This window comes from Gopherus flavomarginatus, chromosome 5, assembly GCF_025201925.1.
Source record: "Gopherus flavomarginatus isolate rGopFla2 chromosome 5, rGopFla2.mat.asm, whole genome shotgun sequence".
NCBI classification, from domain to species: Eukaryota; Metazoa; Chordata; order Testudines; family Testudinidae; genus Gopherus; species Gopherus flavomarginatus.
Window position 1 is genome coordinate 36,636,077 of NC_066621.1, and position 144,179 is coordinate 36,780,255.

At 46.1% G+C, this 144,179-nt stretch overlaps 2 protein-coding genes and 1 pseudogene across 2 annotated transcripts; all 3 read left to right on the forward strand.

Annotated features, from left to right (window-relative positions):
* The first annotated feature begins 6,444 nt into the window (after window positions 1–6,444).
* LOC127051484 (B-lymphocyte antigen CD20-like) lies at window positions 6,445–15,406 on the forward strand (annotated as a pseudogene).
* A 23,221-nt stretch (window positions 15,407–38,627) lies between these two features.
* LOC127052580 (membrane-spanning 4-domains subfamily A member 15-like) lies at window positions 38,628–47,677 on the forward strand. Its single transcript, XM_050956403.1, has 6 exons — window positions 38,628–39,009; window positions 40,573–40,692; window positions 42,694–42,750; window positions 43,876–44,007; window positions 45,239–45,349; window positions 45,690–47,677. Exons 1-6 carry the CDS (start codon window positions 38,746–38,748, stop codon window positions 45,825–45,827), a joined length of 822 nt encoding a protein of 273 aa, XP_050812360.1. The 5' UTR covers window positions 38,628–38,745; the 3' UTR covers window positions 45,828–47,677.
* A 24,940-nt stretch (window positions 47,678–72,617) lies between these two features.
* Window positions 72,618–116,338, forward strand: LOC127052582 (membrane-spanning 4-domains subfamily A member 15-like). Its single transcript, XM_050956411.1, has 8 exons — window positions 72,618–72,649; window positions 84,429–84,543; window positions 91,761–92,043; window positions 95,866–95,985; window positions 97,794–97,850; window positions 109,788–109,901; window positions 110,940–111,053; window positions 115,961–116,338. The coding sequence occupies exons 3-8, from the start codon at window positions 91,774–91,776 to the stop codon at window positions 116,087–116,089; spliced, it is 804 nt and encodes a 267-aa protein (XP_050812368.1). The 5' UTR covers window positions 72,618–72,649; window positions 84,429–84,543; window positions 91,761–91,773; the 3' UTR covers window positions 116,090–116,338.
* Window positions 116,339–144,179: the final 27,841 nt, after the last annotated feature.

Below are 144,179 nucleotides of genomic sequence, written 5' to 3' on the forward strand. Positions count from 1 at the left end.
AGCTTGGCTTAACAGTGAAATCCTTGCTGACCTTAAACGCAAAAAAGAAGCTTACAAGAAGTGGAAGCTTGGACATATGACCAGGGAGGAGTATAAAAATATTGCTCAGGCATGCAGGACTGAAATCAGGAAGGCCAAGTCACACTTGGAATGGCAGCTAGCAAGAGATGTTAAGAGTAACAAGAAGGGTTTCTTCAGGTATCAGAGCGGTAGCCGTGTTAGTCTGGATCAGTAAAAGCAGCAAAGAGTCCTGTGGCACCTTATAGACTAACAGACGTATTGGAGCATGAGCTTTCGTGGGTGAATATCTACTTCGTTGGATGCATGCAAGTGCAGAACAATCTGCACTTTCCGCTGCGGAGTGTGTGTGCTGGGGGAGGGTAGCTAGCCTCACTTTCACACCCCATGACTAGCCTCCTTCCTTCTCCCTTGCATTGCACCGGGGTGAGGCTGGATATAAACCCCCCATCAGGTCCCTTGCATTGCACTGGGGTGAGACTACACCCCCACATCAGCTTCCTTGTATTGCACCAGGCCCGGGGGCAGGAATATACTCCCTTGCATTGCATCACATGGGGGGGATAGGGAGTACACCCCCTATCAGTTCCCGGACACTGCACTGGGGTGAGAGTCAGGTTTCTTCAAGTATGTTAGCAAGAAGAAGAAAGTCAAGGAAAGTGTGGCCCCTCACTGAATGAGGAAGGCAACCTAGTGATAGAGGATGTGGAAAAAGCTAATGTACTCAATGATTTTTTTGCCTCTGTCTTCACAAACAAGGTCAGCTCCCAGACTGCTGCACTGAGCAGCACAGTATGGGGAGAAGGTGACCAGCCCTCTTTGGAGAAAGAAGTGATTCAGGACTATTTAGAAAGACTGGACGAGCACAAGTCCATGGGGCCGGATGCGCTGCATCCGAGGCTGCTAAAGGAGATGGCGGATGTGATTGCAGAGACATTGGCCGTTATCTTTGAAAACTCATGGCAAATGGGGGAGGTTCTGGATGACTGGAAAAAGGCTAATGTAGTGCCCATCTTTAAAAAAAGGGAAGGAGGAGGATCCAGGGAACTACAGGCCAGTCAGCCTCACCTCAGTCCCTAGAAAAATCATGGAGCAGGTCCTCAAGGAATCAATTCTGAAGAACTTAGAGGAGAGAAAAGTGATCAGGAATGGTCAGCATGGACTCACCAAGGGCAAGTCATGCCTGACTAACCTAATTGCCTTCTAGGAGATAACTGGGTCTGTGGATGAGGGGAAAGCAGTGGATGTGTTATTCCTTGACTTTAGCAAAGCCTTTGATATGGTCTCCCACAGTATTCTTACCAGCAAGTTACAGAAGCATGGGCTGGATGAATGGACTATAAGGTGGATAGAAAGCTGGCTAGATTGTCGGGCTCAACAGGTAGTGATCAACGGCTCCATGTCTAGTTGGCAGCTGGTTTCAAGCAGAGTGCCCCAAGGGTCAGTCCTGGGGCCGGTTTTGTTCAATATCTTCATTAATGATCTGGAGGATGGCGTGGACTGCACTCTCAGCAAGTTTGCAGATGACACTAAATTGGGAGGAGTGGTAGATACGCTGGAGGGTAGGGATAGGATACAGAGGGACTTAGATAAATTAGAGGATTGGGCCAAAAGAACCTGATGAGGTTCAACAAGGACAAGTGCAGAGCCCTGCACTTAGGACAGAAGAATCCCATTTACTGTAACAAACTAGGGACCGAATGGCTAGGAAGCAGTTCTGCAGAAAAGGACCTGGGAGTTATAGTGGACAAGAAGCTGGATATGAGTCAACAGTGTGCCCTTGTTACCAAGAAGGTTAATGGCATTTTGGGCTGTATAAGTAGGGGCACTGCCAGCAGATCGAGGGACGTGATCATTCCCCTCTATTCGACATTGGTGTGTCCTCATCTGGAGCATTGTGTCCAGTTTTGGGCCCCACACTACAAGAAGGATGTGGAAAAATTGGAAAGAGTCCAGTGGAGGACAACAAAAATGATTAGGGGGCTAGAACACATGACCTATGAGGAGAGGCTGAGGGAACTGGGATTGTTTAGTCTGCAGAAGAGAAGAATGATGGGGGATTTGATAGCTGCTTTCAACTACCTGAAAGGGGGTTCCAAAGAGGATGGATCTAGACTGTTCTCAGTGGTACCAGATGGCAGAACAAGGAGTAATGGTCTCAAGTTGCAGTGGGGGAGGTTTAGGTTGGATATTAGGAAAAACTTTTTCACTAGGAGGGTGGTGAAGCACTGGAATGGGTTACCTAGGGAGGTGATGGAATCTCCTTCCTTAGAGGTTTTTAAGGTCAGGCTTGCCAAAGCCCTGGCTGGGATGATTTAGTTGGGAATTAGTCCTGCTTTGAGCAGGGGGTTGGACTAGATGACCTCCTGAGGTCCCTTCCAACACTGATATTCTATGATTCTATTATTCCAAGAACAAACTTTTATGATTTCTTGAGCAATGGAGGGTTCCACTCAATGGTGGAAGTCCAGCTGATTTCAGCAGGAGCAGGATGGAGCCATGAACATGCTTGTTACATTGGCAAGTTACACTTTGTAGAGTTGGGCCTGGCTGACCACATTATGCCTCTTCGTACCATGTGTGCTTACTCAGGGAGCAAAGCTTTCTGCCCTCGAATAATGCATGCCCTGAAAATGGAGTTGCTTCCCTTTCCAAGCTGTGGCTGCTCCCCTTTCCAAAGTACGAGTGGGGAGAGAGGCAGAGGTGAATGTAGGGCTTTGTAGAAGGGGCAGGCTCTGAAGCTCTGGGGGAATGGGAGGTGTGGAGTGGCAGCAGGATTGATTTTCTGTTTGCTATATAAACTCACTCCCTTGACTCTTTTCTTCTGTGGATCCTGATGAATTTCCCCCTCCCCATGCTGTGTGGCAGGAGTTCTTATTGCCTGTGCCTTGCCTGGCTCCTTCGGGCACCACGGATACTAAAGTTCTGGGAGACAGAAGGACTCCTAGGACGTATGCTTCCCCATGGGAACTCAATCAACAGAGGACACCACAAGTCAGATGACTGCTACTCATGCCCCTCGCCCACATTAGCTAGCTCCGTTTAGTGGAATAGGGGAGATGCACAAAACTGATGGGGGGACAAGAGTGGTTTCGGTCTCTTCTCCCTTTATTTTGTAATCTCAGCTTTTTAAAATATTTCATGGACTCTCCTGACCAGAGAGAACAGTAGATTCTATTAAGGCTGGTAAGAACAAAGAAATACCATTGGCTACTTCCTCTCTGCTTGTGTTGAATGCTGCTCAGGAAGGAAAACATCTCTACTCTCAGTGCGCTGCAGTGGTGCTGTGGTCAAAAGCAGCAAGCTCCAGATGTAACAAAGATATCAGAAGGGGCTTGTGAAAGGAGCGAGAAAGCATTTGTGAAATGAATGAGGTCCAGTTACACAGACCAGCAATGAGCTCTACAGACAGAGATGATCTTGTGCTGGCAGATAAAAACCAAGGACCTGACTCTCCTCTCTTGCACACATTGACTTCACCTGGTTTATTTCTGGTTTGTTCCCATTGTTAGGGACTTTAACCCAGACGGCAAAGTTTGTTGTTTGACCGCGAGAGAGACAGGCAACACCAGCAAGGTTTGATTAAAAGCTTTTTATTGACAAGTGCACGCGTTAATAGAGAGCAGCTTGTTTTTAGAGAGAACCAGCCTGCTTTTTACATTTTAGTATAAGCCTATATAGACAGTTTTGTTGCGTTATAAATTATTTACTGGAGCAACCCACCCCCTTTTTTTAACAACTAGAAACTAGACACCTTTAGTACACATGCATGCCTAAAGTTAGAAATGTAGGGGAGTTAAAAACAAACAAAGAACAAAACCAGGGAGCGAAAACAAGGAGGCTGGGAAACTAGGACTTTTATTAGTTTTTTGAAGGAGCTGCCCGAACACAGCACATTTGGTACTATGACAGGAATGCAGCTTTTTTTTTATTTTACTTTTTTTTAGCGCTTGTGAGACATGCTGCTGCTTTTTAGTGTTTTCCACTTAGGGATTACCCACAAACCTCTGTTAGCCTGACTTTGGTCAGGTTGGCATACCTGGTTTTGTCTGCTATATCTTTATTCAGGCCTAACACCATGTAAACGAGAGAAATTGGAAAAGAAAGAAATTGGAAAGTGGACAAATTGGAGATAGTCTAGTGGAGGGCAACAAAAATGATTAGGAGGCTGGAGCACATGACTTACGAGGAGAGGCTGAGGGAGCTGGGGTTATTCAGTCTGCAGAACAGAAGAATGAGGAGGTATCTGATAGCTGCTTTCAACTACCTGAGAGGGGGTTCCAAAGAGGATGGATCTAGACTGTTCTCAGTGGTACCAGATGACAGAACAAGGAGCAACGGTCTCAAGTTGCAGTGGGGGAGGTCTAGGTTGGATATTAGGAAACACTGTTTCACTAGGAGCGTGGTGAAGCACTGGAATGGGTTACCTAGGGAGGTGGTGGAATCGCCATCCTTAGAGGTTTTTAAGGCCCAGCTTGACAAAGCCCTGGCTGGGACGATTTAGTTGGGAATTGGTCCTGCTTTGAGCAGGGGGTTGGATTAGATGACCTCCTGAGGTCTCTTCCAACCCTATTATTCTATGATTATATGAGAAGTGAGCCTAAGGCTGGTGTAAATTGGCATAGGACCACTGACTTCCCTGGAACTACTCTGGTTGACAGCACTCAAACTTCATCATTGCACGGTGCCTCGTTTTGTCATTTATACACCACTGCAAAATGAGTGTGCACAGCAGAATGGCACTGTTTTACACTCAGTTTGCAGGGATGTGAATGGCAACTCAAAGGGCAGGGCTGTGAGGAGTTAGTCCCAGCTCCACAAAAGCATTTAGACTCCTAACTTCCATCGAGGGTGGAAGTTAGGAACCTAAATACTTTTGTGGATCTGGGCCTTAGTCTCAGTCACAGGGGCAGCTGGCCCTTTAAGGGGGCCGGGGCTCAGTTGCACTTGGGCCAGGCTTAGCTCATTCCTCAGGTGAAGGGGAAAAGTCCTGGGGTCACATAGTGGTAGCATGTGATTCAGACGCAAGCCTATTGGGACATACAGGCCTGGCTGAGGAAGAGACTCAAAGGAATGGAAGGGAGACTCGGGGCCTGGGAAGTGAGAGAGACCTGCAGGGAACCATAGGGGATCAGGAAAGAGATTATCTAGGCCAGAAGGAAATGCCTGGCTGGAGCTATCTGTGTATGGGGCGGGAGCAAAACTCCTCAGAGGGAATTAGAAGCCAAGGAGGGATGCAATGGACTGTGAGGTTGGTTTTGAGTTAAGCTGTTATTTTATGTTGTGACCAAGAAGGGGATCGTAATTCAAATGCACCAGTTGTGGTGGTTTGACTGAAGAGTGGGGAAACTGAGGCAATGGAAGGGTGCACCAGTGGATGAGGCATTACGAACATCCTTAGACACATACCTAATTCACATATACTCCTTTCTATATCCACTCTTGATTGGGTGCTAGGTGTCAGAGCCTCTTCTGATGTTATAGACTTATAGATGTTAAAGTCAGAAGGGACCATTATGATCATCTAGTCTGACCTCCTGCACAATGCAGGCCACAGAATCTTACCCACCCACTCCTGTAACAAACCCCTAACCTATGTCTGAGTTATTGAAGTCCTCAAATTGTGGTTTGAAGACCTCAAGCTGCAGAGAATCCTCCAGCAAGTGACCCATGCCCCATGCTGCAGAGGAAGGCAAAAAACCTCCAGATTCTGCCAATCTGGCCTGGAGGAAAATTCCTTCCAGTGACTTCAGCTAAGGCTCTGGCTCTGGATGTCTAGGCCCCCCAAGGAAAACTGAAGATCAGTTTTGAAAAGTCTTAATCTAAAAGACAGAAAAAGAAGAAATACAGCTGCAGGCATATAAAGCCACCTGGCTTGATGGGATCTCCTCCCCATTCACCCAGCCATCTTGCAGTCATTCAGTACAAACATGCTCCTTGGGTAGCCACTGACTGTCAGGGCCAGGTTCTGCTCTCCATTATACCAGCAGAAATCCAGTAGGTGAAGGGGCCATTGGCTACACCAACAATCAGCCTTAAGAGAGTGACTCTGGATTTACACTGGTGCAGTCGAGATCAGAATCTGTCCCTAGATGGATTTCCCATTTAGTGTGAGCTGAAGAACAGCCCTTAAACCAAATTGGCAGCTATAAAGGGGGCCTTATACAGTGGTAACCCTCTGTTCCCCTGCAGAAAGGTGGGGCATGGGGAAAATATGGAGACATGCCCTTCCTGTGTGCTACAGAACGCTCCCTGTGCCCCAGATTGCAAGAGAATTGGACATGGGATCCATGTCCCTGATGAACAACATGATGTAACAATTATTCCAATAGTGATCTTGCTGCTCATAAATTAACCTCTCTTGATCTCTCTCCCTAGATAAGCCGTGTCTCTGCTGTGTTTTTCTGCAGCAGCCGTTGATATGCCATGGCCTTTCCCGGGACTGCAGCTAACAATGTGACCCTGCTCATCCCTCCATACAGCCCTGATGACACTCAGAGGAAATTCCCATGAAAGAATGAGGCGCTAGGGGTAATCTGCCACCTTCTCAAACGTGCATGCAGGGAGATGGGGCACCCATTTCACTGTGGAGGAATGTCTGCTATTCCCCTAAGGGGCTGCCAAACCACATGTGAACTACCACCCTATGGGCCAAAGGGGGAGAACGATATGGCCTCAAAGAGGTGAAATTGGGGTTGATCTTCACCAATGAAGAGACTAACGCTATGCACCCACACCTTGCCTGGGGAAGAGACAATAAGAACATTGCATAAGGTGGTGGGTTTTTTATGGTAAGGTTTCCAAACACCTCTTGGACAACTCATTCTGCAATGCTGCTAACCCCCCTGGGAGCATGGGAATAATGCTCGATTTCTGAATCAGTGAGGTCCTGGGCAAGCCACTTAACTGCTGTAGTGCCTCAGTTTCCCCCTCTTTTAATAACATAATACTCACACTTTAATATCTATTCTGTTAGCCTTTGGCATGAGCAGTTAGCCAGTATTCAAGACGTTGCAGAGTTGTTTCCATGAGCTTGAGAAACTAATGCTAAGCTGGGTATATTCTTTGGTGTGCTCTTGTTTATTTACAAAGAATGTCCACAAAGTCTTCTTTCCTGAATACATTAGAACCAAACAGTAGCATGCAGCTTCCTGGCTCAGAAATCCCCAATGTCTGCCTCTCCAGTAAGTGCTGTGCCCAAACAGCTCTGTTTCTATTTCCTCTCAGGGTCACACTTGTAACTGCTTCTCCTGGCTTTTCTCTGCCTCCAACACAGAGAGCTGCAACCAATCTCCTAGCCCTTGTGTTCGCAGCCAGGAAAATCCCACAGGCCACATGGTTTAGTTTTGACTTGCCATGCACCTATTGCCTTGGGCAGTAGCCTCCATTGTTTTCTGCTGTCTTTACTACATAAACGGGCTTGAGTGCACCTTCTGTTTAGCCTGAAGGAATGTGCTTGGCCCATCCATTAGCTGTAATGAGGTTTGTGATTGTGTTAAGATCCAAGAGCCCATGATGGCAGCTGGTAGCCTCTTCCAACTCCATACGGAGTTGTGAGGTTTAAGTAATTAATGTGTCTCATTAATTAGCATGTAATGCTTTGGGCACCTTCAGCGGTGGGTAAGCGCTTATCATTGGGAGAACCCTACTGACTATACTGACCTTGGTCTCTGCCTGCAGGCCATATAGATTATCATCACCTTAATACACCTTGGCCTCGGGGGCACCTTGTTCTTCTCTTCAAAAGAATCTGTCCCGCTATGCATGGCTTCTTGGTACCCGTTCTGGGGAGCAGGACTTGTAAGTGGAATACACGGAATTATTATTGCTGAAACACGGGGGGCTAGATGGATACTAGCTCTAGAGATAGGAAAGATTAGGAGTTATGAATTGATGGCTGGATAAATGTGGTATTGAGAAAAGCAGTGGAGGGGTGGCTTCATGGATTCTAAATGTGATCTCCATAAATACTGCCACACAGATTTGGCACATTACGATTGCACCACGTGGGCAGCATAACAGGAGGGAGGGATAGCTCAGTAGTTTGAGTATTGGCCTGCTAAACCCGGGATTGTGAGCTCAATCCTTGAGGGGGGCATTTAGGAATCTGGGACAAAATTCTGTCTGGGGATTGGTCCTGCCCTGAGCAGGGGGTTGGACTAGATGACCTCCTGAGGTCTCTTCCAACCATGATATTCTATGATGATTCATAAAATTTATGATTCTATGAACAGAATCTTCCCTTGCTGGGAATACCCCTGATATGGGGGAATCCCCAGCAGGGCAGGCAGACAACAAGCAGAGCTGACTTCTGCCCCACATTCCTCAGTGCAGAGGCAAGATAGGGTTAAGGAGGGTCAGGCAGGGGTGTTCTGCCAACACCCACTTGATATATGGTCCCTGAGGACCCCAGCTGCTATACACTGCTCTGGGGGATCAGCAGCATATCCGTGACAGTTCCTGTAACTTGTGCCCCTAGTGTAAGCCAGGGGCAGCAGAGATACAAACCCTTACAGGCCAGGGAATGTGGCCTGTCTCTTATCCATATATAATGCCCACACCTCATGGGCCTACTTATAGAGGCAGGCTGCCTTCAAGAGATAAGGAAACACTTTACAGGCAGTGCATTCATTCCCCTCAGTTTGAGGCCAAACTGATTGAGTGGGAGCCTGCAGCGTAGACTGACTCCTGATTTCTAAACACAGAGCATATGGCACAGCCATCTTCCTCGAGGACAGTCCCTGACTTCAATCCTATTAGAAACAATAGGAAGTTGTGTTCATTAGGGTTGCCAACTTTCTACTCACACAAAGTCAGGGGAGGGATAGCTCAGTGGTTTGAGCATTGGCCTGCTAAACCCAGCGTTAGGAGTTCAATCCTTGAGGGGGCCATTTAGGGATTTGGGGCTAAATAAATAAATACTGGGGGATTGGTCCTGCTTTGCAGCAGGGGTTTGAACTAGATGAGCTTCTGAGGTCCCTTCCAACCCTGATATTCTATGACTCTAACTGAACACTCTTGCCCCACCCTACCCCCACTCAGCTCCTCCTTCTGTCACTCACTTGTTCATTTTCACCAGTCTGGAGCAGGGAGGTGAGGGCTCCAACTAGGGCTGCAGGTTCTGGTGTGGGGATGAGGGATTTGGGGTGCAGGAGGGGAATCTGGGCTGGGACAAGGAGTTGGGGGGGGTGGACTCTGGGGATGAGGGGGTTGGGGTGCAGGAAGGGGCTCTGGGCTGAGGGATTCGGAGGGAGGGGGCTCTGGGCTGGGATATGGGCACAGGAGGGGGTCAAGGGTGCAGGCTCCAGGTGGTGCTTACCTCAGGTGGCTCCTGGAAGCAGCAGCATGTCCCCCTCTGGCTTCTGCATAGAGGTGAGGCCAGGCACTTTGCATGCTCCCCCATCTGCAGGGACGACCCCCACAGCTCCCATTGGCTGTAATTCCTGTCTATTGGGAGCTGAAGAGCTGGTGCTTGAGGTGGGGGTAGCATGCAGAGGAGCCTCCTTCACTACCCCTAAGCATAGGAGCCAATGCAGGGACATACTGCTGTTTCTGGGAGCTGCACAGAGCCACAGCAGGCAGGGAGCCTGCCTTAGCCCTGCTGCGTGACTGACCAGACTTTTAACAGCTTGGTCAGCAGTGCTGACCGGAACCACCAGAGTCTCTTTTTGACCGGGCATTCTGGTTGAAAACCGGACACCTAGCATCCCTAGTGTTCACAGAAGCAGCATCATTTTTATGTGACAAGGCTTCAGTGGAATGGAAACCATCTTCCTTGAGGGCAGTCTATGGCTTCAGTTCCAATGGAAACAATGGGCCATGGCAGCCATCTTTAGTAGAGGCATACGCCAGTGACCATGTTTATTGAGGGCATGAGTAGCTTCAATCTCATTGCGAATCATGGAAAATGGCAGTCATTTTGAGTAAGGAAAAATTGCAGCAACAATGGCAAAAACAGTGATCCTTCATAACTTTGCTTAACTGCAACCTAACTTCTTCAAATGTACACTGTCACTAATTTCAGCGAGTTTTAGCAATATAGGAGTGTCAGGGATAAAATACCACAGTCACTTGTTAGCAAACAGGGTCCAAAAGAAGGTGAGATGCTGGGGAGTGGGAGGCTTAAAGGTTCAATTTTTAATTATTTTCCTCTGCGAAACTAAATAGCGGATTTTAGTTGAAAATCTTCAGCAAATTCAGTCTTTATTCCACCCCTGCAATTTGGAGAACAATATGCAACCAACCCTGCTAGGGCTAGCAGTGGGATTTGAACCAGGAAACACTGAAAGCCTCTACTGATTATGCTAAAGAACTAAGTTCTATAGCTGGAAGCTGTGTAAGTCTAAAACTTTTTATATGAACAAGCCACTGGAAAGTGACAAAGACTCAGTGTGTGTTACAGAAATACTATATTGGATAGTGACAACAAAGCAGGTGAATCCATGCTTTAAGTGAAAAACTGAATCCAACCTTAATTATAGATACACTGGACAGATGCATTCTTGTATTTACCTATGGGCTGAATAGATCATAAATCAACATCCTTCTATTAAAGAGAGAGAGAGAGAATAGTGACACAGATGTTTCATAAGATGTTCCTATTTTTGTTTTGATTTGACCCAGTCATATGTCTTGCCATAGGCCACTGGTTGCTTTCTGATCACTGGCACACTAGTGGGGCTACTGGCTGCTCCCTGATCACTTGAATCAACATTCAAGGGACAGGACCAAGTAGTTTTATTTTAACTTTCCTTCTGTAGGCTAAGTGACATGTTAGTCCCAGCCAAGGGCACTCTAATCGGGCTAATTTGTCACAGAAAGGATGTAGTCAATGAGATGGACAGATGAGAAAGCTATGAATAGGTGTGAGAGGGATGGGTACGTATGCTTGGGGTTGGTGGGTGTAGATGGATGGGGTGGGTGGTTGGAATGTTCAGACCTATGGATGGGTTGGGGGAGGAGCTCTTTATCTAAAACTTTAAAGTGACCCTCACCTTAATTAATGATCATTTCCTCTTTTATTTACAGTTCATCATTTCCGGGTCCCTCTCAGCTGCAGCTGCAACTGCAAAGAATATTGCAGAGGGTCTGGTGAGCTATGCCGTTTCCTGTTATTGGGAGATACTTACAGGTTAACAATAAGGGAAGAAATCAGAGCCCTTGTCTATCAAGAATGCCCTCTGGGATACAACTGGTGTCCCATGGGGAGGAGCATGTAATGGTGAAACTCAGAATTGAACAAATTCCTCTCTCACTCGAGAGATGGGTTGCTACAGAAGTGCATGTGAGTTTGCTTGAAACATGATTCCCTATAACGGGTGACCTAGGAAGGTGGTGGAATATCTATCCTTAGAGGTTTTAAAGGCCCAGCTTGACAAAACCCTAGCTGGGATGATTTAGTTAGGGTCGGTCCTGCTTTGAGCAGGGGGTTGGACTAGATACCTCCTGAGGTCTCTTCCAACCCAAATCTTCTATGATTCTATAAAAATATGCATTACATGTGGCATCATGCATGCAAAAGCTAGAAAATGCCGAAGTTAAGGTTGCCCACGCAACTTTAATGGTGCCCCCTTGTGTATCTGCATTATTGCAGTAGATTGTTTTCTCTGCATGACCGAGTCTGATTTCAGAGCATGAGTTGGATGAGGCTCAGTGAATGAGCCAGCTCTGCTCAATATTTTTCTTTATCCTGAACTCTTCCATGAGTGGACCTCCTGACTCATTCACTGAACAACATCTGAACTGCTTGGTTAATATGGCAGGGTGTGACAGGCCATACCATCCCTCAGAGACCTGGGCATGAGAGAGCCATAGGACTCAGGGCAGGGAAGGCAAGGGTTAATTGACAGAGATCAGTCTGCTAGGGCTCATTAGCCTCCTAGATGTCCAGTCTGCAGCAGTTATGAGACGACAGCTTTCTGGTCTGAGGGCAGTGATCCATCTGATCCTTGGAGAAAAAGTTTCTGTTTGTTTCCATTTGGGACTTGGACAGGAGTCAATGAACTGAGATGAAGGCTGTTTCCTCCTGAAGCAGAGCTGGCTGTGTCATTTTGGTTTGGATCTTCACCCCACACCAGGTGTCAAGACCCAGCCATCTAGGTGAAAACTGAAAAATCTAACCACTAGGTCACGTGGATCCAAACTTGGGTCTGGGAAAAAGCTTCTGGACTGATGTTTAAAATAACTCCCCAAAAACTGCTGTTCAGGAACAAAGGAGATAGGACTGGAAGGAACCTCCTGGGTAATCGAGTCCAGGCACCTGACATGGTAGAAAACCCCATCATAGAATCCAACACATAAATATGCCAAGCTCCATCTTAAAACTAGTTGGGTTGTTAGCCTCCACTCCAGATTTCGTGAGGCTGTTCCAGACCCTTGCTCCCTGAATGAATTGAAACTTTCTTCTCATTTCCAGCCTAATTTTATTCATGGCCTGTTTATCTCCATTCCTTCTTTTGCCAACATTGTCCTTTAGCGTAAATATCTCATCTCCATCCTTGGTGTTTACAAACCTTATGTATTTATAGAGACCAATCAGATTCCCTCCCCCACCCCCAGACTTCATTTGTTTGAGGATCTCTTGTGGACCCTGTCTAAATTCATCTGCAGAATTAGTCTTCTCTTTAAAAGGAGAGGGCCCAGAGGATGTGGATATTTGCCTGCCTGTGGAGGCATTAATTGTCCCATTAGGGACCAGGAAGTGGATCTATGCCATATTTTCTCTGGAGAAGAGGAAGGAATCTCAGGAGAGTTGGGGATGGCAACCTAGATGGCCACCTACAACTAGGGTCTGATACTGGAATTCTAAGGGCTTATCTAGATGGAGAGTTAGTGCACAACAAGCTGAGGTGTAAATCTTCAGTGCTGTGATGGGGTGGAGTAGGCCCAAAGGGCCCCTGCTGGAGGCCTCATGGTCCTGTCACACCCCATCCCAGACAGGAGCAGAAGAGAAGTCCTCTAAGTGGCCTAGAATGACTGCAGGAGTGGCCAATCAGGGGGCAGAAGTTCTATATAAAAAGGAGCAGTGGAGAGACAGAGTCAGTCAGTTGCTGACTGGAGCTGGAAAAGAGGGAACTGTGTTCCTGGTTGGCTGAAAAAGCAGCCAGTGCAGCAAGGAACTGGAGGTGCTAAGAAGGAGCTCCTGGCTGGCTGCTGGGACTGAGCCCAGGGAGGGCTGCAGGAAGATAGTGTCTCCAGAGAGGACGTCTTGGGGCTATGGCCCCATACCAGGGCTGGGGGAAGTAAAGAGGGCATACCCTGGAAGGGGTTTGTTATGCTCCACCTACAAACAGTGTGTGTGGCTTGTCTGGAGGGCTGAGTCACTGAAGACTTGCCAAAGAAACCATCAGGTGGCGGGGGCACTTGCAAGAGGTGGGTGCCACCCCATTCCACAAACTCTGTGATTGCAGGCACACACACTTGACCAGTTTGTGGTGTTTTGCCAGTTTGTGGTGTTTTCACTGAATTGTTTATTTAGAAAACAAACAAAAAAAATCAGAAAAAAATGTTTTTGACATTTTTGAAATGGTTTGAACTGACTTTTCAAATCAAATTATCCTTGAATTTTATTTTTAAATTTTCAAAAAGTGTTAAAATGTTTGCAGTTGTGCTGAAATGTTTCATTTGGCTCAAAATGATTTTTTTTGATTTGCTGAAAATGTTTTATTTCAATTTGATGCGAAAACATTTATTTTTAATTTTTGAAAATTGCTAGTGAACCAAAAAATCCATGATTTGCACAACTCTAATCCTATGATACTATGTAAAATTGCCCATTAAGGAGACAGAATCCAGATGTGCTTAGCATACTTAACTTCGCCATTTCCTGATTTCTCCGTCCTTCATTTAGCAATTTAATCATTTATTTCCGATGGCCAAGGTAAGATGTAATTTTTTTTCTCTCTATTAGTACTTAAAAAAAATTGCTGAACTGTTTTTGTTCACATTTTCCCCTAAAGTTCACTCATGGGCTTAAAACAAATATGGAAAATTGCAGCCTAGAAAGTGAAAAGTTTGACAAAGTTCTAAGTAACTGAAAAGCCCTTTCACACTCAGGCAATCTTAACTATAGAGTGTTGCTAATCACTCTGTCTATTAAAAGGAAGTGCTTCTCTGCCATATGTGTATTTTGTTGTTCTCTTAATCTGTGTGTGGAGGGATAAAGTCCGAGGGAACAGGGCAAAAGAAGGCTGGAATGTTGCAAATATGGGTTGCTGTGCTTATGTATGTACATGGCTCAAAACTCAGTGGCCAAGTGTCTGGGTATTGATATAACTGTCCTAACCTATGCCCTCTGCATGTCTCTTTCAGGAGGCAGGCAGCAATATGTTCAATGCCATCAGCTTCCTTGCCTCATTAGCTGGAGGAATAATGTTGGGAATTGATTTGATTAATATTTGCATTCTAAACAAGTATAAAGTTTCCATCCCGATTTTGGATAAAATCCGCGTAGTCAGCTTCCTTCTCCCTCTTCACTGTGAAGAAAGCCCCATCCCTTGGGACTACTGTCAGAGCATCGGTTCTTACAAGACGGTAAGTGCTATGAATTCTGTGTCTTCTGAGCTATTTAGAACTGGTGATGGCTCAGCATCTAAGGAGGGTCAACGCTTGGGTTTGGAGAGTTATCCACGTTCATTGGAATCTCCTTGACCTTAGTATTAGCATGGGAGATGTTTAACGACGACAGGCACTGCCTGGAACTTGGATGCATGGTAGCATGAGGAACATTGTTAGAAAGTAATTTTAGTAAATGCTCAGCAAATTCTCTGAAACATTAGAGAAGGTTCAAGTCTTGTTTTATGCAAACTGATAGGTTTTTGGTTTTGGTCTCCCCATTCAGGCCCTTGTGTTACTTTCTCTCTGTGGGCTGAATTCTGCTCTTGGTTATGTTGGTGTAACTCCCCTGAAGCCAAACTGCATTGACTTCAGTGGAATTGACTCTGGATTTACACTAGCGTAGCTGACACCAGATTTTGGCCTTATTAGTCCACAGAGGATAGTGTCACTAATTGTATCTCTCTCTTTTTGGCGGTGTAGCATAGGGCATCTTGGCCTTGATGCTGATCTTCTCTGTAATCCAGAACATTGTTTCTAAAGCTGCTGTCTCCTCTGACTAGGTGAGGACTTAAGATATTAAGTCAGTGCCTGTATCAGGGTGGGGGTTCTTTGTCTGGGCTGAGGTAGTTGATGGAGAAGGAAGATGGTGGCAAGGAGACCCACCAGGTAATGATTTTGTCTTTTCTTCCAGAATAAGTCACAGGATCATAAGGCAGACCAAGTGTTTCCTTTGCTGTCACCCCCACAACCACAGGTCAGCAATGGAACCAGTCCTCCATGGCAGCAGTCTATCAACAGCATCCAACAAACTCCAAGCAGCTTTCATGGGTAAACAGCGTATATGCATGGCACCTGAATCTCTCCCTCCCATTGCAGATAAGATGCCCTTCTCTCTCTCCTTGAGTCTGGTCCAGGGATCGCATGTGTTTTCACAGTACGCAGAAGGGAAGATGGACAATAATTACTCACTAGCTTTATCCAGCCTCTTGGAAAACGCCTCTTAAATGACTCTTACGCCAGCTTTTTCAATAATGGGTTGAAAAGAGATAGTGAATTGGTTCTTACAATCTCACTTGATCTGAGTGTATGGGGATGGTGTGCTTACCTCTCATCTCCCAAATGAGATGGATTTCCCAGCAATTTAAGAAATCCTGGAAGCCATTGTGACTGTGTTGAAATGTCACATGGTGATGAGCTGTTGTGTTTCCCAGACAGAGCATGAAGAACAGAAGAGCCCTATTATAGCAGCAGCAACCTCTATTGATAGTTGTTGGGATTTTCTTTTTCCTTTGCTCCCAAATTTCACCCTGTTATGCTGAAATTTTCTAATCCCTGGTTTCTGTGTTTAGGTGCACATGGAGTTTAAAAGGGGAAATACCTCCGCTACATCTCAGACTGTAAGAGTGACAAATATCTGACATTCCTGAATTATGAAATAATTCTTATGCCACTCTTTTGAATGGTTCTCTTGCCCAAATGGGTAGCAGTAGAAAGATGAAATTTCCTAGAAAAATAGCCTTCATTTAATGGAAGGACCCTGGAAAGTTCTGGTGAAGATCAGCTTGAATTTGGCAGCAAAGGCTGAGGGTAGGTATCAATTAAATAAGGGTAAAAATCCCTACAGGTATCTTAGTTACCTAAAAGCCAGGCAATTCAATGTTAAGGTTAAATTTACAGGAAACCCAACATTAGAAAATGTGGAAAATAACTATTAAATAATCCAAACTACCTTAAGTCTGGCTTCCCTTAGGGGCAGTTTGTGGAGCCTTTACTTTAGTGAGTAGAACTGGGAGATTAATTGCCTTTTTTTGATTTGGTGGCTGACCCAAAAAATCTGACAAGCTTTTTGTTTTCAGATCAACCCAAAATGACAATCTCTATCTTTAAATTTCAGCAAGAAACCAAAGCCGCCGCCGCCACCACCACCGCCAACAAAAACTTTGTTTTGGGTCAAATTAAATGTTTGTTCAATCCAAAATGTTTGTTTTGGGGTCTTTTACTCTTAGTTGTTGGTGTTTTGGGTTTTTTTAGTTAAATCTAGCTGAATTTCTAAATAAAATGTTGACACATTTCAACTTTGAAACATTTCCCCCCCCATCCCAATTTTTTTTCTGCCAAATTCAACCTGAATTTGCCATCAGTTTCAGTCAACCTGCAACTGCTTTTCTTTGGAAAATTAACTATACACCAGAAAAAAATCACCCAGCTCTACTAATGTAGACTTATTGAAGTAGTCTTATTGGTTCCAGTGGAACAACTTGCCACTTGTGTAAGGGAGCCACAATCTTGATTTGAGAGACTCAGATCTTTAATCATCCCTTCCTTGTTCCTTTTGATTGTGAATTATTTTTCATAGGAACCCAACAGAGTTAAACACCAACTGCCTTCAGCTCATATGAAAACTCCAGCCTTCATATCATGATTATAAGACGTGCTTTTGTACTGGGGACTCAAAGCCGCCGGCTTTGCTTATTGCTTAAAATTTGTACAGCTTCTGTAATTGTAGACTGCCCAGGTGCAAGGGGAGAAATGTACTCCAGAAAGGATTGGTTTAAAACTGGTTTCATGTTTCCAATATAAACACACTAGCTGTGTGTCTAATGATGCTGGCTGGCACATGGAATCACAGCACCCAGTCCTGTGAGCTGCTGGGCACTTTGAAGGATTGGGCCTTTAATGGTGAGCAGAGAATGATCACGATCAGCATGTTTGTCTAATAAAAAACTTAGAAAGCTGTGAGTTCTTTCCTATGGCATGTGAATTGCCTTTAAGAAAGCTAGAATCAGCATCACAACTGTGTGATTAAAAGTACAGGAAAGCATTCTGTCCTTTGTTATCATAGGTGCTGACTTTCTAATGTGCCAGGGGGTGCTTAACCCCTGGCTCTGCCCCAGGCCCTGTCCCCACTCCACCCCTTCACCCAAGGCCCTGCCTCTTCCTGCCCTTCCCCAAGTACACCACACACTCACTCCTATCCTCTGCCCCCCACACCCAAGCATCTCCTGTATGCTGCAGAACAGCTGATCACGGTGGGCGGAATGTGCTGGGAGGGAGGGGGAGGTGCTGATCAATGGGGTCCACTAGGGGCAGGGCCAGCTTTAGGCCGATTCCCCCGGATCGGGCCCTGTGCCTAAGAAAGCCCCACACCCTAGAGATAAGCACCTAACTTTTCAATTTTTACTAACCCGATGGTGGCCCGGGTCTTCGGCGGCACTTTGGCGGCGGGTCCTTCAGTTTTGCTAAAGACCCGGACCGCCGCCAGGTATTCGAATCAGGCTCCGCACTTCCTAAAGCCAGCCCTGGCTGGGGGCAGGGGTGGTTGGGGGGAGCTGATAGGGAGGCTGTCGGTGGGTGCTCAGCACCCACCGCACCCACCATTTTTCCCAAGCACCCATGGAGTGGGTGCCTATGTTCATCAGCACAGGTAGGTAGAGACTAGGTAGCCTGAGCCAAAAGTTGCCCAGTTAAGCTAATTGAAAGACCAGAATTACCTGTACATGCAATGTTAGCTCTGCCCTCTGTAGGTATATGTCTACACTGCAGACGGGGATTTGAGTCAACTGGCCTGTGTTAGGAAACACGGGACTTGAGCATCTACATTGTATTTTAACCCTACATTAAGACATTTCTAACCTGTGTTTGAGCCTAGGTCTCTGGTGTCCACACAGCAGTGTGCAGACCTGAGTCAAAGTAATCATGCCCAGAGTCCTTAGCACCGTCCATCCCGCCTCTGAAATGTGGCTACTCTAGCCCTAGGACCATGGTGCACTGTGGGAAAACATTACTGCCTGACCTGCATGTTATCAGGAAGCAGCTCGCTTTGCAAAAGGCTTGGTCAGTTCGCTCTTCATTGCAAACTGAGGAGGCTCTCTCATAGTGTGCGTGCAGATCGGCGATCAGAAAGGAATGGGTTAATGCTGACCTGAGATCTGCCCTTGAAAAAGTGGGGGTTGCTTCTATTTTCAATAGAGAAGATTGCAGATTGTGAGACAGAGAGGACTAAGGCAGTAGTCCTGTGGAATTGTGGGATACTTCCAGCCAACTCCTGGGGTCTGACTCAAGCAGGGCTGTGGGTACACTGCAAAGCAACAAGACCCATACCCTGGGTCCTGGCTTAACTCAAGCTCAGACCCTCCAGCCTGCAGGGTCCTGGACCCTGGGTTCAAGACGGGGGCGTGCACAAGTAGGGGGTGCAAGGATGGGCCTCAAATGATCATTGGGGGCAGAGAACTCCTTCAGCCCTGGGGTCATGGTGGTGGGGAGAGAGGAAGAGAAGAGCAAACTCCTGCTCTGTGTGTGTGTGTGTGGTGGGAGGACTCAGAATGTGTCCCACCCCAAATGAGTCAAAGTTAAATTTCTGCAAACCCTGGGTTAGTACTGGATTAGCACCATAGCAGTGTAGAAGCTAAGGGGGTTTAGCTTGAGCCCAGGCTCAAGCATGGGCTTTTGTTGCAGATAGACATACCTTCAGTGCCTGTGTTATTACATTAGTCTGTGCTTTGAGGATCATATACTGTTATAGGTGGAACATTAGTGATACCTCTAGTTTAGGTTGCCTAACTGTTTCCATTTTCCAAATCCCCTGTTTTCAGTCATAACTTTCCAAAACTTTTATCTTTCAGGCTGATATTTTGGCCCAAAGGTAAACTTTATAATAAAGTTTTAGCAAAAATAGTTTGGCTATTCTGTGGAGAAAAAATACTTCCTTCATTTTCTTTTTCTAGCTTCTCTATCTTTCCATTTTTCTCTCTACTTCCATTCTTCTTCTGCCTCTCTCTCTCTGTCTCCTGAGTCTTCTGTTTGTTTCTCCCCTTTCCAAAGGGAAAGAAAACAAAGAACCTATTTGCAAAGCATGAACCTATTTGAATCCTGGGATGGTGGGTGGAGCCCATGAGAAAAACAAAAGGCCCACCCCTCCAGAGGAAGGAGGGTCCAGAGAACCCAGAACGTAATTGATTAGGGAGACAACGAATGGAAAAACAGGAATGGGAATGCAGGTCACAGGATCAAAACAAAGGATCCAGAGAGTGACACCAAGCATAGAACCCAGGGCAACCCCCACTGCCCTCAGAAGGAATCAATAGATACCACCCACAGGAACTCTGCACTAATCCATGCACAAATCCAAGCCCCACAGTCATTGAGAACCGCTCTGCTTGTAAACAAATTTCTCTTCATCTTCCTCATCTCTTGAAGCTCCTATACTGTCCATATGGAATTATCAATGTTTGCCAATGGGATAGTCATGGACGTTCCTCCAGATTTCAACAGCCAGGTGTGACGAAGTGGGGGGTTTTCTTGGGGTTTTCTGTGTTTTCCAGGTTTTGCCTGCACAGGGAGTGGGACTTAATGTCCCTGGGTGTTACTGGTTAACGAAGTGAGAGGAGAGGGAGTTTGTTACAGAGGACAGGCGAGGGACTTGGGACCCCAGCTCAGGAGACACAACCGGTTCTGGCCAGTGGGAGGACAGAGGGCTGCAGAGAGAGGACCCCGGTGACCTGACCAGCCGGTTCCAGCCAGAGGAGAGCTGCAAGGAGAGGAGACCCAGGCCTTCCTGTTTACGACCCTGTTTACCCGGAGAGAAGACAATGGACAGAGGCAGGGCTTGAGGCCGGGGATATCAGAGGCCCAGCTGGGAAGCAGGGGGGCTCGGGGCTGGCGAGGGGAAGCAGGCAGAGCCCACCTGGATGCAGAGAGACTGGGATGTGCTGTTATTGAGAGAGGCCAGGCCTGAGGCCCTGAGAGTTTTCTGTGCTGTGTTCAACTCTCAGTAAACCCTCCTGTTTTATGCTGGCTGAGTCACTCCGGTCTAGAGAACAGGGTTGCATCAGCCCCTTCGGGGGTGAAGAGGCCCAGGGGGTCCAGAGTGCGTGGACTCCCGGAGGGGGCCCATGGCAGAGACAGACGTGCTAAGGCTCAGAGAGGTGCAGCTCCAGGAGGTGGAGGGGCCTGACCCCGAGAGAGAGTGGACCCCCGAGAAGGGCTGTCTCACTGAAAGGGGCACCCCCCACGGACCGCACAGGGCCAAGAGTGGGCACGATCTGTGAGTCTGTGACACCGGGTCAACCCATGTTCTCTGCAACATGGAGAAGCTCTTTGGGAAGGAATCAGTGTTACGACTGGTGAGGCTGTTCCCCCTCCCATTCTCAAACACAAGTCAATGTGCACGAGCCATTTTGCAGGAGAAGGGTCTGCACTGGCAGAATTGGTAGGGAGGCTCTTGCATCACACGTGACGCTCTCAAGTTAGCTGAGGAACAACACAGAAGAGGCTCAAAAGTGGGGAACCTTTGAATGATGATTGCATTCTGCAGGGAAGGGAAGCCAAGTGGCCTTAATAGCTTTGAGAGGGATGGCCTGTGAGGGAGGCTAAGGAAGGGAATTCAAACCAAAACCAGGTAAGAATTTTGCCTGATGGGCAGGCCCCCAGGTCTTGCACTATTACTGGCATTGGGCACCACTGACAACATCAGAACTTGTTACATGGCAGGGGGAGGGGTGACGGAGAGTTGGCTGTAGCAGCGTGGTGGCTGAGGTGACTGCAGCATGAAGAAGTTAACTGGAAGCAATTAGCCGGCATCTGCTGGGGAGATTGCTGACACCTGGTGGTAATTGCTGGAGTAGTGAGAGAGTTGACTATGTAACTGGGAGTAATGGAAAGCACTGGATCTCAGAGGGTGAGTTGGAAGAGGAGAGAAGGCTGCTGGTAAGTCTTCTCCTGCTGTGTACCTGTGTCAGGTTCTGTTTTGCTTGGGAGCACACCTGGGGAAAAATTAATGGGTGCTCTGCACCCACTGACAGCCAAGCTCCCCTCCCCCCCACCTCCTCCTCCCACCCTGAGTATGCCGCGTCCTCGCTCCTCCGCCTGCCTCCTAGCGTTTCCCGCCCGGTCACTGCCAAACAGCTGTTTGGCAATGTTAGCACGCTTCAGGAGATGCGGAGGGAGAAGCAGAAATGTGGTGTGCACAGGGGAAGAGGCGGGGCTGGGGCGGGGCTGGAGTTGGAATGGGGGCAGGGGAGGGGTGGGAAGAGGCGGGGCAGAGGTGGGGCCTCATGGAAGGGGTGGAGGGGGGCAGGCCCAGGGACAGATGCGGGAGTCGAGCTCCTGTGGGAAAGTGGGGAAGTCGGTGCCTATGGAACCGAAGAATAAATATTCTTGTGGTGAAAGGGAACCAGCCTGGGTGCGTATGACTGAAAGACTATGAAAACAGGTGAGGCAGGGCTTCTCACTGGGTAGCCGAAGAAGCGCCTTGTGATGGGGATTTCTAAGCTCCCCAGGAGATGCAAGACTCAGCCCTGGATATAAATAGATTCTAAGGCCATTGTGATTATCTAGTCTGACCTCCTGCATAATCCAGGCCAGAGACTTCCCTGGATACATTCCTGTTGGAACTAGCACATGTCTTTGAGAAAAACATCTGAGCTTGATTTAGAAACCAACGATCTGTCTCTTCATTGATTATTGCCTTGTTCTCCTCCTGTAGAGCATCCAGATGTAAGCAGGGTGAATGATCCCACTATTGGGGGAACTTTACTGACCTATACACTACCTCAGTGGATTTGGCTAGCGGAAGGATCAGAGTCCTCACTCCATTTCCCTTTACTCAGATGCCTGCCTGACCTTGAAGATTCCTCTTCCAGTCTCCAGTGTGGCAGAGTTCTCCACAAGGCTGGGCCCACGATTCCTGGGGGTCTTGACCCCCAATCATGTCATGTTCACTTAGGCCAGGGGCTAAGGTGTCCCCACTTTGGGCTGCTCTGAACACTATTACTTTTAACAACCAAACTTAATTTTTTTTTATAAGATTACATTACTGTGACAGGATCTTCTTGCCATAAGCCCATACTGATTTTCATTAATTATACTACCCTCTTTTAATTCTTTATTAATCAAGTCCTCTATCAGCCACTCCATTCTCTTCCCTGGGATCGATACCAGGTTGACTGGCCTATAATTATTTGGGTCATCACCTTTACTCTTTTTTTTTTTTTAAATTGTCACAACACTAGCTTTCTTCCAGTCTTCTGGAACTTCCCTGGTGATTCAGGATTACTGAAAATCAATATTAACTGTGCAGTGAGCTCCTCAGTCAACTCTTTAAAAACCCTTGGATAAAAGTTAACTGGAGCTGCTGATTTAAAAGTGTCTAACTTTAGTAGTTGCTGTTTAATACCCTCCAGAGATAACCAGTGGAATGGAACTGTACGATGAGACTACCATCTGTTTAGTCTCAAATACAGAATAGAAATATTTATTCAACACTTCTGTTGCTCCTGTTCTCTGCCTGTGGCACACAATAGTTTAGTGTCCAGAGGGCTGTAATTGTTTGGCCTAGTTGTTGGAGTTTGTGTATGGGTGCTGGATGGTATTATTGGCCTATGATCTACAGGAGGTCAGACTTGATGATCTGGTGGTCTTTTCTGGCTTTAAATGCTAAGACTCTATGATATAGATGGACATTTTACAATAGTTGGAGCATCAGTAGCAGTAATACAGCTAAGGTTGCCTAAGCATTTCCAATAGAACATCTTGTTTTCAGTATTTCTGATCAGGCTGAAAGATAAAAGCTTTGGAGTCAAGTTTTCAAGCCTTGATCCATGTCCAGAGAGTCAAAATTTGAACAAAACTGGCTTCTCTGGAGAAAGAAAACAAAAGCCAAACAAACATCATCCATTATCCATTCTCTTTTGTGAACTTTTTTTGGAGTGCTTCAGTGCTGAAGTGGGAGGGAGGGGGAGCTGACATCTGTCAGCGAAACAGTTCAGATCCTGGTGCAAACTGGCTTTGATTTAGCTGAATCATACAGATTTGAAAAGCATAATTCATGCGTATGTGGAAGTTGTTTCTAGCAGCGCAAGTGCTGCTTGGTAACCCTTTCTCAGAGTCCTAAAGGGAGGGGGCTGCACTGCCTATATAAACTTTGCTAATTTAAGATTGCTGCAAAAAACCGTGAGTCCTGCTTCCATTTAGTGTGCTCTTCAGAAGTCACTGCCACTCAGTGAAGGAGGCAAGGGCTTCTCGTGCCCTGACTCCTGCAGAGAAACAATGTGGTTTAATGGCTAGATCACTGGCTCAGGAGACCTGAGTTCTAATCCTGGCTTTGCTGGGTGACCTTGGACAAGTCCTGTTGCCTCCCTGTGCCTCAGTTTCCATTAGTGTAAAATGAGGCTCATGATATTAATCTCCTTTGTAAAGGGTTTTGAGATCCAGTGTAAAAGGAACTAGGTGGTAGTGCTATGAGCCAAATTCTATACTCACAACAGTGTGAATCATGCTGTATCATTTACTCCAGGTATCCTTTGTTGGTGAGTGGACACAGTGCATCATGGAAGATGTAGTCCAGCTGGGGAGAATGGGGATATAGGGAAACTGAACTACAACTCCCAGGAAGTACCATAGTGGTGGATTTTAATCAAAATATTTCAGTTTGGGTTTTTTTTTTAATTTATCAAAAAATGAAATTTGCTTTTCTAAAAAACACTTTTCATGAACAATTTAGTTTAATCAAAAACCCAATTTTCCATCGACAAACAGTTAAATTTTCAACCAGCCATGCTAAGATGCCTCTCTTAATGCATGTGGGCAATTCCATTGACTTCAGAATACAGTAGGAATGGATTGCCAGTTAAATGAGTTTGCAATAAAAAATGAGTTAAAAGTAACTGAAAGGTCCCTGAAATAACAGTTCCCTTCTCCCTATGTGCTCCCAGCTCCCTACATGCTCCCAGCTACCTCTTCTCCATCACTCCCTACCTCCATTATATATCCTTCCCTCTCACCCACCCATTAAACTCTTGCAGTAATAACTGTCCACACCGTTTGCCTTGCTCAGTCAGATGTGTTGTAGCTGATAAATTAACACTGTCAGCAGCCTGGTAGGATCCTGTGTTGGAGGGATGGTTTTGGCAGGTGATCTACATTGAGGTTGTCATGGTATAAACCCCCACTCTGAACCTTAGCGTCCAAAAGATGGGGTACCAGAATGAATTCCTCTAAGCTTAATTATCAGCTTAGAACCTGAAGCGCTGCCACCAACCAGGAATTCCAGTGCCTGGTACACTCTGGTCCCCCCAAAACCTTGCCTGGGGACACCCAAGACCCAGTCCCTCTGGATCTTAACACAAGGAAAGTAACCCTTTCCCTCACCGTTGCCTCTCCCAGGCTTCCCCTCCCTGGGTTACCCTGGAAGATCACTGTGATTCAAATTCCTTGAATCTTAAACAGAGAGGAAAATTCACCTTCCCCCCTCCTTCTATCTTCCTCTCCCAGATTCTCCCTGAGAGAGATAGTAATCCTAACACAGAGAGAAATTAGCCTCTCTCTCTCCCTTCCCTCCTTTCTCCCCACCAATTCCCTGGTGAATCCAGACCCAGTCCCCTGGAGTCTCACCAGAATAAAAAAAAAGCAATTAGGTTCTTAAACAAGAAAAGCTTTTAATTAAAGAAAGAAAAAACAATAAAATTATCTTTGTAAATTTAAGATGGAATATGTACAAAGTCTTTCAGCTATAGACACTGGGAATACCCTCCCAGCCTAAGTATTAAAGTACAAATTAAAATCCTTTCAGCAAAATATAAATTTGAACTCCTTCCAGCCAAATACACATTTGAACTCCTTCCAGCCAAATACACATTTGCAAATAAAGAAAACAAGCATAAGCCTAACTCGCTTTATCTACCTAGTACTCACTATTTTGAATCTATAAGAACTTGTATCAGGGAGATTGGAGAGAAACCTGGTTGCACATCTGGTCCCTCTGAGCCCCCAGAGTGAACAACAACCAAACACTAGCAGCACACACAAAAATTTCCCTCTCTCAAGATTTGAAAGTATCCTGTCCCCTGATTGGTCCTCTGGTCAGGAGACAGCCTGGCTCACTGATCTCGTTAACCCTTTACAGGCAAAAGAGAGATGAAGTACTTCTGTTTTATTAATTCTTACTTATCTGTTTATGACAGAGGTCCTCTCCTCTTTAGTGATGTCTGGATCCCAATGTTTTTAGAAATCATGTTTTTTGTTCCATTAAAAACTCAAAGGGGATCTTAAGTCACTTTTTCTAGTTTATTTTATCTTCTTGGCATAGGAATGCAGAAGAGGAGGTACCAGAGTCCCTTGAGGATGAAGACATGACTGGGAAGATTAGGAATAAATTCCCAGCTTTGTCACAAAGTGTGACCTGGGAAAAGTCATTTAGCATCTGAGCCTCAGTTTCCCTACCTGTGACACCCTGCCTTACCTTACAAGGTGTCATCTAAACACAAACAGGAGATGTTTTGTTAGAAAATAAGATGTTTCCATCAGTACTAGCTAGCAGCTGCCCTTAATGATTTAAAAAATGTAACAAAATACATTTCAAAACAAAAACAACGAGGAGTCCTTGTGGTACCTTAGAGTCTAACAAATTTATTTAGGCATAAGTTTTCGTAGGCTAGAACCCACTTCATCAGATACATGAAGTGAAAAATACAGGAGCAGGTATAAATACATGAAAGGATGGGGGTTTCTTTACCAAGTGTTAGGACAGTCTAATGAGATAAATCAATTAACAGCAGGATACCAAGGGAGGAAAGGTATGAGTAACAGTGGGGAGAAATTTAGTGTTGGGAAAATTAAGTTTAGGTTTTGTAATGACCCAACCACTCGCAGATGGTGTCCAGTTTGTAAATTAATTCCAGTTCTGCAGCTTCATGTTGGAGTCTGAATCTGAAGTTTTTTTAGTGGAAAATTGCCACTCTGAGGTCTGTTATCGAGTGACCAGAGAGATTGAAGTGTTTTCCTACTGGTTTTTGAATGTTATGATTCCTGATGTCTGATTTGTGTCCATTTATTCTTTTGCGTAAAGACTGTCCAGTTTGGCCAATGTACATAGCAGAGGGGCATTGCTGGCACATGATGGCTTGTTTCACACTGGTAGATGTGCAGGTGAACGAGCCCTGGATGGTGTGGCTGATGTGGTTAGATCCTATGGTGGTGTCCCTTGAATAGATATGTGGACAGAGTTGGCACTGGGGTTTGTAGCAGGGTGTGGTCTCTAAGGTGCCACGAGGACTCTTCATTGTTTTTGCTGATACAGACTAACACAGCTACCACTCTGAAACATTTCAGAACAGTTTCTTTCCAAACTGAAATTTCAAGTGTTTCAGAAATAAAACTTTTCCAACATGAAAAAGAATTGTGTAGAAAATAATTTTCTTGAGAAAGTTAATCAAAATAGACAAGGTTTTGCCAAAAAAAAATCCCCCTCCCCGCCGCGCAAATACCAATGTAGTCACACCAGCTTTTTCTGATGGGGAAAACTTTTTTGACAAAATTTTGAACGATGCTAGCCATAATGATTCATTTGATCTTTACTGGCTACCATTTTCTCTTAAGTCTCTGCTTTAAGAATTATGTCAGCCCCATAATGGGAAAGATCCTTGGCTTTTGAAAATCAGCATAGTTCTATTGACGTTAAAGAAGCAATGCCAATTTCTACCACGTGAGTACTGGCCCTTTCTTTTCAACCAGCAGCTCAGCCTTCCTTATAGACAATCCCAGGAAATAATCACGCCACTGTGAAGCCAAGTAAACTGTAATCTTAGATGGCCTATATATGTCAGCAAATTCTCACAACTAAACATGTTTCCCTGCTATGTATTTAGAGTCCAATTCCCTGCTTCTTTGCATAAGCCCAATGGCCTAAAGTTCTAGAGCAGTGGGTCCCAAACTGGGGTTTGTGAACCCCTGGGCGATTACAAAATGTTACAGGGGGTTCTTGGGAAAAAATTCCCTAATGGCTCACACACTCAGGTATAGGAGAAAATCCCTGGAAATATTCATTTTTAAGAGGGGGTTCATGAGACTTGACATGCTAGTGAAAGGGGTTCACAGCTGTTGAAGTTTGAGAACCACTGTTCTAGAGGGTCTGAAGCTCTCTACTCCCATCTGTTGGTGAACAGGGGAAAGGATGGCCAATGGGTTGGCTCATTTGCATAAGATTTCTACCTAGAATTCAGTCAGACACTCCAGAAGCAGTACCCAGTTTACAATGGCACCAATGGCGCTGTGGTGTCAGGCCCATAATCAGAAGGGGCCCTAGTACCTGGATGATGGCCCCGCCCTCAATCTACCTCTTTCCACTCCTGCTTGTCCTCTTCCCCCCTCAAGACTCCATCTGCCACTCTCTCTTCTCTGCTCTCTCATCTCTGTCCCCTCCGAATCCCATCACTTTCCCCTTTAAAAGTGATGAGGCCATAGTCCCCTGGTCTGGCGCCTCTGTCAGGTGTACAGTTTTTACCGGAAAGTCCATTCAAAAAGCGGACCTGGCAGTGCTGGTAAGCACTGATGTCTGGACATTGAAAGTCAGGTTACAGGAGTAACCACAGTCAGTGTCCCTACAAGGAGGGCTTGAAGAGCAGTTGCTGCTGCCTGGAGGAGCTACAGCTCAGCTGGAGAGAGAGAGAGAGAGAGAACTGGCTCCCAAAGACCTGGCTTCTGTGGAGAGAGGTATGTACTGGCTCCATGCCACCCCGGGGGAGGGGGATACTGTCTGCACTCTCCCCGCCCCACTGTGTTTGCTCTCGATCCCTGCCTCTCCCCGGGGACCAAACTGGACAGCTCCTTGCTAGCCCAGCCCTGGGCTCCCAGCACATCTCTGCCAGTGCCTCTCAGTCCTGACCTGCAGCCCCCTACCAGCCCTGCCCTGGGCTCTCCCCCAGAAATTAAGGAATAGTTATAGATGAAGGCAACATGGTGAGAAGAGTATTAGACACAACTTTTCTATTGTTGTTACTGGAAATTGTGCATTTTATACTCTGTGCAGATATTGAAATCTCAAGGATTTTAATTCTAATCCTCCTCTGGTATATATACAATATATATATAATTTTACTATTGTAAAGAATTTGTTACCATGTCCAGAAGTCTTTGATTTTTGGATGCCAAAGACATTAAACACTACTGTTATTTATCACATTAAGACATTATTTAGTAATAAATGTAATTAAGGTCTGGCTTTAGAAAGTGCCATGCACTGAGTGGTCAAAAATTGTATGGGGTTATGAAGGACCAAACTAGGCTCATATATGGAGGGAAATGTCATGCATGTTTATGCCTGCATTTCTTGGAAGTGGCTAGTTGATCCACATGATGAAGTGTTTTTGTCTGTCAGAAAGGAAGTCTATGGACATATAAAGCAAAGCATACAGTGACTTCATTCATTTTGCTTAAATCCTTGTGGGGGGGACGGTGGTGGAGAGCATTGAGCAATGGGGAGGGGTGAGGAGCAAAAGCAACAAGAGGCGGGGCAAGGCCTTGGGATGGGGGGAAGATACAATGTGGGGGGAGGTGCCAGTGCTCCTGCTGTAGTGTCCCATCGGAGCCCACAAATATGTTTGGTGCCAGTCCCACAACAGATTAAGCTGGCCCTGTCCAGGAGTCACCATAACTGTACAAAAACTCAGAATTGGTTGCATAATGGAACTGAGTGCAAAAATGAAAGTGTTTTGGCAAAGAATGTATCCTATGGAGGATTTTGCTCAAAGATCCTGTGTGCTACTAATTTTTCTACCACTGAACATTCTTAGTTGTTGAGAGGTTTTATTTATTTTTTATTGGAGGGGATGTAGCAGCAGGTACTTGTTTGGGGGGCAAAACAGAAAATGCTCATTACTGAAACTAATGAAGGAAGCTGCAGAAGGAGAGGTGAGGTTCTTTCTGTCCAACAAATAAATAAAGCTGAAGTCATTACAGCTGGGTTGGGGGTGGAGTCTCAGGAGAGGATCAAACAGCATTCCCCCAAGAGACTGGGGACAGAACTGTCTGAGTGCATGCCTGGACTGCGGGACTACACTAACAGCTGACTCCAAACCTTGAGTGGGGTTCAGCAGGTGGGAAAGTGGGAAGGGCTGGGGTACAGGACATTTGCCTGTTGGATATTCACACCTGTGGGTGGAGAACTGAGTTAATGGCCTATAGCCAAAGTTATCGTTGGGGGGGGGGTCTTTTACTGAACATTCAGGTAGATATAATGTTGTGTTTTCCCAAGGTGAGAAGGTTCCATTTCCCCGAATTAAGTTCTCCTTGCTTCACGTAGAGACTCAGTTGCTTGTGAGTAGAGCAGTACTGCCTATTGAAGGCATCCAGGAAAAGTATGTAATGATCCCAGAAAATCTGGGATGGGGGTTTGTTGTAGTGGTGTGTGTATTAAGAGACACACCTAGATATTTGAACCAGACTCTGATGCTGCTGATGAGCAGAAAGGTTAACTCATGTCATTTGCACCTGTATAAAATGCGTTCATTCCAATGTGGAAAAATTGTACCCCCACTTAGCAATGTTGTAAGTGACTCCCACTTATTCTAGCATGCACAGAGCACCATGCAGCTGCTGCCACTGATCTGTATCTAGCTACATGGGCTACCCATGTGCCTCTACATTTGTAGGGAAAAACTAGTATGGTTATTGTAACTCATGCTCAGTGTGACCCTCTGCCCCTCTCTCACGGGAGCTAGGCCACAGCTAGCAATTGACAGCTTTAGTTAGAAAAGCTGGGACTTCCAGCTCAGCTAGTAAACTTAAATTACAGAGGCTGTAGGTTTGGTCCTTGCTCATGACGATATGTCCAAGGGTTCATCATTATGCTGTTGTGAAAATTACATAGGTGTAGATTTTTATGCCTGATTTCTTGCTATGCTGAAGAAGTGTGAACCTTAGGAAGGTTGTGTTGCATGTGGCTGACTTTGCTGCATGAGAAAAGTCTTGATGGGACATGTTAGATGAGGTGTTCTTGGTTCAGTACCTGCAAAGTTTGTACAGTGAATCAGAGCCATCAAAAGTGACCATATCATTAAAATGAGCAGCCAAATGCCTGTCAGGGATGGACTAGGTGTAGTTGGTCCTGCCTCACTGCAGGGAGATGGACTAGATGGCCTCTCAAGGTTCCTTCCAGCCCAATATTTCTCTGAGTATATAAATCATAGCTCAAGGATGCCCAGAGCAACTGGGATTAATTACTCATTTTGGCAGAGCTATGCTTAGAAAAGAGAATTTTCCTGCATTTAGAGACACCACTTCAGTGTCACTCCTGTTCATGTTCTCATCCTCCACCCACTCTACAATCTTTCCTGTCTTTAGAGCTAAAAAAGACCGGAAGCTCCAGCTGTGCACCATGACTGTACCTTCTGGGCTTCTTTAGAGGTGACGCTCTGACCGGGCTGAGTCGTGAAGTTCAGATTCAGAGAAAGGGTTTTGTTAGCTGTTGCACTAAGGATTTTCCTCTGGGTTAGATTGACAGAGACCATGGGATGCGGGTCACCTTCCTCTGCAGCATGGGGCATGGGTCACTTGCAGGTTCAAACTAGTGTAAATGGTGGATTCTCTGTAACTTGATGACTTTAAATCATGATTTGAGGAGTTCAGTAGCTCAGCCAGAGGTTAGGGGTCTATTACGGGAGTGGGTGGGTGAGGTTCTGTGGCCTGCAATATGAAGAAGGGCAGACTAGATGATCATGATGGTCCCTTCTGGCCTTAAAGTATGACTCTGAGTTTAAGACCCCTTAAGCCTCTGATAACATGAAAGGGGTGGGAATGTCCCCTCAGGACACCAGCTGCACAGGGGGCATCCCCAACTGGTGTAGTATAGACATAAATATGCTACACCAGTCCTGATTTCAGCCCCTGGCATAAGAGGTAGAATCAGTTGCATGACCTGAGTACACTGCATTCTGGCTATTCTCGGCTTCTCAAACCCCCCAGGGGCCCCATGGAAAACAAAGGCTAAGTTTGAGCAGCCCTGAGGCATCTCTAACTTATAACAAGAGCCAGGTAGGCCTAGGCACAGGGACCTCCCCGCACTTGGTTCCTGCCCCCAATGCAGAGAGGGAGTAACTGAAAGCTCTGTATTGAGTTCCCCCAAAGTCCGCTGGGGTTTGTGTGTTCAGGCTTTGGTCCTACCTCTACACACAATACCTCCGACAGGCACCACCCTGTAACACCACCCAACAGTATCCATGAGATCAATCCCAGGTTTACTCAGTAGGGGTCCCTTTCTATCAGAGCAGGAGCAGCATCCAGGGTCCAGTTAGGCTGTGACAGACACGGTCTCTGCTTCTCTTCCCAAACTCTTCTCTCCCTGAGGAACGTTCTGAGCAGAGCAGAATTAAGCTATAAGGCCCCAATACTGGATCACATTCAGACCACTAAGTTCTACCAGCACAAACAGCTCTAAACCCTGCAGATCCAGCTCTGCAAAGATTTGTCCATGCTGTGATGGGTGTTCACATCTCGCCCCCAGGAGTGAAAGGGGTTAGTGGAGGCCTTGTGGGCCTGCCACATCCCACCCCAGAAAAGAGCAGTGGAGGTGAATCCTCCAAGCAGCCTAGAGAGGCTATGCAGAAAGCAGCCAATGGAAGAGAAGCAGCACAGAGCAGCCAATCAGGGCCCAGCAGGCTAGTACAAAAGCAGCTGCAGGGCAGAACAGTGGCAGTTGCCATGGGGAGACCAAGGAGTGAGGATGGTGTTCCTAGCAGGCTGCAGCAACGGTAGCATCTTGGACAGAGCTGTTGCTGGCAGGGACTGGGGGAGCAAAAGGGAGCTTTTGGCTGGCTGCTGGGACTTACTGAAAGCCGTGATAAGAGGATGAAGAAGATACTGGAGCTGCAGGGAAGTGGCCTAGGGAGTTGGATCAGCTTTGAACAAAGTTAAAGAGATGCAGCAGGAGGCTTCTATCTAGAGGGTCCCTGTGCTGGGACCGAGAGTAGTGGGCAGGCCTGAGTTCTCCACCCCCATTTGCCATGGTGGCTTGACTGGAGGACAATGATACCTAACCCTGGAAGGGGGAAATACAAACTGTTGTAGTAAGTGAAGGCCCTGATAAAGGCCCAGTATGAGGCCTGAGGCCTGAACTAAAATAATGGCCAAGACTTTGCTAACATAAAGCAAAGTGAAGCTGTGAGCCAGAGGCAGGCCCTGCTCACAGAAGCTGGCAAGGAAAGGGCTGATGCAAGAAGATACGTACCTAAAAGGTACTGAACACTAGAGATCAGAACATTCACATACTTGCACATTCCACACAGATAACAAGGAACAGACTGACCCATCCCAATGACAGGGGCAAAAGGGTAAAATGATGGATAGAGTTGTTTTGATCGAACCAACATGTACAAGGTGAGAGGCGGCACCTTACTACGTAGAGGGGTTGTACCTTGCTGCGTAGAGGGGCTGCACCTCAATACGTCAGGAGTGATGTGTAACTTGTTTGTACCTGTGTATAAGAATGTATCCCTGGGGCGATGTCTTTGTCCGGCCTAGGGGGCAGTGGAAAGTCCCGCCACTGACTGAGCCGGGTCCATTGCCAAGAGGCACTTTCTCGTAGTATGCCCTGTAGAGTAACAATCTGGAGGGAACTGCAACTGTGTCCGAGATCGCAATAAACCTGGCCGACGTGCCTTCGTACCTTACTAGACTCATTGGGGGTTCTCTTCGGGTCTGCTGTGTCAGCTATCTGCAGAGCTGGGGCAGCACAAGAGGGAACACACGCACGCAGCCGAGTGATACCAACAGAGAGAGAGCAGAGCACCACACCGGTAGCATCTGACAACAACACACCTCTGACAGCAATTGTGTCACAGCTGAGTCATAAAGAGGATGAAACGGTACTTGGACTGAGGGAGGTCTGCAGGTGGAGAAGACAATGGGAGAGGCACCACCAGGAGAGGGTGCACCAGCTGGCATAGCTAATCCCCATGACAGCCAGCAGGAAATGCTGCTGTGGTGAGTGGACACCATCACACCCATATAGAGAAATAATTAGATATCCTATAGCCACTGTTATGCCCTCCATCTGCTGGCATAGGGGTTGTGGCCCAAGGAAGAGTGATCAGTCGGGGCTCACGTATGTGTACAGCAATCCACAGCTGCCAGAATATCCCCTTATGCCTGGAGCAGCCTGGAGAGGGACTGTCCAATAACAAGGTGACCTCAGGATGGGGGCAAGGGCAGTTTTGCACACGTATGCATCCTCCTTCCTCAGTCACAGCTGAGGATCTGGCTTTATATCTCTCTGAAACACACGAGAGGAGAAAATGCTGTAACTTACCCAGCCCCTTTTGAGTTTCTTTTCAGCTGCAACAGAGAGGGATCCAGAAATGATGAACTGTCCAAAAGGGAGGAATCAATCCTGGATATACTTGTTGGTTTTACATTTACAGAAACTTTCCCCACAGAATAAACTCTCCATCTATTCCAGCTCCCTGTACCCATCAACCCACTCATCACAGGCCACCACAGCCAAGACTACACCGGAAACCAAGACCGCACCAGAGTTTCTATTTATCATCAACTCTGCAAACCTTTCTAAAATCCACCTTCTACACCAGATTGACTTGAAAATTGGCATGTCAGTTCAAGAGCCAGGATAGAGATTGTGGCACAAATTTGAGATCTTTGAGCCTCCCTCCCCAGTCCAACACACTTTTCACATTTCAGCTTTCCTACAGTGCTTTTTTTGCACAGATCTAGGAAAAGTATTATCCATGAGCAATTTCCACATGAAATGTCTACCGCTGGGATTAGAGCTCGGTGAATAACCAATTTTTCAGTTCCCTAGTAATTCCATACCATGTGGTGGTGGTGGGGGGAATAATTGGGTCAAGCCAAAAATAAAATGTTTAGCAAATCAAGACATTTTTAAAAAATTGTCTGAGGTCAAACAAAATGTTAGATTTTGATTTGGGGAATTTAAATTTTTTTTAAAAAAAGTAAATTTCTAAAAGAAAAGACCTTTCAAAGCAAATTTTTTTTTCAAAAATGTCAATGAAACACCTTGAGTTTTTCAGCCTATTTTTAGGGTTAGGAGGTTGGTTGTTTTGCCAAACCAATTCAGCAAAACCAGCACAAATTCATAAAGCATTCCAGGGTCACCCCATCTCCATTTTTGACCTAAAAAAGTTTCAGACAAAAAAATGTCACCAGCCCTTCCTGAGATGCCCCTGTTCAGATTTAGTGCCTGGTGTCAAATAGAAGTTCCAGAACCGAATTAATAGGATGTTGTTAGACTCTTATTTCTGGTTTTATGGACCTATGAGTGAGTGCCTTACAGATCTAGGCACATCCCTGTCCCCCTTCCCCTTCCCCAGCATGGGGAAGATCAAGTTGTATGCTCCCATTCCCCCTCAGCACCCATCCATTCATTTCCACCCCTCCCTCTGTAATCTCCACTGATCCAGCTAGCAAGGGCATTCCTCTACTGATAGCTTCTAGATACTGATCCTCAGTTTGACTCAAACAGAACTCCACTCTGCTGACTCAAAAAGAAGGCTCCAATGGAAATCGTGTGGGTATCAACTGCTTCTTAGTTAAGAAGACAATCGGTATATAAAAGACTGTCACTTTAAGAGCAAGTGCTCATGGGATCTCTCCAGTGGCTATAAAAAGCCTGGCTGGAGAATAGGGTTGGATAGTCAGGCAGAGAGGTCCCCAGCAGTGTTGCTGTTGCATATTTGATCCCTCATGGGGAAACAATGTATAAGTTGTCCACTGAGACCAGAGCAGATGGCTGGAGTCTGACTCAGTTTTTGCTCTTGGCAGTATATAGTTTTGGTCTTTTGCTTTACAATTAGTGCCCCACCCCCATTTGAAATATTACATTCCCAATCCCCGGTTGCTCTGTGCCATACATTAGCAAGATCCATCCACCATGAAGGTCATGCTATTGTCACCCTATCCAGGGGGGTGAGCTCCATGGTCCCCCTCATTGGGTAATATTAGCAGAAAGGCCTGGAATGGACCAAGCCTTAAACTCTCCTCTCAGTCTGTAGTGATGGACACTCCATTCTCTAGTAATTAGGTCCAAGCTTTCCATCCTTGTGTTGGACTGGAGAAGCAACCTACAACTTTAGGGGAAACAGGAGTTCACCAAGAAACCAGCATCAATCCCTCCATCACAGATCAGAACACCCTCTTCCCCAGTGGGCTTAGGCTGATTCTCAAGTGTGATTTAGAACAGGGTGACATTTTGTGGCTGCAACTTTTTTTCAGTGCAAAATGCCGATTCAGCAACTCCCAAAACATTTTGGGAATTAATGTTGGTTTTGTCAAATGTTGTCAGTTGGGGGGGGGGGGGCAACAAAAACCTAAAATACATTCTGAAAAAATAAATGATTTTGTGTTTTGATTCAAAATGACTTTGTGTCTGTGTCCTTTGCTTTTGTAATGAAATCAATCCAAAATGTTTAAAAGTGTCTAAAATTAAAATGAAACACGCTGATTGTGGAGCAGGTGTGCAGACAGGAAAGAGAAGGGAATTCTGGTGTCAGGCAGGGAGAGGGGAGTTTTGGGGCTGGAAGAAGAGGAGTGAAAGTGGGTCGCACTTGTAGCCTATAGGGCTAGCCTGTTTGCTTGCCTATATATCTTTTCTTATGAATTTCTTCTTTTCTTATGGGTTTGATTATTTGTTTTATTATAATATATTTATAGATTTATATTAAAGTATTTTGGCTGTAACACAAGGGACCTACAGGCCACATCCTGTATGTTGAGCTAAAGCAAAGTTAGCATACATATGTCTGGGGAATCTTTCATCTAGATAGGTGCTGATGAGCTAAAGCATAAGGTCCATATATGGCTGCAACCTTTACCATAGATAGATAAAGGATATGTGGAAGCAGGTTGGCATAGGAGGCTTCTTAAGTTCATATCCGTTTAAACTTAATAGGTAAACCATAGGGAAAGAACCGAAATAACCAAGTAGGACAGAAATAACAAATGTGACAATGAACCAATGTCATTAATATGTATGTATATCTCATCAATACATACAAACATACCAGCTTATGGGGTAAGTGTACCCCCAACAGATTGTGGATGATGAAACTAAGTTTGGACATAGGAGGGCTCAGGTACTCAAGCTCTATAAGAGGAGTGACCCACCACACCAAGGAAGCTTCTGGCATTTCTAGGCTTCAAGTTTCCAGGCTTCTTTGGTTATTAGTCTGTTAGTTCTTAATTGTAAATTTTAAGTCAGTTAAGTAAAACTAAGTTAGTTTTGATAGCTCTTCAGCATCTCCTAAGCTCTGCACTTCCAGCTCAAGAATTACAGAACATGGACCTGAACTCTCTTGGCATGCCAGAGATGAGGCTGGTCCTTTATGTCTTACCACCAGGCTATCAAGGAAGAGGGTGAGTATATTAATCAAAAGTTCTCTAGTATATAATCTCACATGTATCTCTAGAATAATATTATTGCATTTGTAACTCTGATTATTTTACCATTTGATTACTATTCCATTTATCTTAATAAAAGTCGTTAAGATTATGTGTCTGTGTGAGTGTCCTGTCATACATCCCAAGGGTCCTTGCAAACTCTGTGTAGCCTGATTCTGGGACAAGAACCTTTTATTATCTGCTGATTAGATTAACTGGCAAGTCTATAAGCCATACTATCCAAATTAATAATATTAACCTCCTAAAATCAGGTAAAACACTCCAAAGGGGATTCCAGCTGTGAAAGCAATAAAGCCATCCAGGTGGCTGTGCTGGGAGCCTTCTGTCAAAGAGACACCTGCAGCCAGCAGGGTGCTGGGAATAGACCCAGCATGACAAGCAGAGTAAGAGCATTGTAAATAGTGTGATGAGGCTATTGGTTAAAGCCCTGGAGAGGGAGCAGTGCCAGATCAGCGGAGGGGGCCTGGGTTTGCCTTAACAGATGAAAGGAAGAGGCGGTGGTGGTCCTTTGCTGGCCAACCTTGACTCTGCACTACCGTTCTTGTCTTTGTTTCCCCACAAGTTAGGGTTTCCATGTAAGAATGACACCAAACTTGTCTGTGCTTATGCCCTATCTGGGCTTTTTTATTGGTATAATGCAATGCTATTGTTTTTCAGGCAGAGATCTCAAAGTGTATCACCATCTTTATTGTATTTATTCTCGCTGTACTGCTGGGAGGCAGGGCAGGGCCATGGCAGAATCAGAGAAACATATGGCTGGAAGGGACCTTGAGAGGAGATCAAGTCCAGTCCCCAGTGCTGAGGCAGGACTCAGTAAACCTAAACCATCCCTGACAGGTGTTTGCCCCACCTGTTCTTAGAAACCTCCAACAATGGGTATGCCACAGCCTCCCTTGGAAGCCTGCTCCAGAGCTGAACTACCTTTAGAGTTAGAAAGTTTTTCCATATTGCCCCACCTATAAAAGGAGGGCTAATGCTTCCCTACCTCTCAGACACAGCATAAGAGTGCAAAGCAAGGCCTTACGCTCAACTTGATGATATTTGTCTGTCTGTTTGCATCTGCTCCATTCCAGAATTGCAGGGAATGTTGTAGGTTTCCATGGGCAGAGATCTATTGATCTGGGGGACAATGAGGGAACCAGAAAATCCTGATTGCTATGGTTATATAGGTTCTGGATACTGGGCTGAGGCAGTGACCTCAGGGTGAGGGTAGAGGTTAAGTTAGGACTAAGGTGTCAGACCGCTCTTTCTGCTGCAGCAGAAAATAGGCATTCTGGGGGCTGGATTTTTGTGGCCACCAAGCTGCTGGAAGCCTGTTGCCTCCAAGATCTGACCATATATACTGAGCAAGGGAGTCACCCAATGAAATGAATGGCCGAGCCATTTTCAAGAAAAGAAAGGAAGCAGTCCCAGGGCCTGTGGGACTCCGTGCTACACGAGGCCACTGAGCGTTGTGGCTGGCTTTTTCCTGTGTCTGACTGTCCATGACCACTTGTAGGAATTGAAACAGAGTGCTCACATCTAACCCTTCAGGGAGCACAGTGGTCACCCACGGATCCTGTGCGCCTCTGCGTGAAGACACTTCCCTGCTCTCGCTCCTTGCAAACGAGTTTTCACTTTCCTCTGAAACCTCAGGCTCCAGCAGGTCCGCTCTGTAAATACCGGTTCCTCTTCTCGCTCTCCGCTTCTGACCCACGACCCCATCAGCCCTGGGACTGGCGTTTCCTTCCCTCGGCTCACGGCACGGATTGAAATGCTGGCAGCCGCAGCCGCAGCCGCAGCCGGGGGGCGGGGGGGCTGCAGCTCCCCCCCACCCCCGGGCTGGCATCCCAGTTGCTACTCCTGCATAATCAGGGCTGGAGTTCGCGCTTGTGAATGAATTTCCGCCCCCCGCCCCCCGCGCGCCTTTCGCTGCTGTGTGCGCGTCCTCCAGCATTTCTACCTCCGTGAGCTCATCCTGCGCGGCAGCCAATGGGATCGCCCCGGCTCCTACCCACCGAGGAGCGCTGGTGCTGGGGAGCCGGGCCGGCGCTCGTGGTCCAGGCTCAGCCAGACGTGGGAGCAGGGGGGTGGGGGGCTGATGCAGCTTCGGGTCCAGTAGCCGAGGACCCCGAAGGGCTGGGAGCGAACACCCCGGTGGCGTCCATGCCAGGGGAGGGGACCATACGGCTGGGGAGACGCGCCGTGATGTACACGGCGGAGACGATTCCCAAAGGGAAGAACCGAGTGATGGGGGTGAGTGTGGCTGAGAGATGGGAAAAGAGTCGGGGGGGGCGGGGGCTGCACTGGGCGGGGGGGGGGGGGTGCGGGGACTGGCAGGGCCTGAGTCGCCTCCGAGTGCCGGGGAGAGGTGGGGCGGCTCCCGCTCCTGGCCTGTGTTATGCGGGTTGTCAGACGAGGATCATAATGCTCCCTCCTGGGCTGGAAATCCATCAGCCAAAGCCCCCTGCAGCTGCTCCTCGGGGGGCCCCCTGCCTGGGCCGCTCTTCCTTGAAAGGCGCTTGTGTGGCAAGGTGACCCCCACGCAAGAGTGACCAGATGTCCCAGTTTTATTGGGACACTCAGGATATCTGGGGCTGTGTCTTATATAGGGGCAGATTACCCTCCACCCCTGTCCTGGTTTTTTACACTTGCTATCTGGTCACCCTGCCTCTGGCTTAGGGGCCTGCAAGCCTGATTCTCCAGCTGGTGGAGAGAGCAGGGGAGCGGTATGGAGGGGCAGGCAGAACTGGGCTGACACCTGTTCCAGCTGGCACCCCCAGGTGCTACCAGCCGTGGGATTGGAAGCTGGCCAGGGTGAGCGTGTCACTGACAGCAGCAGGGGCTCTGGTCAGTGTCAAGAGAGCAGAGTTCCAGTGCCAGCATGAACATAATGGGAGGGTTCCAGGGCCTGCCCACCTGAGGGCACTCTGCTCTGCCTTAGCTTCCAGGGCCAGTCCTGCTCCCTCCCTCCGCTTGGGAGCGCAGAGGCTGGCAGCCTCACAGAACCCCTGGGACCTGTTCTCTCCTGCCGGGAGCTCCACAGAGCAAAGCACAACTCCCAAACATGACAGATTCATAGGCCCCATTCTCCTGCTGGCAGAGGCTGAGGTTTCTGCAGAGCTGCATCCTAGGTAGGGGGTTACAGAGCTTTGCTTTGTGGCAGTGGGGTGCATCTTTTGCAGGGCTTCCCTCTGGCTGGGTAAAGAGCAGCCCCCAAAAGGAAGGGTGCTGGCCATGCATGGAGGGGGAGATGCTGGGGACCATCTACAGTCTCAGAATATGGCAGAAGAAGGAATCCGGCCCTTGCACTGTCCTGCCTTCAGGGCCTTTCATGATGCTCTTCCCAGACACCACTGAGGATGTCAGAACTCATCACAGCAATTCCAGCCTTTCCCCTTCTCTTATTCTCCTCTGGCTCTGGCCTATGGTCCTGAGCTCAGTGTGGCTAGGAGTCAACCACTGCTGAGCACTAAACCCAGCTTGGTTGGGTGGAAGAGCTACAGCAGGTCACTTCACTGCTCTGCCTCAATTTCTACATCTATCAAACAGGGAGAATATGGGAGTGTTAGTTGATGTTTGTGTCACTGACCCCTGCTTGAGTCAACAGCAGAGTCTGAACTCTTGACTTTCAGAGCGAAAAAGCACAAGCTACTCAGTGATAAGCTGCAACAGTGCCCTTAATGGCCTGTACATATCACATGCTGCATTTGCACGGTGCTTTTGAAATGCAGATTTGCTGGGCACCCCTCTGTAAAGTCAACAGCGTGATGGCAGGGGTGACTGTGACCCATGTTATTACTGTGATCATTCTCTCAGACCATCCAGATCATGATGGGCTTCATGCACATTGGCTTTGGGATTGTCCTGACGACCATCACCAACGTTTACACCTCTGTCTTTGTGATTGGAGAGATCCCCTTCCTGGGAGGAGTGTCTGTGAGTAGCATAAATAGAACTGAAAGAATTCAGGCTGGGTTGGCTTCCCATGACCATCCCATATTCTCCCCTCTCCTCCCTCCTTGGGCTGGCTTTCCATGACCATCCTGTGTTCTCCCCTCTCAGCCACCTCAGACTGGCTTCCCATGGACAGCCCATTTTTCTCTCCTCTCTACTCAGCAAGGACTGGGTTTGTATGACTGTCCCATGGCCTACCCAGAGGGTATTATCCCTCACTTGCAATGTCTTTTAGAGACACATACAGAGGATCGGAATGCTAATGAATTAGATGGATTATTATTATTTATGTTCTAGTATCTCCTGTGGCTCCAAGTCCTGGACCAGGATCCCATGGTGCTAAGTGCTGTGCAGACACAAAACAAAAAGATGGTCCATGCCCCAGACCTGGATTCTCAGGGTTATTTAGGGACTTAATTCACTGATTTCCACAGGAGTCAAGCAGCCACTTACCTTTGAGGGTCTTGGCCTTAGTGGCCCTGTGCCTGGAAGTATAGGGCCTACTTACCCGGAGAACCCCACCTTCCAGCCAGAGAGCAAAGATTCCTGATTGCAGGAGTCCAGAGAGGTAACTGCTTTCCGGCAGAAGTAAATTCTGTTTCCTGAGCTCGCCATCTGCTTTGCCGTAGCATGGAGAAGGGTTCTGCGTTCCTGCCTCATTTCCATCAGAGACAGATCCCTTAGGGGAACCAGAATTTATCCCAAAGTTTAAAGAGACCCATAGCTTAATAATATGAGGCTGTGAAAAAGGCTAATGCAGTTCTAGGACATATGAAGCAAGGTATTTCCAGTAGAGACAGGGAAGTGTAAATACCCAATATACAAGGCTCTGATGAGACCTCATCTGGAGTACTAGGTGCAGTCCTGGTCTTCCGTGTTTAAGAAAGATGAATTCAAACCGGAACAGGTACAGAGAAGGGCTACTAGGGCGTTCTGAGGAATGGAAAATCTCCCTTATGAAAGGACACTCAAAGAGCTTGACTTGTTTAGCCTAACCAAATGAAGGCTGAGAGGAGATGTGATTGCTCTCTATAAATACATCAGAGGGATAAATACAAGGAGGGAGAGGAGTTATTTAAGTTAAGTGCCAATGTGGACACAAGAACATGTGGATATAAACTGGCCATCAACAAGTTTAGGCTTGAAATTAGAGGATGGTTTCTACCCATCAGAGGAGTGAAGTTCTGGAATAGCCTTCCAAGGGGAGTAGTAGGGGCAAAAAACCTAACTGGCTTCCAGACTGAGCTTAATAAGTTTATGGAGGGGATGGTATGACGATACTGCCTACAATAGCATGTAGCCGATCTATGACTGCTAGCAGCAAATATCTCCAGTAGCTGTTGATCAGACACTAGGTGGAGAGGGCTCTCAGTTACTACAGATAATTCTTTCTCAGGTATCTGGCTGGTGGGTCTTGCCCACATGCTCAGGGTCTAATATTTGGGGTCAGAAAGGAATTTTCCCTGGGGTCAGATTGGCAGAGATCCTGGTGGTTTTTTGCCTTATTCTGCAGCATGGGGCATGGGTCACTTGCAGGTTTAAACTAGTGTAAATGGTGGGTTCTCTGTAACTTGAAGTCTTTAAATCATGATTTGAGGACTTCAGTAATTCAGCCAGAGGTTATGGGTCTATGACAGGAGTAGGTGAGTGAGGTTCTGTAGCCTGCGATATGCAGGAGGTCAGACTAGGTGATCATGATGGTCCCTTCTGACCTTAAAGTTTATGAGACAGTAATGGCATGGTCAACCATATTATACTGGTCTGCCAGTAGGCAGTGCTGTATGTGACATTCCTTACTTAAGCTCACAGCAGTCATTCCTGACAGTGCATTAAAGGATCTTACAACCTATGCATCTGGTGTATATAATGAAGTTCTGTAGCTAGGCCATATCTGGTAAAGATGCCTAATCGGCAAGTAGCAGCCCTGCAACCAGCCATGAACAAGGTGTACCTGCCAATGATCATTTCCCCTTCCCCACACAGTTCATCATTTCTGGCTGCCTGTCTATCGGAGCCGAGAAGAGTCCGACCGAATGTGCGGTGAGTCCTAGCACTGCCTTCCCTTCGGAGGCTTTAGTTTAACTCCACTCTAACCAGAGTGAAAGCAGAATGCCAGGCAGCAGGTGAACACGAGGCTGAATTCCTTCTCTCCCCCAGGAGGTGTGGTTTCTGGTGTGGGAGAGGAGCATCTCCAGGGCAGGTATGGGGTTCACATGAAGTATCTGATGATATTTCAGGGCATCCCCCTGTAGCATGTGGTGTGGGTTTGACCTCCATTAAAAGTTCAGGGAGTGGAGAGGGAGGTTATGTTACAGTCCAGTGAGTAGGTTTGTCTGAAGATCAGAAAAGCCCTCACTCTTAAGTCCTGAGATGTTTGTCTGAATGATGAAAACCATCATCTCAGACATATTCCAGGGAGAAGGATACAATAGGGAGATGGACACAGAGGGGCCAATGATTTAAATGTAGGCTCGTAACCTTCGTCCACCAATAACAGTTCTCAGTTGCACAGCTGCAGCCATGTTATGAGGAGCTATAACCAAATTATGGACCAACCTCATGAGGGCCAGCTATACACCCAAAGTTCAGATGCTCCTCCAAACTTGAGGAACACAGGAACTGCCATAGTGGATCAGACCCAAGGCCATCTAGCCCAGAACCCTGTCTCTGGTGGTGGCCAATATCAGATGTTTCATAGGAAGGTGCAAGAAACCCCATAACCTGCCCCTATTGAAAGTTCCTTTCTACCCACAGATAGCTGATGTCTGGTTTGTTCTCTGTAGTAAGAGAGTTTATACCTAGTCTAAATTAATTTTAATCCTGTCTAATGTAGCTATGGATGTTCTCAGTCTCCATATTAACATCTAATCTTACTGAGCTCTTTGGTCTGCAAGATCCCAGGCTGGGAACATCGTCTCATGATTTCTGGGGATTCCTATTCTAGGTCAACCCTCAGGAACGCTTCAGAGGCTGGGTTTCCAGAATGTCAATTTTTACCCCCTGGGTCCAGACAAAGCCAGGAGACACAGATGCATGGTTTCAGATTAGAGGATTGGTTCAAGTTATTTGCAAGATAACTTGCAAGTTAATAACCAGATTCCAGCTGATTATTTATTTCATCAACATTTAGCAATATGCCTTCTCCCTTCTGTGTGTATGTTCCAGGTGAAAGGAAGCCAGACCATGAATGTCATCAGTGCCATCTTTGCATTACTTGGGATAGTGGCTTTCATAATAGATCTGAATATAAATGGACTATACCACTCCAACTATGACTACTACAACTATCTAGTGATGGTAAGCGACTGTCTATATCCTACCAGCAGCTTTCTATTCACAGATCTTTGGTTTGGAATGAACATCTTGGGGAGATCTGTTGTTGCTCTAAGAGAGATGGTGAGAGAGGAGGACCTAGCCTTCTGTGTAGGTATGGGAACAGTGGCGAGGAGCTGAGATGCTAAGGTGATGAGCATGACACAAATTACATTGGCATTGGTTGGTATTTTGAGAGTGACCGCCTTTTTAGACAAAAAATGCTGCTTTTGTCAAAATTGAAACATTTAAAAATGTGCCAGCAGTGACAATGTTTTGTTTAGGAAGAAAAATTGAGGGAAAGCAGTTTTGAAAACGTTGAAATGTCCCATTTCAGCATGTACAGAACAGAACGTTTTGAAAGGACTATTTCAAAACAAACTTCATTGTTTTTTATATTTTTTTAAAGAAAAAAGTATAAAAAGGTCAACATTGGAATGAAAGTGCTTTGTTGAGGTGGGACCCTAAACTGTACTCCCTGAATCTTCACACAGTACCAGCAAAACTCCCAAGTCCTTGTCCCATCATGCACTGGGCAAGGCATAAACCCTGAGATAGATTCCTTTGGAGAAGGGATGGGGCTTCCTCTTTGTTAGTGCTGAAGTCTAAGTCAAGAATCTGAAGGGGATGTGCCCAGGACATTCTAGATGCTAAATAATATGGACTGAGGATTAGAGAGAGACAAGGTGCGTGAAAGCAAATCTTTCTCTTATTGGACCAACTTCTGTTGGTCTGAAGCAGAGCTCTGTTTAGCTGGAAAGCATGTCTCTTTCACCAACAGAAATTGGTCCAATAAAAGATTTTGCCTCACCCATATCCTGGGGCCCACACAGCTATAACCCTGCAAACATGGATTGAGGATGACACTGGGGACAGATCCTCAGCTGGTGTAAATCAGTGTTGCTCCATTGAAGCCAATTCAAAGCTGATTTATACCAGTGAAGAATCTGGCCCTTGGGGTGCAGCATCCTGGCAGATAGAAAAGTCTGAGCTGAAACTGGAGGGGCCCACTGAAATGGATTCTTGGTGTACCCCATTAGAAAAGGAGAAAAAGTAGAACTGGATTTTTGTGCCTTCAAGATTAGACTTGGGGGGGTGGGGGGCAGCTCGAAGCAGGAGAGGGCGTGAGTTGTATGTAGCACAGAGCAGCCTCACCCCTGGTCGGGGGTATATTGTGTTAATGGCTATGCTGTGGTGGTTTTCTGTTCTCAAGTAGGCCGGGAATGGGATCTCTATCGTGTTGCTGATCTTCACCATTCTGGAGTTCTGCATTGCAGTTGCCACCGCACTCTTCTGGTGCCGGGCAACCCGCCTCAACTCCCATGAGGTGAGTGTTTTGATCCCACGGGGTCGCTGGGCAGCTCCATGTCTGGGAAGCATGGCGAGAGGTTTGCTTCCATTTAACCCCATCCCTGTTTAGCAGAACATATCTCAGGGACGCAGTAGTGGGACTTGGGTAACATGGGCGTGGTGGCCACTATGATTCATATGATGCCAGGAAGATGGCAGTGGGTGTAGCGGATGCTGCTGGTGAACAGGGCATGGTCCAGTGGAATCATTGGAGAGATGCCCATGGACCTCGGTGGCATTCCTCCGAAACTCCGTGCAGGTGATAGTGGTGGTGATGATGATGATGCGAATGAGAGGCTGATTTCCTTGTTTTCCAGTCCATGCTGATTGTGCCCAATACCATCAGGGCAGACCTCATGGTGCCCGCTGCAGAATTGCCTCATCCACCAACTTACAATGATGTGGCCTATGATCCAAACGACCAGTCGGAGTGGGGAGCTCAAGAAAGAACCTGAGGAGAAGTCGACCCAAGAGCAGAAGCAGCAGCTCCTCCTTCTCTGAGGAGCAAATTCTGGCCCCCTGCCTGCATGACAGATTTCTTTCAGTTACTGCCAATGTTCTTCCCACCCCTGGTCCCTGTCTTGCATTCCGAGGGACCTGCTCTCCCCTTCTTCTGGGATGGGCTCAGGCCTGTGTGTTGCCCACAGATGAGACTTTAAAGCATGTTTCCCAGCCTGCTCTACCTTGAACCAAGAGGTAACATCTAGCCCGTGCTCCTTGTAGGCTGCATGGGGAATTGGTCAATGAATCTGTCAAAGGGGCAACACGTCAGCTGTGCATGAGTGCCCCCTGGGCAGAGAAATTTGAGAGCAGGCAGGGGGCCAGAGTGAAACATGAGGCAGGAGCACCTCCAAACAAACATGTGACAATCACCTGTGTATTTAACTGTGCTCTCCCAGGCCCCCATTCAGCCCTCCATCAGCACAGAACCCAGCACAGAAACAGGGAATGGCAGCTTGGAATCCTGACCCTGATCTAGTTAAAACAGCCTTGAGGGATGCTCTAATTTGTACCTGGCTGCCCCTGGCCACACACTCTGGAAAGTCCTGATCCAGGGGTCTGCTGCACTGGGGTAACGGCCGGAGTGTTGTTGCTCTGAACAGCGTTGGAACAGGGTAGCCAGTGTCCAATGGTTACAGAGTGACTATGGCCGCTCTCTCTCCATCACTGGATTTTGCCCCAGACAGCGACCCAGACAGGCCTTCACTGTGGGTGGGTGCAGGGCACAGACTTTGGAGCCTCCATATCATTGATGATAATCTAGCCGCAGGTCAGCAGTGGCTGGAAAGCATTATCATCTGGCAGCCTGGTGTCCCCTGGAAAATGAGGCCTAGTTCTTAGGTAAGGCCACCGGGTAACAAAAACCCCACTATGATGGCCTCAACTCCTATGACACACCATCCCAAGGGTTTGGCAACTGCTCTGCAGAGCAGGGCAGGGGATAAGGGGCCCAGGCCATAATGAGAAATTCCTCATCTCCTGGTTCCTCGACAGCTAAAAGGCTGGAGAACCCTATCTAGACAGAGAGGTCATTGCCTCTCAGGCAAATGTGGCTGCCGCAAGAAGGAAGCCATTGGTTTATAACCAGTCTCCCTATCCTCATGGTGTAGCCAGTCCCCAAACAGATGGGCGTGGCTTTTTCCTCCCCTGTCGTGTGACTGAGTGATTTTTCTCTAATTGTTTATTGGCTTCTTTTGAGAAGAGCCTTATAGGAGAAAGTTGGGTGGGAAGATTGGGTGGGGTGGCGGAGTCTCCCACTGGCTTCTATAGACCTTGCATCAGGTCCTTTAAGAGCAATCATTGGAAATTTCTTCCAGCTATAAAAAGCCTATCTGGAAATCAGGGATCTTTAGCGTGAGGTGACCTTTATAACAGTCATCCTTCGGATATGTCTACCCTGCAATAAAAGAGCCTAAGCATTGCTGCGGCTGGCCTGGCTCAGCTGACTAGGCTTTGTGAGGCTTGTGCTGCAGGGCTATAAAACTGCAGTGTGGATGTTCTTGCTGGAGCCTGGGTTTTGAGACCTCATAAACGGGGAGGATCTCAGAGCCCAATCTCCATCCCAAGCCTGAACAGCGACACTGCAGTTTCATAGCCCTGAGAGCCCAAGCCAGCTGACCCGGGCTCTGAGACACAGTGCTATGGGTTTTTTACGCAGTGTAGATGTACCCTTGTAGTTGTAAGTGTGGTAACTTATAGGAACATTTAAGATATATTGAAACTTGCCTAAATGTCCTGCATCTGACTCAATCTTTTTATGTTTGGTTGTATTTCTGGTTGTTTTCATTTTACTTTTTAAATAAACCACCTGTTTAAAAGTTTAAATCCTGATCTCTGGGTATTTTGTGTCATCTTGCAGTGAGATACACCCTTGCAGCCAGTCTCTGTAGACATTAGAGCTAGGTGAATTATGGAATTTTCCGTTTGTTGGCAATTTCAAAAAGTTAAGAGAAAATTTTATTTGGGATCAAATCAAAAACACAAATCACAAAGATAAAAGCAATATTTAGGGTTGAACAAAATATTTTGTTTTCACAAAACTAACATTTCATTTAGATTTTGATCATTTTTAGATTTTTTTTAAAACAAAATGAAAGAAAATTTTGAAATGAAAAGTTGATTCAAGTCAAAACATTGAAAGGTTACACTTAGAAAACATCAAAACAATTTGTTGTTGAGTTTTTTTTTTCAGAAATGTGGGGAGGGAGGTTCCCCCAAAATGAACAATATGGCAAAGTTGACATGAACTCACAAACTATTTTTGTGTTAGCAAATCTGCATTTGTCACCAAAAAATAGTTCAGTGTGAAAAGTTTCACCCAACTCTAGCAGAGAGCCAAGGATTGAATGGCACAAAGAAAGCCAATGCCTTTCTCCTCTCTGGAATTTATCATTATTTCTATTACCACAAATATGGTGCCAGTATTGACTGGCCCAAGAAGGCAGTGGTCTCTGATAACACCTGCCTTTTGGAATAGCTACTCCCTAGGACTTTGCAGTCTGAAGTCCAGCTGTGCCAGCCTTTCTGGACTGTGTTTCACAGGAACCAGCCCCAAAGATTTGTCTGTATTGACCCAGAGGACAACAGGGAAACTTCTCAAAGGTGAGCATTGCTGGTAAGTGTTGTATTAGCAGCCTATTCACTGAGATGAAAGTGTTTGTGACAGGGTGCACCTGGCCTTTAGGGCTCTCTACAGGAGGCCTCATGGTCCTGGTACACCCTTCCCCAGGAAACAGCGAAGTGGGAGGAATGAAGCAGCAAAGGAGCTCCTGCAGACATCTCGGAAACTACAGATATGTGACCTTCCATGGACTAGTGGCAGCCAGTCAGAGACCAGCAGGCTCAGATAAAAGGACCTTCAGGCCCTTAGCAGGGCAGTGTGGAAGCTGGCTGGGAGCAGAGGAATAGGGAAATGTTTCTCTCTGGCCACAGGAGCCTGAGGATTAGCCAGGGTTTATCTGTGGCTGCACTTCTATAGCTGGGTTAGCAGGGAGAGAGGGACCTGACCAGGGGGCAGGCCATATTCCCCGACGAGCAAATGTATGGGAGCCATTGTGGGAGCAGGTGCAACCAGCACTTTTTAATGTGTCCTTTCACTCTATTACATGGGTGGTACGCCCCAAGGTGTGGGGGGGGGGTGGAATGGGGTAAATTGGACTGTCATCACATTAAGCAGTTGTATATCCAGAGGAGGAATATGTATGTGCCGCTCTCCTATGACTATGGAGGAGCGGGATCAATGGCCTATTGCAAATGGGGGGCATTTAGGGGTAATATATATGGGGTATGGTGTATTCTGTTGGGAATGCATGCAATCCTGCAATATAACACTAGGAGGCAAAATCCTTCCAGTATATGACCAAATTATGAACTTCTATTCACTGCCACCTGAACTATGATGCACCAGTGAGTCAGTGGACTTAATCATTGTAAACAATCAAACCAGCACCTACTTCCCCAGGCTGTACCAAGTAGTTGAACTGGTTTGGACAATACCAAATTTCACTGTGGATATTCAATGGACACACAATATGGACAAAAGTACACAAAGATTACAAGATCAACTTGCTGCAAGCGCCAACAGTTGGACACACAATACTACAGGATGGTGCTGACAAAATTTTAACCCTATCAAAGGAGGAGAAGCAGTGTTTTTGGTGGTAGCCAGGATGTTGGACCATACTGCAGTGGTGGGAACTCTCAGTGTTGCTGTGGATTATCATAGCAGCTGGTGTATTGTTAACTGTATTTGTGTTATGTTGTATATGGAAACAATTAAGACCCCCTAGTGAACAGCCACTAATTATAACCTATACGTAATGTAGTAGGCCCTCCCCCTCAGTGCACTAGACAACCCGGACCCAACCTTCTCAGGCCCACTATACTGGGAAGTCTGGAACACTAATTGGAATAGGTGTGGTATGCCCGTACGAGTGAAGGTGCAGGGCACTATATTACACAAGGGGCAGTGTGACATGGAATATCAACACCTTCCGCCTGGATGCCTGGCCCTATCAGGAAATGTGTCGCCATATGTCCTATGCTTTTCCAAGGATACCTGGGCAGGAGGATCCCAAAAGAAAAAAGAGAAAAAAAAAAAAAGGGGGTGGAGTGTTAGGATATAGATATTCAGGCCTATCTGCAAAGGCCTATACTTTAAGAATTTAGGTGTATTCTTATCACTTAGCTAGTTATAGAGATATAAAAGAAAGAATTAAAATCACTGTCTGTCTGTGTAATGGTCTTCTCTTACTGTGACAGTATGAGGCCTGGTTCTTCAGCTAAGCAGCCATAAACTGGGAAATGTATGGTCACATCCTCACATTTCAAACTAGTCATATTAAAATAAGGCAATCTGGGGCTGTTAGGAAGGTGATTCGATCTATCACCTCCAGAGAAAGGGAAGAGCCTAAAACATGTAAAAGGAAATTTAGTCTGATAGTTTTCTGTCTGGTAAGAACTCACTTATCAATAGACACAACTGGAGAACCTTTATGTCTGTATAGATGTAGTTGTAAAGCTCTCATGTCTGTATAAATATAGTTGTGAAATCCTCACTTCTGTATTGTTTTGTATGTTTATTTGCATGGTCTCTGTCTGGTTCTGTGATTGTTTCTGTCTGCTATATAATTAATTTTGCTGGGTGTAAACTAAGGTGGTGGGGATATAATTGGTTAGCTAATGATGTTACAATACGTTAGGACTGGTTAGGTACATTTTAGTAAAATGATTAGTTAAGGTATAGCTGAGAATATTACTATATAAATTAGGGGCAAACAGGAAGTAAGTTGGGATTCTAAAATAAGGAAAAGGAATTTGAATTTAAGCTTGCTGAAAGTTCACCACAATAAACATCGAATTGTTTGCACTTTTGGACTTCGGGTATTGTTGCTCTCTGTTCATGCGAGAAGGACCAGGGAAGTGTGAGAGTGAAGGAATAAGCTCTCCAACAGTTCCCCCACCAACGAAGTAGTGTAAACCCCAAGAAGCAGAGGACAAGCCTAACCTAAGCCCCAAGAAATGGACACGACTTGTTTGGAAGCCAGAGCGAAGGGAGGAATTTAAAGGGTTCAGAGCCAGGGCTGAAGACTTTGGTGAAAGCAGATAGATTATTTATTGGACTCTGCCACCCCAGAAGGGGTTCATTTTGGCTGTGTGACCTGGACAGAGGGCTGAGCCACTGAAATCCTACCAGGTGAGGCTGACAACCTACAGGGACACTGGGAGCAGAGAAAGGACTACCGTACTGCACCCAGCCACAGAGACACTCGAGGGATGAGTCCTGCTTACAGCATTACATATGATTTCAAGGATATATCAGAAGGTGAGTTGCTATATATAGAAACATAGGCACAGCTTCTCAGCTGATATAAATGGCTGCAAAGGAGCTATGCCTGTTTCTACTGACTGAGGATCTGACCTTTGAACTGCTGTCACTTAGTATGAAAACAAGGAATCCTGGAAGCTCCGGACTCCTGTAAATACCCATGGGGACCTCTGCTGAACCAGCGGCTAATGCACCAGAAAGCCAGTAGCAATCAGCCGAATAGATCAGTACAATAAACCCACAGAACTCACAGTGTGTGTTATCAGCTGAGCAGCAAGTCGGCATTTGAAAGAGAGTGGTACGGTTACATAAGCAACTAGATTTAGGGCAACATATGTACTCTGCGATAGTAAACAACCTTAGTGTTGGCATGATTATGTCACTGACTTTACAGCCACTAGACAGACAGGTATCATGTTCCAGTGTAGAAAGCTCAGGATTCAGGTACCTGGGCTTACTCCTTACAGAGTAAGGAACTCCTCAGGGCAAGTCTAGCCATTAGTAATAATAATACCTAGTACTCTTCATGAGTAGATCTCAAAGCACTTTACCAAGGAGCTCAGTATCATTATCCCCATTTTACAGTTAGGGAAACTGAGGTACAGCAAAGGGAAGTGACGTACCAAGGTTGCCCAGCACACCAGAGCTGGGAAAATAACACAGGTTTCCTGAAGTCCCAATTCAGTGCACTAGGCCACAGCCAAGATTTTTTAAAGTGCCTACTGATTTTTGGTGCCCGCCCTTGAGAAATCCTTTAAAGGGACCTGATTTTCAAAGGGTGAGTGCCTTTTAATAGGTTTCCATTTGGGTGCCTCTACACGGCTAGTCACGTTTGAATCTCTTGATCTTAAAAGAGGGACAAGGTAGGGGAGGTAATATCTTTTATTGGACCAACTTCTGTTGGTGAGAGAGACAAGCTTCTGAGTCACACCAAGCTCTTCTCCACGTCTCCGCAAGGTACTCCCAGTGTCGCAGCAAAATGCAAGGTGGAATAGATTGTTTAGCATAAGTAATTAGCGCATATTGTAAGGGACCATTCAAGGTAGAGTGGCCAGCTAACACCTCTGCAGTCATAAGACAAAAAGGGGGATTAAATAGGTTACAGATTGTTGTAATAAGCCATAAATCCAGGGGTGAAAGTAACTTACAGGACTTACTTGTACTGCCGGAGTCCTGAGGGGGCATGGCCCCATCTCGAAGAGGCATGGCCTTTCAAGATTTAAAGGCCCTGGGGAACCAGCTGTGGCTGGGAGACCCAGAGCCTTTAAATCTACCAGGTGCTCCCAGCTGCAGAGGTGGCTGGGAGCTCGGGCAAACTAAAGGGCCCGCGGCTCTGGCTGCCAGGGGGAACCCTGAGCTTTGAGGGGCTGGGGCAGGGATTTAAAGGGCCCAGAGCTCCTGCCGCTGAGGGAAGCCCAAAGCCCTGTAAATCCTTGCCCCAGCCCGGCCACCAGAGCCGTGGCTGGGATTCAAAGGGCTCTGGGCTGCTCGCAGCTGCGGGGAGCTTTGAGCCCTTTAAATCCCAGCTGCAGCAGGGATTCAAAGGGCTCTGGGCTGCCCGCAGTGGCAAGGAGCTCTGAGCCCTTTCAATCCCCACAGTGGAAGTCGATATGGTCCAGCACTGCACACTGGCTCTTGCCGGTACACTGTACTGGACTGGACTGGGTTACTTTCACCTCTGATTGTATGTATGTGTATGTGTAAGAACGTGTCACAAACAATACAGCTGCAGCCTGCCATCTACCAGCAGCGACCCCAGCAACCAGCCCCTGTGGGCTGCTGCCTGCAGAGAGCCAGCAGGTGCCGCTGGGCTGGGTCTGCCAAGGGGTAAGTAACCAAGGCAAAAACCACAGCCAGCCAGGGAGGGAGCTGGGGGGTAAGCGGGAGGGGAAGTCAGGGGTGAATGAAGGACAACTGGAATAGCCTTCATGAAATATACAAGATATTTAGAGAAAGTTTTGTCAATTTCAGCGTCTGCACTCTGCAGGCAGGACAAAACAAATAGAGATCTGAGATTGCACTAGATGTCCTAAGGACATTTCTTGTGTTTAAATCAATATATAATGAGGGTGGATTGGAATCAAAACTACCATTTCTTTCAAAGGAGGCACAATAATTTCCCTGAATATTCAATTTTCCCCTCCAATCCCTTTGTGGTTTTGTCTATGGGGGCTATTTGCTGTCCCTGTGAATCTTTAGTTGCTTTAGCAAAATTGCTTTGCCCAAAATAAACCCTAATCATCATGACACATCTTTCCATCATGTTCTTCATGTTTTTTGTGTTGTTTTTTTTAAACAGTAACATTTCAAAGAGGATCTGCAAGGAGTTTGGACATCACAACCATGATCCTCTGCTGGGGAGGGAATGGGATAGATGTGAACTTGGAAATGGTTCCTGATTTTGATTGTGTTTAGGAGATCCCCTCATCCCGGGGGCAGAAAAGAACTGCCTCTGCCATGGTCACACAAACCCAACAACAACTGGGAGTGAAATTAACAAGGATGCCAGAAACGGCTCCTAACTCTAGGCACTGAACTGCACAGGGAACAGATGAATTTAAACTGGTCTTTTTCAGGCAGCAGCAGCAGGATGCATCTCAGCCAGTCTACTGCAAGCTAGAGCCTAGAGGAGAACCCCTGCTGGGAGTGTGGGGGGAGGAATGCAGAGCCTTGTCTGCAGTCTGGCTGGAGGAGGGGGAGGGAGGAGACGAGAAACCAATGTGACAGTGAGTTTTCCCCTTCCACCTGCTTTTATTAGCTCTGAATTTAAGCTGTGCAGCCAAATGCTTTTATTTGTTGTGTATATTAGTATTGGAGAGATCCCCTCATCCCGGGGGCAGAAAAGGACTGCCCCTGCCATGGTCAAATACACTCTCCCCTTAACCCCCTCCGCCCAGCTACTTTGAGTGAAATTAACAAGGATGCCAGAAACCTAGCCCTGGGGGCTGAACCATCAGGGAACAGCTGAGTTTAAACTATTCTTATGCAGGGAGCAGACTTCTCTCTCCCTCCCTCAGTCAGTCCCCTTTTCTTACCGGTCCTCCATACTGGCCTGTACCAGCTTACTTTCACCTCTGCATAAATCCAGTATTTCTATTCAGTTCCTGATTTTTAGTGCCTGGCAGAGCTATGAATTTAAGCTCCCAAGTTTGTCTTTTGAAGGCAATGTGCAGATTTCCTTTGAGGGTGAGGACTGATAGGTCAGATATAGGTTATGGCTACACTACAAAGTACTTAGATATAACTTACATCACTCAGAGGTGTGATTAATCCACACCCCTGAGCCACATAAGTTATACCAACCTAAGCACCAGCGTAGACATAGCAATCTGCCCCTTGCAGAGGTAGGAGTTATTAAGCCGATGGGAGAGCTTTTCTGTTGGTTTAGAACGTCTTCACCAGAAGAGATTCAGTAGCTGCGCTATTGTAAATGAAGTCATCTAAACATAGCCATCAAGTGATTGCTTTGTGAAACGTGTTCCACCAAAAGTGATAGGGTGTTTTCTACTCTGAAACATGAGTGGGAAACAGAATGTGAATCTGTAGTGCCTGCCCTGCTTTGTGCAATGGAAAGAAACAATTCAAAATTACTGCTGGGATTCACAGAGCAGCTGCACATGCCCATCAGTTCTGGGGTGGGAAACAAGCACTGAGTGGTGGGATCACATCATGATGCATGTATGGGATGATGAGCAGTAGCTGCAGACTTTTTGGATGTGCAAAGCCACCTTCCTGGAACTGTATGCAGAGCTCCTCCCTGCTCTGCAGTACAAGGACACCAGAATGAGAACTTTTCTCACAGTGGAAAAATGAGAGACAACACTGGTCTACAATTTTTGAGAAGTCGTCTGCTTCAGAGATAAAATGTGATATTTATTATGTATTTTGATGTGCTGAATTCAAATATGACAATTAAAACAACTGATTGGCTACTGTTTCTAAGATATTAAAGTTTTTACATTTTATGTCTATGTATATTGTGTAGATAGTAGAGTTTTAATCATAAATTGTAAACCTAGGTCTTTTCATATGTTTATGGTTGCTTTACATGATAATATTTCACCTGTCCTGTTTATGTAACACTTTAAAAATCAGCAAAAGGGTTATATAAATAAAATTTATTATGAAACAAAAGGCAAAAAACTATTATGTACTATCTACTCGGCGCTTCTTGGCTTGTCTCTTGTATTCATTAAATGGATCATCTCTTGTCACTGTCCAGCAATAGTCTGCAAGCATTGATGGGCTCCATTTGCCCTGATAGCCTGCCAGGAGATTCCACTGCTGTAGTCTGGAGCCCAACAGCTCTGCCTTACTCTTGGGTAGTTCCAAATCCCTGACAAGGTCATCCAGTTCACCTTGTGTTATGAGGTGTGGTTCAGAGCAGGAGGATGGGAGAAAATGTGGGTCCTGTGACACTGATGGTTCAGGACCAGAAGTTTCATCCTCTTCCTCTTCCTCATCTGACTCAAGTGAGAATGATTCTGGTGCATCAGGAACCAGCAGTCCTTCTCTGTGGGGTACTGGGCATATAGCGGATGGAATGTTTAGATAATGCACAGTCCACTTTTTCTTCTTTGACACACCTTTCCCAACTGGAGGCACCATGCAGAAGTAACAATTGCTGGTATGATCTGTTGGCTCTCTCCAAATCATTGGCACTGCAAAAGGCATAGATTTCCTTTCCCTGTTCAACCACTGGAGAAGATTTGTTGCACAAGTGTTGCAGCATATGTGTGGGGCCCACCTCTTGTCCTGATCTCCAATTTTGCAGCCAAAATAAAGGTGATAGGCTTTCTTAACCATAGTGGTTATACTACACTTTTGTGATGCAAAAGTCACTTCACCACAAACATAGCAGAAGTTATCTGCACTGTTCACACAAGTACGAGGCATCTCTGCTCACTTTGGCTAAACAGAAATGAGTCCCTTTGCAAAATCAAACACTGACAAATAAGAGAGCACGACACTGTATGATTTCTAGAACTGATATAGGGCAATTTGTTCAGCAGAGTGATGTAAGCTTCATTATGATTGCATCATCCATGACTTCTAGGAATAACATGATGCAATTCATATCATGTATGCCGCAATACTAGCTTCAGATTGCATCATTCATTGTTTTGCCTAAAAAGCAAGTACTGTCCAAACCCAGTCATAGATTTATTCATAGATCCAGTCAAAGATGTATTTTAGTCATTTCTGGTTTAAATTGAGATCCCTTCCATTTATAACTCATTTATCCTCCACCATTCCCAAGTCAAGGGTCGTATATACTGACCCAATAGCATATCTTGAAAACTAGAGCCAATCAACAATTTTAAGCATCATTTTCGTTCTCAGTGACCCAGAATTAGTAAAGTTGGACTACATTTATTTCAGAAGCATTTTGGCTGTAGAGCAGTGCAATTACTGCAGGGAAGCTGGCAACTCCAAACTCCTACTGGCCAGTCATGAATCAATTTGGAATTGGAAAGCCCACTGTAGGGCTTGCAGTGATGCACGTGTGCAGGGCCAATAATCGTTTCCTGCTATAAAGGACTGTGATGCTGGGTAATGTGCAGGAAATTATTGATGGTTTCATGGAAATGCGATTCCCTGACTGCAGTGCGGTGATAGATGGCACTCATATCCCAATTTTGGCCCCAAACCATTTTGCAACAGAGTACATCAAACGAAAAAGCTACTTCTCCATGACCATGCAGGCACTAATGGATCACTGTGCCTGTTTCACTGACGTCAATGTGGGTTGGTCAAAGAAGGTGCATGATGCAAACATCTTTAGGAACACTAGACTGTATAGAAAGCTGCATGCTAAGACTTTCTTTCCAGAGCTGAAGATTCCCATGGGGCATGTGCAAATGATCCTGAGAGACCCTGCCCACCCCTCGCTCCCATGGCTCGTGAAGCCTTACACTGGAAACCTAGACAGCAGCAAAGAATGCTTCAACAACAAGCTCAGCAGATGATGAATGACCATTGAATGTGCCTTTGGCAGATTAAAAGACTGCTGGCACTGCCTTGTTGGCAAGCTAGACCTCAATGAGGAAAATATTCTGATGTTCATAGCAGCCTGCTGTGCACTGCATAATATTTGAAAAGCAAAGAGGGAACATTTTCCCCAGGGATGGAGCGCCGAGGTTGATCAGCTGGCTGCTGATTTTGAGCAACCAGATACTAGGGCAATTAGAGGGGGTGAGCTGGGGGCTATTAAAATCAGGGAGGCTCTGAAGGAGCATTTTGACAATAAGCACTAGTAATGTGTCTGTATGTGATACATTCTGTCAAACAATGTTTACTTGCTACCTTAAAAGACCCATGTAATTCTTGCTTCCTGAGCTTTAATTGTAGTGAGCAAATATTCCTACCTATAACGACTGTCTTTGAATTTTACCAGCAGCTACTGGGTGCATGACACAAATAAAGACTCTTAAAAAAGAAGACTAGACCTAATTAGAGGATAAAACATCTTTTTATTTTTTTTTTTAAACAGGGGACATGGCAATGAGGAACAGGCTCTTGGTTCAGATTCTCACAGTTGTGTGTAACTCCAGCTTTCATCATGAAACCAGTCTCTAGAGGTGGATTTCAAGGAGTACTGTAACGGAATATACAAGGAATGTGTTGGGGCAGTTTGAGAAGGGCATAGAACACTTTTCTGGATTGGCTGCTGGGGGAGTCATGCATGGATATGCTCAGACAGCAGAACAATGAGGGAATTGAGCATCTCTCTCTGGTCCTCCAGTAGCTTTATCAGTTGCTTCTGCCCCTGTCTCCTTTCCAGACTGTCAGACCTGAGTTTTTCATTAATTGTCTCCCTCCACAAGCTTGTTTTGCTATGTGTTGCATCTGTTGACTGCACAATGGCTCTAAACATATCCTCCTTAATCATCCTGGTTCACATCCTTATCTGACAGAGGTGCTCCACTGGTGTGTAGGCATTGGTCCTCCAGGGCACGTCTGCAGAAGCCAAAGAAACAATGAACAGAGAGAGTATTGTGACTACACTCAAAGCTGTGAGTCACAAAAGTCTCATACACCTCTTTTTCACTTTCCCTTTGCTAGCACACAGCTCGGTGAAAGACCTAAATATGGTGAGTTCGGCAAGGGGTGGAGAAGTTGACAAATGGGGAAGGGACAATAGGCAAGAAGGGACAAAGGGTCTGGGTGGTTTGCAAATAAGGTCACCTACATGCACCTGGAGAGAATATTCTGAATATTGGCACCCTTTTCCCCAGGGTATCTCACTCCTGAGTGTAACCCAGGATCCAAGGGTGCATCTCCTGCATATATATGGCTTCAAACTGGCTTCATATGCTGCTTGCCTGTGTGCCGCTGTGGTCGCTGCAGAAATAATTGCCAGTTGGCACGGCAAAGTTTCGTACAGCAGAGGGAGAAACAAGGCAGCTTTATGGAGCATTCCTGGGACAGCCCGATGTACATTAACAAACTGTTCTGTCAGGCCCTTACTGCATAGCTGAACAGGCTCTGTCACCAGATAACCCTGTCACATGTTCCACATCCTGCTCCAGCTCCACGTTTTTGTTCACCACTTCATCCTCAGGGTTGACTGCACTGGCTGCTGCCTCCTGTCTCCCCGAAGTATCCAGGGGCTCGTGGTGGAGTCACTGCTGTGGATGACATGCAGCTCCTCATAGAAGTGGCATGTCTTCAGCGCTGCACCAGAGTGCTGGTTGCCCTCCCTTGCCTTCTGATATGCCTACCTCAGCTTCTTGATCTTAGCATGGAACAGCTGCGTGCCCCTTTCATGTTTCTCCTCCTGCAGGACACAAGCAATCTGCCTGTAGATATCAAAATTCCTACAGCTTGAGCAAAACTGAAACTGCCCAGCCTTCTCTCTCCATAAGGGGGCATGTCTGTTGCGGCAAGCCGGCATGGTCAGCTGGGAAGATGCTGTGTGAACAGTCCACATCAAGCAATCAGAAAGACAAATTTCAAAAATTCCTGGGCCTTTAAAGGGGGGAGGGTGTGCATGCCTATGCAGAGCTCAAACTGCTGACAAGAGTGGTCATTGATGGGCATTGTGGGACACATCCTGGAGGCCAATTAGGGCAACATAAGCAAGCACATTGTCTATCCTGACACTGCATCGCTTTAACTATATCACGAAAAGCCCTATGCCGCTTGTTAAGGGGGTTTTGTTTTGTGACCATAGCAAGGGAGTTAAATCAGCAGGAGGAGCATTGTTGTGTGTACACCTCCACTGTTTTGTCTATAAAAGTTGACTTCTGCCGACAAAACTGTGTAGTGTAGACAAGGCCTAAGTCCCAACTGCAGGGACTGTCTTCACTTCACTTTGCTTTGTTGTCTTCAAATTCTGTCTTCACTTACCCTAGTGCCCTATCCCTGAAGACAGGAATAGCACACAAGTATAGCTGAGGGAAGAATTTGAAGCCGATGGGGTTGTGGCAGTGTAAATAACAGGAAAAATTGGATGTCAGCATTTTTATTGCTGGCAAAAAATGTGCAGAGGCAGTTTCACTTTCAGCTGCTGAGATCAGCTTGGAAGCCATGGGGTTATCATTAAGATCTGAATGTGGGGCCTTCAGCATTGCAGCACCTGCCCCTACTTGAGCTACAGGACTGTATCCATTAAGTGGGAAAAGCAGCAGCCAGCTAGCTCCTGTGGCTGGACTAGTAGTACATGTCACAAAGGTGTTACATAATCCCCACCTACCCACTGAATTACATGGGCCACAACTTGTAACACAATGCCCCAGCTTTGGCAGTGCAGATTGAACCTTCAACTTCTGGATCTTAAAAGTAGGAGCCCCTCTTGCCTGAGCTGAAAAGCTTGACCCTTTAGTAGGCTGTCAAGGTTTCTTTCCCCACTCTGAACTTTAGGGTACAAATGGGCACTTCTAAGTCTAATTACTAGCTTAGATCTGGTATACACTGCCACCACCCAGAATTCCTGTGTCTGGGGCACTCTCTGTCCCCCCAAAACTTCGTCCCCTCCCTGGGTTGCCTTGAGGGACTTTACCAATTCCCTGGTGAACACAGATCCAAACCCCTTGGATCTTAAAACAAGGAGAAATTTACCATCCTCCTCCTTTCCCCCCACCAATCCCTGGTGAGACCATATCCAATCCCCTTGGATCTTAAAACAAGGAAAAATCAATCAGGTTCTTAAAAAGAAAGCTTTTAATTAAAGAAAGAAAAGGTAAAAATTATCTCTGCAAAATCAGGACGGAAAATGCTTTACAGGGTAATCGGATTCCTATAGACGAGAGGGACCTCCCCTAGCCTTAGGTTCAAAGTAACAGCAGACAGAGGTAAAAATCCTTCCAGCAAAAAGAAACATTTACACGTTGAGAAAACAAACATAAGATTAACATGCCTTGCCTGGCTAATTACTTACAAGTTTGAAACATGATAGACTGATTCAGAAAGATTTGGGGAGCCTGGATTGATGTGCCATCCCTCTCAGTCCCAAGAGCGAACAACAACAAAACAAAAAGCACAAACAAAGACTTCCCTCCACCAAGATTTGAAAGTATCTTGTCCCTCTATTGGTCCTCTGGTCAGGTGTCAGCCAGGTTTACTGAGCTTCTTAACCCTTTACAGGTAAAAGAGACATTAACCCTTAATTATCTGTTTATGACATAGGCTTTTCAGTGGGTCCATATCCAGACCACCACCAGAGAGTGACTGGGCACTGCACTGAATGAAATGGGTTATATAGTTACATTAATGCACCATCTTCAGCTCATTAAGCAGAGCTGCCCAAGTTATAACATTCAGTTCCAGTAAGTGTTTCAGTCCCTGAATGCATCTGTTTCTGGGACTATATTGACATAGTCCTGGTGTTACCACTACCCCAGGTGCTAGAAATTCATTGGTCACACTCTACATGATATTTCCATTTATAAATGTCTTATAAAGGACTATGCAATGTTGTAACCGTATCAGTCCTAGGATCTTAGAAAGACAAAGTGGGTGAGGTAATATCTTTTTGGCCCTGACCCACCTTGTTTCTCTTAAAAAGGATCACTCAGTGATTAACGGCTGCTCTAAGCAAGTTACAGATATGAGTAGCATATGCTATGGTTGGTTAACACCCACCTTGTCTCTCTAACAATTGATTAATCATTTAGTAAGACATCTATTACCCACTTATAAACTATTTATACCTGGAACCTGAGTATACAGGATGAACCATTAATCCTTTGCAATCTAAGTGATTGCTGATCATTCACCAAGAGAAGCAGTCAAGCTCAAATGACTCCACACACTGTCAATCACATAGGACATTTGCCAGCTATATTGCAGATCAGACTCATTACCTGACCACAGAATGCTGGGGGAAGAAGGTTATTTAAAGAGCAATCTGGGCCTTCTTACAGCCTTTGCAAAGGGATTCAGGACATCCCAGGAAACTGATGTGATAGGATGTGAGCAGGGCTGGAATAATGCAGGGTCTTTAGAGGCTGCAGCACAGAGCCTCAGCCTAAGTGGGGCCCTGCAGGCTGGATGCGGTCTGCTGCTCCTTTTAATCCAGCCCATGGCAAGTCTCCGCGGACCAGACCCCAGTCCCCGAGCCTCAGCACCCCCTCCTCCCTAAATTAGTTTTGGATTAAAAAAAACACCCAAAACAAGAAACTGAAACTATTGTGTGTGGGGGTGGGGGGGTGTCATTTCATTTTGGGGTGTTTTCACCCTTTTATCTTATGCTAAATTTCTAAACAAACCATTGTTTTGAAACAAAAAGTTGAAATGTTTCATTTTGAAATGCTTGAAACAAACAGCTTCAACTTGAGGGTGGGGGATTTTTTGGCTAAAACTGTTCACTGAAACCTAAATTCACTGATAGTTTCAGTGCCCTGAAAAATGCATTTTTTAAAAAATGAATTTACAATTTGCCAAGAAAATTCACCCACATCCACATGGCATGGTCAGAGCAATGAGCCAGGAAAATTATCTTCACCATAGTGCTTTGAATGGATTTGAGTGGGGCAAGATTACACTTGTCAAGCCCTGAGAGGGGGAGGGGGTTGCATAGTTAATGAGTGCTCTTCAGGAAGATAGCAACTTCTGAGTAGTAAATTGTCCTCTTTCCTTTGTCGCTCCATATTAAAATGTGCCCATGTCAAGATCTAGGGGGCATTGGGAACGTTACAAACAGCCCACAATTTGTAATGCTGCTGCCGCCAGGGAGTGAAATTAACAAGGTCTCTGTGATGTGGAGGCAGCTGATTGGGAAAATCTCCAGCGTTTGGGCTTCTGCTGCACGCAGGTGCAGAGAAAGAGAGTTTTGCACTCATCACTGCAGCATGTAGGACTGTGTTTACAGTTTTGTGTTCCTCAGGGGACTTTCCATCATGCTTCTGATCTTCAACCTCCTGGAGTTCTGTGTCCATCATCTCTTGGTGGGTGTCAAGCTCCAACCCCCAAGTCAGATGAGGTCACCATTTAAAATTAGGATCTGGTGAGGTGAGGGCATGTAGTAAACCCCATCCCTACTGTGAAGAGCATGACTGACAAAGGGCCTAATATGCAGGAATTATCCCACTGGGTCAAACCCATGGGTTCATTTAACCCAGACTCATAGACTATCAGGGTTGGAATGGACCTCAGGAGTTCATCTAGTCCAATCCCCTGCTCAAAGCAGGACCAAGCCCTAACTAGCCCCCTCAAGGGGAGAGCTTATAACCTTGGGTATCACAGGCCAATGCTCAAACCACTGAGTTATCTCTCCTCTGTCTTATCTTAGCTGGCACTAAATGCTTCAGAAGGAAGATGGCAGGGTGTTATAGGACAACCTGCGCCTGGGGAAGTGTCCCACTAGCCTCCACTAGATGGAGGTTGACTGATACTGGCTGTGGTTATAGGGATGAGGAAGACGATGATGATTTCCACACTGTCTTCTGCTTCCTAGGCTACATATTTTGTGCCAAACCCTTTCAGCAGAGACCTTGGGGCTCCCTTCATAGCAATGCCCCACCTGCCAGCTTAGAACAGGGCCACCCGGGGGGGGGGGGCAAGTGGGGCAATTTGCCCCAGGCCCCGGGCCCTGCAGGGGCCCCCACAAGAGATTTCCAGGGCCTCTGGAGTGGGGTCTTTCACTTGCTCTGGGGTCCCCAGAAAACTCTTGTCGGGCCCTGGCCCCCGGAGCTTCTTCCGCTCCAGGTCTTCGGCAGCAATTCGGCAGCAGGGAGGTCCTTCCGCTTCGGGACCCGCCGCCGAAGTGCCCCAAAGCCCCGCAACGGAGGGTCCTTCCACTCCGGGACCCTCCTCCAAAATGCCCCAAAGACCTGTGGTGGGCGGGTCCCCCTGAATCCTCTGGGTGTAGGGATATTTAAAGGTTTATATTAAACATGGTTTATGTGAGAAATGATTTATTGATTTATTGTTAATTAATACTTTAGAACTTAAGGTTTACACTTTAGAACTTAAGGTTTATGTTAGAAGAAAAATTGGAATGATTTATTGATTTATTGTTAAGTGATACTTTATAACTTAAGGTTTATGTTAGAAGTAAATTTGTAATGATTTATTGTTAGAAATAGCTGTGTCTGTGTGAAGCCAAAGAGATACTTTGTATAAAACTTGTTAAATGTCAATAGACATTTGGTTGTATTTCTGGTTGTTTTTATTTTACTTTTTAAATAAACCACCTGTTTAAAAGTTTAAATCCTGATCTCTGGGTATTTTGTGTCATCATGCAGTGAGATACACCCATGCAGCCAGTCTCTGTAGACATTAGAGCTGGGTGAATTATGGAATTTTCCATTTGTTGGCAATTTCAAAAAGTTAAGAAAAATTTTTATTTGGAATCAAATCAAAAACACAAATCACAAAGATAAAAGCAATAGCCGGACTGATACAGTATCTAAACCTGACATGCTGACACATGCTCTTATTGAAAAAGGGACTAAGCATGTATGTCCAGCAGTCACACTAGAACACTCCAGCAGCAGCTCCTCAGAAATGTAAAACTGGAGCCCCTGCTCCATCCAGATTCTTCCTTTAATCACTGTGAGGGTAATGCTCGCTTCTGGGGCTCTTGCTGATCACAGTGGGACCTGCCCCCACTACGTGAATGTGGCCCATTGGTGCGTGCACCTCGCCACACACCTTCATCCTGCCCTAAAAAAGCAGCCATGGTGGGGAAGAACAATTGATCACAATCCTCTTTATAACAGCACTTAACATATCTGAAGACTGTTATCCTTCCACCTCTGGGCTACTATAGGCATCTGTAGTTGGCTAGCATCTTCTGTCCCAGATGTTTCCATATGTGCCTAGCTGTACTGCTCTGCAGTCCAGAGCAAGACCCGTCTCAAGAAGTACAAGCTCTTCAGTTGAAGGGACTGTACATCTGGAGTAGAGTTTGCATAGTGGTCAGCGCACAGGACTCAGGATTCTGTTCCCCATACCATTATTTTGGTAAAATATTGTTCATTTTCAAACTTCTTAATTTTTTAATAGTTTTTTCTTTGGAGTGTATCCCTTCTTTTCATCTGTCATCCTTCCCCTCCTTCCCAGTCCTTTGTTTTTTCTCTTTCCTTTCCAGCCATTTTAAACAGATTTTCTCCAAATATGACTTGGGGTACAAGGAGATGGAGAGAAAGAGTGGGAAACAGAAAATTAAAATATGGGAAATCAGAATAATATACTCTAATACACAAAATTATCCAATTCTGAAAATAATTGGTCCAAGTTCAACCCTGCAATATAAAAACAATATGAATTCATTGCCAAGGTGTTTTTAATTTGCAGGGTTCAAGATGGACCAAATTAAATACATAACTTTTTTTACCATTTTTCTCTCATCCATTTTATTTATTTATTTATTTATTTACTTTGGACAGCTCTGCTAGATAGATGCAAAGTAAAATAAAATATTTCTGGGTTCATTGCTGTGGTCTGTCTTGTGTCAGGAGCAATCAATGGTGCACGTGATTTTCTGCCTGTGTGTTCCCAAGTGTGTAGCTAGGAAGTGTCAAAGTTAGACTCAGGACTCACAGTTTGTCAGACTACTCTGTTTTATTAGCACAGCGCTCTGCTAATAACATCCAGATAATGTGAGCACCATGCAAGACACAAACTATCTTATTTATACAGATAAAAGAGCGGGAATTAGATAAAGGAACAAAGAAATCAAAACAGTAAAATTCACCTGAGGCACAGCATGCATATCCTACTTCCTTACTAACTCTCATCGATCTAAGGCTAATACTTCACCAATTGCCCTTAAAGGGTGCAATTGTTCTATGTTAATGTCTGTATTCCTGACACCTGGATTGTAGCATTCCAACAATTTTGCTTAAAGGTACAGACAGCATTTCTTTAATCCTTTCTATTTTCACAATATAATTCATTCTACTTTCACAGAAGCGATCTGTCGTGCTTCTGGCCTTCTCTTTTCTGGAGTTCTGGGTACCTACCTATGTTCTCCAGCTCTGAGCAGTTGAGAGTCTCCAGCCTCCCTGGAGCTTAAATGAGAACCTCTGGTGCCATCTCTGCTTCTGACAAGCAGGGCCGGTGCAAGGATGTTTCATGTCCTTAGCGAAACTTCCACCATGCGCCCTCCCAAGCCCCCGCCCTGAGGCGCCCCCCGGCAGCAGCCCCCAACCCTCCCCATTCTGAGGCATCCCCCGACGCCCCAGCTTACCCCTGCTCCACCTCCACCCCGAGCATGCCATCGCCGCTTCACTTCTCGTGCCTCCCGGGCTTGCAGCGCCTAAGCTGATTGGCGCCGCAAGCCTGGGAGGTGGGAGAAGTGAAGCAGCGATGGCGTATTCGGGGAGGAGCACCCCGCCTTAGTTGCTGCAGGCAGCCCTCCCTGCTCCTCCCTGCCCCAGCTCCCTCCGCCTAAATGCTGGTGGCAACCGGGGAGGCCGAAGATCCGGCCACCGGAGTCGCTGCCGAAGAAAATGCCACCCCCCAAATCCTAGTGCCCTAGGAAACTGCCTAGGTTGCCTAATAGGTTGCACTGGCCCTGCTGACAAGCCCCATCCATAAAGAGCACAACCAAGGCCCTGACGGGTGGGGATGGAAGAAACAATGAATGTGGGATAGGAAGATGACTGTTAGGGGGAGGGATAGCTTAGTGGTTTGAGCATTAGCCTGCAAAACCCAGGGTTGAGAGTTCAATCCTTGAGGGGGCTATTTAGGGAACTAGGATAAAAATCTGTCTGGGGATTGGTTCTGCTTTGAGCAAGGGGTTGGACTAGATGACCTCTTGAGGTCCCTTCCAACCCTGATATTCTATGATTCAGAATTAGGGTGGTGGTGATGAAGAATACCATCATGGCAGAGCTGCTCCAAAAAGGTAAGCATGATTTAAAAAAAAACACTATTTTTTTTCATTTCTTCCCCTGGTGGGACAAATCTCACTTCTCATCTATTTTTCCCTATTTTTTCCACTGGGGGGTAGGGGAAGAGGAAGGAAATGGTAAAATAAAGAATTTATTTTTGTTTAAGTAAAAGTGGGATTTCAAACTTTTCGAAACGAAATATTTTGACAAGCATTGTGGAAAACCCAGAAATGTCCACACAAATCAGATTTCTCCACAGAGAAATGTCATTGTTGTCAAAACTTTGTTTTTCATTTTTATGTTTCAACTGGCCCTTGAGGATGGCAGTAAAAAGGGGATGAGAAAGACGATGGTGGTTAGCTGTGGGAAGATGAAGTTTCTCCATGACAAATTTCAGTGTTGTTGAAACTGTTTTTGTTACAAATTTCTGTTGACCAGTTCTAGAGGCTGGCAGATAAAGGAGGATGAGGAAGCTGTTTGGTGGTGAGGAGGAGGAGGAGGAGGAAGATGATGACTTGCAAATCGTCCCTTCTGTTTCCCAAGCTACATGCTTGGGACCAAACCCTTTGAACAGAAACTGCAGGGCTCATCCTGCAGCAGTGCCTGTTCTGCCAGTTTATGAGAACTAGGGGGGCTGGTTTGGCGTTAGGACTCCTCTAATTTGTACTCCGTGGTGCTTTGCCAGGTGCAGAATAGCCAATGTGTCAAAGGGGTTTGGCTCCACCATTTCCCTCCTCTGGCATGTCTCAGCTGAATGCAGAGGCAGGACTTAGCTGGCTTTATACCATCGTTCTCCCCCTTGTCCCCATTCCTGCCCCCAAAATACCTCCTCCCCTAGGATGCAGGAGTAGGGGGTGCAACATTTAAGACTGGCCTTTGACGGATCTCCCCAGGTTCTGCTCTGGCAGCATGTTGGGGCCTCACCACGGGCCGTGCATGTGGCCTCTTGAGCTATAACCATGCATTGTGTACAATCCAGCATGCCCTCTTTGGCCATACAGAGACTAACTGTGCTTATGCCTTATGGCTTCAGTGGGTACTGTCCCGGCTGGGATGTCAGGGGTCAAAATATAAGAGATCAAAGAGCAGCAGAGGCTGAGTCCCTCTCAGGGAAACAAAGGATATGTGTAAAGGAGAGGGAGTTTCCCAGGAGGCAGGCAGGTGGGATGGGCACTGGGCCTAGGGACTGCGGATAGAAAGGGCTCCATGCCTGCTTCCATAAACCTTTTCCCCTCTCCTTGCAGCTCCCAGAAAGCTGACTCATGGGGCAAAGAACATGGTTTATGGCAGCATTTCCCAAGCTGGGAGTGGCACTAAGCAGAGGCAGGGTGAAGGAGCAAGGGGTGGGAGCAGAGAAGTTGCATGATCCTGAATCTACCACGTCTCCCCCTGTAAAAATACTGATGCAGTTGTGGGTTACTGGTGGCCTGAAAGCCACCTTCCCCTCCCTCCATGCTTTTCTATCAGCCCCTGGTGCAGCCAGGCATGGGTACAGTGCACACATACAGGGCATCCGCTGAGGCTTCCTTGCTTCCACAATCATCTGCTGTGAAAGCTGCTGTGGCCCAGCCCCATCTGGCATAGGTGCAGCCACCGTGGGGTTAGGCTAATAAAGACCTGTCCCTCCTACACCACAATATTCTCTGCGGTTCACATTCCTCTTTGTCACTCCTCAGGTATTTCCATGCCAGAGCCATGCCCACCCCAGATTTATCATATGTGGTTGCAACTCTTTTGTGGCACCAACAACATATAACACACACATACATGTAACTTTCTGGCAAGTTGGGGGATGCGGTGGAGGATCTGCTGGGGTAAAGGGAGAAGGAAGGAAAGACTCCTAGATCTCTGAAGCCCAAAGGTACCATTGTGATCATCTAGTCTGAGCTCCTGTATAGCGCAGGGTCTAAGGCTGCTCTGAAGTAATTCCTGTTTGAGAGAAATGGACAGATATGGAGACACAGCAACAGCTAAGCCAGGATCTAGCATGATGGAAAATTGGGAGGTGGGGCAGGGGGGAGAAGCGCTTCTGTTGCATCCCAGGTAGGGTACGCACAAAAAATTGTGAGGGTGTCACTCTTTGACTAGGAGAATTCTATGGGCTTAGCATATGTTGGGCAAATATTTTTGCTCCAAACTACCCAGAAACTGATGTCGTCCCCACAACATCTTCTAAAATATGATCTACGCCAGCAGTTGTACTCACAGAGGCTATAGTACAATTTGGGATTCCTCTGTTAACAGGCATCCTTTGAACTCATCTACTGACCACTACAGACCACTCGTAGCCCTGCGCGGAGAACAGGAATAGCAAGATCTATGACACTTAAGAGGCCCAAGTAAAGAAGAATTGATGTGATTTGCTATGGGGATGAGAAGCTGTTCTGGGATAGAAGTTTCCTCTTTTAATGACCTATCTGTCACTTATGAAGGTGATAATCAGCAAGGCACATACCCAGATCATACTGTGATCATTGGGCTAGGCTCTTTCTTTTGGCAGCTCTGCCAGAGCAAACCGCTCCAGTCTTGACTGGGCCATAGCTTTGGTGCAGCTATGGCTGAAAAGAGGGCGACCCTCGGTGTCCACAGGCCCATAGCATCAGTGCTGACACAGTCTGAGTCAGCCACTAGCAGTGAGTACTTCAAGTGAAATTGAAGACACTAGTAAGGCCCAGATCCCCATCTGGTATAAATCAGCCATAGTGTCATTGGTGTCACTGGGGCCAGATCCCTAGCCAGTGTAAATCAGCCATAGCTCCATTGGTTTCAATAGATCAGTTACCAGCTGGTGTAAATCGGTGTCACTCTATGGTAGTCAATGGGACCATATCCCCACCTAGTTCAAATCATTGTAGCTCCGAGGTTTACACCCAGGAGCTACCATAGCCATTTTGCAGGCCAGTGCAGAAGATGTTTTCAGCTCCCCCAATGAGCAGCCGCGCAAGAAGAAATCAACCCCCCCAAAAAATCTGACCAGCACAACCCAGGAGCCCCAGGCACTCAGGGTGAAGCCCTGCTCAGTCATCACTAGAACAGGCCTTGTTTATGACAGCCAAGGAGCTGGCCCTACAGGCAGTCAAGTCACAGAAGCACCAATGTTTCCCATGGTCAAGTGACTGAAAATCATATTTTCTACCCTACTGTGAACCAGATGAAAGAAGACTCTCCCAATGGGAAGGTGTAGCTATTGGAAAAGTGGATTTTGGACAGGGAGGGGCGAAGAAGAGGATGGAGTGAGCAGTCCGAGTGTAACTTGGACAAGGAGAGGACATGATGCTTGAAAAAACATCTTGTATAAATCTGAATGAATTTCCTGGAGAGGCTGCAGATGTCTGGAGCTGGAGGAAGGTGAGCACAGGGAGAGCTGAGTAAATGCATTGACAATCACTGCATTGGGGGGACTGTTAAAAAGGGAATGCCCTGGTCACTGCCTCTGAGCTTCAAGGAAAATGAACTGTGTATTTCAGGTCTGATCCAAAACCCATTGAAGTCAGCAGAAAGGCTTTCATTGACTCCAGTGAGCTCTGAGTCAGGCTTTTAAAGAGCAGCAGGTCTGATTGTCTGATGGGCAGAGAGAAATGAAATCTAAAAAATCAGAGGAAAGTAAGGGAGGAACTGGGGGTCAGCACTGGTGGCTGCTGTGGGAAGAAACTGGTCCCCTGGCAGCTCTGAGAGTCCAATAGGGCAATAGCAGGAGCTTGGGTTTCCAAAGAGCTGTAGCTAGTACCTGGTTCTGGGGTCCTGGGTAGCATCTACTGAAGTCAGAATGAAATGAATTTCAGAATCCAAGGGACTGAAGAGGGAGACACAGTCACAGAATATCAGGGTTGGAAGAGACCTCAGGTGGTCATCTAGTCAACCCTCTGCTCAAAGCAGGACCAATTCCCAATTAAATCATCCCAGTCAGGGCTTTGTCAAGCTGGGCCTTAAAAACATCTAAGGAAGGAGATTCCACCACCTCCCTAGGTAACCCATTCCAGTGCTTCACCACCATCCTAGTGAAATAGTGTTTCCTAATATCCAACCTAGACCTCCCACCACTGCAACTTGAGACCATTGCTCCTCGTTCTGTCATCTGCCACCACTGAGAACAGCTGACTCTTAAGGTAGTTGAAGGCTGCTATCAAATCCCTCCTCGCTCTTCTCTTCTGCAGACTAAACAAGCCCAGTTCCCTCAGCCTCTCCTTTTAAGTCATGTGCCCCAGGCCCCTGATCACTTTCGTTGTCCCTCACTGGGCTCTCTCCAATTTGTCTACATCCTTTCTGTAGTGCGGGGCCCAGAACTGGACTCAATACTCCAGATGTGGCCTCATCAGTGCCGAATAGAGGAGAATAATCCCTTCTCTCGATCTGCTGGCAATGGTCCTACTAACGCACCTACTAGTGCTTAGGTCACATCTGCCTGTGAGAGAGTGGAGGCAGTATTCCTGATTATCTAGTGCACGGGTCCCCAACACAAAGGACTGGACAGGTGTTGGAGGTCATGCATAAGAACATAAGAACGGCCGTACTGGGTCAGACCAAAGGTCCATCTAGCCTAGTATCCTGTCTACCGACAGTGGCCAATGCCAGGTGCCCCAGAGGGAGTGGACCTAACAGGCTATGATCAAGTGATCTCTCTCCTGCCATCCATCTCCATCCTCTGACAAACAGAGGCTAGGGACACCATTCCTTGTCCACATGGCTGCAGAACAGTCTCACCTTTCAATTTCTCCTCATTCTTGTTTAGGAGGCAGGGGGGACAGAGACTCCCAATCTCCCTTCTCTAAATCATTCATTATTTGTAGGTTTGGAGGGATTTGATCTTGGTCACAAAATGTCAGTAAACTCTGATTTCACATTACACACAGAAACTAAAAACAAAAATATTTCCATTGATGACTATTGAAATGGATAGAGAGGCAAAGTATGGAAAATGCTGCCTGAGAACATTAGAGTTTGATTTAAAGATATTTACTTTGTATATTTTGATGCGTGATGTTGACAATTTATATTTTAACAATTATAAAGTTTTAACTTTATGAATCTCAGCATCTACTGTCATTAAATAATTACTGCCTCACTCCTCCATAGTTTCCCACAACTGTGAAAATTTAAATGGATTAACATAAAAAAGTGCTTATAACCTATATTTTGTGCAAATGTAAATAGATAAAAGCCAGAAACAATGCTTAAACATAAACATTATCTGTCAAAATTATAAAAAAATCTCATGCTGCCAAGCCTAATTATTTTATAGTTTTACCATGAGCCTTCTTATTCATTTCCTTTCTAAGGTGACAATCCTAGTCTTTTCAATCTCTCTGCCTATCAAAGCTTTTGCAGGCCCCTGTTCACTCTCATCCCTTCCCTCAAGCCCTTCTTGTTCTGCAATATCCTTCTGGAGATAATAGAGTTGTGAAATACTCATACAACAGTAAACTTTTAAAAAAATGTGTGCGCTGAAGTTGGTACCTGCCAGAGTGGAAGGTTTTTTCCAGTAACCAAGTGTCTGAATGAGTGTATGGTGGAACCCCAAACAAGCATTCTTAACTTGCACTCTAGGGAAAAGAGCAGCTCAGGCTCATTCAACTTTCCCTGCACTTCAAACACTTTTCCCACTGACTGCTTGCTCCACAGTATTGTTTGCTCCTGGCAAACACAGATCAGGTTCCATCTGGCCTAGCAACAGGTCTCCATGCTGTAGTTATAAAAATATCCACATTAGGATTGATCAAATGAAAAGCTGGAACATTTCAGGTGTCCTGAAAGAGAATCTTGGGATATCCTATGAAAAGCCAACACTTCCCATAAAACTGGGACATGTGATTGAATTAGGGTGTGTGTGTGTGGAGTGGGAGTTGAAGGGCTGTTTATAGGAAATATAGATTGTTTTTTTCAGTGGAAATTCAAATTCCAAAAAAAAAAAATTAACCAAATAATTTTATCTGAAAACTGAAATATTCAATTTGGAAATGCTGCCATGGTGCCTCATACTCCCAATTTCCTGTATCGGTCAGTCTCTGCCCAGACTACATCTCCCATAATACACCATTGCCTCATTTCGTGATGGGAGAGTATTGTGGGAGTCATTGTGTCATTGTCCACAGTGCATCATGGGAAATGTAGTCTGACCAGGCAGCCCTGCCCCTAGAGGGAAATGGAGATGAGGAACAACGCCCAAGAGGTACCATTCTAAATCAAACTATTTGGTTTTAAGGCATTAGGCTTTCTGGGTGAGAAATCCAATTTGTTTTCATGGAAATCAAACACTTTTTACAAAACAAACAAACCAGGTTTTCCATCAAAAAGGGTTTAAGTAAGTTTTCGACCATCCCACTGAGGGGCACAGCTTTGACATGGATTAAGTACTAGTGAAGTGATAGGAAGTAAGAGCTCTTGTGAATGTAAGGAGGCCAACAGTGGGGAGGCCTATAGGTTGCTTTTGGGACATTAGGACACTTGCTAGCTAGGGCTGACTCATCACTCAGTTAAATGAATCCCATCTCTTTTGCAGTGTCTTTGTCACAAGGAGGGCATTAGTACGCACAGCCAATGGAGTGTTGATGGTCGTTCGCACTAATGCTGCCTATATCATCAGGCTGGCCCAGCCAAAGGAGATGAGGTGATCCGGGAATCAGCAGGTTGGGGCCATGAATCCTGAGAACTAATCTTTAGGGGCTACGCACCACAGGAATCAATCTCAAAACAGCATACTGCATTTGAATCAGAGGGTGGTGCAGGCATTCCTTGGAGAAATGCCCAGAACACTGGGAGTGAGTGTGATTTCTACCTGCACTTTGTTCCATGGAGACTAATCAATTCAATGCATACAGGACTGTGAAGGATCTCCAAGAGTCTGACTGTAGAGCAACCAAGGATAAGCAAACTCTAGGCTTCACCCTCGTTTGTTTGGATTTGTTTAATTGAACAGATTTTTGAAAACAGAAAAGATCCAAAGGAGTAGAAACTGTTGCCTGTAGAGCAGCCATGTTGTTTCAGCCAGTGTGACTTTTATTTTAGACTGCAGGTGGATGTGTAATTTCCATCCTGGGTAGACTTACATCAAGTTAGTGTGCTAAAAATAGCAAAGTAGCCACGGCAAGCCACGGCTAGCTGCCTGAGTACAATCTCATCTAAGCTCCTAGGTATGTGTGCCATGGATACACTGCTATTATTAGTGCACTACCTCAGTCAAAGATAGCTCAGGTATGTCAGCCCTAGCTGGAAATTACACCTCCGAAGTGTAGCTATACCCTTGGAGAAATAGGGAAGAACAAAGGAGGGGAGAGGAGGGGAAGAGGGAGAGAGCACACAGTGTGTGGCTCCTCCTTTGTAACATGCTGCATTAACTCTCTCTCAGATTGACATAAGGCAGATGACATATATTTAATGGTGCAGTTCACAGAAAACAGTCATACCACAGGAAGCAGGCAGGTTAACCCATCTCTGCTGTTTGCAGAATAAGGAGCTATTGATCTAGTGAGATCCTCATGTAGTTTCCAAAGTCGTCTTTTGAGACAGAAAGGCTTCAAGTTCACATCACAGCTCATACACTTGGTTTAATACTTTGCCATGGGATAACCACTGCACCTCATCATGTAAGAGTAAGTGATGGTGTTCGGACCCCATTTCTTCACTCATTGTAGCAAAGATGTGAGAATTGAGTCCATTTGCTTTCACAAAATTCACAATTTTAACAACTATACCAAGGACAATATTAAGAACTGGAGACAATTTCTTGGCTGCCAAGACCTCTCAGTGAACAAAGTAGTGCATTGCTTGAGCAACTTCCATCTAACACCTGAATGTCTGCCTGTCACTGCAGCCTGTCACATACTCATTTAGGACCTGGAAAACTTCAGCACCTGTTGTGTTTTGTGGCAGCTCTTCTCAGCGGAGTAGACTTCATAGGCATAGCGCACATAAACAGTAAGAACCGCTGTGTTAGAAATGTCCATTGACTCATCCGACTGAACTGCACACCAGCTTGATACTCTCACCCTTTCTATCAACTGAGCTTCGATATATTCTACAATATTGTGATTCGACTGGTCTTGGCAGCCAAGAAATTGTCCCCAGTGCTTAATATTGTCCTCGGTATAGTTGCTAAAATTGTGAATTTTGTATCACTGACAGTGGAATGCAACTCACTTTTTTGGCAGTTGTATCACACAAGCTTCGTGACAGGCATCTATTACTGAAGGCACCATTAGTTCTTTACCAGATGTAAATGGTGATTTGCATTTAGCAATGTATAGGGACAGCAGATATGATGCTTTTAACATAGCAGCAGTTTCTTTTGCCCCTTCACTTCATCTCACTTCTGTTGGAAGAATTCCACTGGCTTTTTTGTTTTAAATTTGGATGTTTGATTTCAAGGTGTCAAAGCATTTTTGAAGATTTCATAGCAGCATTGCTCAGAGTTGTGCCATACACAGTACAGAGAGGTTTTGAGCATTCTACATCCTCACTTGCAGCAAACCCATACTTAATGTAAGATTAATAGTATTTTTGATTGAAGGCCGAATGTTGCTTTTTCTTTTCTAACCCTTCTTCCTTGTCACATTCAGAGTCACTTGCATCTCCATTCTGTTTTTCTGAACTTTCGTTAGTTCCAAAAAATCGATTCAGAAATATCTGCTTTGACAATGACATCGTCTGGTTTAGCTAAGTAAAAGTTTTACTAGAACCTAAATTTCACACCCTGCTCTCTGTTAACTACTTCCTGCCAACAAATGCAGGCAAACTTGCTTTGCATATCAGCACCATGGCAACTCAGTCTACATGGTGCAATCAATCCTTGCTCTTTCTGCTGCGAATGAGAACAAAGGTGCCAATTATTGACAGCAGGGATGGTGGTTTTATTAATAATACCTAGCTCATTAGATCTCAAAGCACTTTACAGCAAAAGCACTTTACAGATGAAGTGAGCATCACTAGCCCCAATTTGCAGATGAGGAAACAGTCATGGAAGTGCTGAGACTTGCCAAATCATGGACCAGGACCTTATTGTGCTAAGCACTATACAAAAACAAAAGACAATCCCTGCCTAACGTAGCTGAAAATCTGTGTCACAGTGATTCAGTAACTTGGTTAGATATTTACTGGCATCTTGGAACTTCCTGTCTTGGACAACGTCAAGAAATTTGGCAGCTGTTGAACAAAGGGAAAACAAGACTCTTTCTGAACTCCCAGAGAGATTCAGGGGTCTGAGATTTTGGAGTGTGTGTGTGTGTGAAGGTTGATGGGTTGGTTTTTGTTTTAGCCAAAACCTGTTTGTCCTCCTGCCAGCCCTTTTGTGGGTCTCTTGGGGGTGTGAAGCTGCTTGGGAATGAGCCTGCCTTGTGCTGTTAGCTCCTTTACTGGGATCGTTCTGTTGCTAATGGATCTGATCCCGAACAGCACACATTATGACAATGCCTCTAGTAGGGAGCTTTTGTTGGTAAGTGACTGGATTCTGCCTGGAGATGTGACTTCTCAAATCGCTTCATGTGTTTAGAAAGCTAAGAGCCTGGAGTTGTTCCAATCCCAGCTCTGGAAGCCAGAAATTTTCTAGGAGTTTGGTTCCAGTTTTGCCGGAATTCAGTAAAGACGATGGCCATTGGACTGATTTTTTTTTTAATGGTCCTGATCTGGATCACATTGAGGCTAACAGCAAAACGCCTCTTGAATCAGGGGAAGCAGGATCAGACTGAAGGTCAGGCTTTTGTTTAAAATAATAATAATAGTAATAATAATAATAATGTGGCTAATAAATCAAGGCCAGACTCTTCTCCTCTTACTCAGGAAGTCACTTGCAGTACATAACAATTTATTCTTATGTTCTAATAGGTGGCGCTCTTTCTATTAACTGTCTATATAGACCTGTGTATAGCATACATCTACATCTCTTCTATAGAGCACTCCTGGAGCAAGCAGTACCTGGCTTGTGAAGTAGTCTTGTTGGTCGAGAGATGAAAGTCCCCTTAGGCGGAGTAAGAGCCTACTCAGGCAGAGTAAGAGCAGCTGAATTAGGCTCTAAATAATTATGGGTGAGGAGGAGATGCTCTGGGGAGTGCTTGGGAGGAGGAAAGAGCCAGACCTGGATGTCTGTGTCCCCAGGACTGGAGGGAAAGGAGAGCTGCAGTCCTGGGGAAGGCGTTATCTCTAATAGTCAGTAGGAAATGACATGTGACTTTGAGCCCTCCAGGGGATTTTGGCCGTGCTGCTCTTGACATCATTGTGGAGTTCCCCATCCGCTGTGTACTTCGGGCTACAAGTGACCTGTTGTGACCCTGATACAATGAGTATTTCATTCCTTAGTGGAACTGAAGTCAGATCATAGTTTGGAATTATGTTTGTTCCTGCTGGACTTGATAACTGATGGCAGAGGGATATGACTGGGAGTGAGTGAAACTAGAGATTGAGATTATAATTGAATTATTTCACTGAAGGGTTTTTTTATGTGTGGCACTGTTTTCACTGAAAGTGAAACATTTAAAAGTGTGACTATTTTGATGAATTTTTTTTGCAGGAGGGGGAAATAAAAAGAAACAAAATATCCTGATAATTTCAAAATGTCCCTTTTCAACATTTTTGGAATTAAAAGTTTTGATTTTTTTTCATTCCACAATGATTTCTCAAAGATAAATTCATTAATATTTTAATAGTTGTAAATATAAAAAATATAAAAAGGTCCAAATTAAAATGTTTTGATTGACCCAAAACAATTTTTTTCCCAAAATTTAATTTCACTAGACCTTTCAGATGTTTTTATTTTTGTTTTGGAATGGGGAGAGGGGGGAATGTCAGAATTGTGGAATTTCCTGCAAAATGGAAAATCTGCTTCCCATCCCGCTGTAGCTGAATGATGAAAAATGTGGTAGTAGTGTAACCCCAACAGACCTGGTCGTCAGCGGGTAGGGTCGAACCTAGGACTTGTGGAGCTTAGTGCATGAGCCTCTACTGCATGAGCTAAACTGTTAGCTAAGGCTGTAAAGCAAACTCATAGATTCTAGGGTCAGAAGGGACCAATGTGATCATCTAGTCCGACCCCCTGCACAAAGCAGGCCAAAGAACTCTACCCATCCACTTCTATAACAAACCCCTAACCTATGTCCGAGTTATTGAAGTCTTCAAATTGTGGTTTGAAAACCTCAAACTGCAGAGAATCCACCAGCAAGTGACCCATGCCCCACGCTGCAGAGGAAGGCGAAAAACCTCCAGGGCCTCTGCCAATCTGCCCCGGAGGAAAATTCCTTCCCGACCCCAAATATGGCGATCAGCTAAACCCTGAGCATGTGGGCAAGACTCACTAGCCAGCACTCAGAAAAGAATTCTCTGCAGTAACTCAGATCCCATCCCATCCAACATCCCATCACCGATCACTGGGCATACTTATCTGCTGATAATCAAAGATCAATTGCCAAAATTAGGCTATCCCATCATACCATCCCTTCCATAAACTTATCAAGCTTAGTCTTAAAGCCAGATATGTCTTTTGCCCCCACTACTCCCCTTGGAAGGCTGTTCCAGAACGTCACTCCTCTAATAGTTAGAAACCTTCATCTAATTTCAAGTCTAAACTTCCTAGCGTCCAGTTTATACCCATTTGTTCTCGTATCTACATTGGTACTAAGCTTAAATAATTCCTCTCCCTCCCTAATATTAATCCCTCTGATATATTTATAAAGAGCAAGCATATCCCCCCTCAGCCTTCTTTTGGCTAGACTAAACAAGCCAAGCTCTTTGAGTCTCCTTTCATATGACAAGTTTTCCATTCCTCGGATCATCCTAGTAGCCCGTCTCTGAACCTGTTCCAGTTTGAATTCATCCTTCTTAAACATGGGAGACCAGAACTGCACACAGTATTCCAGGTGGGGTCTCACCAGTGCCTTATATAACGGTACTAACACCTCCTTATCTTTGCTGGAAATACCTCGCCTGATGCATCCTAAAACCACATTAGCTTTTTTAACGGCCATATCACATTGGCGGCTCATAGTCATCCTGTGATCAACCAATACCCCAAGGTCCTTCTCCTCTTCTGTTGCGTCCAACTGATGCATCCCCAATGTATATCTAAAATTCTTATTATTAATCCCTAACCTTGCACTTTTCACTATTAAATTTCATCCTATTACTATTACTCCAGTTTACAAGGTTATCCAGATCTGCCTGTATGATATCCCGGTCCTTCTCCGTGTTAGCAATACCCCCCAGCTTTGTGTCATCCGCAAACTTTATTAGCACATTCCCGCTTTTTGTGCCACGGTCAGTAATAAAAAGGTTAAATAAGATTGGTCCCAAAACCGATCCTTGAGGAACTCCACTAGTAACCTCCTTCCAGCCTGACAGTTCACCCTTCAGTATGACCCATTATAGTCTCCCCTTTAACCAGTTCCTTATCCACCATTCAATTTTCATATTGATCCCCATCTTTTCCACTTTGACTAATAATTCCGCATGTGGAACCGTGTCAAATGCCTTACTGAAATTGAGGTAAATTAGGTCTACCGCATTTCCTTTGTCTAAATAATCTGTCACCTTCTCAAAGAAGGAGATCAGGTTGGTTTGGCATGATCTACCTTTAGTAAAACCATGTTGTAATTCGTCCCAATTACCATTGACCTCAATGTCCTTAACTACTTTCTCCTTCAACATTTTTTCCAAGACCTTACATACTATAGATGTCAAACTAACAGGCCTATAGTTACTCGGATCACTCTTTCTCCCTTTCTTAAAGATAGGAACTATGTTAGCAATTCTCCAGTCGTACGGTACAACCTCTGAGTTTACCGATTCATTAAAAATTCTCGCTAACGGGCTTGCAATTTCATGCGCCAGTTCCTTTAATATTCTCGGATGAAGATTATCTGGGCCCTCCGATTATGTCCCATTAAGCTGTTCATTGGCTTCTACCTCAGATGTGGTAATATCCACCTCCATATCCTCATTCCCATTTGTCATCCTTCCATTACCCCTAAGCTCCTCATTAGCCTTATTAAAGACTGAGGCAAAGTACTTATTTAGATATTGGGCCATGCCTAGGTTATCCTTAACCTCCTTTCCATCCTCAGTGTTTAGCGGTCCCACTTCTTCTTTCTTTGTTTTCTTCTTATTTATATGGCTATAGAGCCTTTTACTATTGGTTTTAATTCCCTTTGCAAGGTTCAACTCTACTTGGCTTTTAGCCTTTCTCACTTTATCCCTACATGTTCTGACCTCACTAAGGTAGCTTTCCTTGCTAATCCCACCCTTTTTCCACTCCTTGTAGGCTTTCTGCTTTTTCTTAATCACCTCTCTGAGATGCTTGCTCATACAGCTTGGTCTACAACTCCTGCCTATGTTTTTTTTCCCCTTTCTTGGGATGCAGGCTTGTGATAGTTTCTGCAGCTGTGACTTAAAGTAATTCCAGGCCTTCTCCGCATTTAGATCCACAAGTTCTTCAGTCCAATCCACTTCCCTAACTAATTTCCTTAATTCTTTAAAGTTAGTCCTTTTGAAATCAAAAACCCTAGTCCCAGATCTATGTTTGTTTATTCTTCCATCTAGTTTGAACTGAATTAGCTCATGATCACTCGAACCAAGGTTGTCCCCTACAACCATTTCTTCTATGAGGTCCTCACTACTCACCAAAACCAAATCTAAAATGGCGTCCCCTCTTGTTGGTTATTCAACTACTTGGTGAAGGAATCCATCAGCTATCACATCCAGAAAAATCTGAGCCCTATTATTCTTGCTAGCACTTGTCCTCCAGTCTATATCTGGGAAGTTAAAGTCTCCCATGATCACACATTTCCCATTAGTGTTTACTTCCTTAAAAACATTAAAGAGGTCTCTATCCATATCCAGATCAGATCCCGGCGGTCTGTAGCACACCCCAAGCACTATCTCAAGGGAGGCTCTAGTAGCTTTCTTTCCCAGTGTGATTTTTGCCCAGACAGACTCTGTCTTGTCCATTCCATCACTTCTTATTTCTTTACAGTTTACCTCATCATTGATGTACAATGCTACTCCACCACCTTTGCCTTTATTTCTGTCTTTCCTAAACAGCACATAGCCTTCAATACCCATACTCCAGTCATGACTACTATTTCACCATGTTTCTGTTATCCCTATAATATCCGGTTTCACTTCCTGCACCAGTAGCTCTAGTTCCTCCATTTTGTTCCCTAGGCTCCTCGCATTAGTGTACAGACATCTTAATTTTTGCCGTTTGGCTTCACTCACATTCTTTACTCTGTTAGGCACAGAAATTCTGTCACCAGCATCACCTGTTAGTCTGCTATCTACACTACCCTTCTTCCTTATGCCAATTCTTCTGTCCACGGCTGTATCCCCTCTTACTTTGTTTACTTCCCTCTCAAGGTTAAATTCCGGCGTGGAGATCTCCTGAACATCTCCCAACCATCTCCCCCAGATTTCTAGTTTAAAGCTCTCTTAATCAGGTTGGCGAGCCTCCATTCTAGAAGTCTATTTCCCTCCTTACTCAGGTGAAGTCCATCCCGAGAGAACAGTCTTCTGTCTGTAAATGCTTCCCAATGGCCATACACCCCAAAGCCCTCCTTATAGCACCACTGCCTGAGCCATTTGTTGATCCCCATAATCTTGTTACACCTTTGTTGCCCTTCTCTAGGAACCGGCAGAATCCCACTGAAGATCACCTGAGCCTCGATTTCCTTAAGCGTCTTCCCCAGTCTGGCATAGTCTCCCTTGATACATTCCAGAGAGTATCTAGCCGTATCATTCGTTCCTACATGAAGGAAAATCAACGGATTCTTCCCTGCTCCCGCTAGGATCCTTTTCAGCCTCAGGTCCACATCCTGTATCTTAGCACCCGGCAGACAGCACACCCTTCTGTTCTCTCGATCAGCTCTAGTTACAGGCCTGTCTATTCTTCTCAGTAAGGAGTCTCCAATCACATAGACCTGCCTTTTCCTGGTGACAGTGTGGTTCTCCGGTCTATCCCCCGCACCCACTGGCTGCAAGTCCTCTCGATTCCTATTCCCCCTTGCAATCCCCCTGGGGCTCGTATTTGGTGTTGCCTCCATTGACTCCTCCCCTCCTTTTGTAGGACTAACAGCTCTTCTCTTTTTCCTTGCCCTCTCTCCTTCAGCGGCCACCTGCTGTGCCCCTTCTTCATTTTCCAGCTCTGCAAACCTGTTCCTGAGCTCTATTTCTCCTTCACTGGCCCGGCTTTTCATCTGCCTGCTTCTCTTAGTCACATGCTTCCACCGTCCACTTTCCTCCCCCAGCAGTCTCTCCTCAGAATTCTTTGGTCCTGCTTCCATCTGCAAGTCTGAGCTTATCCCTTCAGCCCCCTCATGTCTGTGCTCCATCCTCTGCTCAAACCCCCTCCTAAACTCAACCAGAGTTTCCACCTGCATCTCCAGTCCTCGGATCTTTTCTTCCATCAGCTCTATCAGGTGGCACTTCATGCAGACAAAGCTCTTTTCAGGCACCCCCTCCAGGATCATGTACATTCCGCAGCTTCCACATCCAGTCATCCTCATTGTGTCTTTCACTGCTACCTCTGTATCAGTCATAGCCTTCCCACCTAAAGCCTAGTAGTCAACACAGCACAAACCCCCAGCAGGCACCAGACCACCACCAGGGCCGGCTTTAGGAAGTGCGGGGCCCAATTCGAACATTTTCGGCGAGGCCCTGGCAGGGATGACTTAAAAAAAAAAAGTGGAAAAAAAAGCCTTTCATTTCTGTCATGTATTATTTACTTTCCATAACTATATAAATAATAAAATTATATATTATATACATTGCATCATATATGCTGTTGATTGGTTATTAATGACTGCTGTTTCACATGTGTGGGTCCCAGCTGCTCCCTGCCCCCCTCATTGAAGCAGGTGTGCAGGGTTACTGCCCTGGGAACTGCAGGGCACAAGTGGACATGGGGCTGGCTGGAGGCAGGGCAGGGGCTGACTGGAGGTAGGGTCTGGTTGCAGGCGGGGCAAGGGGTGCGGGGCTGGTTGGAGATAGGGGGTGTGTGGGGCGGGCTGGCTTCAGGCAGGGCCACGGGGGGATGCAGCAGGGGTTGGCAGGGCTGGAGACAGAGGAGTGTGAGACTGTCTGGCTTCAGGCAGGGGGGTGAGCAGGGGTTGTGCGGCAGGGGTTGACTGGAGACACGGCAGGGGGTTTGACAGGGACTGGCTGCGGGCACGGGGTGCAGAGCTGGCTGCAGGCAGGTGGAGCGGGGCTGGTGCGGGCAGGGCAGGGGGTGCAGCAGAGGCAGCTGGAGCTCCAGCCCTTTAAATAGCCCCCAAGCTCCCTGCTATCCCAGGGCTTTGGGGGCTATTTAAAGGGCCCGGGGCTCCTCAGCTTCTACCCCGCCCTGGACCTTTTAAATAGCCGTGGGAGCCCTGGGGAATGCATGGGGGTGGCAGGGCTCTGGCGGCTATTTTAAGGACCGGGGTGGCAGAGGCAGGCAGCTGGAGCCCTGACCCTTTAAGTAGCCCCCGGAGCCCCTCACTACTCCAGGGCTCTGGAGGCTATTTAAAGGCCCAGAGCTCCAGCCGGGAGAGCGGGGCCTCAGGGCTTGCCGCGCTCTGGCCAGAGCTCCAGCCGGGAGAGCGGGACTTGTCGCGCTCCGGCCGGGACTCCAGCCGGGGCCGCGGGGCTTGCCGCGCTCCGGCAGGCTCCAGCTGGGGCCTCGGGGCTTGCCGCGCTCCAGCCGGGGCTCCAGCCGGGGCCGCGGGGCTTGCCGTGCTCCCGCCTGCGCTTCGCTCAAGGGAGCGGGACCACGGAAGACCCCTGAGCAGATCGCAGCCAGGGACTCGGGGTAAGTTTTAAAAAAAAAAAGTTTCTAAGGCGCGGGGCCCGATTCCTGGGAATCGGGCGAATCGGCCTAAAGCCGGCCCTGACCACCACCTTATCCCTTAACTAGCTTGTCAGTTCCTCTGTCTTTGTCTCCCCTGCAACCTCCCCCTGGAAACTCCCTCTGAAACTCCCCTGTTTACAGCTCATTAATCTTGTTCTCTAAGTAGTCTCCGTGCTACTAGATGGGACAGAACACCACATCCAGGAGGTGTGTGTGTTACAGCATCACATTCCTTTCCAGTCAGCTGGCAGCTCAGCACAATTCTGTGGATCATTTTATTAAAGGATAAAATCATTTCTGTTTTCACTGCCATCACATTGACCCCTTGCTTACGTGTGCTAAAGATCAGTAGCAAATATACAGCTTGGCTAACCTGTCCTTCTCTAGGAAGGCCCGCTCAGTCATTTGAGGCTAAATGCTCAATTCTTCACACTGCTCACCAAAGGGGTCTGGGACTTTGATTCTGATGCTCTGCAAAGGTTACTATAAGTGTAAATGCCTTTGCATTCTCCCAACAAGAACTTCAAGATTCTCTGTTCAAAGGGTATGTCTACACTGCGAAAAAAAGGCCCGCAACAATGAGTCTCAGAACCCAAGTCAACTGACTCAGGCTTTTGGGGTTCACGCTATGGCATGAAAAATAGCAATATAGACATTTCCGCTCAAACTGGACCCTGGACTCTGAAACCCGGCACAGAAGGAGGGTCTCAGTTCCCGGGCTCCAGCCTGAGCAAGAACATCTATATTATTTTTAGCACCATAATATAAGCCTGAGTTAGTTGACCTGGGCCTGTTGAGACTTGCTGCTGTGGGACTTTTTTTGCTGTGTAGACATACCCAAAGTATTGAGCGTAACAGCAAGTGACCAGCAGCATGTTCCATGGTATCTGCCCATTCACCTCTCTAGGGAAAAGAATATGGCTAGTACGTAGGGGATTCATATATGAAATGAAGTTTCATATATGTATACACATATGTTTACACACATGGGGGGTGTACATGGGTGTGAGTGTGGGGATTGCATACCTGTGTATATGAGGATCAGTGTGTTTGTAAATTTGTATCTGTCTTCAGATTTCAGCACTCCATACACACACAAAGTTTTTTTTTTCTACTTAGGATTAACCTGTCCCTCTCTTATTCTTAGAGTTGACTTCTTTTTCCACCTTCTTCAATATACACTGCACATGTCCTGGGAAAAATGCACATTCCTTTTGTGATGGGGCAAGGCCAGATGGCTGCAGTAAAGTACTGAGGAACAGGTATGTTAGCCCCAGGCTAAACAAATCCCTAGTACCATGGTAACCAAATGGCAGTTGCTCCAGATTAATCAAGGCACCTGGGGCCAATTAAGATCTTTCTAGAAGGCAGTGGAGATAGCTACATTGATTAGAACTCCTGCAGCCAATCAAGGCAGGCTAATCAGGGCACCTGAGTTTGAAAAGGAGCTCACTCCAGTCAGGCAGGGAGGAACCGGAGGAGAGGAAGTGCGTGTGAGGAGCTGGGAGCAAGAGGCGCAAGGAGCTGAGACTGAGAGGGTGCGCTGCTGGAGGATTGAGGAATTATCTGACAATCAAGCATTATCAGACAGCAGGAGGAAGGTCCTGTGGTGAGGGTAAAGAAGGTATTTGGAGGAAGCCATGGGGAAGTAGCCCAGGGAGTTGTAGCTGTCATGCAGCTGTTGCAGGAGGTACTATAGACAGCTGCAATTCACAGGGCCCTGGGCTGGAACCCAGAGTAGAGGATGGGCCCAGGTTCCCCCCAAACCTCGCAACTCCTGATCAGACACAGGAGAAGTTGACCCAGACTGTGGGTTCCACCAGAGGGGAAGATCACTGAGGTGAGCAAATCCGCCAATAAGCACAGGACCCACTAAGGTAAAGGAGGAACTTTGTCACACTTTCATAGTTTAACTTTTATAACGTTATATTAGCCATATCAATTTTTACATAAGATGTAACTATTTTGTGCTCACAGAGTTTTCATGTACCCTTATCAAAGTCACAGTCTGATCACTCAGAGCCACCTTAAGGCTATGTCTACACTACAAAATTACTCTGATTTTACAGAAGTTGATTTTGGGGAACAGATTGTATAAAGTCAAGTGCATGCGTCCACACTAAGCACATTAATTCGGCAGTGTGCATCCATAGTATCGTGGCAAGCGTCGACATTCCGAGCGCTGCACAGCAGAAACCAAACTAACCCCCCCATCCTTTTCTCTGGGATGATCGCTTTAATGCTCCCCCCATCGCACTGTGTGGCTGGTATCAGGGAAGATCCCTGCTAGCCAAACCCGAACAGCTCAGCGCCAATGCCCCTTCTCCCTCCACCGCTTGGCTAACTGCAGGGAAAATTTCTTTTCAGCCACAGGCAAACAGCCCAGTAGGAACAGCCACCTATGAATGTCCCCTTAATTAAATTCCCATATTTCAACCAGGTTACCATGAACGATATCACTCTCCTGAGGATAACACAGAGAGATTAAGAACAGATGTTGCTTGAATGCAAGCAAACACCGGGACCACACGCTGCCAGGCTTTGTCATACAATGATACCAGATTACTTGCTACTAGCATGGCGTGGTCAAGTGTCCTACCATGGAGGATGCAATAAGGCTGCACTGCCCAGAAACCTTCTGCAAAGGCTTTTAGAGTACCTCCAGGAGAGCTTCATGAAGTTGTCCCTGGAGGATTTCCACTCCATCCTCAGACTTGTTAGCAGACTTTTCCAGTAGCTGTACTGGCCACGAATGCAACCCAAGTCCTCAGGGCAAATTAATAATTAAAAAACGCTTGCTTTTAAACCATGTTTTATATTTACAAAGGTACATTCACCAGAGTTCCTTTCTATGGCTTCATGGTCCGGGATACCGCCTTGGGAGGGTTGGGAGGCTATTTCAGTCAGGCTGAGAAAAAACATCCTGGCTGTCAGGGAGAACGGTGTGCTAAGTGCTCTCCTCAGCCGCCGCCTCCTCCTCATCATCTTCCCCATCTGCAAAATCCTCAGGCATGGTGACTGAGAACACCCCATCATCAGAGTCCATGGACAGGGGTGGGGTAGTGGTGGTGCCCCCCGCCCCAGAATTGCATGCAGCTCAGTGTAGAAGCGGCATGTCTGCAGATCTGTCCTGGAGCATCCGTTTGATTCTTTGGTTTTCTGGTACGCTTGTGTCAGCTCCTTAAGTTTCACGTGGCACTGTGTTGAGTCCCTGTTGCGGCCTCTGTCCATTATGGCCTTGGAGATTTTTTAAAATGTTTTGGCATTCCGTCTTTTGGAACGTAGTTTGGATAGCACAGATAGCACGGATTTGTCTCCCCATACAGTGATCAGATCCAGTACCTCCCGTACGGTCCATGCTGGAACTCTTTCGATTCTGGGACTGCATGGTCACCTGTGCTGATGAGCTCTGCATGGCCACCTGTGCTGATCAGCGCTCCATGCTAGGCAAACAGAAAAGGAAATTCAAAAGTTCGCGGGGCTTTTCCTGTCTACATGGCCAGTGTATCCGAGTTCAGATTGCTGTCCGGAGCGGTCACAATGGTGCTCTGTGGGATAGCTCCTGGAGGCCAATACCTTCGAATTGTGTCCACACTAACCCTAATTCGAACCGGCAATGTCGATTTCAGCGCTACTCCCCTCGTCGGGGAGGAGTACAGAAATCAATTTTAGGAGCTCTTTATGTCGACAAAAATGGCTTCGTTATGTGGACAGATGTAGAGTTAATTTGATTTAATGCTGCTATATTCTATATAAACTCGTAGTGTAGACCAGACCTAAGACTCAGTGTTTCTAACATTGCTTCTTGGTGCACCTCATGCCTTCTGTTGCTCCAGAATGGCATTATCTTTTTAAAAATTTCTTATTCTTTTAATACCGCTCTTATTTTCTATTTTATTACCAAAAAACAAATCCAGAATCTATTCCCATTCTCCTGGGTTTGACTGCTCTGCTGCAGCCACGACTTTGGTCTTTAAAACGATACTGAACTTTAGAAAGCTTTGAGGTATCGTAAGGGTTAAATGCTAAATACCAAAGCCAAACAACACTAGTTACCTGTATCTGACAAAAAGCGTCTCTCAGTTTTGCAACTTTAAATGAAAGATTCAAATGGATTTTAGTGGTATTATTTAAAACAAAACAAAACAAAAAACAGTTTATCTTAAACCTACAGAACAGAGTTTTACAAACCAGGAGTGTTGATTTAGGTACTTAAAACCTCACATATTTACACAATATATTTGCACAAACACATTCTTTTACTTAACAGCCCTTACACTGCTTTAATTTTTACATAGCTGTACATAGATTACATTTGTATACATTTGAGGGAAGTTAAGTTCCAATAGAAATCCCTTATGTTCTTTTAGCAAAGCTGAATAAATTGTTCACAGTCAAATGATTTAAATCAGATTGTCTCTTTGTCTGGCTTATTTGCAGACATTCCTTTGGAAAAGAGCCCATTTTCCCTTCAGAATGGCTGCAAAGAAACCAGTAATTTCCCATCTCACAAGCAAAGAGTCTGAGGGAGATGTGATGGTATTAAGCCAATGCTTCAAAATATTTCCTCTTCTCTACTTACGTTAGCTCTATCTTGGCTGCGGTTCACCTCACCTAATGGCATTTCATCCACTGCTTCATCACTCAAGTACTAGGCAGCTGGGTGACGGGAGTGTGTTTATTTGATCTCAAGGAGACCCAGAGATGGGTATTGTCTGTGTACTGCTGACATTTAAGATCACAGAGCCTCACAATTTCTCCTAGTGGTAAATGCTGAATAAGAAGTTCCTAAATATTTAAGATGCTTAGATGCAGCAAAGTAGGATGCTGCAGAAAGAGAGAGAGCACATACCTTGGAGATGAAAAGCACTAGATAAGTACTGAATGCTCTTATTAGAGCTGTTTGGAAAAAAGGCCTTTCATCCATGGCAAATGTCAATTAAAATGGTTGTTTTCATCAAAATTTTCAGTGGAAAATTCCTACTTTTCTTCAAGAAACTGAAAATTATTCAGTTTTCAGACAATTTTTTTCTGGGTGTTCAGCTTTCCAGGCAACATTTTTGTTTATAACAAAGCCCAGTTTTTCACCAATCAAAAATTTTGATCTGAACATAGCCAACCGGTTGTGGCAGTTTCCTCTAAGCAAACAGGAAAAGGAAGGGTCTCATTCAGTAGTGACCCTGGTGGCCAAAGGGGAGTGTTGGTGGGCTCCTATGTGGAGTCCCATATGCTCTGACCCAGAAGGGATGGTGATTAGGATGGGGAAAAGGCATAGGAGGGACCTTGATGAGAATGGGGGAAGGGAACAGGACTTTGGAGTCCTGCAGTAAAACAGGGCAGAGAAGGAGGGAGGAGCTGAGTGTGACTATCAGGGCAGGATTCAAAGTCTGACGCTAATAAAACCCCCTGGAGAATTGCCTGGTGAGGCTTGGAGTCACCCATAGCTGGACGGAGGAGAGGAGCTGCGGTGACAGAGTAAGTGCATTGGCAAACACTCTCTTGGGTGATCATTAAAACTGGGGGTTGGTGGCCAAACTGGGCAAGACAGCCATGGAGATACTGAGATCCTTTCAGGACTCTTGTAGGAAAATGAGGTCAGAATTTAGAAAGCACTAGATCCGATTATCTAATAAGTGGGGAAGAGAGGAGGAGGGAGAAATTTGTGGCTCAAAACAGCATGCTTCTATTTGAGTAAGTGTCACTTACCAGACCTCTAGAAAACGTTCATACAGAAAGATGGAGCAGTGACATAATTTGCTTGCATTAATTCAAATATTTTCATGCATCAGCTGCTCTCCACTATTTGTAGGGTTGCCAGCTTTCTATTTGCAGAAAACCAAACATCCTTGCCCCTGCTCCACCCCTTCTCTGAGGCCATGCCCCTCGCTCACTCCGTCCCCTCTCCTTCCGTCACTCGCTCTCCCCCACCCTTTCTCACTTGCTCATTTTCTCCAGGCTAGGGCAGGGGGTTGGGGTCTGAGAGTGGGGGAGGGCTCCAGCTGCAGATGTGGGCTCTGGGGTGGGGCCAGGGATGAGGGCTTCGGGCTGGGGCAGGGGGTTAAGGTGTGAGAAGGTGTATGGGCTCTGGGGTGGGGCCAGAAACGAGGGGTGCGGGGTGCAGAAGGTTTCTGGGCTGAGGCAGGTGGTTGGAGTGTGTGTGGGGGGTGAGGGCTCCGGCTGCGGCTGTGGGATCTGGGGTGGGGCCAGGGTTTGTGGTGCAGGAGGGGGCTCAGGGCTGGGGCAGAGGGTTGGGGCATGGAAGGGGATTTGTTGGCTCAGGCAATCTCCCTGCCTGGTTCCACTATCTGGGAAGCTACCCGCATCTCATTCCAGCTCCTAGGTGGAGGCATGACCACATGACTCTGCACACTGCCTGCACCTGCAGGTGCCACCCCCTCATCTCCCATTGGAGGTGGTTCCTGGGTGGGGGCAGCACACAGAGCCCTTGTGGCCATCCTCTGCCTACGAGCCAGAGGGAGATCCTGACAGCTTCCTGGATAGCGGAACCAGGTAGGGACCCTGCCTGAGCCAACAAACTGGACTTTTAATGGCCTGGTCAGCAAAGCTGACGGGAGCTACCATGGTCCCTTTTTGCCTGGGCATTCTGTCAAAAACCGGACAGCTAGCAACCCTAATGACTTGGCTCTAGCCAGTGAATAAAAGGGATGGGGTTCAGAGGTCAGAATGGTGTTGATATCGTCTGTGACGTCTCCTGTCTAATAACAGCTGGATCTGGGGTGAGCATTTGGTGCTGCCAAAGGTCAATGCCTGCAGTTCTTTTGAAAACATAGACACAAGTGGTGTCACCCTGCCACCTTCCCACTCCTACAACATCCCCAAGCAAATGAATGAAGTATTCTGGTCCAGATGGTGAAAGGGAAACAGAAATGGGACAAAAGGGGTTGCACAGGTTAGAGAGAATAGAATCTCTGGGAAGGAAGAGACAGTCCTGACTATTCCCATGGCCCTTTAGCCTTTTCTTCCTCCTTACTACCCACATAGGTTAGATCAGCATTTAAATTGAGAGCTTTCAAGGCTGGAAGGGATCATTATGGTCATCTAGTCTGATCGCCTCAGTAACAGAGGCCATAGAACTTCTCCTCACAGATTTCTGCATCAAGCCCCTTAATTCCTGCTTGCACTAGCCTGAATTTATGCTTCCAACACTGGATCTTGTTTCCCCTTTGTCTGCCAAATGAAAGAGCCATCTACCCTTAGAAATAATCTTCCCACTTACAGACCGTGATCACAACCTACTTTCCAGTGCTTGTTAACACTTAAAAAATATCTAGAGCCTCTTAACATGCCAAACCTAGCAGCAGCCAGGAGCGTTGTGAAGACTGGCGCCTATGGGGTTAGTGCTGTACATTGCCATGTGGAAGAACCCATAAATGTTTCGCAAAATGGGCCATAGGCATATGTGCCTCTGTAGCCATCTTTCTGTTAGAGTGTTGGGCGATTGTTATTAACTAGCCTTTGTGTTGTTAACTGGAGCCAGGGGACAAATTCAATTTTTTCTGCAGAAAAATTCAATTTTCACTGGAAATCTGAATACTAAAATATTTTGATTTGGAAATGCTGTAATGCGGGAATTCCTGTGCGTCATTGCCTCCCTTTTCTTCTGTAGGCCTGGAATCCTGGCCAGACAACATTTCCTGTGGCACATCATGGTCATGCCTCTTCAAAATGGAGGCAGTGCATTATTGGAGTCCCTGGCCATGGCACATGATGAGAAATATAGTCCAGCTAAGGATCTCAGCCTGCAGTCAGGAACAGGGATATGTGGCAACTGAGCTACATGTCGTATGAGGCACCACGGCAGCATAGCTGAATTGAAACATTTTTGGTTGAGAGCTCTCAGTTTTGTGATGAAAAGTTCTGTGAAAAGGAGACCCTTTCCACACACACAAATATTCACTTAAATGAAAACCCAATTTTCCATCAGAAAACAGTTTTAGTGGAACATTTCTGGCCAACTCTTCCGTAAATGCTTTGGGGTCTGATCCCATGCCTTTGAAGTTAATGGGAATGTTTCCTTCACTTAGATGGGAGCAACAGCAAAGTCTTTGTGCCAAAGAACCCAAGTTAATTTTACCTTCTGTGAGTCCTAAGATAATCAATTGCACAGCTCTGGAAAATTCCATTCCAAAAATGAGAGATCCAGAAAATTAAAGAGCATCTGGAAAAGGAGGTGTGAAATGGAGACACTAGAGCTCCTTGGTTGAGATTTTAAAAGCCAACAAGAAAATTGAATTTAATGGGAGTTGTGTGGCTGAATCCTTGAGTCAGCTTTTGAAATCTCAACCCTTATCTTTAGGGTGTTGCTAGTGCTCCAATTATAGCTCCATGTGAAGGACAAAATCATGGCAGGAACTCAAAAGGGGTTGAGCATTAGCTAACTAAGATTCCTACTCAGCTAATTTGGGGAGTCAGTATTATTACATATGGCTTAATCTGGGCCAATCACTCTTTTATGCAGCATCTTCATCATCATGGCAGCACCAGGAAGCATGGCCAATGGAGTGCTTGTGTTCATGCCCCCAAACAGTGCTGGCATCATCCACCAAGGCCAGGGAGTCTCTGGTGCCGTTTCCCTGACTCCTGAGATGGTGCAATGTGGGCCTCAGCAGTTCAGAGTTATGAACCCTGGGAACCAACCTCTTGGGTCAATGTACCCCGGGAGTCCCGCTGAGCAGGTTGCACAGCTGAAGAAAGTAGGGATGATGGAGATATTCCTCAAAGCCCAGCCCAAGACCCTGGGGGTAAGTGTGATCTTTTCCCTTAATCCATGAGAATGAGTCATTTCAATGCAGAAGGACCTGCAAAGGCGGCTGAATGACTGAGCATGAGCAAATTCCAGACTCCACCTTTTTCTTTTTTACTTTTACCAACAGCTTTATGGGAAGGATGCCAAGATGCCAGTGCCATCAGGTGACTTAGCACTTCTTCTTGAGACTTCATTGCTTTTGGGTCAGGGGGAATAGACCCAGAGTTCCAGGATTAGTGATTCATCCTAGTTGCCCAAACAGAGAGAAATAAGGATTAATCAAGCAAAGAAGAAAAAGTGAGGGAAAGGATTATAAACCAGCTGTTTCTGTAACTAATGGAATGAAACAGCCCCATATTGGGGAGGAGGAGATGGCTATTTAACTATTATAAATCAGTATAGCTCCATTGTGCTAATTCACACCGACCGAGGATCTGATCTTAGAAGGAACAGTTCAAACCAAGGGTCCCTCTTCTAGTTACTGCAGTGCAGAGCTGATTCCATTCAGCCTTGAACTACTAGTGAAATAAACCAATCTACAACTTCTATCCATCAGTCTACGTGGATAAGCCCATGATTGGTTGTTTATTTACAATTATATAAATAAATAAATGAGTTGATAGATTATTGCTTTTAAGACCACTAGGGACCACTGGGATCATTTAGTCTGACCTAGGCCAGAGAACCATAGACCAGAGAACATCTCTGGATTAATTCCTGTTTGAATTCAAGCATATCTTTTAGAAAAGCATCCAGTCTTGATTTAAAAATTGCTAGTGATGGAGAATACACCACAACTCTTGGTAAATTGTTCCAATGGCTAGTTATCTTCAGTGTTAAACATTTTCACCTTATTTCCAGTCCAAATTTGTCTAGCTTCAACTTCCAGCGATTGGATTTGCTAGACCTTTGTCTGCTAGATTGAAAAGCCTGGTACTAAATTTTATTTCCCCACAGAGGTGCTTATAAATTGTGATCAAATGAACCCTTAACCTTTGTTAGTTAAGACCACCAGAGTCCTGAGAAGGGGCCTATTTGAATTATCTTGTTGCAACATTTGGGCTCCTCTGGCTCAAAAGACATGGTCCAAAATCTCTGCTGGTGTATATAATGCCAGCCTCATTTCTTTCAGTGGAGTTTATTCTCCCAACAGGGAATTTGTTCAGAGGGGTAGATGTAGTGATCCTTGGGTTTCTTGTTGTCTGTAGGGTTCCAGTTGTCTGTAGGGTTCCAGTGTTGAAGCTGATCACGGTGTCCAGGAAGCTGATGCTGGTATGGGAGAGAGTTTAACAGACAGATGAAGGGTGTTGAAGTTGTGGCGGAAATATATGAAGGAGTTTAGGTCGTTTGTCCAGAGGATGAAAATATCATCAATGTAGCTCAAGTATATCATTGGTTTTGTGGTGCATTTGTCCAGAAATTCTTCTTCAACATGGCCCATGAAAAGTTTAGCATACTGGGGAGTCATCCTAATACCCATGGATGTTGTTAAGGTTTGGACAAAGTGTTGGTTGTTGAATGTAAAAATAATATGGGTGAGGGTGAAATGGATGAGTTTGGCAATGTGCTTGTAGTAGGTATCTGAGGGTCGTCCATTGTCTTGTAAATATTTGAGTCAGGCAGCTTTGCTGTCACTGTGAGGGATGTTGGTGTATTGGGAGGTGACATCCATATTGGCAAGGGTGGTTTCTAAAGGAGGTTGTTGATGTTGCGGAGTTTGTGGAGGAAGTCGGTTGTATCCTGGAGGAAGCTGACCCTTTGTGTGGTGAGTGGTTTGAGGATGGTTTCTATGAGTCCCTATACTTCCTCAGTAAGAGTGCTGTGACCAGATATGATATGTCTGCTTGGGTTCCATTGTTTGTGTATCTTGGGAAGCAGGTAGAAGTTCCCTGGGTTGGGTACATGGGAGATGAGTTTGTAGAGATTCTCTTGGAGCTGTTTGGGGAAGGATGAGGTGATATCCTTACATTCCTGGGTAAATTGTGGTGTGGGGTCTTATTTGAGTTCTTCATAGTAGGTGGTGTCGGAGAGTTGTCAGTTGGCTTCATCAATGTAGTCATCATAGTTGAGGATTATGATGGCAACCCCTTTGTTTTTTGGCTGGATCACTCTCTGGTTAGATTTCTGGGACTGTATGGTTGTCCTCCTGGCAGTAGAGAGATTGTGGTGGATGTTAGGGTTGTTGAGGATTTCATAGTCAATTCTTTTTTGAAGCAATCAATGTAATCAAGAAGAGTGTATTTTTGTCTGTTCTGTGGTGTCCAGTCAGATGATTCTTTTTTTTTTTAATTATTATTGATGGGGAGGTAGTAATTATGAGTGGTGTTGTCATTGTGAAATAATTCTTTGAGGTGGAGTCAGCAGAAGAATTCTTCTAGTTCTCTACATGTTAGTATGATATCGTGTTCTGTGGTAGGGAAGAAGTTCAGTCCCTTAGAGAGTACAGATAATTCAGCTGCAGTTAGGGGTAGTCTTGATAAAATGATGATGTTCATCTGTTGTGTATTATCAGTGTTGTGGGTACTGGTGCATTGATTTCTCCCAGAGGTGGTATTCTGGGGGTTGTGGAGTAAGTGTAGTTGGTTCTACATTTTGTTTTTAGTTTGGATGCCTGTCGTCAGATTTCTTTGTCAGTTTTGGATTTTTCATGATTTCCAGGTAACTTCCCTAGTGTTTTTGTTTTGTTTTTTCTTCCAGTATGGGAGCATGTGATGAGTTCTTGTTTGAGATGCTCCGTTCTGCAATATATGAGGTGCAATAAATGGTTCCTTAGTTTTTCTGAAGTTCTTCTGAAGAGCTGTTCAGCATGTTTGGAATTATATGTAGTGGCCAGAGGGTTATGATAGTGAGACATCTGTGGATGATATTTTCTGTCTTGAATTTGGTAAGTAAGTAGATGTCACTCTTCAGGTTTTTTTTTCCTTTTTCTTCTTGTTGTGGAGTTTCCACTTCAGACAGCAAATTTGATATCTTCCATTATTATATTCAGTATTGTAACTGTGTTGGTCTCAGGATATTAGAGAGACAAAGTAGGTAAGGTAATATCTTTTATTTATTGGACCAGCTTCTGTTGGTGAGAGCAAAGCCTTCGAAGCTGATACAGATTTGATTCTCTGATTCATTCTTTGGTGTGATTCCTGTCACTGTTGAGGAGGTCATTAGGGGAACCACATTTTTTCAGTGGGAAATGTAGTTTCCACAAAATCAAAATTTTCCATTGAGAAAATCAAAAACAAAATATTTTGTTTTGGGTTGAGACTTCCCAAATCAAAGTACTTCAGTTTGTCAAACTGAACTGAAATGTTTCCCCTCAGTTCAGTTTGACATTTAAACTGCATCCACCTGAGCTGCTACAAAACCTTGAGTTCAAATGGTGGCCTCATTCCTCCCTATAAGACTGGCTCCCTGTTGCAAATTACACTGCGGTCTTCTCTTTTACTGAAGCACTATGGGATCTCATGGGAGTCCCATGATTCCACAAATGTAAATGTAGTCCAGCTAGGAAGTCTAGCCCATAGAAGAGAATGGGGGCACGAGGCACCCCAACTACAATTCCCCTAAGGCAACGCACTCACTCAGGCAGACTCAGTCCAGCGTTAACCAAGCCTAAATGAAATATTTTAAATTGGTTTGACAAACTGAAATGAAATGTTTCAGTTTTTTCAGAATTTGAATTAAACAGCTGTCAAAAGACCAGAATTTCCCACAGGATGGAAATTCCAATTTATGATTAGCTCTGCTCAGGACATTGTGCATCGCTCTTTCACAAGATGGCAAGGAATTGGCTCGTTTTTGCTGCCCCATTCTCTTCCTACAGGCCATCCAGATCCTGACTGGGCTGATGCACATTGGCTTTGGGGGTGTGTCTGCAGTTTTCGTCGAATACTACGTTTCCATCTCCATTCTTGGAGGGTACCCCTTCTGGGGAGGACTTTTTGTGAGTAGAATAAATGGAAGCATCTATGGAATGATAGCATGGCCACATGGATATTTAATTATTGTCTATGATTAATGCTGTGCTGATATATGAAGCCTATAGCGATACACATAAGATAAACAGAGGACAAGACAGACACTTCCGGTATCTTATTGCACTTTCTAAACATAAGTGAACTAAACCTAATAAAACACTAGTGAGTTAGATATTATTTTCCCCATTTTACAGATGGGAAACCTGAGGCACCAAGGGGCTAGTGGAGTCACCCAAGGTAATGCAGTTGAATTGTGTTAGCACTCGATATAGAATCCAGATCTCAAGATTCTTCCCCATTTACTTCAAACTTGTTCTACGTATCAAGAGACAATGCAGACTGTAGCTATGGTCATTGATAAGTAACAAATACCTAGTACCTCTTTACCAAAAGAAACCCACAAAGGCAAAGAGGCAGCGAGTGGTCCACTCAGGAACCTGCAGCAGATGTCATTCGACTGGAATATAGTAGAACATTAGTCCATCCAAACTGGCACTTAGTCTGCTGTCACACTTCCTCCTGTCACTTGGTAGATCATTGGCCCATCTAATGTGCTGACCCATTTCCTGCCATCGCTGAGCGGATCATTAGTTTGCTGTCCTGCAGCAAGCAGTGCCCCAGGCTAGGCATCAAAAATCCTTCCCCACATGCCACCTTAGTCCCCCAATAAAACCCTCCCACACGCGCTTGAAAGACAGGTGCCTTCCACCAGCTATCAACCCTGAATGCCACTCTCACAACCCCTGCTACCAACTTTGTCTGTTCTACATGTCCAGTATCCTAGCATTTTGACAATCTGCACACCCTGTTCACCAAAACTGTCCTGTTGAGCTGGTGTTAAGGGCCAAGCTTCTGTGAAGTCCCTGCCTTAGCCTCTCTGCTGGGCTGATGTTGGCACTCAGACATTCGTGAAGTCATTGGCTCAGCACTTCTGCCTACTTGGCTGATGTCAAGGCCCAGGCCTTTGTGAGGTCACTGACTGAGCCCTTCTAGCTTACTAAGGTGAGGTCAAGGCTCAGGTCTCCATCCCTTTGCAACACCCTTGGCTGAACTGGGCCTTATTAGGGTTTGTCTGCCTTGAATGGAGGGAGGGGAAAAACCTTGGTGGACAAATCTCCTGCCAGATTCCAAACCAGGGACCATTCAACTGTCAAGTAAAAATGGTGACTGATCCACCATAGAAAACAGAGTGTGGAGGTGACAGCAGGGGGGCACTGCAGGTCTGGACTGAGACATGTTAGCACAGCTAGAAGTCTGAGGAGGACAGCACTGGAACAGCTGGGGGTACTGCAGGTCAGGCTTGAGATGTGGAGATGCTCATATACCATGGTGATGGAAGTACTATACAATCTCCATAGGCAGAGACATAGGCAGGGGATGGCACAGCTGCACTGAGTGGAAGGTGGGGTAAGGAACCTGGTGACTTCCTGAGCTCTTCTCAGGACCATCCACTCATTGCTCTGTTTATGGGGAGAAGATCAAGTTCAGTTGTCAAAAAGGAGCAAGAACTCAGAAGGAGGAGAGAAGAGGAGGAGACTCTGGGGGGGAAGGATTATGACACGGGTGCCACCTTAACTGGATTTAGATGAACCTGGATGGCAGCATTATTAGATGGAAACTGCTCTCCAACACTTGATATAATTATTATGACTGCCCCTGCTGAAGGAAGTGTGTCATTCTTTCCCTTTGCTTCCATCACATACAGCCTGTCTCGGAGGAGTGATCATTCTTGTAAGTGTGAAGTGTGAATGATGGTTTTCTCTTTCCTGGGCAGTTCGTCATTTCTGGATCCCTCTCGGTTGCAGCTGAGAATCGTGGCAACATCTGTCTGGTAAGTTTCTAGAGAATGTTCCCTTTCCTTTCCTAACTGGGCTGGGGGGAGTGGGTGGGGAGATTCTCAGAGTTAGCTCTGCTTCACCCAGGGCACTATCGAGGAAGAGAGTTGCTGATGAGAGAGCAGAGAGCTTGTTGATCAAGAGCATGGAAAAGGAATGTTCAAAAGGGAGAAGGTGGGTGAAGTAATATCATTTATTGAACGAACTTGTGCTGGAACACGTGTTGGAGAGGAAGATGGAAGAGAAAAATAGGGAGCTGAAAGAGAAAAGGGGATATTTTAAATGACTCCCTGCTGTCTGCCTCAGTATTTTTAGCAGCAGCTTGTGGCCCAACAACTACCTTCAATTTTTCTATTGACTAATAAACCTCAATTAGGAGCCCAATAGTAAAGAAATGTAGAAAGTAAGGGTATGTCTACACTACGGGATTATTCTGATTTTACATAAACCAGTTTTGTAAAACAGATTGTATAAAGTCGAGTGCATGCGGCCACACTAAGCACATTAATTCGGTGGTGTGCGTCCATGGTCCGAGGCTAGCGTCGATTTCTGGAGCGTTGCACTGTGGGTAGCTATCCCATAGCTATCCCATAGTTCCCACAGTCTCCCCCACCCATTGGAATTCTGGGTTGAGACCCCAATGCATGATGGTGCAAAAACAGTGTCGCGGGTGATTCTGGGTAAATGTCGTCACTCATTCCTTCCTCCGTGAAAGCAACAGCAGACAATCATTTCGTGCCCTTTTTCCCTGGATTGCTCTGGTAGACGTCATAGCATGGCAACCATGGAGCCTGTTCAGCTTTTTTTTACTGTCACTGTATGTCTACTAGATGTTGCTAACAGAGGCGGTACTGCAGCGCTACACAGCAGCATTCATTTGCCTTTGCAAGATAGCAGAGATGGTTATCAGTTGTTCTGTACTGTCTGCAATGCCATTGTAAATTGGTAATAAGATGATGGTTATCAGTTGTTCTGTACCATCTGCTGCTGTCATGGGTGCCCCTGGCTGAGGTTGGCTGGGGGCACAAAGACAAAAATGGGAATGACTGCCCCAGTCAATTCCTCCTTTATGGTATCTAAAAATAGAGTCAGTCCTGCCTAGAATATGGTGCAAGTGTACCAGAGAACACAGCCGCTCCATGTCAGATCCCGCAGAAATGATGAGCTACATGCCACTCTAGGGGGTGCCCCTGCAAGAACCCCACCCGTTGCTTCCCTGCTCCCCCAACCCTCCTGGGCTACTGATGCAGTGTCCCCCCATTTGTGTGATGAAGTAATAAAGAATGCAGGAATAAGAAACAGTGACTTGTTAGTGACATAAAATGAGCGGGAGGCAGCCTCCAGCTGCTATGATAGTCCAGGCAGGACATTAAAAGGTGCGGGGGAGAGGAGCCCAGCATCCCAATGCTATGATAGTCCAGGCAGTACAGAATCTTTTCTTTACACATGAAAGGGAGGGGGCTGATGGAGCTCAGCCCCCAGTCGCTATGATGAAGACGGTTACCAGCCATTCTGTGCCATCAACTGGGAATGACCAGGAGTCATTCCTATTTTTACCCAGGCACCCCTGGCCGACCTCACCTGAGGCCAGCCAGGAGCACTCACAGGCTGATGATGACAACAGATAGCAGTCATATTGTACCATCTGCCACCAGGGACGGGAGAGGAGAGGATACTGCTGTTCACTGCTGCAGCATTGCGTCTACCAGCAGCATTCAGTAGACATAGGGTGACATTGAAAAAAGTCAAGAAATGATTTTTTTCCCTTTTCTTTCACGGAGGGGGGGAGGGGGTAAATTAACGAGCTATACCCTGAACCACCCCGGACAATGTGTTTGACCCTACAGGCATTGGGAGCTCAGTCAAGAATGCAAATACTTTTCGGAGACTGCTGGGGTCTGTGGGATAGCTGGAGTCCTCAGTACCTCCTCCCTCCCTCCATGAGAGTCCATTTGATTCTTTGGCTTTCCATTACGCTTGTCACGCAGCACTGTGCTATGGACTCTGTATCATAGCCTGGAGACTTTTTTCAAATGTTTTGGCATTTCATCTTCTGTAACGGAGCTCTGATAGAACAGATTTGTCTCCCCATACAGCAGTCAGATCCAGTATCAACCTTAAGGTCCATGCTGGAGCTCTTTTTGGATTTTGGACTGCATCGCCACCTGTGCTGATCAGAGCTCCACGCTGGGCAAACAGGAAATGAAATTCAAAAGTTTGCGGGGCTTTTCCTGTCTACCTGGCCACTGCATCTGAGTTCAGATTGCTGTCCAGAGCGGTCACAATGGTGCACAGTGGGATACCGCCCAGAGGCCAATACCGTCGATTTGCGGCCACACTAACCCTAATCCGATATGGTAATACCGATTTCAGCGCTACTCCTCTCGTCGAGGAGGAGTATAGAAACTGGTTTAAAGAGCCCTTTATGTCGATTTAAAGGGCCTCGTTGTGTGGACGAGTGCAGCGTTAAATCGGTTTAACGCTGTAAAATCGGTTTAAACGCGTAGTGTAGACCAGGCCTAAGAAAGTAGAGCTGCAAACAGCTGCTGAAAAGGGAGCCAGGCTACCAGGGAACAAAAGAAAGACAAAGGGTCCAGGGAGTCTGCAAAAAAAGAGGAAATTTAGAAGAATTAAAGTAGCCAGAAATATATTCAAAATAGTAAAGAGAAAGGGACTTCCAGTGAGGCCCCTATGGAGCAGAGCACTAAGTATCTGTGAGACTTTAGGATGTGCTAAAATTAAGCACATGTTTAAGTGCTTTCCTGAAGTGAGACCTACAGCAGATCAAAAGAAGAGGAATAAATGAAAAATGTTGCAGAAATTTTTTCACCATTCCTCCTCCCCAAAAACATTCATGTCAATGAAATTTTGAACATTGCAACCAGCTCTGCTATTTTCTTTTATCTGCATAGTAGGAACAGTCTTTTCTAAGTGGAAAGACACATTGTGTAATTCACCCCATCAGCCATACTCTGATAACAATGAGACACTCCCGGAAATATATTAGCTACATATTGGCAGGCTTTGCAGGTGACTAAGGACTGCAATACCCAATTGCTATGGTTTATTGCTGTGGTTCTGATAAGTGAACTTCTAAAGTGTGATAGGCTTGTATCAGGGTTCCCTCCCAACTCTGAAAAGACGGTTACTCACCTTTGTAACTGTTGTTCTTCGAGATGTGTTGCTCATATCCATTCCAGTTAGGTGTGCGCGCCGCGCGTGCACGTTCGTCGGAAACTTTTTACCCTAGCAACTCCAGTGGGCCGGCTGGTTGTCCCCTAGAGTGGCGCTGCCATGGCGCTCGATATATACCCCTGCCGGCCCACCCGCTCCTCAGTTCCTTCTTGCCGGCTACTCCGACAGTGTGGAAGGAGGGCGGGTATGGAATGGATATGAGCAACACATCTCAAAGAACAACAGTTACAAAGGTGAGTAACCGTCTTTTCTTCTTCGAGATATTGCTCATATCCATTCCAGTTAGGTGAATCCCAAGTCTTACCTAGGCGGTGGGGTCGGAGCGAGAAGTCGCGGCATGGAGCACTGCAGAGCCGAAGGCCGCGTCATCTCTGGACTGCTGGACCAGGGCATAGTGGGAAGCGAAGGTGTGGACCGATGACCAGGTTGCTGCCTGACAGATCTCTTGGATGGGCACGCGGGCGAGGAAAGCCAGTGATGATGCCTGCGCCCCGGTAGAGTGCGCAGTCACACGGCCGGTAGGGATGTGAGCCAAGTCATAGCAGGTCCTGATACAGGACGTTACCCACGAGGATATCCTCTGTGAGGAAATGGGAAGCCCCTTGATTTGGTCTGCTACTTCTACGAAAAGCTGGGGGGATTTGTGGAACAGTTTGGTCCTCTCCATATAAAACGCGAGAGCCCGACGGACATCAAGCGAGTGGAGTTGTTGCTCCCTACGTGACGAATGAGGCTTCAGGAAAAAGACGGGGAGGAAGATCTCCTGGTTGACGTGAAAGGCTGAGACCACCTTGGGGAGAAAGGCAGGGTGCGGTCTCAGCTTCACCTTGTCTTTATGGAAGACAGTATACGGGGGATCTTCCGTGAGGGCCCGGAGTTCCGACACCCGTCTAGCTGAGGTGATGGCCACTAGAAAGGCAGTCTTCCAGGAGAGATAGAGCAGGGAGCAAGTTGCTAACGGCTCAAAAGGAGGACCCATGAGCTGATCCAGAACCAGGTTGAGATCCCAGGTAGGGGTAGGGGGTCAGACCTGCGGGTAGAGATGTTCTAGTCCCTTCAGGAATCTAGTCACCGTCGGGTGAGAGAAAACCGAGCGGCCATCCCCACCCGGATGAAAGGTGGAGATAGCCGCCAGGTGAACCCGAAGGGACGATATCGCCAGGCCCTGCTGCTTGAGGGACCAGATGTAATCTAAAATATTGGCGACAGAAACCTCCATAGGGAGGAAACCCCTCTCCGTGCACCAACAGGAGAAACGCTTCCACTTGGCCGAGTACGTCGCTCTGGTGGAAGGCTTTCTGCTGCCCAGGAGTACTTCACATACCGGGGTAGAGCAGCGTAATTCGGACCTGGTCAGCCACTCAGGAGCCATGCCGTGAGGTGCAGCGACTGGAGGTCCGGGTGACAGAGCCTGCCGTGGTCCTGGGTGATCAGGTCCAGGTGAAGGGGCAGGGGGACTGGGTCGGCTATGGCCAGGTCCAGCAACATGGGGTACCAGTGTTGCCTGGGCCACGCTGGAGCTATCATAATCACGCGGGCCCAGTCCCTGCGCACCTTCAGAAGGACCTTGTGGACCAGCGGGAACGGAGGGAACGCGTAGAACAAGTGGGCCATCCACGGGATAAGGAAGGCGTCCGCTACCGACCCGGGCTCCCGGCCCTGAAAGGAGCAGAACGCCTGGCATTTCCTGTTCACCCTGGACACGCAGAGGTCCACCCGGGGACAACCCCACCTCTGGAAGAGTGAGAGAGCAACGTCCGGGCAAAGGGACCACTCGTGTGAGAGGAAGGATCTGCTCAGGCGGTCTGCCAGCGTGTTCCGTACTCCGGGGAGGAAGGAAGCCGTGAGGTGAATGGAGTGGGCTATACAAAAGTCCCAGAGCCTCATCGCCTCCTGACATAGGGAAGAGGATCTCGTGCCGCCCTGCTTGTTGACATAGTACATGGTCATCGTGTTGTCGGTGAATACCGCGACACAGCGACCTCGAAGCTGATGGGAGAACGCTTGACAAGCAAGACGGACCGCTCTCAACTCCCGTATGTTGATGTGGAGGTCAACTTCCTGAGGGGACCACAGGCTCTGTGTCCTCAGCGTTCCGAGGTGGGCCCCCCAGCCCAGGTCTGAGGCATCCGTTGTTAGGGATACCAAGGGTTGGGGCGGATGAAACGGGAGCCCCGCACACACGATGGACTGGTCTAGCCACCACCGGAGGGAATCCAGTACTCCCTGGGGGATGGTGATAACTGTGTCCAGCGAATGTCTGGTCGGCCGGTACTGCGCGATGAGCCAAGATTGGAGAGGCCTCATGCGGAGCTGCGCATAACCTGTCACAAATGTGCAGGCCGCCATGTGACCTAAGAGGGTTAGGCATGTCCTTATAGAGGTCAGGAGGGCCGCCTGCAAGCATTGAATGATGGCCGACAGTGACTGGAACCTGGGCAACGGCAGAAGGGCCCTGGCCAAGGTGGAGTCCAGAACGGCCCCGATGAACTCTTCCCTCTGCGTGGGGAGCAGAGTGGACTTGTCCACGTTGATAATGAGGCCCAAGGTAGCAAAGAGTCCGCTGATCCTGTGGACATGGTTGCGGACCTGCAGCTCTGATGTGCCTCGAACCAGCCAGTCGTCGAGGTAAGGGAACGTGAATGCGACTGCACCGAAGATATGCGACGACGACTGCCATGCATTTCGTGAATACCCTCGTGGCCGTGGAGAGGCCAAACGGGAGGACCGCAAATTGGTAATGATGGCGGTCGACCACGAACCGAAGGAAACATCTGTGTTGCGGCAATATGGCGATATGAAAGTAAGCGTCCTGCATGTCGAGGGCGGCGTACCAGTCTCCAGGATCCAGAGACGGGATAATGGTCCCCAGGGATACCATGCGGAACTTCAACTTCACCATATGTTTGTTGAGTTCCCGCAGGTCGAGGATAGGTCTGAGGCCTCCATTGGCCTTGGGGATCAGAAAGTAGCGGGAATAAAACCCCTTGCCCTTCTCGTTCTCCGGAACCGCCTCTATGGCTCCTTTGTCGAGGAGCGTCTGCACCTCCTGGCAGAGGAATTGCTCGTGAAAGGGGTCCCTGAAGAGGGACGAGGGTGGGGGGCGGGAGGGAGGGTAAGACGTAAACTGCAGACGGTATCCCGTCTGCACAGTGCGTAAGACCCAGTGGTCGGATGTTATTTGGGTCCACGCCTGGAGGAAAAACGAAAGGCGGTTGGAAAATGGGGGAGAAGGATCCATGGGGGAAACTGGTACCGTGCCCTCGGGTGCACTTTCAAAACGAAGGTTTGGGCCCAGGTGGGGCTTTGAAGGAGCCCTGGTTCTGTCCCCCTTGGTTGCCTGACTGTCTGCGCCTGCCATTTCTGCCACGGCGCCTATTGAGGTCCTGCCGCTGGCGGAACTGGGGATACGGCCGGCGCTGCTGCTGTTGTTGCGGCCGGAAGGGTCTGCGCTGTGTCCCGGGCGTGTGCATCCCTAGGGAGCGCATGATGACCCGATTGTCCTTCAGGCTTTTTAGCCCGGGGTCTGTCTTCTCCGAGAACAGGCCCTGACCTTCGAACGGGAGGTCCTGGATGGTATATTGGAGCTCCAGTGGAAGGCCAGAAACCTGAAGCCAGGAGATGCGGCACATTGTAACCCCTGAGGCGAAGGTTCGAGCGGCTGAGTCTGCTGCGTCCAAGGAGGCCTGCAACGAGGTCCTTGCGACCTTCTTGCCCTCGTCAAGAATTGCCGCAAATTCTTGATGCGCATCCTGTGGCAACAGCTCCTTAAACTTATCCGCTGCCACCCAGGAGTTATAGGCGTAGCGGCTAAGGAGGGCTTGTTGGTTGGAGACCCTGAGCTGGAGGGCACCCGCCGAATAGACCTTGCGGTCTAGGAGGTCCATACGCCTCGCCTACTTGGACTTGGGTGCTGGGGCCTCTTGTCCGTGACGCTCCCTCTCATTCACCGACTGCACTACGAGGGAGCACGGTGTCGGGTGAACACGGAGGTACTCATAACCCCTGGAGGGAGCCATGTATTTACGCTCCACGCCTCGTGCAGCAGGAGGGATGGAGGCCGGCGACTGCCAGATGGTATTGGCGTTGGCCTGGATAGTCCTAATAAAGGGCAGGGCGACCCTGGTGGGAGCATCTGCCGAGAGGATGCTCACCACGGGATCTTCGATCTCGGAGACCTCCTCAGCTTGCAGGTTTAAGTTCTGCGGTACGCTCCTGAGGAGGTCCTGGTGCGCCCTGAGGTCGAGTGGGGGAGGGCTGGTGGAAGATGTGCCTGCCACTGCCTCATTGGGAGAGGATGATGAGGAGACCCCTGGCAAAAGAGCATCCACGGGGGGCTCTGTCTGAACCCACACCTCTGACTCTGGAGGGAGCTCAGGGTCCTGCTGGTTGGACCTGTCCTCCCCTTCCAGAGAGGGAGAGGGGCGAGACAGCGATGCCTCCGGCGCCCTGCGCTCAGCCGTTGCAGGCTGAGGAGGAAGTTGTTGAGGGCCCTGGGCTTGGTGGTACGCCCAGGGTGTCCAGAACCCCCACTGCTGCGGTTCCTGGTCCTGCGGAGGAGGGTCCTGAAAGAGGGCTGCGTGTCTGTCTGTGTCCAGCGCATATACACTGTCTGTCTGTGACGAGACAGACGGCTGTCTGGAAGGCCATGGAGGGGCCGAACGTGGCTGGTAGGGATCCCTTAGTCCTGACGCCGAAGATGTTCTCGGTGCCGGGGACCGGTACCGAGCATCATACCGGTGCCGGGATCAGGACCGGGGCCTGCCTCCGACTCGGTGCCGGGATCGGGACCAGGACCTGCCTCCGACTCGGTGCCGGGAGGCCGATCGGGACCGGGACCTGCCACCAGCTCAGTGCCGGGAGGTCGACCGGGGAGTTGATCGCCGACGGGAACGGCTCCTAGAGTCCTGGTGCCGGTAGCAGTGACTTGATCCAGACCGGGACTGTTTGGAGGATGACCGGCGCCGCGAGTGCGACCGGTACCTCCGAGGGGAGCGGTGCCGGGACTGCGAGTGGCGCCGGGAGCGAGAGCGTCCACGGTGTCGGGACCTTGACAGCTATCGGTGCCGGCTGGGTGAGTCCTGAGACGGCGCTCTCATCGTCGTCAGCTTGCCTCTGGATACAACCCGCACCGGGGGTACCGGGGGTTGAGGCTGGGTTGGCTCTGTAAGAGCGATCAGGTCCCGTGCCGAAGCGAAAGTCTCCGGCGTCGATGGGACCAATAGCTCAACCCCAGATCTTATGGGGGAGCTAGGAGGGACCGGACTCGACAGACCCTCAGGGCCCAGAGTCGACGGGATCCCTGCTGGTGGTGCCGCGGCCGAGGTAGGTGCCGGGCGCTCCACTCGAGTCTGCCTGGATGGAGTCGCAGACTTCGAGGGCCTTGCTTCGGGTCCCGGTGCCAGGGAAGGATGGTGCCGGGGTTTCTTTCCGGTGCCGGCGCGATCCGGTGCCAGTGTAGAGGCGACAGTCTGCGTCGAAGTTACCGGGTTCAGTGCCGCTTCCATAAGGAGAGTCCTTAATCTCTGGTCCCTCTCCTTTTTTGTCCTAGGCTTAAAAGCCTTGCAAATGCAGCACTTGTCCGAAATGTGCGATTGCCCCAGGCACTTTAGGCAAGCGTCGTGGGGATCGCTGGTCGGCATCGGCTTCTTACAGGCCGAGCATTGTTTGAAGCCCGGTGAACCAGGCATGGGCCCGGTGCCGGGTGCCGGGAAGGGCTATGGCCCAAACCCGCTAATAAGTATTTACAACTATTTACAAACAAGAATTAACTAACTATACTTTTATAACTATTTACTACTAACTACAACTATGAACCATAAAACGAAGGAGAGCTAGGGACGTGGAGGACAGCAATGCCGCGCTCCACAGTTCCAACGACTGACATGGCGGTAAGAAGGAACTGAGGAGCGGGTGGGCCGGCAGGGGTATATATCGAGCGCCATGGCGGCGCCACTCTAGGGGGCAACCTGCCGGCCCACTGGAGTTGCTAGGGTAAAAAGTTTCCAACGAACGTGCACGCGCGGCACGCACACCTAACTGGAATGGATATGAGCAATCACTCTAAGAAGAACTCTAGGGTACAGAGATGTGGGGACCGGCATGAAAGGCCCCCTATGCTTATTTCTACCATCTTAGGTCAAAAACTTCCCCAAGGCACACATCCTTTCCTTGTCCTTGGATGGTATTGCTGCCACCACCAAGTGATTTAGACAAAAATTCAGGAAAAGGGTCACTTGGAGTCCCTATTCCCCCAAAATATTCCCCCAAGCCCCTTCACCCCCTTTCCTGGGGAAGCTTGAGAATAATATACAATGAGAGCACAGACCAAGCTCCCTGGTTTTTAGGACACTGAAAATCAATCAGGTTCTTAAAAGAAGAATTTTATTTATAAAAAAAGTAAGAGAATCACACCTGCAAAATCAGGATGGAAGGTAACTTTACAGGGTAAATAAAAAGATTTAAAACACAGAGGATTCCCCTCTGACTCTGCTTCCCAGTTACAAAACAGGAATGAAATTACCTCTTAGCACAGGGAAAATTCACAAGCTAAAACAAAAGATAATCTAACACATTCCCTTGCCTTACTTACAATTTTTGTAATCTTAGATGCTCATTTCAGGTATATTGTCAGGAGATGTTTTACCTGCCTGGTCTCTCTCTCTCCATCCAGAGAGGGAACAAACAAAGAGAGCACAAACAAAACCTCCCCTCCATTTGAAAGTATATTCTTTTCTTACTGGTCCTTTTGGTCAGGTGCCAACCAGGTTATTTGAGCTTCTTAACCCCTTACAGGTAAAGATTCCGTACAGCTACCCAGGAGGGATTTTATACGACCCTTAACTGTGTCTACATGACAGCTTGGCTTGTATGAAGCCCTAAAATTCAGGCAGTTCTTTTGAACTCCCAAAATTACATAGGCAATGAAATTGCATTTTTAAGTGAATTTAGTGCTTATAAGAGGTCCTAAGACAGAAAAATCAAGCTCCCTATTTACCCTGGAACATACACAGCATGTGTAAGTGACTGTTAAACCAGCCACAGGGCTTAGAACTTGGGAACCTTCAGCACTAGAAGGAAAAGTCTACTATTTGAGCTAGCAGATGGGGAACCTTAAATGGCTTTCATGTGTCTCAGCTGCTAGAGGCAGACAAGAACTCCACCCTGTCCTAGCACGGCTTGCATATGGACAGTGCAACATTAGTCTCAAACCACCTCACCCCAGGCCTGCTGGGACCACCTCCTAAGGCATCCAAATCAGCAGTCCAACCCAGTCAGTTCTTGGCCTCTCTTTTACAGCCAAAAAGGGGATCAGAGTGGAGGACACTATCCAAATTCTTGTAGATGCTTGTCCAAATAGGAACTGGACTGACACGTCCAGCCCCCTTCACGTAATCTGCGAAATGTCAAATGGGAGCAATTTTTTGTCACTAGGCTGGGTTGGAGCTGGTCACGTAGAGGTAAAAGGCCCCAAATCCAGTTACAATTTCCCCAAGAAGAATCAGGTTTTTTGTTCATGAATGTTCTAGTATTTCCAGGGAGAGGCACTGGGCTTTTCTTTTCTTTTTTTTTGGATGAAGAAAAAATAACCCTGGAGAAAGGCCATGCTGCTCTCATGACATCTCCCCATTCTCAGTCCAACTGAAGTACGGAGTTGTGGCAAGATCAAAGCATAAGCTAGTGGTGCTGAACTGAGAGCCAGTAGAGCTGAGTTGATTCCTCACTTTTCCGATAACCTTCAGCAACTCCCTTCACCTTTCCATGTTTCATTATCTCTCTTGCGTCTTTAGATCATAAACTCTTTGGGGAAGGGATTGTATATGTGTGTGTGTACAGCACCCAGCACAATGAAGAACCCATCTCAGTTGGAACCTCTAGCCGTTATCATAATATGAGTCAGCCAGGCTTTTATCTAACTTTCCTAAAGAAGTGCAGAGTTTGAGTTGAGTGTAAGGGTTCAGGGCTGGTTCTTATATTTTTTCTCTATTACATTTTTATTATAATTTTTCAAAATATATATACAGAATAAAAAAATATATATAAACTTCTCATAATATATTAATCAGTTGCTACCTAATCTTAGCTGTACTTGAAACATTTAATTATGTATATGTATATCTATATAATATGAATGGTTAAAATATAAATCAATTATTTGTATTATACAATTTACAAACAAACAAAATTTGTTTATCAAAATTCAATTAGTTAAAGCAACATTATTAAGTTAACCTAAAGAATAAAAGCAAAGTTCAGAGGAGGGAGATAGAGATGGGGAGGAATGAAATGGGTAAAGAGGAGGGGGAAGTAAGGGAGCCCATTTGTTTTAACAGGATCATTCAGATACTTTGAAGTGAGCATCCCATATCTCTGAGAATTTTGGTATCTGTTACAGTGCACATGTCTTTCTATGGTGACAATGCTTATGATATCAATGCTCCAGTCATCAATTTTACTTTTTGGACTTTCATGCTTGTAGTATGTGTCTTTTAGCAATTACTAGTGCTCTGCTTAACCAAAGTTTTTCAGACTTATTCAGCTTCCGTTAAGGTCAAAATTACATTTTTGGCTTGTAATACAATTTTATCTGATAGAAAAAAAGTGACTCTGCAATTAAGTTCCGCCCAAAACATATGAGTGTAGGAGCATTCACGGAACACATAGATGAGCTGGTTCTTACTTCAACCAAACCTGTTCTCTGCCTACACAAAGCCTAACTCTTTGCATGTCTTTTTCAGGTGAGAGGCAGCCTGGGAATGAACATCACTAGCGCCATCTTCTCAACCATTGGGATAGTTCTCTTTCTAACAGAGCTGATTATTAATGTGTCAGATTACAGGCATGACTATGAGGTATATCTTGTTAAATTGCCAGACTCTGCCGTAGAATCATAGAAATGTAAGGCTGGAAGGGACCTCAAGAGGTCGTCCAGTCCATCCCGCTGCACAGAGGCAGGGTTAAGTCTACCTGGAGCATCCCTAACAGGTGTATTTAAAATACCAGGTGCCTGGAATTGTCTCAAGCCTTTGACCTCAGGGTAGAAACTATCCATGCATTCAGCTCCAGACTTTCTCATTTGGTTCTGCTTGATAAATCCAGTGTCAAAACTCCTGCTCATGTCAAATATCAGGCATGGTTTTTCTTCTGTTTTGTACAACACCTAGCATAATAGGGTCCTGGTCCATGAGTGGGGTTTCCAGCTGCTATCAACATATAAATTAATAATAACTCCATTGATTTCAGCAGGCATAGGACTGAACTCCAATGTCTGTTTTATTTTATTTAATCCCACTTTGCACAGATGGGGACACTGAGGCACAGGGGAGTGAAGCCACTTGTCCAAAGTCACAGGCAAGCTAGTGGCAGAGCTCGGAACCAAATCCAGCTCTTCCGAGTTGTAGTCCAATATTTGATCTGCTAGGCCACACGGCCTTCCCTGGATCCAGGCTCTGTGATCCTCCATCTTGACAAATGGCTGCATCGCAGGGGCGCAGCTCCCTGCAGACCCAGGAGAAAACAGAATCCTATGATCTCCTGACAGTGGTGTGGCTCCATGCGTCAAAATTACCAGGGCTGCTGAGTAGTTTGAATGAAGAGAGTTCTGTGTGACTAGGAAGAGAGAAGAACCAGGACTGCATTTCTGCATTTCCAGAATTGGACTCCCCAGTGCATCCCCTCACGGCAGCCCTGTGTTACCTCTAGCAGTCAAAAGTAATTAGAATCCCCTGTGGTTTTGTGCCTGGGGGGAGGGAAGAACCAGGACTGGACTTCTGCATCCCCAGAAGTGGGAAAAGAGGGATTTTTTTATGTCCTTCACAGCAGCCCTGTGCAATGTTACACCTCTAGCAGTCAAAATTAATTAGCATCCCCTGTGGTTTTATGCTCCCCAGAGTGCTGGGAAGGGGATCACAATCATGCTGTTCTTGATGACCATTCTGGAGTTCTGCATCGCTGTCTCAACCTCGTACTTTGCATCCCGAGCCATCTGCTATACCCCCAACACTGTGAGTCTTTCAGCTCTCAAACGAGACATGAGTCAGAACATGTGGTGAAAGGAAGGGAAGATGTTTGCCTGAATGAAGGGCCTTCCCTGATGGGAGGAGTGTCCATGGGGAAGGGCCTGAATGTGTAAGAGGGAGGCAGTGAAGGAGGAAATGACAGCCCCTGATTTAGTCCTGGTTGAAAATTTTGTCAAATCATTTTTTGGATGGGAAATTGGGGTTTCAACTATATGAGAATTTTAGCAGAAAGCACCTGCTTTCTATAGAAAATATTGCTATTTTGCCAAAACACTGACCACCTGAAAACTAGGGCAGTCAAATAATTAAAAAATTAATAGTGATTAAAAAAATTAATGGCATTAATTGCACTGTTAAACAATAACAGAATACCATTTATTTAAATATTTGTTGATGTTTTTCACATTTTCAAATATATTGATTTCAATGACAATGCAGAATACAAAGTGTACAGTGCTCACTTTATATTTATTTTTATTATAAATATTTACACTGTAAAAAAACCAAGAAATTGTATTTCAATTCACTTAATACAGGTATTGTAGTGCAATCTGATTATCATGAAAGTTGAACTCACAATGTAGAATTATGTACATAAAAAATAACTGCGCTCAAAAATAAAACAATGTCAAACTTTAGAGCCTGCAAGTCCACCCAGTCCTACTTCTTGTTCAGCCAGTCATTCAGACAAACAAGCTTGTTTACATTTGCGGGAGATAATGCTGCTCACTTCTTGTTTACAATGTCACCTGAAAGTGAGAACAGATGTTCATGTGGCACTATTGTAGCTGACGTCACAAGATATTTATGTGCCAGATGCATTAAAGATTCATATGTCCCTTCACGCTTTGACCACCATTGCATGGGACATGCATCCATGCTGATGACAGGTTCTGCTCGATAATCTTCGAAAGCAGTGCAGACTGACACATGTTCATTTTCATCATCTGAGTCAGATGCCACCAGCAGGTTGATTTTCTATTTTGGTTGTTTGGGTTCTGTAGTTTCTGCATAGGAGTGTTGCTTTTTTAGGACTTCTGAAAGCATGCTCCTTACCTCGTCCTTCTCAGATTTTGAAAGGCACTTCAGATCCTTAAATCTTGTGTTGAGTGCTGTAGCTATCTTTATAAATCTCACATTGTTACCTTGTGTTTTGTCAAATCTGCAGTAAAAGTGTTGTGAAAATGAACAACATGTGCTGGGTCATCATCCAAGACTGCTATAACATGAAATATATGGCAGAAAGCAGGTAAAACACAGAGCAGGAGACATGCAATTCTCCCCCAAGGAGTTCAGTCACAAATTTAATTAATGCATTATTTTTTTAATGAGCCTCATCAGCATGGAAGCATGTCCTCTGGAATAGTGGCCAAATCATGAAGCGGGTTATGAATGCTTAGCATATCTGTCATGTAAATATCATCCTACAACAATGCCATGCAAATGCCTGTTCTCACTTTCAGGTGACATCATAAATAAGAAACGGGTAGCATTATCTCCTGTAAATATAAATAAACTTGTTTGTCTTAGCGTTTGGCTGAACAAGAAGTAGGACTGAGTGGACTTGTAGGCTCCAAAGTTTTACATTATTTTGTTTTTGAGTGTTCTTACATAGCAAAAAAAAATCTACATTTGTAATTTGCAATTTCACACTAGAGATTGCACTGTAGATCCTTGTAGGAGGTGAACTGAAAAATACTATTTCTTTTGTTTATCATTTTTACAGTGCAAATATTTGCAATAAATAATAATTATATAAAATGAGCACTGTATGCTTTGTATTCTGTGTTGTAATTGAAATAGATATGTTTGAAAATGTAGAAAAACAGCCAAAAATATTTAATATATTTCAATTGGTATTCTATTATTAACAATGTGATTAAAACTGTGATTAATCACTATTAATTTTTTAAATCGCGATTACTTTTTTTTAGTTAATCACATGAGTTAACTGCTATTAACTGACAGCCCTACTGAAAAATAAACTTTTTAGACTCAAAGTGGAACTATGGTGCCTGGTGGCAGTTGTAGTTCAGCTGCCATGTTCTATCATTTTCTATTATGGGCTGTGTCTTGCAGCACTTATATCTCCCATGATGCACCATGGACAGGGACCTTTGTGACACATCCCCTCTCCTCCCAAACAAGGGGAAAGTGATAAACCATGGGAGATATAGTCCAGCCAGTGAACACAGCTCATACAGGACAACGAAAGTATAAGGCATCCAAACTACAACTGCCATGAGGCACTGTGGTTCCATGTTGAATCAAAATATTTTGGTGGTTGATAGATTTTTGTTGACATTTTTGGCAGAGGAAATAACCCTATTTTCTGGCCCTTTTTACCCTGATTCCTAATGAGGCTGCTGGCACCATGATCCAAGTTACTGAATCTTTTTTTATGGGAGGGGGAAGAAATCCCAGTTTTCACTGCCACCACATTGACTTTCATTGTCAGTGTTTTATATTCTGTGGGGCTGCATTTCATCTCCCCACGCCAGGTAGCTGGGGTCGGGGTACAGGGATGGGACAGGACTGGGATAGGGACAGGAAACTATAACTGGGCCAGAACCTGAGCTGCAGTCTCACCCTTTAGTGCCACTGAAAGTCACTGAATGTCTCCAGCGGAGAGTTACCTTTGCATGGAATTCCCCACCTGGCTCAGCCAGCTCTTACTCCCTTGGTGGAGGGGATGTATTGAGGGACGGAGGGAGTCCCTTGTGCTTCAGCAGTAACTGACAGGTGGACAACGCCTTTGGGGTCATCACCAGTCTTTGTTTTATAGCAGCTGATGGGGCTAGCATAGAACCAGCCATGGAATCGTGATGCTGCAAATGCCCCTCCCAAAAGCTACAGCTGTGGACATTCCCTCCAGGGACAATGTTTCTAGCGAGACAGGAAAATAAATGAATCCAGGCAACAGGAAACTCCTTGTTTGGAATACAACTCACTGCTGTGAGGCTGATGTGACTGTGACCTTCCCAAAGGCAGGCTGGCTGCCTGCCTCTCATACAGCAGTTCTCCTAGCCCTTCCTCTGAGCATCTTCGAAGTGTAAAGGGGGTAGCTGAGATGAGGTTAACCTTTTGATGACCTGGGAGTAGGTAGGCTCAGACACTGATAAACTAATGTTTTCTCAACCTGTGTTGAAAACTGTGTTACATTTTCATAAAATAAAACCCACCTGATTTTGTCTAAATTTTCCAGACATTTTTTTTTTTGGCAGAAATTCAAATACCAAAATATTTCAACAAAACCCAAAAGATTTCAGTGTAGAAATGCTGTTGTGGTGCCTAATGGGGGCTGTAGTTTGAATGCCTCATGTTGCCATTCTCCTTTGTAGGCCAAGCTCCTTAGTCTGACTACAACTTCAAACATTGTCCCTCTCTTAGTGAGGGGAGGTTGTTGCATCCTGGGAGTCCCTGGCCATGGTGCATCTTGGGAAATGTAGTCTAGCCAGTGAGCCTGATCCATAGCAAAGAATGGGGACATCAGGCAAACAAACTACATCTCCCATGAGGCACTGCAGCATCTCCAAATTGAAATTCTTAAGTTTTAGGACATTCACTTTTTGGATGAAAAGTTTATTTTTTCCCAGGAAACTGGATACTTTTCATGAAACAATTCATTGAGTTAAACATAAAAGTTTGGAGTTTATTTGTTGTTTTTTTCCTTTGAAAATCAGCTTGTTGACAGGAAATTTTCAAGCAGACCTAGCAAGCACGGAGGGATGCTCTGTGGCATAGTGAGACCTACCACATTAACCTTTTAAGTGCCTGAAGCGAAGTGAGACTCTCCAGTGCAGCACCTCCTGCTGGTTATCCTGGGAATTAGCTCTTGTACAGCTTGGAGTGCCCTCTACTGGCTGGTGGATCACCTGCCTCATGCTCCTGTGTCCCTCCCAGACCCCCGTGCCCTTTACCCTGGGGTTCTGCCCTCCGCAGTACCCCTACTCTGGGTCTCCCTTCCCAAGGGAACCCCCAACCCTCTAGCCCCACCTTGCCTCAGTAGATACTGCCGTCATCATCTAGCCCCATTTCACTGGGGCAGACTGCAGTCTGTAGTAGCCACTCATCACTGGCAATGGGGTAGGACCTGCTGCCTTTGCCTATCCCTGGGCTACACCTCTGTAGCCCCAGTACCTTCTTAGGCCTTGCACAAGGCTTGCAGCCTGGGGAGTTGCCAGGCTGGAGCTCCGCAGCTCCTCTTGCCTTTCCCCAGCACTTCCCTGCCTCTGGTACTCTGCTCCCAGGCAGCCAGGTCCTTCTCTCTCCACCGCTAAAGAGAGACTGCTCCAGCTCCTGGCCCACAGCCCTCTTATCAGGGCCAGCTGGGCCCTAATTGAGCTGGCCACAGCTGTGGCTGCTTTCCCAATCAGCCTAGCTTGGCTGCTTTCAATCTCTGTTCTCCAGAAGTGGGGCAGGTGCCCCACTACAGTGCGTCACACAAACCTGCTGCAGTCAGGACCCAAGAGAACTTCTAGTTTCCGTATCCAAAATGTCATCACTATATCAAGAGACATGGGTCATGTTCTGTGACACCTGGGACCCATGCCCCTCCACAGGGAAAATCCGACCAATAGCAAGTAGGGTGTTGACAGTGATGATCACACAGATTGATCCCTGGTGTAATTCTAGTCACAGCAGGAGAGTTCCACCAGGGATGCACCTGCCCCAGTTATAAGAACTAGAGGGATGAGGAAGATGGTGGTGGTAGTGCTGAAAAATATGTTGATGAAAGGGAATGGAAGAATGAGGAAGGTGATGGGGTAAGCATGGAGGACTGAGAAAAGTGATGGTGACAAAGAATGTGAAGAAGATGCTGGAGTGAGAATGGAAAGGTGAGGAAGGTGATGGTTTTGAGGGTGTGAGGACTTATCTCTTTTGTTTTGCAGGCCATGTTGTTCATGCCATATATTGCCAATGCAGACTTTGGGGTTCCTTCTGCACCAGTGGCCCCTCCACCACCTTACACCAATGTGGCTTATGACCCCAAAGAAGAAACCGAGCCAGGGCCCTCATAAAGAACTCCTACGAGAGATGGCTCCAGCAGCAGCTCCTCTGAGATGTAAAACTCAACCCTGTCCTGCATGATAGATCTCATTCCATTTTCTGAGTGCAGTTCTAGAACCCAGCTCCGTCACTCATCACAGAGAGAACTCCTTTCAATCAGCTTCCCCCTGGCTCTGCACCATTTGTTGAATTCACATTATGCAATGAAATAATATGACTCACCAGCACTATCCAGCCCCGAGAGGCTTTGGCCCTGAATGTTTCACCTGGCCACTTCTTCAATAAAGCTTCAAAATGGATCCCGGGTGGGTTGTTTTAAAGCCTTTGCTCTCAGATGCATGTGGCATGTGTGTGCATATAGCATGTGTGCCTGTGTGTACATGTAGCATATAGATGTGGGGTGTGTGGGTGGGTGTTTGAGTGTGCATGTGCGTATCCACGTGTAACTCTCACCATACACATGTGGAGCAGACGGTCTCCCTTCACCCATATCAGACATCACAAAAACTACTATTACAACTAGCACTAATTTGCTTGGGTCGGGCCCCAACTCCTTTTACACACTTTCTTCCTTTAGAATCTGGCAGAGGCACTAAGATATAGGGCAGGACGCAGGGGACACAGGCCTCATGGGCATTCCCCTCATCTCCCAGCCAGAGCTAGAGAATGGCAGAGCTGTTTCCAGCTAGAAAGGGAATAACCCCAAACACAGACGTATGTAGGTGCTGTCTGCAAAAGGTTCCTTTGAAAAGAAGAGAAGGTAAAGGGGCGACTTGATCACCGTCTATGAGTATGTCAAGGCTGAATCCCCACTCTGGCACTTTGAGTACAAAAGGTGGGGACCTGCAAGGATTCTAAAAATTAATACTGACCACTCCATGACTCAGTTTTGTATTTTATTTCAATTTTATTTAATTTTTAAAGGTTTCAAAAAATCTCAAATAAAATAAAACATTTTATTTTGGGTTGACCAAAATATTTTGTTCAACCAGCAGCAAACATTTTTGACTTTTTCGGTTAGAGTTTTGGGTTGACCCAAAACAATTTTTTTTTTTTCAAAAAATTTTCCAGTTCAGCCATTGAATAAAAAATTGGGTTTTCACACAATACAGATTCTCACAGAAATACCTTTCATGGGCTATGGTTGACTGTCATGCACAGAACAATGTTCAGTACTACACAATCTTCTCAGAGGAGAGCAAGGGCATGATGCACTACATGTCCCATGAGGAGCCGCAGTGGCATTTTCTCACTGAATTATTTCAGTTTTTGGCCAAAATATTTTTATTTATTTTTTAATCATAAAATAAATTGGGTGGGCACAGAACTGGCTTCCAACCAGCTCTAATGATTGGGAATTATTTAGTGAGGCTGATCACAGCCAACTTTAGGCAAGATATCAGGCTGTGGACAGAGCTGGTGGGAACACCACTGAATCACTCAACGTTAGATTCCACAGGAACATATAGTCTAGTGAACAATCCTACAGGGGAGTTATGTAGAGCATAGGACAAGATCACTTAGGTCTTTTCTATCTCTAATGTCAGTGATGTAGAGATGCTTTCTCATGTTGTGGGCAAAACTCAGGAAAAATAACATTTAATGGGGTAGAAATGAAACGTGGTGTTAGAAAACTGTGATCATATCAAATTCTGAAACTTGCTGTTTTTATGAGTGTATACATCCCCACTTTAACAGGGCAATTGCAATATAATCCTGGGGGCAGGGAGGTAAGTGACCTCCACTGGTCATTTGAGGTAGTGCGTAGCATGTGGTTACATATAAATATCAAGGGGCAGATAATGTGCAGCAACACTTTCCCAGTAGAAGCCCTGCCTTCTTTATAGCTTTCTGACAACATTTTCCATCGGGTTGACATCTGCTAGCCCAGACATCAATTTCATTTGGAAAATATGGTAAAATTCCAATCCGATGCTTTTGAGTTTAGTTGAGTGTGAACAAATTAAATTTTCTACAACGATGTCCAGAGATAACAGAATGAAGATAGCAGATACATCAACAGGCTGAAATAATCAGAGGCAAGCAAATCTATTAGCAGCACATAACTAATTAATCAAGTTTCTTCTCTTTCCTGCATGCAGAATATCTGGGAACAGATCACAATTTCCAGAAAGTTATTAGTTATTCACCTTTACTAGACAGTTTCCAACTCAAGATTTCTATAGGCTGATTAAGAACAGTTTGATGTGAGTATGTTCTATCTCTCTTGGGAAATACAGCAGCACTGAGACTTGCTGAGTCCTTGCTACAGCTTGAGAGAATCCCTTGCTCATTGCTCTGTTCCTGAGGAGCTTAGTCCAATACTCAAAAGACAGCAAACTTGATTATCCAGATCCCAGGGAGTTTACACCTAGAGAACAAGCACCCTCTAGAAAGGTAGGGTGGTTTTGGGATGAACACACTGGACTAGGATGCAGGAGACCTCGGTTGGCTGCCTAGGTTTCCCACAGTCTGTGTGATTTGGTTGTGTCACATAGTTTCTTTGTGCCTTGGTTCCCTTTCTATAAAATGGAGATAGTAAAACAATGCTTCCTTTTACTTATCTTTTCTCTCTCATGCCTATTAAGTATGCAAGTGTGATGCCTAGTATGTTGTGTTTCTCTAGCTGCTACTGTGATGATGATAATAGATTTCATAGAATCGTAGGACAGGAAGGGACCTCGAGAGGTCATCTAGTTCAGTCCCCTACACTCATGGAAGGACTAAGTATTATCTAGACCATCTCTGACAGGTTTGTCTAACCACAGTGTCAAGAAGTGTTTTTCCTAATGTTCAACCTAACACACCCTTTCTGTATTTTAAACCCATTGCTTCTTGTCCTATCCTCAGAGGTTAAGGAGAACAATTGTTTTTTCTCCCTCCTCTTTGCAACAACCTTTTATGTACTTTAAAACTGTGGTCCCTTCTGTCATAAACAGATAGCTAAGGGTTAATGTCTCTTTCACCTGAAGCACCTGACCAGAGGACCAATCAGGAAACCGGATTTTTTCAACTTTGGGTGGAGGGAATTGAGTGTCTGAGTCTTTTGTCTTTGTTTTCTGGCTGCCTGCTTTCTCTGAGCTTTGGAGAAGTAGTTTCTTTTTTCTAGTCTTCTGTTTCCAAGTGTAAGGACAAAGAGATCAGATAGTAAGTTCTATGGTTTCTTTTCTTTGGTATTTGCATGAATATAAGTGCTGGAGTGCTTTGATTTGTATTCTTTTTGAATAAGGCTGTTTATTCAATATTCTTTTAAGCAATTGACCCTGTGTTGTATCATCTTAATACAGAGAGAACATTTGTACTTATTTTTCTTTCTTTTTATATAAAGCTTTCTTTTAAGACCTGTTGGAGTTTTTCTTTACTTCAGGGAAATTGAGTCTGTACTCACCAGGGAATTGGTGGGAGGAAGAAATCAAGGGGAGATTTGTGTGTTGGATCGCTAGCCTGATTTTGCATTCCCTCTGGGGGAATAGGAAAGTACTTTTTGTTTCCAGGATTGGGAACGGAGAGGGGGAGTCCCTCTGTGTAGTTTCACAGAGCTTGTGTCTGTGTATCTCTCCAGGAGCACCTGGAGGGGGGAAGGGAAAAAGGATTATTTCCCTTGGTTGTGAGACTCAAGGGATTTGGGTCTTGGGGTCCCCAGGGAAGGTTTTTCAGAGGGACCAGAGTGCCCCAAAACACTCTAATTTTTTGGGTGGTGGCAGCAGGTACCAGGTCCAAGCTGGTAACTAAGCTTGGAGGTTTTCATGCTAACCCCCATATTTTGGACGCTAAGGTCCAAATCTGGGACTAAGGTTATTACATGAGTGGCAGCTGGTGGGATATAGACAGAATCCAGAAGCCAGTAGAAATATTATATTTTTCTTTTCTCTGCTAAGGGCTTTTTAGCAGAGAGAGAAGCAGTTGGTTTTAAAAGGGAACCAAAGAGAATTTTTTTTTCTGCTCTCTCTGGCAGTTTGTGGCTTGCATGTTAAGGGTCTTTTGTCATGCAATAGCCCTCCCATTAGGAGGCAAGTACCAGCACTTATATGCATGCAAATAAAGTGGTTTTTCTGGTTTCCCTTCATTGAACATTAGCTAGAGAGAGAAAAGGAAAAAAGCACTGTTGCTAGGCAGACTTCAGGAGGCAACAGAGAACCTGCAGTTCAGAAGATAAACACCGGAGGGCACCCCAACACAAGAAAACAGGAATCATGACTTCTAAGGCAAAAATTGAGGCTGAAGAGCAATTCAGAGAAGCTGAACACAGGCGAGAGATGGAAAAACACAAACAGGAACTGGAAATAAAACAAAAAGAGATGGAGATGAAAGAAAAGGAAGAAAGCATGAAACTGGCAGCCTTCCAAAGAGAACAGGCAGCCCAAGAGGCAGCACACAAAAGAAAACTAGAAGAAGAAGAGGTGGCCCACCGCCGAGAAATGGAAAAGCACCGCCGAGAAATGGAAAAGCACCAAAAAGAAATGGAAAAACAACAAAAAGAAATGGAAAAACAACAAAAAGAAAATGAAGAGAAGGAAAAACAGAGAAAACATGAACTGGAGATGGCAAAAGCTGGGCTGCCTGTGCCAGCCAACCCTAACAACCCGGCGCCAATTATTGCTCCACAGCACAGGAAATTTCCCACCTACAAGGCAGGTGATGACACCGAGGCCTTCTTGGAAAATTTTGAAAGAGCCTGTCTTGGGTACAACATCCCCGAAGACCAGTACATGGTAGAATTGAGGTCACAGCTCAGTGGACCTTTAGCAGAGGTGGCAGCTGAAATGCCTAAGCACCAAATGAATGACTATAAACTTTTTCAAACCAAGGCCAGATACAGGATGGGGATAACCCCAGATCATGCCCGTCGGCGCTTCAGAACCCAAAAGTGGAAACCCGAGGTGTCATTTCCCAAACACGCCTACTACATTGCAAAAAACTATGAGGCCTGGATAACAGGAAACAACATTCAAACCTTGGAAGAACTAAACCTCCTCATACAAATGGAACAGTTCTTGGATGGTGTTCCGGAAGACATCACACGGTACATACAAGATGGAAATCCCAAAGATATCGCTGAGGCGGGGGAGATTGGAGCCAAATGGATGGAACTGGCAGAAAGCAAGAAAGCTACTGTCAAGGGGAACGACTACCCCAGGGGGCACACAGACCATAAACCCTACAACCGAGGACAGCCAAAGACCCCACATACCACCCAAGTAAAGCCACAGATACCCTACCCTTCAACCTCACCAGTCTCCAGTAACTCACCTCGGCCCAGTGACCCATCAGATGGAAGATGCTTTAAGTGTAATGAACTGGGACATATCAAGGCCAAGTGTCCCAAGAACACCATGCGAGTGCAATTCATTACACCACCATCACACCAAAGATCCCCAGGCCCGGATGCCTCTCAAATACCCTTGGAGCGAAGGGAAAATTTGAGAGTGGGCGGAAAGAAGGTTACTGCGTGGAGAGACACGGGGGCACAAGTGTCAGCTATCCACCAATCCTTCGTTGACCCCAAATTCATCAACCCAAAGGCCAAAGTGACAATTTACCCCTTCATGTCACAAGCTGTAGACTTGCCTACAGCTCAACTGCCTGTCCAGTACAAAGGCTGGTCAGGAATGTGGACTTTTGCAGTCTATGACAATTATCCTATCCCCATGCTACTGGGGGAAGACTTGGCCAACCAGGTGAGGCGGGCCAAGAGAGTGGGAATGGTTACACGTAGCCAAACCAGGCAAGCTTCCAGACCCATTCCTGTTCCTGAGCCGTCCACAGAGGCCCCGTCTGTGTTACCAGAGACCCAGACAGAGGTAGTGGACCCGGATTCCATGCCTACCACTGAAACAGCCACAGCATCTCCAGTCCCAGGCCCGGAACTGGAACAACAACCAGCACCAGCAAGTGCAACTACATCTTCAAACTCAACGCCAGAGGGCGCCAGCGAGCCAAAACTGGCAGAAGCAACAGACAGCCATACCCAAAAGGCTCAGCCAGAGCCTGAAATACCCTCAGGTGCACCAGCGGAGAGCGGTTCACCAGCAATGGAAACAACCCCATCACCTACATCGCTTCCAGAGGGACCAAGCCCAAGTCCACAGTCTGAGGAAGAACTGGTGACCCCAGCCTCAAGGGAACAGTTCCAGGCTAAGCAGGAAGCGGATGACAGCCTTCAGAAAGCTTGGGCGGTGGCACGGAGCACCCCACCGCCTCTCAGCTCTTCTAATCGATCCCGGTTTGTTATAGACCAAGGACTTTTGTACAAGGAAATTCTTTCTGGTGGACACCGGGAAGAATGGCAGCCGCAAAAACAGTTGGTGGTTCCAACTAAGTACCGGGGGAAGCTCTTAAGCTTAGCCCATGATCATCCCAGTGGCCATGCTGGGGTAAACAGAACCAAGGACCGGTTGGGGAAGTCCTTCCACTGGGAGGGGATGGGCAAGGACGTTGCCAAGTATGTCCGGTCTTGTGAGGTATGCCAAAGAGTGGGTAAGCCTCAAGACCAGGTCAAGGCCCCTCTCCAGCCACTCCCCATAATTGAGGTCCCATTTCAGCGAGTAGCTGTGGATATTCTGGGCCCTTTCCCAAAAAAGACGCCCAGAGGAAAGCAGTACGTACTGACTTTAGTGGACTTTGCTACCCGATGGCCAGAAGCAGTCGCTCTAGGCAACACCAGGGCTAACACTGTGTGCCTGGCCCTAACAGACATCTTTGCCAGGGTAGGTTGGCCCTCTGACATCCTTACAGATTCAGGGTCTAATTTCCTGGCAGGGACCATGGAAAAACTGTGGGAAACTCATGGGGTGAATCACTTGGTTGCCACCCCGTACCACCATCAAACCAATGGCCTGGTGGAAAGGTTCAATGGAACTTTGGGGGCCATGATACGAAAATTCATCAACGAATTCTCCAATAATTGGGACCTAGTGTTGCAGCAGTTGCTGTTTGCCTACAGGGCTGTACCACATCCCAGTTTAGGGTTTTCACCATTTGAACTTGTGTATGGTCACGAGGTTAAGGGGCCATTACAGTTGGTGAAGCAGCAATGGGAGGGGTTTACGCCTTCTCCAGGAACTAACATTCTGGACTTTGTAAGCAACCTACAAAGCACCCTCCGACACTCTTTAGCCCTTGCTAGAGAGAATCTAAAGGATGCTCAGGAAGAGCAAAAGGCCTGGTATGACAGACATGCCAGAGATCGGTCCTTCAAGGTAGGAGACCAGGTTATGGTCTTGAAGGCGCAACAGGCCCATAAGATGGAAGCATCATGGGAAGGGCCATTCACGGTCCAAGAGCGCCTGGGAGCTGTAAACTACCTCATAGCATTTCCCAATTCCTCACTAAAGCCTAAAGTGTACCATGTTAATTCTCTCAAACCTTTCTATTCCAGAGACTTACAGGTTTGTCAGTTTACAGTCCAGGGAGATGATGCTGAGTGGCCTGACGGTGTCTACTACGACGGGAAAAAAGACGGTGGCGTGGAAGAGGTGAACCTCTCAACCACCCTGGAACGTCTGCAGCGGCAACAAATCAAGGAGCTGTGCACTAGCTTCGCCCCATTGTTCTCAGCCACCCCAGGACGGACTGAACGGGCATACCACTCCATTGATACAGGTAATGCTCACCCAATCAAAACCCCACCCTACCGAGTGTCTCCTCATGCCCAAGCTGCTATAGAACGGGAGATCCAGAACATGCTACAGATGGGTATAATCCGCTCATCTACCAGTGCATGGGCATCTCCAGTGGTTCTGGTACCCAAACCCGATGGGGAAATACGCTTTTGCATGGACTACCGTAAGCTAAATGCTGTAACTCGTCCGGACAACTATCCAATGCCACGTACCGATGAGCTATTGGAAAAGTTGGGACGTGCCCAGTTCATCTCTACAATAGACTTAACCAAGGGGTACTGGCAAGTACCGCTAGATGAACCTGCCAAGGAGAGGTCAGCATTCGTCACCCATGCGGGGGTGTATGAATTCAATGTCCTTCCTTTCGGCCTTCGAAATGCACCCGCCACCTTCCAGAGGCTGGTAGATGGTCTACTAGCTGGACTGGGAGAATTTGCAGTTGCCTACCTCGATGATGTGGCCATTTTTTCAGACTCCTGGCCCGAACACCTACTACACCTGGAAAAGGTCTTTGAGCGCATCAGGCAGGCAGGACTAACTGTTAAGGCCAAAAAGTGTCAAATAGGCCAAAACAGAGTGACTTACCTGGGGCACCAGGTGGGTCGAGGAACCATAAACCCCCTACAGGCCAAGGTGGATGCTATCCAAAAGTGGCCTGTCCCACGGTCCAAGAAGCAGGTCCAATCCTTCTTAGGCTTGGCCGGATACTACAGGCGATTTGTACCCCACTACAGCCAAATCGCTGCCCCACTGACCGACCTGACCAAAAAGACCCAGCCAAATGCAGTTAAGTGAACTGATGAGTGTCAAAAGGCCTTTACCCAACTTAAGGCAACGCTCATGTCTGACCCTGTGCTCAGGGCCCCGGACTTTGACAAGCCATTCCTAGTAACCACGGATGCATCTGAGCGTGGTATAGGAGCAGTGCTCATGCAGGAAGCAACAGATCACAACTTCCATCCTGTCGTGTTTCTCAGTAAGAAACTGTCTGAGAGGGAAAGTCACTGGTCAGTCAGTGAAAAGGAATGCTATGCCATTGTGTACGCCCTGGAAAAGCTACGCCCATATCTTTGGGGACGGCGGTTCCAACTACAAACTGACCATGCTGCACTAAAGTGGCTTCATACTGCCAAGGGGAACAACAAGAAACTTCTTCGTTGGAGTTTAGCTCTCCAAGATTTTGATTTTGAAATTCAACACATCACAGGAGCTTCTAATAAAGTTGCTGATGCACTCTCCCGTGAGAGTTTCCCAGAATTCAGTAGTTAAAAAGTGTTCTTAAAATGTAGAAGTCTGTTAGTTATATACTTAGGAGTATATGTAAAGGTGTATGTGTTGTATTAATCTGTTTATTTTCAAGTTCTAGAAGAAAATCGCCGCCAGTGAGCTTCCCCACTGTCTGCAATTTGGGGGACGTGTCATAAACAGATAGCTAAGGGTTAATGTCTCTTTCACCTGAAGCACCTGACCAGAGGACCAATCAGGAAACCGGATTTTTTCAACTTTGGGTGGAGGGAATTGAGTGTCTGAGTCTTTTGTCTTTGTTTTCTGGCTGCCTGCTTTCTCTGAGCTTTGGAGAAGTAGTTTCTTTTTTCTAGTCTTCTGTTTCCAAGTGTAAGGACAAAGAGATCAGATAGTAAGTTCTATGGTTTCTTTTCTTTGGTATTTGCATGAATATAAGTGCTGGAGTGCTTTGATTTGTATTCTTTTTGAATAAGGCTGTTTATTCAATATTCTTTTAAGCAATTGACCCTGTGTTGTATCATCTTAATACAGAGAGAACATTTGTACTTATTTTTCTTTCTTTTTATATAAAGCTTTCTTTTAAGACCTGTTGGAGTTTTTCTTTACTTCAGGGAAACTGAGTCTGTACTCACCAGGGAATTGGTGGGAGGAAGAAATCAAGGGGAGATTTGTGTGTTGGATCGCTAGCCTGATTTTGCATTCCCTCTGGGGGAATAGGAAAGTACTTTTTGTTTCCAGGATTGGGAACGGAGAGGGGGAGTCCCTCTGTGTAGTTTCACAGAGCTTGTGTCTGTGTATCTCTCCAGGAGCACCTGGAGGGGGGAAGGGAAAAAGGATTATTTCCCTTTGTTGTGAGACTCAAGGGATTTGGGTCTTGGGGTCCCCAGGGAAGGTTTTTCAGAGGGACCAGAGTGCCCCAAAACACTCTAATTTTTTGGGTGGTGGCAGCAGGTACCAGGTCCAAGCTGGTAACTAAGCTTGGAGGTTTTCATGCTAACCCCCATATTTTGGACGCTAAGGTCCAAATCTGGGACTAAGGTTATTACACCTTCTCAGTCCTCTCTTTTCCAGACTAAACAAACCCATTTTTTTCAATCTTTCCTCAGAGGTTATATTTTCTAGACGTTTAATCATTTGTGTTGCTCTTCTCTGGATTTTCCCCAATTTGTCCACTTCTTTCCTGAACTGTGGTGGCCAGAACTGGACACAATACTCCAGTTGAGGCCTAATCAGCTTGGAATAGAGTGGGAAAAGTACTGCTTGTGTCTTGTTTACAATACTCCTGCTAATACAGCTCACAATGATGTTTGATTTTTTTTTTGCAACAGTGTTACACTGTTCGCTCATATTTGGCTTGTGATCCACTATGACCCCCAGATCCCTTTCCTCAGTACTCCTTCCTAGGCAGTCATTTCCCATTTGGTGTATGTGCAACTGATTGTCCCTTCCTAAGTGGAGTACTTTGTATTTGTCCTTATTGAATTTCATTCTATTTACTTCAGACCATTTCTCCAGTTTTCCAGATCATTTTCAACTTTATTCCTTTTCTCCAAAGCACTTGAGACCCTGCAGTTTTTTATCATCCACACACTTTATGAGTATTCTCTATGCCATTATCTAAATATTGATGAAGATATTGAACAGAACCAGACAGAATTGATCCCTGCGGTACCCCACTTGATATGCCCTTCAAACTTGATTGTTAATCACTGATAACTACTCTTTGGGAATGGTTTTCCAACCATTAGGGATTGGTCCTGCTTTGAGGAGGGATTTGGACTAGATGACCTCCTGAGGTCCTTTCCAACCCTAATATTCTATGATTCTAACCCCTTTGGGAGCCCAGGAAGGTGCACTTGGGAATTCCTTCCTCTGGGATACCCTCAATTCCTTTCACTCCCCCTCCGGGGAAGAGCTGAGAAAGAAAAAAAAAAAAGAAACCAGCTGTTGCCACCAACTAATTAGACAACATGTGCACAAACCTTTTAAGACACAAACATTCAATACTGTTATTAAAAAAGGTCAATTTATTATTTTTTTTAAAAAAGGAAAGAAAATACATCTGGGAATTCAGCTATTGCTAGATTTTAAAAGAGCAAGTACAAGGATTAAGCACCAAGAATAGTTTTCTTGAGGTCCAATTTAAAGGTTACAAGCAAAACAGAAGCATGGGGGTTAGCACAGAGGAATCCACAAACCATAAAGAAATAAAAGGGATGAACCTAATTGCATCTTCCTGGACATTTCCTTATCTACTTGCATATCTGAGGTTTCAAATGAGTAGTTTCTAGGTATGATACTGATGATTTTTCATACCTGGCCCCAAGGTTTTTACTGCATTGCTGCTGTGTCCCCCTCTTCCCAGGAGAACAACCACAGATAGACAAAGGGGAAGTTTTTTTCTCAATTTTAAAATATTCTATCCTCCCCATTGGCTCTTTTGGTCAGGTGCCCACTCACTTCCTTTTATCTATGCATAGCAGTGAGACTTTTAACCCTTTACAAGTAAATCAAGTAGAGAACAGCTACCAACATGGGATTTGATAGCTAACTGGCTGGGTGAGTGTCCATAAAAGGGAGCTAACCCCTCCCCCCCTTCATTTCTCACACAAGCTTTTACATTCTTTTCTTCCTCATTATTCACTGGCTACCTTTAAACCAAGCACTAGGGAAGGCTATGTGGCATCTGTCACTGAGTTGTTTGTTATCAAAGCAATGTTCATACCTATCAGGTTGTGATAGGCTGTGCCATTCTCTGATGTCACACCCAGGCAGTTTCACAGTCTCTTCCTTGCTGTGTGAGTCTCCTGATTATGGGGGATGTGCAGTCTGAGTTTTCTTTTACAGCTCTGGTTTGTATACAATGATACAGCATGGCTGGACCCTGGGTCAGAGTTTACCTTTAACCCTGGCTCCATGGAGCTTAGCTCAACCCCTGCCCCCTGGAGCTTAGCTTGTCCTGCATCTGGTAAGTTCCTGTGGGTGGCAAAGGCTTGTCATGTCTTTCACACTCAGCCGCTCTGTAGCACCAGCCAGCTGGCATTTAAGACCAGAGAACCTCACAATCTCTCTTCGTGGTAAATGCTGAATAAGAAGTTCCTAAGGGCTGGTCTTCACTACTGCACTAAATTTTCATTGTTGCATCAGTGCAGCAACACCCATTAGCCTGTCTGGTGATGACGTATTACATCAACAAGAGAGCAAAATTACTCCACCTCAACACTTCAAGTCGATGTAACTTATGAAACTCATTTGTTGGTTTTTTCACACCTCTGAGCGAAGAAACTTACATCTTCTTAAATCGTAGTGTAGACAAGGCCTAAATGTTTATCGTGCTTAGATGCTGCACCTGGGGATGCTTGAAAGAAAAGAGAGAGCGAGCGCCTTGGAAATGTAAAGCACTAGGTAAGTACTGAATGCAATTATTAAAGCTGTTTGGAAAATGGGCTTTTTTTACATATAAAATGTCATTCAAACAAATAGATCATTTACATCAAAATTTTCAGTGGAAAATTCCTACTTTTCTTCAAAAAAGTGAAAATTTCAGTTTTCAGGCTTTTTTTTTCTGTGTTCAGCTTTCCCATCAAACATCAACAAATTTTGAAGCAAGCTGGTGCTACCTGGCAAGTTTTATACTGAAAAAAAAAAAAAAAGATTCCACTGGTGAAAGTTTGATCAGAAAATGTCCAACCAGCCCTCATTACTTTGGTGGCACTTCCCTCTAAGCAAACAGGAAAAGGAAGTCTCATTTAATTCAGTAGTGCTAGTGGCCAAAGGGCAGTGTTGGAGGGCTCCCATGGGGAGCCCCATAAGTTCTGAGCCAGAAGCGAGGGTGGTTAGGGTGGGGGAAAGGCTTATGAAGGACACTGAAGCAGATAAGGGAAGGGAACAGGACTTTGGAGTCCTGCAGTAAAACAATGCAGAGAAGAAGGGAGGAGCTGCGTGGGATCATCAGGGCAGAATTCAAAGTCTGATGCTAATACAACACCTTTTGCATGAGCCTGTGAGAATCTCCTGGTGGGGCTTGGAGTCACCCACAGCTGGACGGAGGAGAGCAGCCATGGTGATAGAGTAAGTGCATTGGCAAACACTCTCCTTGGGTGACAGTTAAAATTGGAGGTTGGTGGACATACTGGGAAAGGAGGCCATGAGGATGTCCTGAAATCCTTTCTGAATCCTTGTAGGAAAATGAGGTCAGAATTCAAAGAGTAGCAGATCGAATTACCTGACAAGTGGGAGAGAGAGGTGAGGGGAGAAATTTGTGGCTCAAACAGCATGCTCTTGTAAGAGCAAGTGGCACCTGCCAGACCAATAAAATGTTCATACAGAAGGGTGGAGTAGTGACAAAACTTGCTTGCATTCACCTAAAGCTTTCCATGAGTCAGCTACTTTCCACTACATGGCTGTAGCCAGTGATAAAAGAGCTCAGAGGTCAGACTGGTGTTGATATCGTCTGTGACGTCTCCTGACTAATAACAGTTCAATCTGGGGTGAGCATTTGGTGCTGCTAAAGGTCAATGCCTCCAGTTCTCTTGACAATAGGCACAAGTGGTGTCACCTTGCCACCTTCCCACTCTCACAACATCCCCAAACGAATGAAGTACTCTGGTCAGGTCAGTGAAAGGATAACAGAAATGGGACAAAAGGAGGTTGCACAGGTTGGAGAGAATACAATCTCTGGGAATGAAGAGACAGTCCTGACTATTCCCATGGCTAAAGCCTTTCCTTCCTCCTTACTACTCACATAGGTTAGAACGGCATCATTATGGTAATCGAGTCTGATCTCCTCCGTAACAGAGGCCACAGAACTTCCCCCTAGGGATTTCTGCATCAAGCCCCTTAATCCCTGCTCACACTAGCCTGAATTTATGCTTCCAACACTGGATCTTGTTATGCCTTTTGTCTGCCTGTCATGGTATAATCCCCCACTCTGAACCTTAGCGTCTAAAAGATGGGGTACCAGCATGAATTCCTCTAAGCTCAATTACCAGCTTAGTACTTGTAGCGCTGCCACCAACCAGGAATTCCAGTGCCTGGTACACTCTAGTCCCCTCAAAAACCTTGCCTGGGGACCCCCAAGACCCAGTCCCTCTGGATCTTAACAAAAGGAAAGTAAACCCTTTCCCTCACCGTTGCCTCTCCCAGGCTTCCCCTCCCTGGGTTACCCTGGAAGATCACTGTGATTCAAACTCCTTGAATCTTAAAACAGAGAGGAAAAGTCACCTTCCCCCCTCCTTCTCTCTCCCCCTCCCAGACTCTTCCTTAGAGAGAAAGTAATCCTAACACAGAGAGAAATTAACCTTTCTCTCCCCCTTCCCTCCTTTCTCCCCACCAATTCCCTGGTGAATCCAGACCCCGTCCCCTGGGATCTCACACCAGAATAAAAAACCAATCAGGTTCTTAAACAAGAAAAGCTTTTAATTAAAGAAAGAAAAAACAGTAAAAATTATCTTTGTAAATTTAAGATGGAATATGTTACAGGGTCTTTCAGCTATAGACACTGGGAATACCCTCCCAGCCTAAGTATACAAGTACAAATGAAAATCCTTTCAGCAAAATACAAATTTGAACTCCTCCCAGCCAAATACACATTTGCAAATAAAGAAAACAAACATAAGCCTAACTTGCCTTTATCTACCTAGTACTTACTATTCTGAGTACATATGAGCCTGTATCAGAGAGATTGGAGAGAAACCTGGTTGCACGTCTGGTCACTCTCAGAACCCAGAGAGAACAACCACCAAAAACTAACAGCACACACAAAAACTTCCCTCCCTCAAAATTTGAAAGTATCCTGTCCCCTGATTGGTCTTCTGGTCAGATGACAGCCAGGCTCACTGATCTTGTTAACCCTTTACAGGCAAAAGAGACATGAAGTACTCCTGTTCTATTAACCCTTAACTATCTGTTTATGACACTGCCAAATGAAAGAGCCCTCTACCTTTGGAAATAGTCTTCCCACTTACAGAGTGTGACCTCAGCCTGCTTTCCAGTGGTTGTTAACACTTAAAAAAGTATCTAGATCCTCTTAACATGCCAAATCTAGCAGCAGCTGGGAGCGGTGTAAAGACTGGCCGCTACGGGGCTAGTGCTGTACATTGCCATGTGGAAGAAATCGTAAATCTCTCACAAAAAGGGACATAGGCATATGTGCCTCTACATCCATCTTTCTGTTACAGTGTTGGGAGACTGTTATTAACTAGCCTTTGTGTTGTTTACTAGAGCCAGGTGACAAACTCAGTTTTTTTCCACCGAAAAATTCAATTTTCACTGGAAATCTGAATACAAACATATTTTGATTTCGAAATGCTGAAATGCAGGAATTCCTGTGCCTCATTGCCCCCCTTTCCCGCTGTAGGCCAGGAATTCTAATCAGACATCATCTTCTATGGTGCATCATGCTCCTGCCTCTTGGAAATGGAGGCAGTGCATCATGGGAGTTCCTGGGCACGGTGCATGATGGGAGATGTAGTCCAGTCAAAGATCTCAGCCAGCAAAGGAGTAATGTGATATGTGGCAATTGAGCGACATATCCCATGAGGCACCACAGCAGCATAGCTAAATTGCAATATTTCTCGTTTAGGGCTTTCAGTTTTATGACAAAAACTTGAAATGTTCTCTGAAAAAAAAGACCCTTTCCACAGATGCACAAATATCCACTTAATGGAAAACCTAATTTTCCATTAAAAAACTGTTATATTGGAAATTTTTTCTCCATGTCTTTTGTAAATGCTTTCAGGTCTGATCCCATACTTTTGAAGTTAACGGGAACGTTTCCTTCACTTCAATGAGAACAGGAACAGGGCCTTTGTGCCAAAGGACTTGAGTAAATTTCACCCTCTATCGACCCAGGATAATCAATTACACAGCCCTGGAAAATTCCATCCCAAAAACTGAAAGATCCAGAAAGTTATGTCGGGGAAAAAACCACCACCTCAATGATTTGATCAGACAGCCTGAGGCTCCTTTATTGTTACACAGGTATGCATACCCGGAGAGCTAGCATATCCCCTAGCAAGGGGTAAGCTGCTCTACCCTTACAAATTTCCCTGCACCTTATAAAGCTTAAAACCGCAAAACATAGCACGCTGATATCACGTTATTTGCCTTATTTGGAATATAATGTTGATAACAAGCAAGCTGACCAATTAATTCTTCATCTATGGAAAAACCCCAATTTTCCATCTATGGCTTTTCCTGTTATTGTCTTTGCCAATCAAGTCTGCAGTTTGACCGTTCTAGCACCTTTTCTGTAGTCCCGACATCAAGCTCAGCTGTCATAACTTAACAGATCTTCTGGTTCCCCTTTATCCAATTCTAGTTCCTCTTTTTGGGGCACTGACCACATCTTTCTGCCTCAGCATGCCCTTTATCCAAAAAAAACAGGTTTAGCAGAAGTTAAAACTCTTGCTCCTAGCTAAAGGCTTTTAGGCCTACTTTTACTCTATTCTCAGCAAAAAGCCTGGGGCCTTGGGTAAGGTGGGGAGGGTTTCCCTATCAGTTAAAAGCATCTGGAAGAGGAGGGGTGGAATGGAGACACTTGAGCTCCTTGGCTGAGATTTTAAAAGACAACAAGATGGTTTTGCCACACAAACCCTTTTGATATTCAGGGCAGTTGTGCTGCTGAATCCTTCAGTCAGCTTTTGAAATTTCAACTGTTATCTTTGGGTGTTGCTAGTGCTCCAATTATAGCTCTATGCAAAGGACAAACTCATGGTAGGGACTCAAAGGGGCTTGAGCAATAGGTAATGAAGATTCCTACTCAGCATGGCCCATGGTCTAATTACATATGGTTTAATCTGGGCCAATCACTCTTTTCTGCAGCATCTTCGCCATCATGGCAGCACCAGGAAGCACAGCCAATGGGGTGCTTGTGTTCATGCCCCCAAACAGCGCTGGCGTCATCCACCTAGGCCAAGATGTCTCTGGTGCCATTTCCCAGACTCCTGAGATGGTGCAATGTGGGCCCTAGCAGTTCAGGGTCATGAACCCTGGGAACCAAGCTCTTGGGTCAGTGTACCTCAGGAGTCCTGCTGAACAGGTCGCGCAACTGAGGCAAATGGGGATGATGGAGAGATTCCTCAAATCACAGTCTAAAACCATGGAGGTAAGTGTGATTTTTGCTGTCAGTCCATAAGAATGAGTCATTTCAATGCAGAAGGGCCTACACAGGTGGATGAAGGCCTGAGCATGAGCAAACTCCAGAGTCCACCCTTTTCTTATTTACTTTAATCAACAGCTTTATCGGAAGGATGCTAAGAAGCTGGTACCATCAAGTGACTTGGAATCTCTGGGACCCAGGGTAGATCTGACCTCTTCTTGAGACCTCATTGCTTTGTCGAGGCAGGGAAGGAGAAGAATACACCCAGAGTTCCAGGGGCAGTGAATCCTCCTAGATGCTCAAACAGGGAGAAATGAGGATTAATCTAGCAACGGAGAAACAGGGGGGTAAAGAATTATAAATCAGCTGTTTCTGTAACTAAATGAATGAAAATGCCCCAAGGTGGCAGAGGCCATCTCAGGGATGAAGGGACTGCAATTCAGCTGGTGTAATCACAACGACCATGGATCTGGTCTGAGAAGGAGCAGTTCAAACCTAGGGTCCCTCTCCTAGTTACTGCAGTGCAGAACTGATTCCCTTCAGCCTTGAACTACTAATGAAAACAACCAATGGGAAACTTCTATCCATCAGTCTTGAGAGAGAGAAGCCAATGGTTCTTCATTTATTTACAATTATGTATATAAATAGGCATAAGAGTAAACAGATTAATAGATTTTAAGGCCTGTAGGGACCACTGGGATCATTTAGCTTGACCTCCTGTGTATCACACACCAAGAACTTCTCTGTATTAATTCCTATTTGAATTCAAGCATATCTTTTAGAAATTTCCAATGATGGAGAATCCACTACAACACTTGGTAAGTTGTTCCAATAGTTAATTACATTCACTTTTAAACATTTGCATCTTATTTCCAGTCCAAATTTATTTAGCTTCAACCGCCAGTGAGTGGATTTGCTAGACCTTTGTCTGCTAGATTGAAGAACCTGTTACTAAATATTATTTTCCCACAGAGGTACTTTTAAATTGTAACCAAGGGTATGTCCACACAATGAAATTAGGTCGATTTTATAGAAGTCGGTTTTTTAGAAATTGATTTTATACAATCGATTGTGTGTGTCCCCACTAAGTGCATTAAGTTGGCAGAGTGTGTCCACAGTACCAAGGCTGGCGTCGACTTTCGGAGCATTGCACTGTGAGTAGCTATCTCACAGTTCCCGCAGTCTCTGCTGCCCATTGGAATTCTGAGGTGAGCTCCCAATGCCTGATGATTGAGGGTGGTTTAGGGTACATGTTGTCAGGCCCCCCTTCCTCTTTCCCTCCCTCCTTGAAAGCAATGGCAAACTATCGTTTCTCACCTTTTTTCCTGGGTTACCCATGCAGATGACATACCATAGCAAGCATAGAGCCCACTCAGCTCACTGTCACCATACGTCTCCTGGGTGCTGCTGGCAGATTATACTTCATTGCTACACAGCAGCAACTCCTTGCCTTCACAGCAGCAGATGGTGCAATACGACTGCTAGCTGTTGTCTCCTGGGTGCTCCTGGCCAACCTCGGTAAGGACAGTCGGGGTGCCTGGATATAAATGGGAGTGACTCCAGGTCATTCCCTTCTTTAAGTTTCGTCTTATGGAGATTCAGTCCTGCCTGGAATATCATGTGAGCTGGAGGCTTCTGCCTCAGGCTGCTCACCCAGCCAGCATTACCGCGCAGTCACACCTACCCCAGCCTACCCCTTGCTCCCATGGTTCATGAAGCCTGGACAGTAGTAAGGAGCAGTCCAACTATAGGCTGAGCAAGTGCAGAATGGTGGTAAAATGTGCCTTTGGACATTTAAAATCTTTCTGGTGCTGTTTGCTGACTATGCTGTTTGTGATTAGAAGAGCACAGCAAGGCGCACTGCACATCACAGAGACATTGAAAACTAGTTTCATGACTGGCTAGACTTCAGTGTGACAGTTGTGTGTGTTTCTCCTTGATGCAAACCTGCTCCCTTTGTTGATTTTAATTCCCTGTAAGTCAACTCTGTAAGCCACGTCATCAGACGCCCCTCCCTCCATGATAGCAATGGCAGACAATCGTTTTGTGACTTTTTTCCGTGCAGACGCCATACCACGGCAAGCGTGCAGCCTGCTCAGCTCAGCCGCCACTGTTGTGTCCTGGGTGCTGCTGGCAGCAGATGGTGCAGTAGGACTGCAAACTGTCATCATTGAACGACCATTTCCGCTGCCACTCTGCTCTCCTCTCCAAATTAGAGGACTGGGCCAAAAGAAACCTGATGAGGTTCAACAAGGACAAGTGCAGAGTCCTGCACTTAGGACGGAAGAATCCCATACACTGTTACAGACTAGGGACCGAATGGCTAGGAAGCAGTTCTGCAGAAAAGGACCTAGGGGTTACAGTGGACGAGAAGCTGGATATGATTCAACAGTGTGCCCTTGTTGCCAAGAAGGCTAACGGCGTTTTGGGCTGTATAAGTAGGGGCATTGACAGCAGATCGAGGGATGTGATTGTTCCCTTCTATTTGACATTGGTGAGGCCTCATCTGGAGTTCTGTGTCCAGTTTTGGGCCCCACACTACAAGAAGGATGTGGAAAAATTGGAAAAAGTCCAGCGGAGGCCAACAAAAATGATTAGGGGGCTAGAGCACATGACTTATGAGGAGAGGCTGAGGGAACTGGGATTGTTTAGTCTGCAGAAGAGAAGAATGAGGGAGGATTTGATAGCTGCTTTCAACTACCTGAAAGAGGTTTCCAAAGAGGATGGATCTAGACTGTTCTCAGTGGTAGCTGTTGACAGAACAAGGAGTAATGGTCTCAAGTTTCAGTAGGGGAGGTTTAGGTTGGATATTAGGAAAAACTTTTTCACTGAGAGAGTGGTGAAGCACTGGAATGGGTAACCTAGGGAGGTGATGGAATCTACTTCCTTAGAGGTTTTTAAAGTCAAGCTTGACAAAGCCCTGGCTGGGATGATTTAGCTGGGGTTGGTCCTGCTTTGAGGAGGGTGTTGGACTAGATGACCTCCTGAGGTCCCTTCCAACTCTGATATTCTATGATTCCTGCTCTGGCAGCAGACAGTGCAGTAGGGCTGCAAACCATTGTCATCGAACGACCGCTTCCACTGTCATTCTGCTCTCCTGCTCTCCTGCTCTCCTGCAGACACCATACTATGGCAAGCATGGAGCCCGCTCAGATCACCGCAGCAGTTCTGAGCACTGTAAATACCATGCACATTATCCTGTAGTATATGCAGCACCAGAAACTTCAAAAGCAGGCAAGGAGGCAACGGCAGCATAGTGACAAGAGTGATGAGGACATGGACACAGACTTCACTCAAAGCACGGGCCCTGGCAATTTGGACATCATGGTGGTAATTGGGCAGGTTCATGCCATGGAACGCCGATTCTGGGCCCGGGAAACAAGCAGACTGGTGGGACCGCATAGTGTTGCAGGTCTAGGAGGAGTCCCTGTGACTGCGAAACTTTTGCATGCATAAGGGCACTTTCATGGAACTTTGTGACTTGCTTTCCCCTGCCCTGGAGCGCAAGAATACCAAGATGAGAGCAGCCCTCACAGTTCACAAGCAAGTGGCGATCACCCTCTGGAAGCTTGCAACACCAGACAGCTACCAATCATTCGAGAATCAATTTGGAGTGGGCAAATCTACTGTGGGGTCTGCTGTGATCCAAGTAGCCAACGCAATCACCGAGCTGCTGCTATCAAGGGTAGTGACTCTGGGAAATGTGCAGGTCATAGTGGATGGCTTTGCTGCAATGGGATTTCCTAACTATGGTGGGGTGATAGACAGAACGCATATCCCTATCTTGGGACCAGGGCACCAAGGAAGGCAGTACATACACCGAAAGGGGTACTTTTAAATGGTGCTGCAAGCACTGGTGGAAATCAAGGGATGTTTCACCAACATCAATGTGGGATGGCCGGGAAAGGTATCTTTAGGAACTCTGGTCTGTGTGAACGGCTGCAGCAAGCGACTTACTTTCCAGACCAGAAAATAACTGTTGGGGATGTTGAAATGCTATAGTTATCCTTGGAGACCCAGCCTAACCCTTAATGCCATGGCTCATGAAGCCCTACACAGGCACCCTAGACAGTAGTCAGGAGCTGTTCAACTATAGGCTGAACAAGTACAGAATGGTAGTGGAATGTTCATTTGGACGTTTTAAAAGCACGCTGGCGCAGTTTACTGTCTCAGTTAGACCTCAGCGAAACCAGTATTCCCATCGTTATTACTGCTTGCTGTGTGCTCCACAATATCTGTGAGAGTAAGGGGGAGAAATTTATGGAGGGACGGGAGGTTGAGGCAAATCGCCTGGCCACTGATTACGTGCAGCCAGACACCAGGGCGGTTAGAAGAGCACATCAGAGAAACTTTGAAAACCAGTTTCATGACTGGCCAGGCTATGGTGTGAAAGTTCTGTTTGTTTCTCCTTGATGAAAATCTGCCCCCTTGGTTCACTCTACTTCTCTGTAAGCCACCCACCCACCCCCCTTTGGTCACTGCTTGCAGAGGCAATAAAGTAGTTGTTGTTTCAAATTCATGCATTCCGGGTGGGGTGGGGGAGGAGGGGAGGAGGGAAGGACAAGGCCACACTGCACTTCAAAACTTATTGAATGCCAGATTTCTGTTGCTTGGGCAGTTCTCTGGGATGAAGAGGCCCCCCCATCGCATTCTTGGGTGTCTGGGTGAGGAGGCTTTGGAACTTGAGAAGGAGGGCGGTTGATTACACAGGGGCTGCAGCGGCGTTCTGTGCTCCTGCTGCCTTTCCTGCACCTCAACAATACGCTGGAGAATATGTTTGATCCTCCAGTAGCCTCAGCATTACATCCTGCTTCCTCTCATCACGTTGACGCCACCTATCATCTTGCTTCTGCTACCTGTCCTCATGTTCATTTTGTGCTTTCCTGCACTCTGACAGTGTCTGCCTCCACACATCTGCTGGGCTCTTTCAGTGTGGAAGGACTGCATAAGCTCAGAGAACATTTCATCGTGAGTGCATTTTTTTCACCTTCTAATCTTCGCTAGCCTCTGGGATGGAGATGATACGAGGAGCATTGAAACATTTGCAGCTGTGGGAGGAAAAAAAGGGAGAGTGGTATTTAAAAAGACACATTTTAGAGAACAATGAGTAGACTCTTTCCCGGTAAACCAAGCCGTTAACATTACATAGCACGTCTGCTTTCTTTACAAGGTTGCATTTTGCCTCTTATATTGAGGGCCTGCTGGTTTGGTGTGAGAGATCACAAATGCAGGGCCAGCAGGCAACAGAATTTGGCTTGCAGGCAGACATGGTAGGCCACAGTCTTTTGGCTTCTTTAACCTTCATAACATGTGGAAATGCTTTCAAACAGCAATGCCCTCATCTCCCATTCCAAGTACCCGTTGGGTTGGCCATTTAAAAGGAGGGGTTGTGGTTTTCGGGTTAACATGCAGCACAAACCAAACTAAATCCCTCCCCCACCTAATTATCTGGGATGATCGCTTCACCCCTTCCCCCATTGCATGGCTAACATCAGAGATGATTTCTCTTCAGCCACAGGCAAACAGCCCAGCAGGAACAGAGGCCTCTGAATGTCCCCATAATAAAATTCCCCTATATCAACCAGGTGACTATGAATGATACCACTGTTCTGAGGATAACACAGAGAGATAAAGAGGATTTCCACCCATCCCCAAACACGTTAACAGACTTTTCCAGTAGCTGTACTGGCCCCAAATGCATCCCAAGTCTTCAGGGCAAATTAAACATTAAACACACTTGCTTTTAAACCATGAATTATATTTACAAAGCTACACTCACCAGAGGTCCCTTTTCTGCCTTCAAAGTCCAGGAGCCCGCCTTGGGTGAGCTGGGAGGGTACTGACTCCAGGGTGATAAACAGTTCCTGGCTGTCGGGAAAAATGGTTTATCCGCTTGCTTGCTGTGCGCTATCTTCAACCTCCTCCTCATCAGCAATTTCCTTGTCCCCAAAATCCACATCCCTGTTGTTTGAGAATCCATTAACAGAGTCTATGCAAAGGGCTGGGGTAGTTGTAGGGGCACCCCCTAGAATGGCATGCAGCTCATCATAGAAGCAGTATGTCTGGGGCTTTGACACAGAGCAGCCGTTTGCCTTTCTGGTTCTTTGGTAGGCTTGCCTGAGCTTCTTAAGTTTCACATGGCACCACTGTGGGTCCCTGTTATAGCCTCTGTCCTTCATGCCCTTGGAGATTTTTTCAAATATTTTGGCATTTTGTCTTTTGGAACTGAGTTCTGATAGCATGGATTCATCTCCCCATACAGCGATCAGATCCAGTACCTCCCGTTCAGTCCATGCTGGAGCTCTTTTGTGATTCTGGGACTTCATGGTCACCTGTGCTGATGAGTTCTGCATGGTCACCTTCTGATCAGCTTGCCACGCTGGCCAAACAGAAAATGAAATTCAAAAGTTCGCAGGGCTTTTCCTGTCCACCTGGCTAGTGCATCTGAGTTGAGAGTGCTGTCCAGAACGGTCACAATGGAGCACTCTGGGATAGCTCTCGGAGGCCAATATCATCGAATTGCATCCACACTACCCCAAATTTGATCCAGCAAGGTTGATTTCAGCGTTAATCCTCTCGTTGGGGAGGAGTACAGAAATTGATTTTAAGAGCCCTTTGAGTCAACAAAAATGGCTTTGTTGTGGGGATGGGTGTAGGGTTAAATTGATCGAATACTGCTAAATTCGACCTAAACTCGTAGGGTAGACCAGGGCTAAGTGAACTCTTAACCTTTTTTAGTTAAGATCACCAGAGTCCTGAGAATGTGCCAGTTTGGACTATATTGTTGCAAAGTTTGGTCTCCCCGGCTCAATAGATCTAAAATCTCTGCTGGTGTGTATAGTCACAGCCCCATCCCTGTCAGTGGAGTTTTGTCGCCCAGCAGAGAATTTGTTTGGCATGGTTACTGGATCAATGAAGTCAGTGTGGTGATCTGTGGGTTTCTTGTACATAGTAGTCTGTACGGCCTGGTCTACACTATGTGTTTAAACCAATTTTAGCAGCGTTAAACCGATTTAACGCTGTACCCGTCCACACTACAAGGCCCTTTATATCAATATAAAGGGCTCTTTAAATCGATTTCTGTACTCCTCCCCGATGAGACGAGTAGCACTAAAATCAGTATTACCATATCGGATTAGGGTTAGTGTGGCCGCAAATCAACGGTATTGGCCTCCGGGCGGTATCCCACAGTGCACCACTGTGACTGCTCTGGACAGCAATCTCAGCTCGGATGCAGCGGCCAGGTAAACAGGAAAAGCCCTGCGAAATTTTGATTTTCATTTCCTGTTTGCCCAGCGTGGAGCTCTGACCAGCACGGGTGGCGATGCAGTCCCAAATCCAAAAAGAGCTCCAGCATGGACCGTATGGGAGATACTGGATCTGATCGCTGTATGGGGAAACAAATCTGTTCTATCAGAGCTCCGTTACAGAAGAAGAAATGCCAAAGCATTTGGAAAAAAAATCTACAGGCTACACAGTGCTGCGTGACAAGCATAACGGGAAGCCAGAGACTCAAATGGACGCTCATGGAGGGAGGGAGGGGGTACTGAGGACTCCAGCTATCCCACAGTCCCCAGCAGTCTCTGAAAAGTATTTGCATTTTTGGCTGAGCTCCCAATGCTTGTAGGTTCAAACACATTGTCCAGCGTGGTTCAGGGTATAGCTCGTCAATTTACTCCCTCCCTCCACCACGTGAAAAAAAAAGGGAAAGAAATCGTTTCTTGACTTTTTTCAGTGTCACCCTATGTCTACTGAATGCTGGTGGAGATGCAATGCTGCAGCAGAGAAGAGCAGTATCGGCTCTTGTCCCCTCCCTGGTGGCAGATGGTACAATATGACTGCTAGCTGTTGTCACCATCAGCCTGTGCTTGATAACTGCTGAATACCCCTGACTGGCCTCAGGGGCGCCTGGGTAAAAATAGGAATGATTCCTGGTCATTCCCAGTAGATGGGACAGAATGGCTGGTAACTGTCCTCATCATAGCAACTGGGGGCTGAGCTCCATCAGCCCTCTCCCTTTCCTGTGTAAAGAAAAGATTCTGTACTGCCTGGACTATCGTAGCAGTGGCATGCTGGACTCCTCTCCCCTGCACCACTTAATGTCCTGCCTGGACTGTCATAGCACCAGGAGGCTGCCTCCTGCTCATTTTATGTCACTAACAAGTCACTGTTTCTTATTCCTGCATTCTTTATAACTTCATGACACAAATGGGGGGGACACTGCCACGGTAGCCCAGGAAGGTTGGGGAAGGAGGGAAGCAATGGCTGGGGTTGTTGCAGGGGCACCCCCCATGAATAGCATGTAGCTCATCATTTCTGCAGGATCTGACACAGAGCAGCTGTGCTTCTGATACACTGGTTCTCTAGTACACTTGCCCCATATTCTAGGCAGGACTGACTCTATTTTTAGAAACCATAAAGAAGAGATTGACTCAGGAAGTCATTCCCAGTTTTGCTTTTGCGCCACCAGCTGATCTCAGCCAGGGGCACCCATGATAGCAGCAGACAGCACAGAAGGACAGATAACTGTCATCTCTTTGCCAAATTACACTGGCAGCAGACAGTACAGAACAACTGGTAACCATCTCTGCTATCATGCAAAAGCAAATGAATGCTGCTGTGTAGCACTGGAGTATCACCTCTGTCCGCGGCATCCAGTACACATACGGTGACTGTAAAAAAAAAAAGCTGAAGGGGCTCCATGGTTGCCATGCTATGGCGTCTGCCAGGGCAATCCAGGGAAAAAGGGCGCGAAATGATTGTCTGCCGTTGCTTTCCCGGAGGAAGGAATGACTGACGACATTTACCTAGAACCACCCGCGACAATGATTTTTGCCCCATCAGCCACTGGGCTCTCAACCCAGAATTCTAAGGGGCAGGGGAGACTGCGGGAACTATGGGATAGCTACGGAATAGCTACCTAGAGTGCAACGCTCCAGAAATCGACGCTAGCCTCAGACCATGGACGCACACCGCCGAATTAATGTGCTTAGTGTGGTCGCGTGCACTCGACTTTACACAATCTGTTTTATAAAACCGGTTTATGTAAAATCGGAATTATCCCATAGTGTAGACGTACCCTAAGGCTCCAGTGTTAAAGCTGATCATCATGTTCAGGAAGTTGATGCTGGTGTGGGAGTGTTCCAGAGAGAGTTTAACAGACAAGTGAAGGTTAATGAAGTTATGGTGGAAATCTATGATGGTGTTTAAGTCATCTGTGCAGAGGATGAAAATATCATTGATGTATCTCAATTATATCATTGGTTTTATGGTACATTTGTCCAAAAATTCTTCTTCAAGGTGGCCCATGAAGAGCCTGGTATATTGGGGAGCCATCCTAACAAGCATGGCTGTTACTATATGGTTTGACAAAGTGTTTGTAGTTGAATGTAAAAATATTATAGGTGAGGATGAATTAGATGAGTTTCATGATGTGTTTGTGGTAGGTATCTGAGGGTTGTCCATTGTCTTGTAAATATTTAAGGCAGGCAGCTTTGCTGTCATTGTGAAGGTTGTTGGTGTACTGGGAGTGTCAAGGATGGCATTCTGAGGTACTTTGTTGATGTGGAGGAGTTTGTTGATCCTGGAGAAAACTGGCCCTTTGTGTGGTGAGTAGTTTGAGGATGGTTTCTATGAGTCCTTCAGTAAGAGTACTCTGGCCAGGTATAACAGGTCTTCCTGGCTTCCCTTGTTTGTGTATCTTTTGAAGCATGTAGAAGGTCCCTGGGGTGGATATGTGGGGGATGAGTTTATAGAATTTTTCTCTTAGAGCTATTTGCATAAAAATTTGATTATATCCTTAAATTTCTGGGTAAATTGTGGTGTGGGGTCATCTTTGAGTTCTTTATAGTACGTGATGTTGGAGAGTTGTCAGTTGGCCTCATTAACATAGTCATCATGGTTGAGGATTATGATGGCAACCCATTTGTCATTTGGTTTGATTGCTCTGATGGTTAGATTTCAGGTACTGTATAGCTGTCCTCCCAGCAGTGGATAGATTGTGGTATATGTGGTGATTGTTAAGGATTTCAGTCTTTTTTTTTTTTAAGCAATCAGTGTAAGTGAGTGTGGTTTTGTCTGCTCTGTGGTATTCAGTCACATGATTTTTTTCTGATTGTCTGTGATGATGTGGTAATTATGAATGGTGTTGTCCATTCTTTGAGGCTAAGATGGTAGAAGAATGCTTCTCGTTCTGTAGCTGGTATCAGGTTCTGTTGTAGGGCAAAAGGTCAGTCCCTTAGACTACAGATAATTCTGTTGCAGTTAAGGATAATCTTGATGAAATGATGTTTGGCTGTTGGGTACTGGTGCCCTAGTTCCTCCTGGAGGCGGTGGTGTGGGTTGTAGAATAGTTATAGTTGGTTACACTTTTTGTTTTTGTGTTGGATGCCTGTCATCAGATTTCTTTGATAGTTGTTCTGGATTTCTTGCATTATTTCCAGGTAACTTTCCTGGTCTTTTTCTCCCAGCGTGTGGGAGCATGTGATGATTTCTTGTTTCAGGTGGTTCCTTGTGGAATATATGAGATGCAAAAAGCTGTTCATTATTTTTTCTGAAGTCCGTCTGCAGAGCTGTTCAGCCTATTTAGAATTATATGTAGTGGCCAGAGGGTTATGATGGTGAGACATCTGGGAATGATATTTTTCTGTCTTGAGTTTGCTCAGGAAGTAGCTGTCACTCTTAAGTTTTGCTTCCTTTCTCTTCCTGTTGTGGAGTTTCTACTTCAGACAGCAAAATTCATGATCTTCCATTATTATATGCAGTATTCTTGTACCTGTGTTGGTCTCAGGATATTAGAGAGACAAAATGGGTTGGATAATATTTTTTATTGGACCAACTTCTGTTGGTGAGAGAGACAAGCTTTCGAGCTTACACAGATTTGATTATCTGATTCATTCTTTGGTAGTGATTCCCATCACAGTTGAGGGGGCCATAGGGATGGGGGGAGACATTTTTCAATAGGAAATGTAGTTATGCTTTGGGAAAATCTAAAAAAAATATTATTTTCGTTTAGGACTTCCAAAATCAATGTCTTCAGTTTGTCAAACTGAACTGAAATGTTTCCTCTCAGGTCAGTTGAACATTTAAACTGCATCCATCTGAGTTGCTACAAAGACTCAAGGAAGTTGTAGT

What these genes read in the sequence shown, in the direction of transcription:
- LOC127052580 (XM_050956403.1), top strand. Translation starts at nt 38,746, where the DNA reads ATGGGATCGCCCCGGCTCCTACCCACCGAGGAGCGCTGGTGCTGGGGA. An exon ending in CCTTCCTGGGAGGAGTGTCT is followed by an intron (nt 40,693 to 42,693) that starts GTGAGTAGCATA and finishes TTCCCCACACAG; the next exon opens with TTCATCATTTCTGGCTGCCT. An exon ending in ACTACAACTATCTAGTGATG is followed by an intron (nt 44,008 to 45,238) that starts GTAAGCGACTGT and finishes GTTCTCAAGTAG; the next exon opens with GCCGGGAATGGGATCTCTAT.
- LOC127052582 (XM_050956411.1), top strand. Translation starts at nt 91,774, where the DNA reads ATGGCAGCACCAGGAAGCATGGCCAATGGAGTGCTTGTGTTCATGCCC. An exon ending in CCCAGCCCAAGACCCTGGGG is followed by an intron (nt 92,044 to 95,865) that starts GTAAGTGTGATC and finishes CTCTTCCTACAG; the next exon opens with GCCATCCAGATCCTGACTGG. An exon ending in CCTTCTGGGGAGGACTTTTT is followed by an intron (nt 95,986 to 97,793) that starts GTGAGTAGAATA and finishes TTTCCTGGGCAG; the next exon opens with TTCGTCATTTCTGGATCCCT.